At 42.4% G+C, this 144,179-nt stretch overlaps 3 protein-coding genes across 5 annotated transcripts; all 3 read right to left on the minus strand.

The window, feature by feature from the left end:
* Positions 1-1,749: 1,749 nt before the first annotated feature.
* CKAP2L (cytoskeleton associated protein 2 like) lies at positions 1,750-36,321 on the minus strand. Of its 2 annotated transcripts, XM_082357829.1 has the most exons (9): positions 36,211-36,316; positions 34,256-34,322; positions 32,723-32,774; positions 23,887-25,133; positions 19,753-19,960; positions 14,090-14,245; positions 8,990-9,053; positions 7,253-7,442; positions 1,750-5,812 (listed from the first exon to the last, which is right to left on the minus strand). In XM_082357829.1, the coding sequence occupies exons 1-9, from the start codon at positions 36,239-36,241 to the stop codon at positions 5,587-5,589; spliced, it is 2,241 nt and encodes a 746-aa protein (XP_082213955.1). In that variant the 5' UTR covers positions 36,242-36,316; the 3' UTR covers positions 1,750-5,586. The 2 variants fall into 2 exon arrangements, with proteins under 2 accessions (XP_082213955.1, XP_082213956.1); XM_082357830.1 differs by lacking the exons at positions 1,750-5,812; positions 7,253-7,442; positions 8,990-9,053; positions 14,090-14,245 and having other exon boundaries at positions 19,797-19,960; positions 24,828-25,133; positions 36,211-36,321.
* A 643-nt stretch (positions 36,322-36,964) lies between these two features.
* IL1A (interleukin 1 alpha) lies at positions 36,965-59,559 on the minus strand. Of its 2 annotated transcripts, XM_082357891.1 has the most exons (7): positions 52,952-59,559; positions 52,258-52,312; positions 51,235-51,283; positions 49,672-49,894; positions 47,107-47,280; positions 44,959-45,080; positions 36,965-42,789 (listed from the first exon to the last, which is right to left on the minus strand). In XM_082357891.1, exons 2-7 carry the CDS (start codon positions 52,302-52,304, stop codon positions 42,592-42,594), a joined length of 813 nt encoding a protein of 270 aa, XP_082214017.1. In that variant the 5' UTR covers positions 52,305-52,312; positions 52,952-59,559; the 3' UTR covers positions 36,965-42,591. The 2 variants fall into 2 exon arrangements, with proteins under 2 accessions (XP_082214017.1, XP_082214018.1); XM_082357892.1 differs by lacking the exon at positions 47,107-47,280.
* Positions 59,560-100,221: 40,662 nt separating this feature from the next.
* IL1B (interleukin 1 beta) lies at positions 100,222-116,922 on the minus strand. The gene is made up of 7 exons (XM_082357893.1): positions 108,183-116,922; positions 107,649-107,710; positions 107,066-107,114; positions 105,209-105,407; positions 104,249-104,410; positions 102,882-103,012; positions 100,222-102,146 (listed from the first exon to the last, which is right to left on the minus strand). Exons 2-7 carry the CDS (start codon positions 107,693-107,695, stop codon positions 101,934-101,936), a joined length of 801 nt encoding a protein of 266 aa, XP_082214019.1. The 5' UTR covers positions 107,696-107,710; positions 108,183-116,922; the 3' UTR covers positions 100,222-101,933.
* Between the last annotated feature and the right edge of the window lie 27,257 nt (positions 116,923-144,179).

Here is a 144,179-nt window from a genome sequence, read left to right on the forward strand (position 1 = left end):
GGGCTCCCTTTTCTGTGGCATCACTGGGCAGGAAGCTGGCAGCTGGCGGGGGATGGGGGTGTCTATGCATAACTGGGGACTCCAGGAAGGCCTCACCACTGGCGGAGCTCCTCCACCTCCTGCTGCATCGGTCCCTACAGATGCCCCATGAGTCAGCAGCAGAGCCAGAATGGGCCAATCTGGGTCCCGCCTCCCACCTCCTCTCCTGCAGCCAGAGGGTGAGTTGCTGGGAAGTGGGAGGAGCCACCTGGCTGGCCCAGGAGCTCAGCGACTTAGGGGCTACCCCGGGGCTAGAGCAGGGGTCCCAATGGAGCAGTATCAACCCGAGCGGGCATCTGGGAGATTTGCAGGAGCTCTTTTGCCTTCAACTGCAATCATTCCTGAGTATTTACATAGAAATACACATTATTTTATTATACATTGCTTTTCATTTCTCCTATGTTATAGTTAGGGTATTATATTGATTTTTAAGATTATAGAGACAATCATATTATCTATGAATTTCAAATCAGGATAGGAAAGAAGAAATGAAAATATTTGTTTTATGTATTTAGTTTTTAAATTGAAGTATAGTTGATTTACAATGTTGTATTAGAAAATATTTGGATTTAAAATGAGGCATTGGGTCCGAGGGGGCCGAGAACCACTGGCTGTCAGCCCAGACTCACAGGTTCTGCTCAGCGGGGTCAGCTGACTGCACTGGGGCCCTGCACCTCTCCACACCAGTTCTGGCTCATTTCTCTGACAGATCCGTCTCCGCCCTGGGAGAGGTTGCAGAACACAGGCTCTCCCTGGCCAGGCTTCCTCTCCAGGCAGCTTTTATGGACACAATGTGTAGGGGATTCTGCTTTGACCCCTGTTACTCTGTGCTGCCTGACTGCCCTTGAGTGCAGACTCGAGTTTTCTTGGGTGGCAGGCTCAGCTCCTAGCCTGGTTCTCCAGCCCCAAGCCCTGCAGGAGGGTTCCTGTTTCTAGCCTGGCGTTCCTGGGCCTTGATTTTCAAAATGCCCGTCTCATCGGTTCCCTTTAGATTGGTGGCTTTGAGCTCAGTGTGCATTCTTCCCACCGTTTTTTTTTTTACCAAGCACCTCCCGCATGCCCGACAAGGTAGAAACTGAATTGTAAGCCACTTTACTACTGCCCAGGAGAAGCTCAAAATTCAAGCACATCAATACTTTAATCACTGCTTTGCAACTATTTTTCCCTCCCAGCCCACCAAAGGGCTGGACCCACTTCCCATCTGCAACTACGTGTTCTCAGGGGATGTGTTGGTTTCTCTACCCCTTCATCTCCATCCCAGCCCAGACTAGGGCATTTTGACACATTTTCTACCCCTGGTTGGGAGTCACTGTGTGAACCTGGGAAGGTTCCATAACCAGCTTTCTTTGTTTCTTAGAAGGCTGAGGGCAGAGAGAGAGGCGAGGACCAGGAGGGCTGCACGGAGGCAGACTGAACCCAGGACACAGGCCGGCATCACGGTCATCTTCCACTTGAAATATTTTTCAGATAACAGGAAAAATACGGAAGAGAGAAAAAGCAACCATATTGGAATCTCCTAAACGTAACAGATTTGGAGCCCAAGAGCACTTCTTTTAGGTAGGAGGAAGGTGTCTTGCTCTCATCCTGGAAGGCAACCCTCCCTGGCCTCTGGGCCGTTTGTGTGTAACAAGTGGAATTATTTTGCCCAGTTCCCCTGAGTGTATCATTTCACATCCAATTTTATTTCTATCCTTTTTTTAAAAAAATTAATTAATTTATTTATTTTTGGCTGTGTTGGGTCTTCGTTTCTGTGCGAGGGCTTTCTCCAGTTGCGGCGAGCAGGGGCCACTCTTCATCGCGGTGCGCGGGCCTCTCACTGTCGTGGCCTCTCTTGTTGGGGAGCACAGGCTCCAGATGCGCAGGCTCAGTAGTTGTGGCTCACGGGACCAGCTGCTCCGCGGCACGTGGGATCTTCCCAGACCAGGGCTCGAGCCCGTGTCCCCTGCATTGGCAGGCAGATTCTCAACCACTGCGCCACCAGGGAAGCCCTATCCATTTCTTTTTAAAAATAGTATTTCCGGGACTTCCCTGGCGGTCCAGTGGTTAAGACTCTGCACTTCCAATGCAGGGGGTGTGGGTTCGATCCCTGGTGGGGGAGCTAAGATCCCACATGCCTTGTGGCCAAAAAACCAAAACATAAAATAGTAGCAATAGTGTAACAAATTCAATAGAGACTTAAAAAAAAATGGTCCACATCAAAAAAAAATAAATAAAAATAAGATTTCTGTGCACTTTTGATTCCGTTACTAGTAATGATAATACCTAATCGGCTATAGATGACCTCATTAACTGTTCTTTCCAGGTCACTGTGAAAAACAGAGAGATGCCCAGACATCTTTGAACTTGATGTATACATGCATTAAAAAGTCCTACTCATGATTTAAAAACTTGATTCTTTATTTTAGTCGGAGCTCCTCTGCGGTGTTAATAAGCCCTGGCCCTTCTTGTTCTGATGTCACTGATTTGAGTTCACTTTTCATGTTAGTGGTATCGTCTGGCATTAATATTGGAGGCTTAGAAGGAATATATTTACATGTTTGAAATGACAAAACAAACTCTTGAAGGAATTGGTCTGTGGCACAGTTCACTAGTTTTATTTTCTGTGGATAAACAAGGGAAACATTTGGAATATCTGAGGATAAATAAGGGACAACAGGCTGCGTGCTCAGAGAGTTCACAGTCATTTTTTTTAACCTCTGTGCATTTCAGAAGCTTCCAGGCCTTTCACGCTTCTTCCTGGGTTGACTTTTGGGCCTCAAAGTCCTGCAGGGGTAGGTTCTCCAGGCAAGAACCGGGTATCCCTGGCCTTTTGTCTTTAAACACTAGATTTTTATTCAAGGGGTAGAGGATAGTATTTTACCAGGAAGACTGCTCAGACCCTCCTCAACTCTTAGGAACTCATCTGAGGCAGGGTAGGGTGGGAGATATTTCTAGCTGGGGGTTGTTCATTTGATGTATTTTTTTTTTTTTAACCCTGTGTCACCTCTGTCCTCATTTATCTGCACCTTAGAGATGTACTCCATTACTCCTAAGACTGTGGTAGACACCGACAGTCATATCCCATTTCTGGAAGAATTTTTAGTTGGGCATGTGGCCACCCAGAAGACATTTCCCAGCCTTCTTTGAAGATGAGTGGGGACACGTGACCAAGTTGTGGTCCCTCCCATCCTAAGCAGAGATAATGCATCCAACTTCCAGGTGACCTTAAAAGGAGAGGGTGTGCCTCCACAGAACGGTGGAGTCCGTTCCTGTTAAGCGACAGACTGTGAGCGGGAAAGAGGTGGTCCTAAGGAAATTAGGGCACGCTTATTAGAAGAAGGACTACATGCCAGGCAGGCACAACAGATGTCTTTTACAGCATAAGTACCTGTACCCAGTAAACAGTAATAAATGTGAACTGTCATGCCTCCTCCTCTCCTCGTCTTCGGGTTCATGGTCATTCTGCACCCGGATGCCAGTGTATAACCATCCTTATTTATCTTCCTTTAACACTCCCTTTACACTCTCCCCTTCTAAGAAGCTGAACATTAGACTTAATTTCTGCTGAGGCCCGTACCTCCCCTGCAATTCCCTATGAATCTTCCTCCCAAGTGATTAAGGGCCTGCTTCTTACCTTCCCTCTCTCCCTCCCTCCTGCTCCAGGTATCTAGGAAGAGCTATTTACTAAACAAGAGGGTTACTAAGAATCTACAGAGAGCTCCAGAATCACGGTGCAGTTTTCTGTAGTTGCTATACCATCCCCATCACTTCCACATCCTTTTATATCCCGAAGATGCTACTTAGTCCAATCAGGCTGTTTAAAACCTCCAATTTGTCAGTTTGAAAACTACACGTTATTTGATGCCAGTGGTTCAGCCTACATTGTTAGTACCCAGGGTGGTACTGTGAGACGTGCTGCTAGGAACTGGCAATAGCGAAGCTGTTCTCTTGAGAACTGAGCTGTAATACTGAGACGATGCTCTGAGGGGAGAGAGACGTAAAATCACTATAGACACTGATTCCCGGTCTGGGTGGGGGGTGTGCGCATTAGGTGGCAAGGATGAACCGTTTGAAGCCAAAGAACAGGTAATGCACAAAGGGCGGCGGTGCAGGCCCAGTCAAGAGGACTGGTCCATGGATGTGAGATGGAGGGCCTGAGGTCTGAGGCAAGGACGTTCCTAACAAGGAGGGACGAGCTTCAGGCTCTTTTTGTCTTGTGATTTTGAAGATTTGATTTCCCCAAGCCCCATTTTCAGCTTCCAGGACTTCTAAGCAATCCCCCGGGGAATTTTTTGGCTTTAGAGGTAAAGTGAGTCTGTCTAAAGGGAAGGGAGAGCCTAGCTGTGTGGATTCCTGCATTCTGGTTGTGGTGACAATCTATTTCTCATCAAAAGTTAGTCTAGTAGCATTATGGTTTTATACCTCAGTTTTAGGAACCTCGTTTTTATAAATCTGACTTAGAGAGATGGATCTGCTTCCCTCGCAATGGAAAAATCCACATCAAGGTGAGTCCTCCAGGGTAATGGGTGTTCCCTGTGAGGCCTCTTGGGATAGCCTATTGGTGTTCCCCAGACAAACCCCTAATTCTCTAGGCCAAGCCACCATCACTGTTTTCAGTAATAAATATGATAAATGAATAACCAAGAATGAACAAAAGTTAATTGTTTTTTAGATGATACATAAATATTAAGAAAACTAAAACCTAAAATACGCTGACTAGGTTTTTCTATACATTATATTTACACAACAATTCTCATTTTACCTTTCCAAAAGCGGTTGCCCAGGAGGAAGGAAAGGCGACCTATGAGAGTCTCTGGGGCTCAGACGTCTTCTCAGGCCAGGTGTCCCCTAGCAGAGCAGAGAACTGAAGAGGCAAGGGTCCTTTCCCCACCCGTCTGCTATTCCCTTTTGTTTTTATTTGAAGCATTTCTCAATAACAAATGCAAAATTAGGTTTGAATATAAAAAGCTAGATGACCAACCCCAGTTCAGGATTGTGTATCATTAAGGAGGCCAGGCCCAGAAAGGATGTGAATTACCTCTCATCTCCAAGGATCTGTGACGGAAGTCAAAGATCACACATAAAAGTCCTTTGTGACCTCTGAGCGAAAGGCACAGCCAGCATAAACTCAGCTGCAAAACGAGAGGATTTGACCAGATGGTCTGTCACGTCCCAACTAGCGGGGAAGGCTAGTTTCTACGCTCAGATCTTCCATGCTGGAAGGACATGCCCTCTCTGCTAAGGTGGATGCAGGAAGGAAAGTGTATCATATTGCGGAATTGACCTCCTGATGTAAAAAATAACTATGTTGGGATTAAGGTAGGTCAATAAAATTCAAATTTTTACCATACTTGTGGGGTAAGTTAATTTTCAAAGTTTGAAATTTAGGTATGCTGTAAAGCTGTGGCAAACTGCAGTCTTAAATAACCAAACTTTCCCATGGAGATGTAAAATCTGAGAGTAAGCCCAGGGAATTGCTTTCCAAGCCCAGGCCACCTAGGTAAGTGCATTTCTTGTCTCGTGGAGGCTCTGAAACGTCTCTCTTTTAAAAAAAAAAAAATCAAGAAATTACGACTCAAGGACTTGAAACCCTAATGTTACCGGCAAAGCCTCATTTTTGCGGAATATAAAACACTCTGTCTCTTCCACTTCTAAGAGTTCGCTGAGAGAAGCCACCACTAGGTCATGTTCCTGCAGCATTTCCGGGTAGCGGGACACTGCTCGCTCGATCCTGGCCGAACGCCGTACAGGAGTGATAAGCTTCATGTCTTGCACTTCCGGCATTCCGTTTATTCTGAGAGACAGCAAGAGATGCATTCAAAACCTTCTAACTTCTTTCAAAATTCTACTTGTTAGTCTTTATTTTTTTTCTTATTCCCTAATAAAACACAAGAGACGTGTCTATCGCAGCTCTCGTCCTAAGATGGACTTTCCCTCATTGTCAGAATGAACTTGGTGGTGTCCACCTGCTCTCAGATGCTGTCAGCACAGGGATTTAACTGAATGAAGTGTTAAGTGTGGTTTTATTTGAAGTCAGCTACTTGGCAGTTGGTGTTTGTTTATTCCATAAGCTTTCAAAGAGCTGACAGGTTTTGAGGAAATTGGGCCTAACACCAAATGAGGCTGGACTAATGAATTCTAAGATTCTTTCTAACTTTGACAGTAAACTATTCAAAAAACATCTTTTAAGATGGTGGACCAAACCACAGATTGAAACTGGAACAAATTAGGCATCTTCCTGGTAAACTTGAATGCATTCCAATCACAGGCAGCCTGGAGGGTAAGCTGCAGAGACCTTTCCACGCAGTGAATCGTGGTCACACATCACAAAACCACTGATTACATTAGCCTCACAAAACTCGTGGCCAGTCTGCTGAAAATGCTCATCATCAATTCTGGAGACAGTAAGAGGTGGTCTTCACGTCCGCTGCCTGCCTTCATCCACCCATGAGCTGACTACAGTGGGGAAATGACAGGTCTGAGACAGGAGTTTAGACTGGAAGAGGCCCAGCTGTGCTTTCCAGAGAACGAAGATACAGAACTGTGGTCCTGGTGCTTTTGTTTGGAATTTTCCTTTCAAGAGCGTGAACAGAGATTGACGTTATACTAATGTTTTAGAAAATGACATTGATACCCTGACACAGTTGCTTAAATTACTATGGATTCTTAAACTTACACTTGTCTCAAAACCAAACACTTCTGATACTATGCGCAGTCTCTAAGTAGCACATGCCCGACTGCCTCCCTGTTCTTACAGGGCTATTCACAGCTCCTTCCTTCCCACAGCTCCAGAGGGTGCCCTGCTTGGCAGTGTGTGCAGCACCCCTGCTTCTGCCCCCCAGGACTGGCCGGAAAGGTGGGTGCGATCTGCAAGTGCAGCACAAATGAGGGTGAAGAGGGAGGACCAATGCCAGGAGGGAGGGGTGACTCCACTCCAGCAGCCCTCCTGACTCTGGCAGCTCCTTCCTCATTGCAGGTCAGGTCTCCTTGGGGGTGCTGTGAGGGGGGATGGCGTGTGTACAGAGAAAGGACACAGATCTGCCTGGCACTGGTTCCAACCCTCCCCTCACCCTCAGCTCCTTCGCTTAACACCAAAGATGGATTAGACCACCTGGTCCTCGTGTGAGGCAGAAGGTATCACTAATCTGATGGTATCCTGGATCTGTGGAGGAGAAATTGAGAATTGGACTTGAATTAGACCTGTGAACACAAGCCTGCTTTAGAGTTTGCTTACCTAGGGATCGGGGCGATCTGTAATTTGATACCAGGATGATTATCCTGTTCTGACTTGGTTATTTGGGGTGTTGCTGAAACCTGTTCCCTCTCTTTTGGAGGAAGACAAGACGTCCCAGACTCCATCTTCTCGGCCAGCATTTCTATTGATGTTATATTAGTTTCAGCAGCTAAAGAGTCAGAGGTAATTCCTGTGTATACACGGTCAAAAAGAAAAGATTTAGCAACTTAATACTGAAGCTAAAAAATCAATAAAATGAAACAGCAGTATCTACAATGATTTCTCAGTGATCCTTATGGATTCCATATACTAAATAAAGAGTAATTGATTTGGAGTGGGACTTATAACTAGTTTTTCCTGCTAAGCCCTGTAGTAACACCCTGCTACATCAGGCCGTCCTCCTAACCAGCCCTCCAGGCAGCCTTGGGGCCTGTAAGAATGGATCCCTGCTACCCTTTCAACATTCTGAACACATCCCCAATCTCTTATTCACTCTCGAGGGAGCTCCCTTAGTGACTAATCATTGGCCTCTTCTTACCCTTACATCACACCTTGGATCAACTTTCCTGACTCATTAGGGTTAATTCACTTGACCTTCTGATCCCTCCCTATCCAGGTGTGACCATATGGCTATCACCTTGGACAGTAGGTGAAAAAATGTCTTGTGTTGACACAATTTGCATGATAGCCCAACCATAACAACCAAAATTAAGGGAAGGAAATCAGGCTGAGACAGACAGATACTGTGGCTGGAGGCTGAGACCCCAAGAGAGGCCAACAGGGGCCAAGAGGTGAGAAAGGCATGGATTCCTGTCTCCTCTTTTTATCCCTTTGAAGAACACTGCCACACATTATAAACAAGTACCTGAATTGTAGCATCATTCTCAGTAAGAGGACCACTGAGTATAGGTACTCTACAACCTTATTCCCAAAAGTAACGGGTTAGTTGGCTGTAATTCCTCATGACTTGATTATTCCCCAAAGGTCAATCTACCCCTTTGTTTTTTTTTGGCTGCATGGCACGCGGGATCTTAGTTCCCCGACCAGGGATTGAACCCAGGCCCTCGGCAGTGAGAGCGCGGAGTCCTACCCACTGGACCACCAGGGAATTCCCTAAACCTACACTTAAAGGAAAAAGATTTGTCACCTTCTAAGATTATAAAAATAATCCATTTTATTTTCTCAAGGTAGCTTTTTTTTTTCCACTAATATAACAAATATTATAATTAATGTGCCACTCATTGTATTTGGCACATTTTTCATAGAAGAGTTGTCTAAAGGTCTGGCCAATGACAGTAATGGTGGATTAAGTGAAATGATTCCTGAGATGGGTATGATTTAAAGGTATAACATGAATTTGGATGTATACGTGTTGGTGGGCTTGTTATGATGAAACATGTTAACTTAAACCAAAGCACCTCTCCCATATGCCTCAGTCTCTTCTGGTAAAGAGTCACTTGCCTTCTCTCACCTTCTCTCCAGGGAAGCAAGACACCCTAGTCTAGGCTGCTCTGGTGGAAACCTTGTTTGGTGTTGAGCAGTATATTTACTTGTAATAATAGAACAGAAATGAATCCGCTGATGATGAAGGCCAAAAGGGCAGGCCATGGAAACCAAGAAGCAAGAGGCGTTTCAGGGGACTTACAATTACAACTCTTTTTGTACCCCCTATGTGTTCCTCAATGACTTTTACTTGAGTGGCTGGAGGGAATGAATTTAAATACAAAATAGTAGTACCTTCTGTGGTTCTGTCTGGGTCTTGCAAAATATTAAGGACAACTTCCCGCAACTCTTGTATTGGCTGGAAGGAAGAAAATACATGAACAGTATTAAAAACATTCATGGAAAACAATGATCTAAGGAACTTATGATGTTGTTCAACATCAAACAGACTTTTTATAACAAAAACATTTCCCTTTTTATCTCTTGTCTAACTATAAATAACATTTAAAAGGTTTCAGTTTTAGCTTTATAAGAAAAATAAAGGAACAAAGAAAATGTTGGTTAAATGCTGGCATGCTTGACTTTTTTTTTTTTTCTTTTTACACAAAAATGCAGCTTTTATATGAAATCACACCAAGAGATACACATTAAACTCAATAAAGTTAACTGTGGGAGGAAGAGAATGATAGTTGGGTGCAGGAATAAAAGAATAAATAAAATGAGAGGCTTCGCATAGAACAACCATGACGATGTGTCACGAACTGTGAAAGATGATCAGACCTCCGATACTCTGAGAGGTAAATAGGTACCTCTTATTTTTGCATGGGGGCTCACATTCTCAGAGGGCTAAGACTAGTACATATGTGGACAATGTGAAATCTCTTCACGTCCATCCTGGGCATGGAAGTCTGGATATGGCAAAAGCCAGACAAGTCCATTTTGTGGATGCATACCATACTGTACTCCAGAAGTTAAATCTAGTCTGTGTTTGGGGTGCTGACCCTTAGCAGGCTGGACAAGTCCATTCTATGGATGACATATTTAGAGTCTCTGAGGGCAAACTAACCCATTCTTCCTTGATGGCGAGTTCAGAAACGAAAAGTCTGTCAAATCTGTTCATTGGAAAGGTAGCTCACACACTCAGAAGGCTGTACGAAACAACCTTTGCGGAGTGGGCTCAGACACTGCTTGCTTTGGATAAGTGCATTGATGTATTGTGGAAGTCCTTTCTGTGGAGCAAGGGTTCAGCAACTCTGAGTGACAGCAAATAATCATTCTGTTGGATTGGGATTTACTCCTTCTGAAGACTGAAGCATCCTATTCTGTAGAAGGCACCTCAGACGGTCTACTGGTGGGCAATTCGAGAAACTGGCTTCAGGAGGTCTTTATCAGGAGTCTTCCCGTGCGGCGCCCTTCCCAGTCTCTCCTCTTGGCGGTAGCTGTCTCTTTGTCTCTTTCTCCTTAATTGCCAGGTAAGCAGTGTGCATCCTGCGGAGCGACCGTTCCTCGCCCCACTGACGTGTGCCACGCCGGGCGAGAGCGAGGTGTGCGAGTGGGGGGAGTACCGGCTTCTGACGTGCAGGCTTGGGCTTCTCCGGGGCGGGTGGGTCCCGTGCTCCGAGGTGACAGACACTTTTTGGTTGGTGCGAGGCTGGCGCACTATATGTGAGTGCGAGGGGTGGCAGTGACCGCGACAGCAGAGACCTGGTGGGGTGGGGGGTTTTCTCACGTGGCCGCCGCCATCTTGTTTTTGGCATGCTTGACTTGAATGAAGAGAGGTATTTATGGAACGTTGTCTATAATAAAATTTCTCTAAATCAGTTTTCTTATTGACTTATATAATCCCATTGAAGATGTGTTCCCACATAAAGATTCTAATCCAAAGATGTAAAGCGAGCCGTACGGAAAATTTGGCATATGTTTTTAGTGTTGTCTTAACTGAATTTTTGTTTTTATTATAAAAGTCATATATCTTATCACAGAAAACTGAACAATAGGTCAAATTTGAAAAGAAAAACCACCCATAATCCCATCATCTAAATATAACCTTTAGTTAGCATTTTGGGCAATTTTCCCCCAGCCCTTCCTTTCTTTCTTCTTTTACTTGGTAAAATAACATAAAAAACAATAAAAAAAACTATTATAGAAAAGTAATTTTCTGATAAAATTATCTGAGATAGTCATCCTTTTTAAAGCATGTTAACCAGGCCATGAAGCAGAACATCATAAATGAACTGTACGTTCTCATAGGAACATAATATTTGGAGCCTGGTTTTCCTGACCTGGGACTCTGTATCAAGTAAATAACAGATATAAACTGACAACAGAGCATAAAAGCAAAGGTACCTATACATTTTTACAAAATCTAAAATGCTGTAAGCTTAAGAAATGGGAATAAATGTACAGAATATATTGCAAAAGGTCTTAATTATATAAAACACTCATCAAGTATATTTTGTATTTTCACAGGCTTCTAAAGACGATGCATTGAGTACACATTTTTTTTTTACACATTTATTTCTAATCACTCTTGAAACTCTACTGAAATTATAATAAAGGGATTAAAAAGGAGGCAATAACCATGGGGAATAGAAGAAACAGCAACAAGATTTTGGAAGCTCGAATGCAGAAGGAAGAGGTAAGCAGTTTGACCAACTTGAAAGAGCCAAATTCTAAGCTGGCAGTGTGGCTAAGAAAGAACCTGATTCAACCCCAGAGCCTCTGAAAGGCTGAGGAATGGATGGAGGGGTCAAAATCAGGAGGGCTCTTGAGCATCTGTCAAAAAGCAGTCAGACCTGGGAATTCCCTGGCGGTCCAGTGGTTAGGACTCGGCGCTTTCACTGCCAGGGCCCTGGTTCAATCCCTGGCTGGGGAACTAAGATCCCGCAAGCTGCGTGGCTCGGGAAGTAAGCAAGTAAATAAATAAAAACGGTCAGACCTCCAAATCCACCCTGCATCCCTAAACTCCATGCAGCCTGGTGACTGTGCCCCTCCCACCTTCATCCAAACAGGAAACTGGGCATGTATCCTCCAAGTCTCTGGGGGATATCATGCAAGATTGAGGGTGGGAGTGCCTACTGAAAAAAGGGATAAGTGAAAGTTTCCACACTGAAGGTTGAGACACCCAGCTCTCTCCTCCCCCATAACACCTGGTAGCCTGGTTTCTAGTTCCTGGGAAGAAGACTGGATGAGGCTTCTTCAGAGAATATAACCAGTCTTAGAAGGAAGACCTGAAGACACTGATATTGAGGGTTCTTCAGTCAACTGACTCAGCCAAATCACCCTATGGTAAAGCCTCATCTGTGCCCAGAGTTTTTAACAAGCTTTTTAAAATCCACCTCTTATATTGAAACAGCCCAGTTTCACTGGCATCTGAGTAAAGCATTTAATGAACAGTAGAGAACAACGCCCTACCCACCAAAAAAAAAAATGGTGAGAGAAGAAAAGTACTGGAGAAGGATCAGGCAATGCAGGAAGAAATGGGAATCTGAGGGTTCTGGTGAAAGGAGATCCCAGAATGACAGCCAATAAAGACAGGGGTAAAGAACAACCTGTCGAGCCTGGAACAGATCAAGAAGGGTCTGGAAGAAAAGTCTCTGAGAAAAAGAAATCAATAGAATAATGTTTTGAAAGTATGGAGAAATTTAGATAATTATAGAAGCGTTTGAGAATTATATAATAAATACTCAGAAAACTAAGCAAAGGGAAAACAAGAAAATAATTTCAGGAAAATTAGAAAAAGTGGCCGTACTTGAAAGGCAAAGTAATCATAGTGTATACCACATGGCTCAATGCATATTTCTCACACAGTCATAACAATGTAAACACTGAATAGTGACCAGAATTTCCATATGATTCTAATGGAAATATGGAGGACAGTAAAAGTCTGCAGGGGTGATAGGGGTGTCTATGTGTGTGTGTTGGGGATCTGTGTGGGTGTGTGTGAGAAAGAAGGTTAGATCCTCATGCTGTATAGTTGGATGTCTACAAATCATGTCTAAAGAGAAAAAAATCAAGAAATAGTAATATAAGCATGTTATCTGAAACTATCAAGGTAACAAAATACTCAGTTTGCTCTGGGAAGTGGGAAATGGGAGGGGAGGGAAACAGAGGCCTTATGGAACAGACCTTATCAAATTATTTATTTAAACTATGTCCATGTACAAGTCTGATTTTGAACAATCATGGAAAAGGTATGGTAGAATATATGATGACATGGAAAGTGGTATTACAGGGAAAAGAGTTATGAAACTATTTAATGCAGTCTTTGTTAAAAAAATTATATATAGGGCTTCCCTGGTGGTGCAGTGGTTAAGAATCCGCCTGTCAATGCAGGGGACACGGGTTCGATCCCTGGCCCAGGAAGATCCCACATGCCACGGAGCAACTAAGCCTGTGCACCACAACTGCTGAGCCTGGGCTCTAGAGCCTGCGAGCCACAACTACTGAAGCCCGTGCGCCTAGAGCCCGTGCTCCGCAACAAGAGAAGCCACCGCAATGAGAAGCCCATGCACTGCAACGAAGAGTAGTCCCTGCTCGCTGCAGCTAGGGAAAAGCCCGCGTACAGCAACGAAGACCCAACACAGCCAAAAATAAAAAATACATTTATTAAAAAAAAAATTATAATAGACAGTGGTTTTACTAGGTTTTAGGATTAAAAGTTACTTCATAAAATAGCCCTGAATTATTGATTTATGGACATTGATGTGTTGGGTTTAATATATTTTTAGGTTCTTTATGGTGAGGTACGACTTTCTTAGTATTGGCTATTGACGTTACATTATTATTTTCTATGCTATTACTTTTCACAAGTGCTTATTTCTTTCTTTTTTTTTAAAAATTAATTAATTTATTTTTGGCTGTGTTGGGTCTTCGTTTCTGTGCGAGGGCTTTCTCTAGTTGTGGCAAGCGGGGGCCACTCTTCATCATGGTGTGCGGGCCTCTCACTATCGTGGCCTCTCTTGTTGCGGAGCACAGGCTCCAGACGCGCAGGCTCAGTAGTTGTGGCTCACGGGCCTAGTTGCTCCGTGGCATGTGGGATCTTCCCAGACCAGGGCTCGAACCCATGTCCCCTGCATTAGCAGGCAGATTCTCAACCACTGCGCCACCAGGGAAGCCCCACAAGTGCTTATTTCTACAATGAGTGTAAAGTGAGACATATTCGCTTGACAAGAAAGTGATTCTATTGGTTTACATTAACACTATATTCTAGAAAATAAATATTTTAAGTAAAATGTTCATAAAGGACATATTGTACTTCATATTTTGCATATAACTTTATGAAGTGAATTAGAAGCTTTAACATTACATTACATAACCGCCATTTTGCAAACAACAGAGAACTCATATGAAAGAGAAGTTTTAAGAAGTCACCCACTCAAGACAGATACTTACTCTGGCCCCATTTCTAATGGCATCTTCATATAGCCCAATAACATCAAAGGTGCCTTTACTTGCCAACAACTTTGCTTTGCAGATCCAGAATTTAGCAAATTTTTCAGCCTCAGGAATACTGGACAAAATGGCAAATATTTCATTTGAATGTACACCCTGGAAAAAAGAAAAATACCCAGAGGTAATTATTACTGTCTTGCTGTTACTCTCTCCTAATACTTATCATAGAAGGTATGCAGAAATCAGTCTGATCAATATTTTTTTGAATTAAAAAAAAATTCAATTTTATTGAAGTAGTTTATATAATAAAATGCACCCGTTTAAATAGTATGTTTTGATGAATTTTGACACTGATCGTTAAATTTTAAGTTAAGAGACCAAATAGAAAAATATTTATCATAGTTGAAAGTAAGAAATATGTTCCACATTTTTATGCAAAACCAAAACCAAACCAAACCAAACCAAACCCTGGAGTAATCAGCCATTCATGTATTTCTTACACATTCATAATAATGTGAACACTGAATGGTGACCAGTATTTCCGCTTGACCCTAACAGAAGAATGAAGGATGGCAAAGGTATGCAAGGGTCATGGGTGTATATGTGTGTGTGTTGGGGATCCACACAGGTGTATATAAAGAGGGTTAAATCCCACAAAAAGGAACTTTAAAATGGCTTCACTGGTTTGGTCCCCTTCTGCCTTGTACCAAGAGCAGCGCAGTGACGTGGGCCAGGAGGAATATGAAGAGCTACCATGCCCAGAAACCCGGGCACTGGCACACTCAGCCAAGCAGCACCTCCTACTTCTCCTGAGATGGGAAAGACACAAGGGTAAGTTCACAGTCAAGAATCATTAATGTCTGAGAAAACCAACACGACATGAAAGAGGCATAAAACTTAACAACCAGAAGAATGAACACTGGAGCAAACAGTTGAGGGAGCAAAGAGAAATACAGTTTAAGGGTACTGTAGTCAGGACAGGAATAAAGACGCAGAAGTAGAGAATGGACTTAAGGACACGGGGAGGGGGAGGGTAAGCTGGGACGAAGTGAGAGAGTGGCATGGACTTGTATATACTACCAAGTGTAAAATAGATAGCTAGTGGGAAGCAGCCGCATAGCACAGGGAGATCAGCTCGGTGCTTTGTGACCACCTAGAGGGGTGGGATAGGGAGGAGGAGAGGGAGACGCAAGAGGGAGGAGATATGGGGATATATGCATATGTATAGCTGATTCACTTTGTTATAAGGCAGAAACTAACACACCACTGTAAAGCAATTATACTCCAATAAAGATGTTAAAAAAAAACCTGTAGTCAATATCTTCAGAGTGATAAGAGAATATTGCCATCATAAAATCACAAAACTAGAGTGAATGTTATGAAAAAGAACCAATAGAAAGGCAGAACGGTGGCATGGACACTGCTGAAGTATAAATCAGTGAGCTGAAAATTTGGCTGTGGAATTCTTCCAGAACCCAGTGCAACAGAACAAAGAAATGAAGAGTATAAAAGAAAAGTTAAGAGTTCTGGAGGATACATCTATTACTCAAGAATTCCAATATCCATGTAACAGAATTTCTAGAAGAAAAAGTAGAGAAAGAACAAAGCAGAACATACACTCAAAGCAGTTGTAGAAGAAAATTCCCAGGGACTGAACAAAGAAACAAGTGTTTAGACTGCAAGGCCCTCAGAGAGCTAAGCAAGATGGATGAAAAAAGACCCATACTTAGAAAACCAAGGAGGGAATTCCCTGGTGGTCCAGTGGTTAGGACTCCATGCTTCCACTGCAGGGGGCATGGGTTCGATCCCTGGTCGGGGAACTAAGGGCCTGCAAGCTGCATGGTACAGCCAATTAAAAAAAAAAAAGGATAAAAGGAAAATCTTAAATCCTTCCAGAAAGGGGAAAAAAAGGATTACCTATACGGGAATGAGAATTAGATTGACATGAGACTTTAATAAATCAATAATTCCAGATGTAAGCAAGAAAATGAAAGAGTAACTTCAAATTTTCCAGAGAAGACCATGTGAATTTAGAGATTTCCCCCAGCCAAACTATGAATCCAGCAGGAGGGTGAAATAATGACATTTTTACAAGCATAACAACTCAGAAAGTTTACCATTCAAAAACATAAAGTTACTAGTGAACAAACTTTAGAATTCAAGTGGAAGACTTGAAACAAAAGTAACCACGAGAAGAATATATAACTTGCATACCATGTTTGAACTCACACTTACCACTTTCTTTTGTGATTTCAATTTATATGCTTTCTTTATGAAATAAAGAAAACTGGATAAAGAGATGAGGGAAAATAAACCAAAAAATAATTCATGTAAATTGAATTACAAAATAAAACGGCAGAGATAAAGTTAAACATATACACAATTATTACAATAGATGTATATGGGCTAAATGCACTTTTTAAAAGCAGGGAGTTCCAGATTTGGTTAGAGAAATTAAACTGTATGTATTCATGAGACATACATTTAAAAATAAAGGGATAAAAAAAAATTTACTAGACAAATTGTAAGAACAACAAAGCAGGTGTGGCAAGATTAATATCAGACAAAAGAAAAATCAAAGCAAGTCAAGAATCTTTAGTACCTAACGACATAACTTTGAAAATAAGAAAGTAAACGTTGACAGAAATACAAAATGAAATTATCAATCACAAATCACAGTGCCAGTGAGGGACTCTGGCATATTTCTTTCAGAGAGCAATGGATACCCATGTAGAATTTTCTGTTCAACAGAGAATACGTATCCTTTTCAAACACTTTTGGAACATTCACCAAGACTGATCAGACATTAAGACCAGAAAGAAAATTTCAGCGTTCACCAACCACAGTGCAGTATAATTAAAAATTGACAGCCAGAAAAAAACAAAAAAAGAACCCCCAAAAACCCAACACCAACAAAACCAACTACATATCTGGGAGTTAAAAGATACTCTTCTAAGATAACTTTTGGATTAAAGAAGAACTCAAAATGGAAATCTCAAACTAGAAATGAAAACGAGAACATGTCAGTTATTAGGCTATGATCTCTTAGCTCTAACCCCTTTTATCCTCTGCTTTGTTGTGCAGAATTCTGTAAATGTGCTGGAATTCTGTAAATCACTTTCTGTTTTGACAGCAGTTCTCTGATGGGCTCGGCCAGTATGGGGCACTAGAGAGAGGTTGCAGGGCTGGAGAAGGGAGGGGACTGCCTCTTTCCCATTTGCTTTCATCACCCCAGCAATGGTCCTTCACTCTGGCAGCAGCAGTTGGTTCTAGCCTCTACCTTTTTTCCCTGGCATTCACAGACTCTGCCTCACTGTGCTCCTTCAGAGGCAAAAGCACCAACCGGGTAGCTAGCATCGTTTTCTCAAGGTCTGAATCCCAGCCCTGCAGGGCCCCTCCTCCAGCTCCGGTGGCACCAGCATTGCTAGTAGTATGCCCTCCTTAGAGTTGGAGTCCCACTTCCACCAGGGTTTGTCTCTCCTCGCTGCTAGGTTCTGATATCCCCAACCTCTCTTTGTTCCCCTAGACCCAGTGGGCGCTAGCTGCTTCCTAAAGTTATTGCCACCGTTACCTGAGATTCATTTTTGCTGTCAGTCCTGTGTGTCGCACCCATATCCCCTTTGATGATTCCTTTATCATTTTTGTGCACACAGGCTCACAAAGTACTTTCAAGTCCAACAGCCAGCATCTGTACCTCTTTGTATGTGTCCACAGAGTCAGAAATGCCTGGGCATTTTTGACCCCCCAGGGGCAGCCATTAATCAATGATCATGGAATTACTAATGTTGCAGTCCCCTTGCCCCCACAACTCTGAGAGGTGTGACTTGCACTGTCTCCAGAGCTCCCATGCGGGAGTGTGCCACAGTTATCCTCCATGAACTTTGCTTGATACCACAACCCTGCTTGCCCTCTTTCCCCTCCTGGTCCCACATCCCCAACTCCCCTCCCAGTTGTCCCTTGGAACCTCTTCCTAATAAATTACTTTCACACAAATTCCCCTCTTAGGGTCTGCTTCAAGGAAACTCACATAAGACACTGTGAAAACAACCTTCATATTACATTCTTTCTATTTAGATACCTTGTGTTTCTGTTTTTCTGACTTGACTCTAACTGATACATAACATTACCTAGTCAAACATGAAGGATATGACCAAAGCTAAATTCAGAGGCAAATTGATAGCACTAAAAAATATTTTTAATAAAATAAGACTGACATAAATGCTCTAAGCTTTCAACTAAAAAAGCTAGAAAAAGAAAAATCAACATAAAAATAGATGCAGACACTGATGCAAGAGAAAAAAATAAAACCCAAAAGATGGCCTTTTAAAAAGTTGAATAGAGAAATCTTTAGCAAGTCTGATTTAAATAAAAGGCACAGAATTACTAAAACTGGCTCAAGAAATACAAAACCTAAATAGACCAATGACCATGGAAAAAACTGAAAAAATATAAAATTATCCCCCAAAGTCCAGATGATTTTATAGGTAAGTTCTTACCAAACCTTCAAAGAACAAAATAATTCTAATGAATCTCAATTGCAAATAAAATATTTTCAGGGTACAGGAAAAAAGGAAAATACCCAACTCATTTGACAAAGCCAGCATAATACTGATACTAGGAAAACACAAGAAAAGACAACCAAAGAACACACATAAAAATCTGAAATAACTGCAACTCACAAAACCATATACTTCATTTCTCTACATACCTATACTGTTAAGTAAATGCATAAAAATTGTCTGGAAGGAAATGGGCAATAGTGGTCACCTCCAGGGAGAAGCCTGGGATGTGTACCTTGTGTGTGTGCATGTGCACCTGCGCAAGTGCTGGGAGTAATTTACCTGTATTATTTGAAATGCTTTTAATAATAAAAATGTATTCAGGTATTTTTTTAATGCAATGAAAACAAGAGAAAGAACAAACAAAGAACTGAAGTTTAATTCCACAAAAGAGAAGTAGTTAATGTTTAACTGAATCTAATGAAAAAACTGCCCAGAGTAGACCTAATTTGAAGGTTTCCCTTTTTTGCTGATGTACAATACTACCAGTCAAACAACAGAACTGAGTTTGCTTTAGGCAAGGACCTTAGTATAGAAGCCTATCCAGTTATTTTTTATTAATATATTTTTCCTTCAAGGAATATCCTAAGGATCATACCCTTTGCTTACCATTTACTTTATCCTTATCTGCAAAATCCAAGATACAATTTAGATGCCATTCATAGCTACCTAGAGTCTTTAGGATAATCTAATTCTACATGAGGCCTTGCCTTTTGACTTTAGCTTCATATCTAAATGTCAAATGTTTACTCTTTGGACCTCAATACATGAAGAAGGCAGAGTTCCTTTTGGATCCCTCTGGAGCCAGACTACTTGGGTTAATTTCCCAACTTCTCTGTGCCTCAGCTTCATTTGTAAAGTGAATACAGTAATAGTCATTATGTAATTGTATGAAATAATATAAGTGCTTAGAACAGTACCTGGCATACAAGAGTCATTATTTAAGTACATGTTTATTATTATTACTATCCTTCCTCTCTATTAAAAGGAGGAGCTAAATTTCTGCTTAGACAGAGGTTATCTCCCCTACACTATATTTAACAAAAATGTTAAAAAAAACTCTAAGATTCAGCAAAGCTTTGGGAGCTTACTGTTCACACTCACCCGTTCAATGAGCTGCAGACATTCTGTCAGAGTGTTGTTAATTTTACTGGATAGTTCAAGTTGTGCTTTCTTTTCTTCCTCTTCTTTTTCCATACTCTTCCAGAATGAAATATTCATTTCCTCTATTATTTTTCTTTTTGTTTTAAGTTCCATAGGAGGCCGTTTATAGATCCTCCCCTTAGATTTCTGCCATTCTTCCAATTGTTTCCTGTTATACAATTAAAGAGGGGGATGGTTTTAGGGGTTTTTTCTGGTACATGGTTAAGCTTCTAAAGTATGACATGCATAGATTATCACTGAACACCTTCAACTGGAAAGTCAGGAGAATGTTTTAAAAATAATTTACTAATTGGTATTGGAAGCAGTGGTTGCCCCCACCCTTCAGAAGGCAGACGCCAGATGGATTGGTCGGATTACAACAGGTGGTTAGCATCTCCATCTTCAAACTCCTTAATTTCCTGATTATTCTTCAATATTTTTCTCTGAAAATTTGTATTTTACCTGTATGCTACTCCTGACAATTGCTGTCCTATGACATCCCTCCATCTCTGAGATCACTAACTCAGCACTCCATTTCTTTTTCTTTTTAAATTAATTAATTTATTTTTGACTGTTGGGTCTTCGTTTCTGTGCGAGGGCTTTCTCTAGTTGCGGCAAGTGGGGGCCACTCTTCATCGAGGTGTGCGGGCCTCTCACTATCGCGGCCTCTCTTGTTGCGGAGCACAGGCTCCGGACGTGCAGGCTCAGTAGTTGTGGCTCACGGGCCCAGTTGCTCCGTGGCATGTGGGATCTTCCCGGACCAGGGCTTGAACCCGTGTCCCCTGCATTGGCAGGCAGATTCTCAACCACTGCGCCACCAGGGAAGCCCTCCATTTCTCTTATCATAAGCTTTGTATCTGCCACTCAACCAGACTCACCAAACCTGTATCCTGCCCTCAGTAGGGTCTTGGCCACTCAAAGCGACCCACTTTGCCCAGTTCCTTAGCTCTCTCCTGACCACACATGACCCCCTCTTCCCCTAACGAGATCAGTAATTTCAGGGCTCTTTTCTTAAGCAGCTGGTCTCTGACGGTGCCAAGTCCTAACCCTCGCTCTCCCCACACTGTTCACTCTCCACTCCTGCTCTGAGGCAGTCCATAGACTACTGCTGAAGGAGGCACCAAGACGTGTAGGCCCAAGCGTCTGAATGTAGGCTCTTCAGTTTCTTTCAATTACAACTACATGTTTATGACTCACAAACGTACATTTCAGCCCAGATCACTCTCTAGGGTCCCAAACTTTGTAAACTCCAGTGCCTAACTGATATCTTTTATTTGATGTCTGGCAGGCATCTAAAATTTAATATTGTTCAAAACAAAGCTCTTGATTTTCATCTCCAAATCTTTTCCCAAACAGCCTTCCCTACATTGGTAAACAGTGCCCCAATCTACCCAGTTGCTAGGGCCTAAAACGAGGAGTTGTCTTGAGTAGTCCTTTCTTTTCCCCACGTCCAACACATCATCATATAATCAGTATTGATTCTATCTCCACTACCACCATTCTTGTCCAGATCACTGTCACCTTCTGCTTGAAATGCTGCAGCAGCCTCCTAACTCATCTCCTTCCTTCCACCCTAACCCTTTTCAAATTCATCCTGTGCACAGCAGCTAGTGATCTTTACAATGTAAACCAGAGTCACGGCCAGGAACTTTCCATGGCTCTTGGAATAAAATTCAAAATGTTCTCTGTGGCTGGAGGTGCAGTGCAGGTTGGTTCCTGCCTAGTTCTCCAACCTCATGTCACACCACTCTCCCCCTCACTCACTGCCTTCCAGGAGCATTTTTTCCGTTACTTGACCCAAGCTCATTCCTCCCTCAGGGTCTTGTATTGTCTGTCTTCAGTCCTCTGCTCAAATGACACCTCCTTGAAGAGGTAATTTTCTGTAATTATTCTGTCTTAATCAACAGGTTGATTTTCTGTCTTTTCCACTAGAATGCAAGATCTATGAAGACAGAAACCTTGGCTGTCCCAGTGCCTAGCGTAGTGTTTAGAAGACGTAAGTGTTTAATTACAGTAAAATTCACCTTTTTTGGTACACAGTTCTGTGAGTTTTGACAAATGCATGAAAGCATGTGACTGTGACTACAATCAAGATATAACACCCTCAAAAATGCCCCTGTGTTCCTCGGTGGTCAACCCTGCCACCCATGCCAGCTCCCGGCAGTCACTGAGCAGTTTGCTGTCCTTGTAGCTTTGCTTTTTCCAGAAAATCAGTAACTATTAAAAAAAAAATGTTATTTATTTATTTTTGGCTGCGTTGGGTCTTTGTTGCTGCACACGGGCTTTCTGTAGTTGCGTCAAGCGGGGGCTACTCTTCATTGCGGTGCGCATGCTTCTCATTGTGGTGGCTTCTCTTGTTGCGGAGCAGGGGCTCTAGGTGTGCAGGCTTCAGTAGTCGTGGCACGTGGGCTCAGTAGTTGTGGCTCACAGGCTCTAGAGTGCAGGCTCAGTAGTTGTGGCACACGGGCTTAGTTGCTCCGCGGCATGTGGGATCTTCCCAGACCAGGGCTTGAACCCGTGTCCCCAGATGCTTAACCACTGCGCCACCAGCGAAGCCCCCGAGAAAATCAGTAACTATTAACTCTCTTGTTTCTCCCTTGATTTCTGAGCACAGTCCATACAGTGCTTATATTAGCCCTAAGTGCTTCCCCTTTCCCTTCACCGGCTTCATGATAGAAGCTGAGTCATCTGGCATGTGTTTCCCCTATGTTCCCGGCATTCTTCTTACCTCCTTAGCCTTGCTTCTAATCATAAATGAAGAGGGAACTTGCCTTTTCTAAAGCTAACGTATTCCTAGGACCTGGCTTTATTATTCTAGTACTTTCCATATATACACCAGAAAAAACGTTCCATAATAGTAGACTATGACTGTGTGCTCACCACTGTATCTCCCAGTGTAGGTGCTAAAGGAACACTCGAGGAATCGGAGAGTGATCTATCCTTCTCCACAGACTCCTCCTTTTTTTTGTCACCAAACTTGGTCCAACTGTAATCTGTCTTAGGATCCATTGTCTGTTATCTGGTCTACACTGCAAGCTCCAGGGTAGGGACCCTGACCTCCTCATTCACCAGCTCAAGGTCTTTGCATTCAGTTTTCTTTTTGCTCAGAAGACTCGTCCTTCTTCCTGTCACTGCCCTTTTCCCAGCCCAGATGTCACTGCTGAAAGTACCTTCCCTGACCCTTCTATCTAAAGTCATCCCAGCCTCCCTCTCTCAATCGCATCACCCTGAATTAAGTTGTTTATTTTCTGTCTCTTCAGGAGGGCAGAGAGCTTGTCAGTGGTGCTCAGGGCTGTATTCAGAGAATAAATCCTGCCCTCACTTCACTCTGCTATACCTTTTAGCTACCACCTAATTTTACATGTTCCTTTTGCCATTGCCAGGAATCTCCTTATTTTCTACTCCAATCAGGTGTACAGAGGTACTTCTCCTGGGAGGTTCACCACATCATGAGAATATGTCTGGTTCTGTGCAGAAAGTGTATGAAATCCTTTGGCTCAGTTTCACGCATCACACACGTTAATGTTAACTCCCAGCAGCCTGAGATCCTGACTTCTAACATCTGAACTCTGTATGTGAACTGATTACTTCTCTCTGCCTTAGCGTACTTTCCAAAACTTGGCCTGCTCAGACTCATAGAAGTTTCCTGCTCCTTTTTCTCTGATAACTTTTCAGATTTCACACTAGTTGGCCTGACAAGGGACTACCATTTCCACACTTCCTAGCTGTGTAAGTTCACTACTCTGGCTCCTCCTACCCTGCCTCTTCTGTTGCTGTTCAGTCCCTGCAGGGCACTTCTTGCATGAATGGTCTACCTCTGCAACCTCTACTTCTTATTCAACTATTCTGTTTCAATTTCTTTTTAAAAAATAAATTATTTCAAGCATATAGAAAATCATAGAGAACAATTTGAACACATGTATGTACCACCCAGCTCTATCAAGTCTTCATATTTGCTTTGTCTTTTTTTCAGAGTTATATCTAAAAATTACTCAGAAGCCATTATTCATGACCCATCTCCTGACTTTCGCACTCTTGATGGTCAATTTGCCTAGTCATCTTAATTTGCAAAATTTTGGAATTAAAATAAAGTACCTTCGATCCTCTGCTGTGGTCTTCTTATTTGGATTAGTTTGGGTACCATTTGGGAGTCCTCTTCCATTTATGGTTGTGCCACCAGCTTGAGTTCTGGGAGCTGTCTTGTTTAGAAAACAGTTCTGGGGAAGAGCCCTTTTCAACTTGGAGTCCAAAGTCTGTGCTTTTTGTTGACAGCTGTTGTTGCATTTATTCCCTTTGGCTCCATTTGCTCTTATGCTAGGGGTGCTTGGAATGACTGAGTTAAAGCTGCCAACTGTCAAATTAGGCCTTTGGCTTATGGCTTTTGATTTTTGCAGTACATATGATGTCCGACGTCTACAACAAGCTTGCGTGGGTTTATGATCTTGCTTTGTGTTTGGATGTCTGTTGTTACATCCTCTCTGAAGCACTTTGGGGTATGTGCTGGGTTTGCTATGTTTTACTTTCTGTTCAGTAACAGTGCATGACTGTAACTTAGTTTCACTTGGTCTTTCATACTTACCCCTATTAACCTTTATATTCTTTATGTCCTTAACCACTGTTTTCTTTGATGCTTGAGTCCTGTTAAGTGTCTGGACAAAGTGAGAGGAAACTGTTTTTGGGGGTTTTCCCCCTGGTCTTGCAAGATCTGTTCCTCTAGAGAGTTGCTGAGACTTCTCTGGTGGAATCCTGATTTGTGTTTCTTCAACAAATTGTTTATTAACTCTCTCTTTCAGAACAGCACTATTCACTGACCTTTTGCCCAAGACTTCTTTAGTAGGAGCCATACTGCTCTTGGTTTGATTAGTTTTTGGCTTTCTTACAGTCCCTAATTCAGGATTTGGCTTCCTCTCAGAGTCTGGTAAGATTTGGGGCAAGTTCTCTTTATTCATCTCTTTTAGACAGCTACCCAAGGATTCATTTTCAACATGAGTATTGTCCACAGAGTCTGTACATTTAGCAGTTCCTTGTTGTGTTACCTGCTGCTTTGTAGTTTTCAATTCCTGTATATTAAGTGACCCCATGGTTTTTCTTGACAGTTTTCCAGTAGTGGATGATCCAAATTCATGCTGTTGTTGACTACTTCCGGAAGGCTTACAGTTTGGGTTAGAAGAAGCACATTCTGAAGTGAGCCTTTTTTTGCCCAGAAGTTTTGGTGGCTCCAACTTTGGCCTCTGGGACCTTGTGATACTGGCAGGTCTGGACTGAAGTTTAATGCTGATGGGTCTTGTAGCTTTGACAGGCAAAGCAACATGGTTGGTAACATCCTTTTTAGGTCTAATAGTCTAAAAAGACAGAGAAAGATATAAAAAAAAGTAAACTCATAACAACAGTCCATTGTTTTTAAAATAAAAAAAACTAGCTATTTTGTTTATAATTGCATTTAAGAAAATTGAATCCTGAGAAAAAAAAGACTCACTAATAGATGATTTTTATAACTGGAGTTCCTATTAGAAATATATTAGAATCTTTTAGCTTGATAGAATTCAGCAGAGATGCAGTGAACACATAAAAATTGCTGTTTAGGGCTTCCCTGGTGGCGCAGTGGTTGGGGGTCCGCCTGCCAATGCAGGGGACACGGGTTCGAGCCCTGGTCTGGGAGGATCCCATATGCCGCGGGGCGGCTAGGCCCGTGCGCCACAACTACTGAGCCTGCACTCTAGAGCCTGCGAACCACAACTACTGAGCCTACGAGCCACAACTGCTGAGCCTGCGTGCTGCAGCTACTGAGCCCACGTGCCGCAGCTACTGAAGCTCGCACACCTAGAGCCTGTGCTCTGCAACTAGAGAAAGCCCGCGTGCAGCAATGAAGACCCAACACAGCCAAAAAGAAAATAAGTAAAATAAAAAAAAAAAAAAAAAAAATTGCTGTTTAAAAAAATAAATTTGGCTCCATCAAACAAGTACTTGCTGAATGCCCATTATATCCAAAGGAAGTGTCCTTCTAGGGACTCTGGAAAGATACATACATAATAAACTTATGTTAGGGTGCCTCCCAAGTTCCTCCTAGTACTTTGTATTGCTACCCTAATTTTCTTAAAACAACACTGCCTTTGTAAAGGTCAGAGTGTCACTCAAGAAACTGTCTCATCCTGGAGATCAGTGGTATGGATATGTGGTAGATGCTGGGAGGCCTGAGATACTTTGGAACAGTTCTGAATAAGTACCTAACATCTCAGCAGAAAGTCAGTCATATTTGTGAAGTCAGGAAAGGGTTTTAAGGTTAGATTGTACATTATTAACAAGTAAATATTTCAGTCATGTGATTTAATTTTGGATAAGAAAGGTAGGACTAGGTTGCAGAGAACTTTTAGAACTAGGGAGGGGTGTTTAGAATTAATATGGTAAATAATAGGGACAGGCCACTGTGGATTCTGGAGCATCCGCATTGAACGCAGTTACTCAGAAAGGAGAATTTGGCAGAGATTTGTAGACTATCCAGGGAAAGATATGGCAGTGCTAGAGTTACCGTTCTCTATTTTTGGTTTGATAATATGATGAATAATTACTATGTAAGCTTTGTGAACGTGTAAAGGACGTCTGTAACTAGAACCACTGGGCCTTAAGAGCGAAGAGATGGCCGCCTTAGGATGGCCTGGGCGTGTGCGCTGTTGCTTATGGGTGCTATAGGGGGCACTGGGAGTGGGAGGTAGAGAGACAGACGATGTGCTCACGCGGCGACAGCTGGGTTACTCCTTGAGCCCCAACGTTTACATCAACCTCGGCTCTCCCATTATTGTTCATTACTGCTTACTGAAGAGGCAGGGATGTTGGTATAAGCTTTCCAATTATGTGCTAGTCCTTACTTGTTCGTTTTTGTATATTAAAAAAAAAATTGAGATATAATTTGCACCCCATTCACCATTTTAAAGCGTACAATTCAGTGGGTTTTAGTGTATTCACAAGACTGTACAACCATCGCCCCTAATTCCAGAACATTTTCATCACTGCAGAAAAGAAATCCCACATTTGTTAGAAGTCACTCCCCATTTCCTCCTCCCCACAGATCTGGGCAACCAGTAATCTATTTTCTGTCTCTATAAATTTGCCTATTTTGGACATTTCATATAAATGGAATCATGTAATATGTGGCCTTTCGAATCTGGCTTCTTCCACTTAGCATAATGTTTTTGAGATTCACCCGTGTTGTGGCATGTATCAGCACTTCATTACTCTATTTTTTAAATAATAAACTTTATTTTTAGAGCAGTTTTAGTTCAAAGCAAAATTGAGTGGAAGTACAGAGAGTTCCCATATATTCCTTGTCCCCACACAGGCACTTCACTACTTTTTATGGCTGAATAAATATTCCATTTTATGGCTATATCACATTTTGGTTATCTATTCAACTGATGGACATCTGGGTCATTTCCACCTTCTGGCTATTATGAATAATGTTGCTATGAATATTTGCTATAAGTTTTGTGTGTTTGTGTGTGTATCTGTTTTCAACTCTCTTGGGTATATATCTAGGAGTGGAATTCCTGGGTCATATGGTAGCTCTATGATTAACTTCTGAGGAACTGTCAAACTATTTTCCAAAGTGACTGCACCATTTTACATTCCCACCAGTAATGCATAAGGGTTCTAATTTCTCCATATCCTCCCCAACACATATTATCTGTCTTTTTGATTATAACCATCCTAGTGGGTGTGAAGTGGTATCTCACTGTGATTTTTATTTGCATTTCCCTGATGTTGAGCATCTTTTCATATCCTTATTTCCCATTTGTATACTTTCTTTGGAGAAATTTCTATTCAGATCCTTTGTCCATTTAGAAATTGGGCTGTCTTTTTATTGTTGAGTTGTAAGAGTTCTTTATTTATCTTGGGTACTAGATCTTTATCATATACAAGATTTGCAAATATTTTCTCTCTTGTACAGTTTCTATATCTTTATTTTAGATCAGCCTGGCCTTGCTAACTTACTGTAAGTGGTAGAACTGGTCATGCAGTTAGTTTCAAGCACTTCATTGAGAGAAAAACTAGGCTTAGAAGAGTCATTAGGCTAGCAGAATAGCCTGCAATCAATAGGCAAATACACACCATTCGAGCTGGAAGGGATTTTGGAGATCATTAAATTGAGCCCCTTCATCTGAGAGGGAACGTGAGCTGCCCAAGGTCAGGCAGAGTGTTAAGAGGCAGGGCTGGGGATAGAACTTCAGTCTCTGACTCCTGGCCTCAGACAACTCACGTCAGATAGATCTGATAAAAAAAAAAAAAAAAAAAACAAAGACAGAATGTACAAGAAGGAACAAGTGACACAAACTGAATTTGGTCACTTCATCTTGTACATACGAAGCCAGAGAAGGGAGAAAATTCACAAAGGATATGACCAGGGTTTAAATCAGGAGAGATTTACTGCATCTATACTAGGCACTGTGCTAGACTGCAAGGGGATACAAAGATGAGAGAAGATGACACATGCCCCTGAGGAGTGCTAACAGAAAATTGTGATACAAAGACATGAGGGCTGAATAGGGCTGAATAGGGCTGGGAGGGATTGTAGAGCTCATCTGATTGGTGGTTTTCAAACATTTTTGTTCATATACTCCCAAAATAATTTTGACAAACTCTGTACCTTCCTATACTTTTAAAAGTTAATAGCTAACATTTTTTCATTGTTAGTTTAAATAGCTGCAAATATGTAATTTCAGGCACACTGTCAATATTTTTTTTTTTTTTTTTTACACACAGGAAGTATTTATTTAGAGTTTGCTGTAGCAAAGGAGTTAGTCAACATCACTTGCATTTGTCAGAGACTCAGAGGTGGGCAGGGGAGTGGGAAAACTTTAGAGTAAAAAGAAGTTATTCGCTGATTGGAGGCTCTTGTCCTTTTATGTGACTGGTTTTTGAGAGCATATTTGACATTCTTTGGTCTGCTCCAACTATTATTCCTATGTCAGGAGAATTTCTAGGCTATAACGTATCAGCTCTGGTGTCAAGAGCTTTATCTGAGTATGCATCAAATATAGTAGAGAAGGCAAAATACATCCAGAGATGATACAGCTTGATTAGGAATAGAGGTATCCTCTGGAACCACAAAAAATAGTCCATCTAGTGGACATCTAATATTAACATTCCATTTGCAAAGTAAGTCTCTCCCTATTAAATTTGCAGAGATGGTATCACAGAGTAGAAAGGATTATGTTATTTTATTTTTTCCAGTAAGGGCACAAAGATTACATTTAAAGGACAAGAGAGAGGAAAAATCTCTCACACTGTCAATATTGACATTTCAAGATGAAATGAAATTTGATACCCACTATAATCCATTTAGAAACTATACAAACACACTCTTCTTTAACAACTGAAAATATAATACCTTTCTTTTTTCTCCTGGTCTGTTTTCATTGCAGTTCACCACAAAATTTTTATACCAGATATTTGTGCTTGGAAGTTTATAATCCATTACCCTATCATACTTCTCAACAAATACATGTCTATAAATTTACCTTAATCTGTATTTACCATAACTATAAATAATTCAGCAAAAGAAGATAAATGTTACCAATTTTGATCAATAATTATTATTATTATTATTTTTTTTTAAAAAATTCATTTATTTATTTATTTTTATTTTTAGCTGTGTTGGGTCTTCGTTTTTGTGCGAGGGCTTTCTCTAGTTGCGACGAGTGGGGGCCACTCTTCATTGCGGTGTGCGGGCCTCTCACTGTCGTGGCCTCTCTTGCTGCGGAGCACAGGCTCCAGACACGCAGGCTCAGTGGTTGTGGCTCACGGGCCCAGTTGCTCCGTGGCATGTGGGATCTTCCCAGACCAGGGCTCGAACCCGTGTCCCCTGCATTGGCAGGCAGATTCTCAACCACTGCGCCACCAGGGAAGCCCGATCAATAATTATTAAACATAAAGAGTAAAATACTTTTTCATAAAGAAATGGAAATGTCTCTTAATGAGTTGGCTGGAGCTTCCCCCCCACAATTAGTTCATGTATTTACTGGAAGACATTATATTATTTATTGCTAGAATGAGACAGAGGTCTTCATCAGTTTTATTCCTTTGGCTTTTTAAATAAAAACACAGAAAATTTGTTCACATTATCAGGTAGATGGGAATAGAAGATGTTTTGTTACAGCAATTACAGTCAATTCTTTGAACTCATCCAGAGGCATATGCTAAAAATCATACAGTGATCTCTCAGCAAAAAATTATTTTTAATGTTCTTCCACATGACAATGTTGAATGCAAAGAACTAGAAGCTGCTTGAACTGCAAAAGGCTTTCTGAACATCACCACCATTATTTCAAATTGTCCCTTGATTTTGTACTTTGGAGGTACATAATTCCATCCCAGAGCGAAACAAGCAGAGAAAGAACTGAAAAGTGGAAGAAGGATGACAGTGTCAAGGAAAGTGGGAAAGGAGAAACTGAAGTACATTCGATGACAAATCAGTTTTGGGCAAAAGCACATATGGAAGTTGAGGATGTGGAAATTGGTTCTGTTAAAATGTGTACCTGCTGGAGATGCTTTATGCACCTCCAGAGGAACATATATCCCAATATGCAGACACTTCTAAATGTACTTCAATCTGCATTAACTCAATCCTTTCAAACAACTCTATGAGAAACCTCCTATTATTCCCATCTCACAGATGAAGTTAAGTAACTTGCCCAAGGTCCCTGAGCTAGAAAACAAAGGAGTCAGGATTTGGACCAAGGCAGTTTCTTAACTATTATACATTACTGTTTCTCAATAAATCTAAGAGGATGGCTCCAAGGAATCTTTTCAAATATGTTAAAACTCCTGATAGGAACAGAAAATGAAAAACTTCTTTTGTGTGTTCCTTTGTGTGCCAGAATGAAACCTGAAACAGTTATGGTGAGGGCTGTTAATTTCAATTAGTGAGGCATGGTAACAGTACACTAAGAGTATGCCAGAAAAGCTTTGTTCAGGTCCTGAGTCTGACCCCTATTGGCTGTATAAATGTGGCCAGTCTCCTTGAGCCTCAGTCCTCTCATTTGTAAAATGGGAATAATAATAATAATAATAATAATGATATCTATAAACTAGGGAAGGTGCTATAAAGTCCTGGTTTTTTCAAGATAGTTTTGATTTATGCCTGTTGGCCCAACATATTAATAGCACTTCCTTTTACTCTCAAAAGTCTCTGGACATTAAATCATATGACCTCCCTGCTTACAGCATTGTTTTGAACATTAATTGAGATATTGTATGTAAAGTGTCTCATCCAGTATCTGGATAATAATAAGTACTCAAATGTTAACTCTTATGGTTATATATAAAAAATGTTTTATAAATTGTGAAGCATTATACAATTGTAATGAGTTATCTGCCTAGTATGTTGAGTTTCTCCCAAGTTCCATAACTGCCTTCCCCACTTCATTTTTATCTTCACTACTGTGATACCTACCGTAAAGGGTAGGTATCACCTCATTTAAGAGATGATTTACTGAAATCAGTATTGTCAGCTTCAAGCAAACCTTCTGGGAGCTCTTAATGAGGGCCCCTTCCAACAGAGTTTTTAAGCCTTGCATGCTATACCAGTTCAATCTTCCTAAAGCAGAAGTCTAACCCAGGGGCTTCCCTGGTGGCGCAGTGGTGAAGAATTCACCTGCCAATGCAGGGGACATGGGTTCGTTCCCTGGTCCAGGAAGATGCCACATGCCGCAGAGCAACTAAGTTCGTGTGCCACAACTACTGAGCCTGTGCTCTAGAGCCTGTGAGCCACAACTACTGAGCCCACATGCCACAACTACTGAAGCCTGCGTGCCTAGAGCCCGTGCTCCGCAACAAGAGAAGCCACCTCAACGAGAAGCCTGCGCACTACAACGAAGAGTAACCCCCATTCTCCGCAACTAGAGAAAGCCAGTGCAGCAATGAAGGCCCAATGCAGCCAAAATAAATAAATAAAAGATAAATAAATCTATATATAAAAAAAAAGTCTACCCAGTAAGTCTCAACTGTTCACATCATCATGCACCACTTCTGCTTTCTATGCATTTTCTATCCTCCACAGTGTCTAACTATGTCACGTGTACACATAACATATATAGTCTATAGATGATCTATACATGCCTATGCATATAGGCATATATGTATATGTGTGTGTGTCTGTGTGCATTTAATGACCGAATCATTAAAATTTATGAAAATTGGCACCAATGTCACACTTTGGGCAACATTATTTCAATTACACTTTTGAACTTAGATAAAACTATGGCTTTAAAAATTAAAGTTGGGATTTTTATTGATTATTTTATTGCAGATGAAGAATTTGTGCCATTTTCAGGAGGATAATTTCTCCCATTTAAACCTTAAGTATGTTAGGATCTTTTTATCATTCCATCCACAGTCTAGCTGAGCCGAACTGATTGGGAAGCATAGGCTTGTTAAGTAGCTTGGAAGATCCAACACAGATGTTCTCTTTTAACGACTACTGAGCTATTTAACTTCATGGGAGCATACCAAAGTAGTTAAGACCATGGGCTATCATCCTATCAACCTATTAAGAGATTAATAACTATGTGACCTTGGGAACTTAACCCTTCTGTGACTCAGTTCCCTCATCTGTAAAATGGGCTACTAATAGTCCTACCTCATAAGGTTGTAAGGACTCAAGGACTTAATGCAAGTCAGAAAAGTGCCAGACACATAGTAAGTATTCAATAAACGTTAAGAGGACCAAAGTACACTTAAAGATTTTTTTTGGTTAATAAACTGAACTATAGTATGTTGTATTTTTCAAAAAATGATACTATTGCTTACTAAACCAAACTGTTCTTATATTTATGTAAATACCTTTGCAAAACATGTTCTTTAGGTTGTTAACATGTTTATTATTTTTATTGCTAATCATCCAAAACGGATATTTTTTAAAAGACTAATTTCTACTTACCAATTTAGAAGGTGGAGGCTTCGGGCAATTATTCTTGGCTTTTAGATAAGGCCTATAAAAGATGAAATAAGATCAGTTCTTGGTACAGAAGAATCAGCAAGGCTTGGGAAGTACAGTGATTAACAGTACAGTGATTAAAAATGTCTACGGTTAGAATTTTAAATCATTAGAATTTCCATATATGGTAAAAAAAAAATTCAAAAATTATGATTGATAGAAAGTCTCCTTATCATCCCTTCCTTAGTCCTATTATTCTACTCCTCAGTGACCACAACCACTGTTGCCCATTTTTTTCTGTGATCCTTTTATAGATGTCCTATGCATAAACATAACATTCTAACAGTATTAATAAAATATGTGTTTTCTTCATATCTGCATAGTCTTACTCATTGGAACATCATTCCGGGAATACTGCAATGTGCTGGGCGCTAGAGACTCAATGCCAAATAAGATAATTAAATGCTTCTTTAAAAAGCTTGCTTGTTTTCTATGTCTGTGAATCTGTTTCTGTTTTGTAAATTCATTTATATTAAATCAATTATAATTAAGAAAAAACTTGCTTGTTTTTTACGTATCTTCAAATAGTGAATTTTCAGGTGGGGAAAGTGATATAAATAAAAAATACTGAGGCACATATGAAACCTAGGTAGTGAAAGAGAAAATGCAAAAAAAGAGAAAAGCAGAGAATTTAGACTCAATCTTCACAGATCATAAACTGCCAGACTAACAGAGACTTTGATCATGACTTGATGCTTGTTTCTCCCATCTTGGATATAAGTCCTGGGAAGGCAGGGACCGCATACCTTCAGAAGCAAGAATGACTGATACATTATAGGTATTAAATAATGTTGACTACGTGAATTAGGTTTATTTAATCAAGGAAATAAGAGTCGAGTAAAAACCCAAAGTAACAAGAAACTAAAACAAAGGGTGAAAGCTAACTTTGTAAAAATTGATTTTCACATAAAAATTTAGCAACATGTTGGGTAGAAAAACATATCAATGCTAAGGCAAGTGAGATAACACCATTTAGATGACAAGATGTTGACAAAAGATCAAAGTGAAGCAGTCATATTCTGTTCGCCTCAAGAGTAAGTGCTAAGAGGAAGACCAAAGAGCCCTGTCAGGCTGGAGGATGTGGGTGTGCAGCTTATGGAGGATGGATTGAACCGGCTCTCCTGCTTTAGAGAGAAGCACCAGAACCAGGATCATTCAACTCCTTGGCCAAACACTGCCTTCACCGAGAATCACTCTCCCAGGAAACACAGCAGGGAGAGGAAAAGCTTGCAGCATTGCTGGTGATATTGTAGACCCTCCTCTCCCGCCTTTGGAGACTGTCACAGTAGTAATGCTTAAATCTTTGCCAACATTTTTGTCATGCCTGGACTGGAAATGCCCTTTTTGAAAAATCATAGGATCCCAAGGCAAGTCTGAGCAGACTGCAAACAAAAGGGCTATGTTTTGAAAAGGCTTTAAGTTGCTATTAGCAACCAGGGCAATGGAACTTTGCATAACCGTGGGAGACAAACTCACTTGGTGTTTTGGCACTTCAGTTTTCCCTTGGCTGCTAGGTACTCCTGGAGCTTTCTCTGCCGCTCTTCTGCAAAACAGGCGAGCAAACAAACGCATGAGATTCTAACCAGTTCATTTATATTCTAAAAGATGACACCTTTCTGTAATGATTTTGGCTTTGGACCATAAAGCTATAAAGTCCTTAGCCCTACAAATGTGCCTCCAAGTTAACATCAACATCGACAATATCATTTATATGCCACGTACAAAGCTCTTCACACTTGTGTTACTTCCTTTAATCTGCACAACAATCCTATGAGGTATTTTACAGTCCGAAATTTAAAGAGGATAAATGATATGCCCAAAGCTACCCATATAACATGTGGCTAAGCCAGGATTTGAAACCAGGTTTATCCAAACCCAAAGCCCTTGCTCACAGCCACTGTTCTCAGCTCCAACACATCAAGCTTTGCATGAAGAAATTCTGTTACTGGCCCACCTAAGCTGGCAAGCCCGGGCCTTGTTTTATTAATCCCTTCTAACAGGAATGATGATTTTTGCCCCCAAATCTTTACACGGTTTCCTTTGGTACTAAGGACAAAACAGGCCAGGTTAGGGGGTTCATGGCAAACATCTATCCATATGGTGACTTTCTAAGCAAGGCATCTGTGAGGGAATGAAAAGTCAGTATTTCCATCTTCAAGAAGTTTCAATCTAGTAGTGGAGATAAAATAAACACAGTAATAATTACAATATAAGGCAAAATCTAGGTGCCATAAAATAGGGTCAAAGAAAGAACTACGGGAGTCCAGAGGCAGACACTGAGTGAGTGGAGTGGGTGGTTGGAAAAGGCGAAAATTCAGTAATGGTTTAAAAAAAAAAAAAAAAGCTATAGGGGTGCAAAACAACCCAACCTCATTTAAACTGAGTTGCCCTGTGTTTTTTGGGGTTTTTTTGTTGTTCGTTTTTGGAGTATAATTGCCTTACAATGTTGTGTTAGCTGCTGCCGCAGAGCCAAGTGAATCAGCCATTCGCATACACACACCCCCTCCCTCTTGGACCGGCCCCCCCATCCCACCCAACTAGGCCATCGCAGAGCAGGAGCTATCTATTTTCCACGTGGTAGTGTATTTATGCCCTGTGTTTTGATATCTGCCTCTGATGCATCCCTAGGAGACAGCTGTGTCAAGAGGACTGTTGGAGGCTGAGAGATGGGGCTGGAATCCCAGCTCTGTGACTTCTAGCAAGTTACCAAACCTTGCTGCTGCTGAGCCTATAAAATGGGGCAGAAATGCCCATCTTGAAGGGCTGCTGTGTCAAGTGCCTAAAACAGTGCCCGGGCCCTGGGAGACAGTCAACATACATTATTACCGAAACCAAAACACTGTGCGCGTTTTGGAGCAGGTGGCAGGCACCTGAGCAGGAGTATGCTTAAAGTCAGCAAAGGGCTCCAGGCACATCTAAGAGGTCAGGGAGCCCGGGACCCATCAACTTCCACCAGGGCGCGCGGGCTTGCGAGGAGATGAGCTCCGCGTCGGGGTGAGACCCTCCTTGACAGCTGTCACAGCTCGGGCGGCCGCCGCTGCCCCGAGGGCCACACCCGGGCTCCGCCTGGAGCCAAATATGGGCCGCAGGAGCGCTTGGCTTCCTACTGACTGTGCCACCCCGGGCAAGGGGACTCAGGTTCTTTACCCAAACGAGGTGACAATGACAGCTTTTTGCAGAGCTGCTGCGGGAGTCACTGGGAAGATGCCTGGGAGGCACATGGCCCCGCGTACACCCTCCCCGATCCCCGGCCCCGACTTCTCACCGGAGCCTAGGGCCTGGGCTCGGGTCAGCGCCCCCAGGACCAGAAAGGCCAACGGGGAGGCAGAGGCAGGCAGGCGAGCGGACCGGCCACTTCCGCCTAAAGGACTCACTCGGGGGTCTCCCTTCGTCCCCGCCCGTAAGACACAGCGGCTCGAAGTCATACTCACCCGCGGCGGCGGAGGGCCCCGGCAGCACCATGACTCCCCAGCTACAGTTCTTCTTCAAAGGCCGCGCCCGGAGTCAAGGCCGGCGCGTCACGCATGCGCCCACTCTCATTGGCTCCCGTGGGTTTGAAACCCGCCAGTCGGAAGCAGGGGAGGGCGGGACAAAAGGAAATAGACGCGTTGTGGTTGGCTCTGCCCGTCAAATCACCCAGGGGGCCCTTTGATTGGAAAACGTACAGTGAGCGGGCAGTTGGCATTGAGGGCGGGTGATTGAGTGGGAGACTAAGTCCCACTTTTAAGGATGCGGTTTCTGGGCTGTTGTGCTGTCACTTACGCTGAAGGCTGCGGGGATGAGCGATGGGGGAGCACCCGGGCCCCATAGACAACGCCTCCCCAGCCCCCTTAGATGCTAAGGTTCACATAAAAATAAGATAAAACCAAATGATGAATTTGGCGGCTCCACATGAGTGTACATCTCCACTTGTTATGGGTCTCTGAAGCCAAAGGATCTTAGTGTTTAGTACTGCAGGGTGGCTCCTTTTATGTTTTTCACTGTGGTAAGATATACAAAACAAAGTTTACCATTTAAGCCATTTTTAAGTGTACAGTTCAGTGTCATTATGTACATTTACAATGCTGTACAATCATCACCACTGTAAAAAATCAATAAACAGGTACCTCAAATAGAGTAGGGAGATCAGAAGGGGGAGTTCTCATATTCTGCGACCACGGGGAGCCCAGTCATAAGAAGAAAGACTCCTCCTTCCTGTCAAGGACTTGCCAATGAAAAGCCAGGGACTCTTTGTTAATTACAGCTCTCCCAACTTCCGTTTCCCCCTCTGTAAAAGCATTTTCCTTCCCTTGACTTGAATGTGGCTCGTCATTTGCAGATCCCAAATTGCAATTCTCTGCTGATCCTGAATAAACCCATCTCTGCTGGGAAACTATCTGGCAGTCTATTTCAGGTCAACACCATTATCTGTCTCCTGAGCTTTCTCATCCTCCTAAACAGAAACTCTATACCCATTAAACACTAACTCCCTGTTGCCTTCTCCCCCCAGGCCCTGGCAACCACCATTCTACTTTCTGTCTATGATTTTGACTACTCTGGGAACCTCATTTAGGAGGAATCATACAGTATTTGTCTTTTTGTGACTGACTTATTTCACTTAGCATTAAGTCCTCAAGGTTCATCCATGTTGTAGCGTATGACAGAGGTTCCTTCCTTTCTAAGGCTGAATAATATTCCATTGTATGTATATACTACATTTTGTTCATGCATTCATCTGTCACAGACATTTGGGTTACTTCTATCTTTTGGCTATGATGAATAATGTTGCTTTGAACATGAGTGTACAATTATCTGTTTGAGCCTCTGCTTTCAATTCTTTGGGTATATAACTTGAAGTGGTATTATTGGATTATACAGTAACTATTTTTAATTTTTTGAGGAACCGCCATACTGTTTTCAAGATGGCTCCTTTTTGATGTGTATTTTTGATTAGACCTTATCAGCTGGGTGTATGCCTAACCAAGGAAGGGACAATGGGGGCAGGTCCAGTCCTCCTGAGTCCCTAGGCACACCTCATTCCTTTTATTTCTGTCCTAAAACTTTTTCTTTCAAAAATTTCCCCGTTTTGGCTATTCTGCAGTTTCATGAAGAGGTTTGGGAAATGCTTTTGGCACTCTGTGCGTTAGGGTTCCACTTCCCTAGGTGCCAGAGAGGTGGTGCATAGAGAGGTGGAGCTGTGTCTGGGCCCATTTTTGCCAGGTTTGCTTCACCATTTGGGTGCTCAGCTGGGCATGAAGCCATTGGGGCAGCTCTCCTCTTTGTTTCCAAACAGGGTGTTCAGGAGGGAGCCGTGCTGGGGTTTCTGGATTTATATATTTTGACACATTAGTAGTATACAAATATGTTTAAAATAGGACAACTGATAATTATTTAAGTGAAAAACTTGGATTCTTTGTCTAGTGCCATGAATCCTTGCCTAATGGTTAAATCTAGCAGCTGGGCAAGAACATTTTTGGTTAATGAGTAAGAAAGTGGCTCATGTACAGTTTCAGAAAAGTGAAAGGAGTTCTCTTGGTCTTTATAGAATCTTAGCGATCGAATGGATTGCAGATTGAGAAGTCATCTTGTCCACCCGGTGCTAGAGTATTCTACAGATCCCATGTGTGCATTGCATCTTTGCAAGAATACTGCTTGGGTCAGGGAGCTGCTTCACCTGTCCTGTTTTTAGACAACGCTGATTATTATGAAAACTAAAGAAAAAAAAAGAGCTCAAATAAGCCTCTTGCTCATTGGTCCTTGTTCTCTGGAGCAACATGGGCTGACTCTGCACCCTTTTCTAAATTCTTTGGCTATTTGAAGAACTATTTTGTAGGACACAAAATATGGAAAAAAAGCTAAATAGGTTTAACAATTCTCAACTCATCTAGCAAAGTATCCACCTTGTGGCTTGAATGGCTTCCCATTGCTCTGAGGCTAAAGTCCTATAACTCCTGCAGGGCCTAGCCTTTGCCTACTTCTACAGCTTCAGCTCATACTACTCTCCCCTCGGTCACTGTAGTTCAGGCACTCTTGCAAAAATGTTTGTAACCTATTTTTTATACTCTATGATATACTATGTACAAAATGAAAACATGCTCACCAAATTACAGATGTCACAAAACTAAGAGGAAAAGTCAGTGTATTAAAAAAAATCAGAATCTGGAACAATCTAGAAAGATCTGGGGCCAAATAAAGATTAAAATTGAATAGGGATGTATTTAAAGTTTTGAATTTAGGATGAGAACCTATAGGTCTTTGTTGCCTACAAACCCTATATGAATCAACAATGTCACTTGCTTTCAAAAAGCTAATGTCACTTTCTAAAAACAGCATGGTGTCTGAAATTGGAAGGACAAGGTCCCACTCTAAGCTGGGCTGGGCTGGCCATATCCTGAATAGTATACTCATTTCTGGGTAACAAGTTTTATGAGAGATATTGACAAGCCAACATTGGCCAAGACTCAAGAGGACAATTTTGACAAATGTATATGGTCATGAAACCACCACACAATCAAGGAATAGGTATAGATACACAAGCATATTTTACATCCAACACAGTACTTATTGTTATCCCAACTATTTCCATCATCCCCCAAAAGTTCAAGTGTAGGTATATGTAAGCATCAGAGGGATGATTTAATTGGGGGGAGGGTTAGGGAAATATCCTTTTCCTTTTCCTTCCATACCTTGGACTTACAGGTGATGTGGCTCTACTCTCATCAATTTGGAGACTGATGTATAAGACCATATTAAAGAAATAGACTCCAACAAGTTCAGTGCTAGGATTGTTGAAGCTCATCATGGTGACCTTCTCACTGTTTAGGCAGCTGGGGAGTAGGGAGTAGAGGATATGCATAGCTGATCCTGTTAGAATAATATTTGAGGCCATTTCTAGAATGATTCAATATTTCACTATTAAAGACTGAGCAGCTATTATGCTTTTTAAGATTTCTTGAATTGGTATTGCTTGCTTAGTGTTTTGTATTTCTCTATTTCTTAAAATATTGATACCTAGTCTTACTCTAGCCAGACTTGGGGTACAGAAACCCTAGGAAAGTAATGGCAACTAGAAAGAACAGTGTGAAATAAACAAGAGAACAGGTTTTTTCCTTTTCTCTCTGTTTTTCTGCAGTGCTCTGTATCTGTGTCTGTGTCTGTATTCTGTGGTGCCCAAATAGGCTGAGTTTGGCTGTAAGTAATAGCAAACCAAATATAAATGATTTAAAATCACAATAATGGGACTTCCCTGGTGGTGCAGTGGTCAAGAATCCGCCTGCCAGTGCAGGGGACACGGGTTCGAGCCCTGGTCCAGGAAGATCCCACATGCCCTGGAGCAACTAAGCCTGTGCGCCACAACTACTGAAGCCCGCATGCCTAGAGCCTGTGCTCTGCAACAAGAGAAGTCACTGCAATGAGAAGCCCGCGCACCATAACGAAGAGTAGCCCCCACTCGCCACAACTAGAGAAAGGCTGTGCGCAGCAACGAAGACCCGACGCAGCCAAAAATAAAAAAAATAAAATCGCAATAATGTTTCTTGTGGTCTTAAAGTCTGGCAGTAAGTAGATTCTTAGTGCAACAACATCATCAGAGATGCTGATTCTTTTTCTCCTTCCATTCTGCCATCCTCAGCATGTGGCTGTGTCTTCCCAAGCGCAAGCTGGTTAGCACAGTTCCAAGCTCTACATCCTCAAAGAACATGTCTCATGCAGGAAGGAAGGAAGAAAAAAAAGACTTTCTTCTACATGGCTCTTTTATCAGAGTAGAAAATCTTTCCCAGAAATTGCCCCCGGCAGACATCTCATTAGACAGGACTAACTCAACGTGACTTAATCATGGGAGGACAGAATGACCATGATTGGCTCAGACCAATTGGACTCATTCTTTGAGTCCAGTTGGTCTAAGCCAATTCAAGACATATTTCCTTCTGCATGAAGTCAGGGTTCTGTCAGTAAGGAAGATGGGCGATGGTTATTGGGTGGACAACCAACAGTGTTCATCATATTCTTCTCTTCTCTCTCTGATGTCATTTTTAGGATTTTACCTACTAAAAACCTGCTGATGTCTTCCAAGTCTGTATCTAGTTCTAACTTCTCTTGAGTTCCAGACACATCATCATCTGCCCATTGTACATCTGCACCTGGGTGTCCTGCCAGTAGCTCAAATTACGTGTCTAAAATGGTACTCATTATATTTCATCCTAGAACTCCATATTTCCACCAAAAATACTGATTAAGACACCACCGCTCACCCACTCTCCAGTAGCAGGAAACTGAGAGTCATCTTGGACTACTCCTTCTCCACTACTTCCCACATCTAATTCCAAGTTCTCTTGATTTCAACATCTTCCAACTCAACATACTTTGTATCCATGCTTTCCAAAAGGATCCATTAGTCCTTAATGTGGCTCTGAATGTGTGAGTTTGTATGGACATATGAACACATGTGTTGTGTGTAATATGAGCTTTAAACGAACCCGGAAATATTATCATTCTTATGCCTTTTATGCATACTGGCAAGCTAACAAAGGGGAGAGAAAAACCATAAAATCTTGGTATGGTTTTGTAACACTACTTATAGTTATTTACTTTTATTATCTGTTCCTAATTACCATGCTGTAAAATAATGATTAAGACAACACGTAATTATGTGCCAGATTTACTTTTTTCTAAATTATATTCAATTATGATTGATAATAATGTATCAGTTCACATTGTTGATGGTAATGTAACACTACGATTGGATCACAACTTTTAGAACCTAGAAGAAATGTTGCTTATGTTCCAGAAAAGAAAGTTGAGATAACAGTTGTCCTGTGGTTGCCAAAGTTAGGTTCATCTCATTTTAGCTAGTAGGACTTGAGAGCAGGTGAAATTGAATGACACAAGAGTGACAAAGGCAGAGGAGTGAAAGATTTTGGCCAATTATCAGTTCAAACGAACAAGGTAATTAATATAAATTTATTATCATAATTACAGAACTCCCAGGTACTAGAATACAGAGTTTCACAGCAATGGAAAAAGCACAACTTGGATCAAAGTGCCTTAGTACCTGAAACTCACTCAGCCTGGAAAACACTGTCTACTATTGTTGAAGATACACGGGCATACTCAGAGATTGCAAAGAATTGCCATAAATATAATAATATGTTACAATTATCTTAGAAATAATATTTATAAATATATAAGTATAATAAATAATAATTTAAAATAACATTGCATGCTTTGCCTTCTTCTTCAGGCTCAGCTTCAAGAAGTATTTTACTAAAACGAGCTCATGTATTGGCATAAAATACTGTTGAGGCAGGAAGGATATAGCCATCATTCCCTCCATTTTGAAGATGATCAAACTGAGGTCCCAGAAACTTACAGTATTTGATAAAGGGTCCATCAGCAACTTAAAAGCAGAAGCTAAGCAGTTGGAATGAAATCCTGTGCCCACGGCTTCTCATTCCAAATGCTATTGTGGGTATTTCTTACTATTCTTATGCCTTAGTTAACCCATCTGTAATATGGGTAGAGCCTTTTTGGTAGCCACGGTCAGTAGCCCTGGCCCTCTCAAGATTGTATAATAATACAATAATATAATATAATAATAATTAAAATGATTGGTAGTTTGCAAAGCATAGGGTGTTCTTTAAATAACAAGCAACATTATATGTTAGTGTTGGTTCTACTAGACTTTGTGTCCTCTCTTACAGAGAGAGTAAATATTCATTTAGAATTACAAAGGCTTAGCACATGCTCAGCAAGTGACTAAGAGTGCAGGATTTGACTCCTCCATGTGCATGGTACACACAGATTGTCAACACTTCACAGGTAAGTAGACTCCACAGTCAAGGCTGGTTTTCCGACATCTGAAAGTCAGTGATAGAGGGCGGGCCCCTTGCCAGGTGCACCAGTTTTTCTTGCTTTGTGGCCAAATACAACTTTGAATTGGCAACTGATTTGAAGTAGCACATAGTGCCATGCTCTTCCCAGAAGAAGAGGAGATTGGTCTCATCTTTGATGGTTTTGGGTATCTCAGGTATCTCCTAGGGTAAGGAAAACAAAGATCTGTTAGAGAACAGGAAGGCGCTAAAAAAAGAACTGATGCTCAATCCCTTGGCATTTGGTCTTCATGAGAAACACAGCACTTTAGGACTATGACTAGGTAACATAATGATATAGGTTCTTCATTCATTTGTTCATTCAGAAAGCATTTATTACATGCCTGTTAGATGTATGGCCCCATCTATTCATAATAATTGATTTCCTCAGTTAACTGGAGAGAAATCCAATGTCATCATGAAGATTGCCAAAGACACTAGTGTCTCACTGTATCCTGACAGGTAGGGTGAAACATTCTTCTTGTCCTGCCTGAACATGGGAATAGAGCATTTTGCATCAGATATGAGCACTAGGGACGCTAAGACCTGGAAACCTTTTGACCTCTAAATGTGCAAAACATACTTTGGGAAAAAAATTTAGAATTTAGACATGTTTATCTCTGTATTTAAGTCAACAATTGAAGACTAAAGAAACCCAAATCTCACACACACACACACACACACACACACACACACACACACAAAACTTCCCAGACATGTCAGAAGCTGAATCCTTTCAATACAATTTTTTTTAAATTGTGATCCCTTTAGACGACACTCCTCTTGTTCCTCTTGTGAGTATGAAAAAAATTTAACAGTAGTTTCATGGAAAAACAAAATTCAAGTTCTAACTTAAGATGCTTCTTCTCTATTCTTTTAATTGAAAAGAATTAAATACACTTTTGAGGTTTCCTTGGGTTTTTCAATGTCAAAAAGGATTTTATTTCTCAAACCTATTTCTCTCCCAGTTTTCCCCTCTTCCTCCTGTTGGTTCTATCTCCAAAACATAACCAGATTCTGTCTCCGTCTTTCCGCCTGTCTCACAACTCCCACCCCCCGCCCACCCCGACTGTTACTACCACATCTTAATCAGATTTTCTCTATTGCCTCCTTTTTGATCTATTCTCTGAGTTAGAAAATATAAGTAAAGTCAGGATACTTCCCTGTTTGAAGTCCTTTCCTCTACTTGTCTTTCCTTTTTTTCAGGGTGTCTCAGCTCCTTGGGTGTCCCTTCTGATCTTTGAAGCTGGCCTTGTAAAGCTCTAGGGCTGGGTGCACTCAGATCCCTCTGTTTGGAATGCCCCTCCCCCCCCTTGATGGCATGCTCCCTCCTATCAGCCGCTCACATCTCTAGGGAGCTCTGTCTAAAAAGCATGCTCTCACTTTCTCTATCTCAGCACCCTGTTCATTGGCTTTACAGCATCTTGCACTTTTTGATGGTTGTTTGGCTCGTCTATTGTCCGTGCCCTTCAGAAGAGTGAGTTCTATAAGGCTTTGGCTCACCACTGTCTACTGAGCTGTTGACACTGCTCGAAAAATAGAAGGCTCTCAATAAACAACGTTTGTTGAATGAATTCATGAATGAAGCTACTGCCCTACTCTCTAGACATCACTTTCATCTGACTTGATGCAGGAAGAGAGACACATGCATCCGAATAAATCCTAGTTAGGGTGGGAGCAGGGGTTGGATTACACATTTACTGAATAAGGTTCACCTACTAATCAGTGGAGAAAACATTTGGCTCTAGTGGGCATGTGTGTGTGTCTGTATGTTTGGAGGGGAATGTGGTAATAGAGATGAGGCTGGGATGAGAGAGAAAACTGGCACCAATGAAGAGAGAGAGCCACTGCAGTCAGAAGGCCAGAGTTTGAGCCTTGGCTCCCAGATTTTGCTTCGTACCCACTGGCAGGTGATTAATCCTCTGTGATCTCAGTGGCTTATTTGACACTCTTGGAGGCAGGCCCCCTTGTCCTAAAGCCTACTGTCACGTAGGTCAGATAGTAGATGTCAGTAAAGCTCAAAGAGGGATGGAATAAACAGATGTCCAGGGATGGGAGGTGAATAGGACCAGGCAGGCAAAAGAGAAAGAAGAAAAAGGCAGTTCACCTTTTATGTAATTTTGCCACCTCCATCTTGCTCTCTCACAGATCCTGCCTAGAACTGCCTCTGAATGTAGTGGGTAAGAAGTAGGATGGGAAAGCAGGTGGGCAGGTAGGACTGTGGTAGGAAGAAAAGAGGACTGTGCCATCCTGCTAGGGGTGTCTGCCTCTCGGGATCATCTACAAATGCATGGGTTGTAAATGAAGGTAAATTGGAGACTGAGAACAACTGACCTTTAGCAATACGGGTTCGTCTTCGTTTTGAGCACACACAAACAGTAGAGTTTTTGAGATTCTTAGAGTCACAGGACATTGAAGATCCTCTTCTGGTATATAAGCACACACGTCAAATTTCACTGGCAAAGAGAAAAGCCAAAAAAAAAAAAAAAAAGTAAATCCATTGTATTTGTGTAAAATCAAGTGTTTATGAAGATGCTGTGTGTGGGCTTCCCTGGTGGTGCAGTGGTTGGGAATCCGCCTGCCAATGCAGGGGACACGGGTTCGAGCCCTGGTCCGGGAGGATCCCACATGCCTCAGAGCAACTCAGTCTGTGCATCACGACTACTGAGCCTGTGCTCTAGAGCCCGCGAGCCACAACTACTGAGCTCACGTGCTGCAACTACTGAAGCCCGCGTGCCTAGAGCCCGTGCTCCGCAACAAGAGAAGCCACCGCAATGAGAAGCCCGTGCACCGCAACGAAGAGTAGCCCCCACTCGCCACAAATAGAGAAAGCTCACACGTAGCAACGAAGACCCAATGCAGCCAAAAATAAATAAATAAGAAATAAATTTATATATATATAAAAAAAGATGCTCTGTGTGTGTGTGTGTGTGTGCAGTTATGTCCCCAACTACGGTGTAAGTACCTGAAGGTCAGGAATGGAATTTATACATCTTTGTATCCTTCACGATGTCTGCCTTATTCACTAAGCAGGTAAATACTTGGTTAATGGCTTTAGAATTGTCTATGTTGAATGAATGCTTGAAGGCTGCATATTTATTGAATCTCTTATAATTATATTAGTGGGATAAGACCCTGGAATTTGTGAAGTCATGAGTAAAATGGAGGGGTTTAGAAGCTGATACACTCATATGTTGCTAAGGATAGTGAAAAGTAGTTCAGTTTTCCTTAGAGAACAATGCTTAATAAGAGCTGTAAAATTATTTATGCCTAGAAATCCAGCATCTGGGATACGTTCCAAAGAAATAAGCTCATAGAGAAAGAAATAATTTAAACAAAGACATTTGCAACTGAATTATTTAGAGCAAACCCAAGGCACCAGCATAGCAACATGATCGAATATTCTAGTGCCATTAAAAATGGCAAATACAAATACTCTGTCAATATGTGGGAAAATTGTGTGAAATAATATTAAGTAGGAAAGTAGAACACAAAATAATTTGTAAATGTCTTAGAGTGGAAAGCATGTTAGCTGAAATATATCCAATCAGAAAGAGCCCTGCTTGTTTATCACAAAGTAGCCTCTTTGGATCTCTGAAGATAATTTTGTTTACTGATGACATGTCCTTAAGCTAAAATATGTACACCATGGAAATTGGATTGTTGTGACAAAATTTCTTGCATCCTAAATTTCATTCTTCAGAACATATTTGCAGCTTATTGGCTACTTTGTCTCACAATTATGTTATCAGAGATAATGATTCTTGGGCTTCCCTGGTGGCGCAGTGGTTAAGAATCCGCCTGCCAATGCAGGGGACACGGGTTCGAGCCCTGGTCCAGGAAGATCCCACATGCTGCGAAGCGACTAAGCCCGTGTGCCACAACTACTGAGCTCACATACTGCAACTACTAGAGCCCGTGCTCCGCAACAAGAGAAGCCACAACAATGAGAAGCCCGAGCACCACAAGGAAAAGTAGCCCCCTGCTCATCTCAACTAGAGAAAGCCCATGTGCAGCAATGAAGACCCAACACAGCGGAAAAAAATAAATAAATAAATAAATAAATAAAAGATAATGATTCTTCCTAGTTTGGTGTTATTTGGAAGTTTGATCAACAGGCTCCTCATTGGCTTCTGAGTACATTTGCATAAGTCACTGACTATTTCTGAGGCTCCGTTTATTTACCTTTAAAATCAAGGATAAGACTATCTCAGAGAACCAAAGGAGATAGTATCTCAGAAAGCTTTATACTGCACTTAGAGCTTTCATAGCTGAGACACCTCTCTCTTGTTAAAGCTTCCAGATTTGGCTGAAGTTCCTGTCCTTGCCCAGAATTTTTACAGGGTGTGATGTGCTTCATCCTATTCTAGGTAAATCGTGCAAAGCCAGGAATCTAGAGAGGTTTATTCGTTAAAAGCAGAAAGCTTAAAAGAAATATAGAAATTAAAAGGGTGGGGGAAGATGACAGAATTGTCCATTTACCTGCCTCATCCGGATTATTTAATGCAGCAGCCATGAGGTATTGACCCGACGAATCTTGAACTATACTTTGATGGATGGCATCATTCAGAATGCATTGTTGTTTGATGACCCCCATAAAGTTGTATTTCATGTTGCTCTGGAAGCTGGAATGTGCTGATCTGGGCTTGATGATTTCTAAAACCGTTATCACGAGCTCAGATTAATGTCCAAGTACAAACATAGATGATATAAGTGCTCTAATACAAGCTATTGAAGGGACATGAAGAATATCCCAGTCTAGGTGAGGAAACTGAGAGAGAAGTGAAATCACCCTGTCAGCAGAATTGGTTCTAGGATTATCCCTGTGGTTACTGATTTGTTTCTTTTTAAACTTCGATTCTTCAGGCAATAGTTTTTTTTTTTTAAGAGATTACTTGTACAACTTTTTTGGTTGTTTGGAGGTTTGTAAGTAACCAGGAAGACTCCTTGTATTCTCCACCTATATTTTCAAATGAATGCACTCTGAGAAAAAAATGAATCCACTAGGAATTTTATATGTCACTGAGGTGGAGGTCTAAATGTTTGCCACCATTCTTTTTTTTTTTTTTTTTTAACATCTTTATTGGAGTATAATTGCTTTACAATGGTGTGTTAGTTTCGGCTTTATAACAAAGTGAATCAGCTATACATATACATATATCCCCATATCTCCTCCCTCTTGCATCTCTCTCCCACCCTCCCTATCCCACCCCTCTAGGTGGTCACAAAGCACCGAGCTGATCTCCCTGTGCTATGCGGCTGCTTCCCACTAGCTATCTATTTTACATTTGGTAGTGTATATATGTCCATGCCACTCTCTCGCATCGTCCCAGCTTACCCTTCCCCCTCCCCATGTCCTCAAGTCCATTCTCTACATCTGCGTCTTTATTCCTGTCCTGTCCCTAGGTTCTTCAGAACAATTTTTTTTTTAGATTCCACATATACGTGTTAGCATATGGTATTTGTTTTTCTCTTTCTGACTTACTTCACTCTGTATGACAGACTCTAGGTCCAACCACCTCATTACAAATAACTCAATTTTGTTTCTTTTTATGGCTGAGTAACATTCCACTGTATATATGTGCCACATCTTCTTTATCCATTCATCTGTCGATGGACACTTAGGTTGCTTCCATGTCCTGGCTATTGTAAATAGTGCTGCAATGAACATTGTGGTACATGACTGTTTTTGAATTATGGTTTTCTCAGGGTATATGCCCAGTAGTGGGATTGCTGGGTCATATGGTAGTTCTATTTTTAGTTTTTTAAGGAACCTCCATACTGTTCTCCATAGTCTGCCACCTTTCTTTTTATTTTTTGAAAAAAATTTTTTAAATTTTGTTTTTTCTATCTACCACCTTTCTGAACAGGGGTATGTGTCAATAGCTTCACAAATCCTCATGGCTCTGAATAATTCTACTTCCAGGGATTTTTTATTCTAAGGAAATAAATGATAGAAATGAAGATTTACTGATATGGCTATTCATTGTCACATTACTTATAATGGTAAAAAACTGGAGCTCTAAAATGTCTTTTATTTATTGACAAATGAAAAAAGTTGGCTATTAAATTGTATGTAATTGACCTAATAATGTTTAACATGTATATTCCTGTGTGTGTATGCACATAGAAAAGACTTTAAGGAAAGTAACATAGTGCTGGCAGTGGTAAACTCTGAGGGGTAGTATGAGTGGTTTTAATTTTCATTCTTGTATTTTCTTGTATTTTCCAGTTTTCTAGGTGAACATGTGTTAATGTTTAGCTGTTACTTTAAAAATATTAGGTTTATATTTCATGTGGAGGCTTGTATAGTGAAGGCATGGGAGAAAAATCATGACTTCTATGGTCAGATAGAACTGATTTGGTTTAACACTTTACTAGTTACACACTGTGAGATTTTGGGCAGGTCAGTATCTCACTGAGCTTAGTTCCCTCATATATAAAACAAGAATGTAGGATTGTTGTGAAGGTTAGAGATAATGCAGCCATTAATAAGTTAGTAGTGTTGGTAGTATTAACAAAATAGTAGTAGTAATAATACTAATAATAACAATAATAGCTAACATTTTTAAGGTATTTTCTATGTGCCAGGCATTGTTTCAGTCCAGAAGCTTGCAAGTATCGACTCATTTAATCTTCACAACAGTTAGGGGCTCTGATTATCTCCATTTTACAGTAGAGGAAACTGAAGTACAGAAAGATTAAGTAACTTGCCCAAGGAGACATATTTAGTATGTGGAGGAGCATAACTTCCACAGTGGAAGTCACCCACTGACAGTATATAACTGCTTTCTGTCGAAAGGCTAAAAGTCACATGACCTTAAGAATATGGCCGCGAAGTGAGTCTGTGAGCAGGTATGCTAAACTCAAGCCACTGCTGACCTCTTCCCGCTGGAGAAGGATAAAAACTAATTTTCCTTTCTTATAGTTACCAGACGAATGGTTGGTTGCCCTCTTGTTACTCAAGGTTTTATTTTCCCCTGTACTCTGCTGTCCCCATTTGCTTAAAAATAGAAAACAAAGATATTATCGCACTTGACCCCTTACCTTCTTCTGTATCATTGGTAATGTCTTTCAGGTCATCATCGGTGATGAACTGATTTAAACTCAACCGTCTCTTCTTCAGAATCTTCCCGTTGGCTGCCACCTTCGCCACATTTTCCTTGAAGGTAAGCTCGGATGTCTGAGAGGTTTCAGAGGTATTCAGAGATATAAATTTATCCATGCAGTCCTCATGAAGTGGTTCATAGCTTGCATCATAGAAGGACTTCTGTGAGGAAGGAAAATGGAAACTGAGAGGCTGCCCATGGCCATAGAATGAGACTCCTTTATAATAGGAGTTTTATGCACCAGACTTAGAGAGAAGGATGTCCATTTTGGTCTTAGGTAACCCATGTTTCATTAGTCTTTCCCTCCTTCCTCCTTTGCTTTCTCCTTCCCCCTTTCCTTTTCCTCTGCCTCCTTCCTCTTTACCCACTTCCTCCCATCCCTCCTTTCAGGATTTCCCTGAAAAGATGTGATCTCTGGGAAGGTCTTTGTCATCCAACCACAGACTGAAAAATGAGATCTTGTTATACTTAGTGAAGTAAGTCAGAGAAAGACAAATACTATATGATATCACTTATATGTGGAGTCTAAAAAATAATACAAATGAACCTATATACAAAACAGAAATAGACTCACAGATGTAGAAAACAAACTTATGGTTACCAAAGGGGAGAGGTAAAGGGGGAGGGACAAATTAGGGATATGGGATTAATAGATACAAACTACTATACATAAAATAGATAAGCAACAAGGATTTACTGTATAGCACAGGAAATTATATTCAGTATCTTGTAATAACCTATAATGGAAAATAATCAGAAAAAAAAAACTGTATCACTATGCTCTCCTCCTGAAACTATCACAGTATTGTAAATCAACTATACTTCAGTAAAAAAAAATGACATGTTGTCATGAAACAGGTCTACAAGTGATCTTAGTGAGTGGTAGTCTTCCAGTCAGTTCCCCCTCAAGAGGTTAAACATCTACTTGACAATGCTCAAATATTTTAGAAATACTCCTCTAGGTATAGCTTTTAGAACCAGTACCGAAGACACACAAAGCAGTACCTATTTGTGGTCTCCTAGCAAAATAACACAGTATGTGAATGGCTGCAGATTTTTTACTTTCAACTGGTCTGCTTCCTCCACCTCAGCTTCATGGGCTATTACACTTAGAGGGCTATCTCTAATCTCTGGAGCTGGTGTTAGAGAAGGTGTCAACAACACGTCACTTAAGGAGACAGACCCCTGGTGAAGTGGCCCAAAGGGGCTGTCCCAGGATAGTATAACCAACATTCTGATTGAAAGCTGACCCAGGAGACTCCATTCTTGGAGTTTCAGGTTAGTTCTTGCTCTGTTCTGGGAAAATCTGGTGACCATGAACGATGCCATCAACTGTTAGTGCAAAGAGGCAGTTGGTCTCACTTATAATGAAGAAATGCATGTCTCTGGACTTCTAGGGAAGGTAAAACAAAAGCATCTAAGATTCAAGCCGTTATTATACTAGTAGAGAAAATACTGCGTAAACACAGCAATCTCGTAAGAATTACAGTCATTTGCTTACCTGATTCAGAGACAGATGGTCAATTTCGGAACTGTATTCTTCATTTTCACTGTGAAACAAGAGGATGAGAATTTAATTCTGTTTGTTATATCACTACAGTCACTGGGCAACATATTTTAATAACCATATTAGCTTTGGGTAACACACAGACACACGGCCATGACTGTCATCTTTGAAAATTAAGGACCTCTGTGCATACATACCCATACAGTAATTTGTACCTGATAATTTGGAATTAGTAATCATAGGGCCAGGCCTTGAACTCTACCTGTGCTCTATCTATAAAAACGAGGCTTGGCTAACCAATTGAAGAGTTGTAATTGAATTTCGGGGAAAAATTTTAAGCTCCTCAAGAGAGAAGAAATACTCTTGAAGCACCTCATTTAAATTTGAACCAAATAGGTTATAGGTTACACTTTGCTTTCATGTATTTACTGAAACAGATTTAAGAATTTATACTTTGCAAAATATCCAGGCAACATTTCCATAGTCTAGTTTGTGGTTAGTGTATCTTAATAGGTAATGGGAATACCATGTTGGTTTAAAGTGTTCTATAATTTTAACTTTTTATTCATTATCTTTCTCCTATGTCTGAATGAGATTGACTGTGTATGTTTCATATGCTCAAATTGCTGTGAAGCCATTTCCTATTCCAGATTGAGATCAAGAAGTTTTCCTGAGAAAGGTTTCTCTTTCTGATAATCCATTAAAACTCCTTACTGTATCAGGGCATGTGAACCAGACTGAAGCTGTGTCTAAGTAGATGTTGAAAACCACTAGGACTCAGCAGCCCTTAAAAGTGATCTTTCTAAAAAATGGCTGCCTCCCTGTCAATTTCACCTCAGTTTACATGCTGGATGTTGTTTCCCTGGGTCTTCACTGAACCTGCCCTGACTTCAGAGGTAGGACACACCTTTACAGCCTCTGTGGGTCTGGCCCCATGCTGGTTACAGTAATCCCAGCTGGATTCTAATGTGCCTTGAACCCCTCATTAAATCACAAGAAACAGAATCTCTTTCCTACCTGTAACAGTTCTTCAGGTCTCCAAAGAGGTCAGGGACTTTGGCCATCTTCACTTCTGCAACAGAGAACACCAGTAGCTGTCAGCCCTGCCAGCCTCTGAACCGGATGCCAGCAAGGAGAACCACCTCCCCTTTTGTTTCTTGAGACATTTAATGAATGACTTAGCTCACATTCAGCATTCTTCTTTTCACTCCCTTGAATTACCTGCATATGTATTTGCCTCCTCTGCTACACAGTAAACTTCTTTTAGAATCTTGGTAACCCTTATGTGTCCAACCCAATGCACTGCACATGGTAGGCATTCAATGAAAGTTTGAATAAGTAAAAAACAAGAAACAAAAAACCCCAACCAGGATGAAATATTTACCTTACACAGATGCAAGAGAGAGACAGAGTTAGAAATTCCCAATTTTCTCCTAATAGTTTTTGGTTGTAGAGATTCCTTCCAAGGAAAGCCTTGGCTGCACCCTCCAATGCCCTCATATGAAACCAGTTCCTCTGTCCCCCAATTTCCCACCAGTAGAGAGAATCATTTTCTGAAATCTGACTGTGATTCTAACTCACACACCAAACCAGAGAGGGATGGGAAAGGAAGGAAGAGGCTTTAGCTTCAGAGAAGGCAGTTTGACAGATCACAGCCAAGGAGAAAAACAAAAAAATATTTTAAGAGCCAAAGATGTGCTAAGGACGATACCTTTGCTGACTCGAGCGAGCGACAGTGGAATGACTTGCTCTCTTTCCGTGTGGTGACTATAGCCCCAGTCAGCCTTCTTCGTCTTTTGTCTGCTCTGGAGTGGGTGTGGCCATGATTGCACCACTGGAAATTCACAGGGAAAAATTCTGCTTTGTATTTTTTTAAGTTCATTCAACCTTATACTGGCCAAAATAATGACAAATAATATACTTGATCATAGTGTTTGCAGAGATTCCAGGAGTTTCTGACTTGGTTCATTTATTTATTGCTTTGCTCTAAACAATTATAAACATGTAGTCTTAGAAAAAGGGAAGAAGAACAGGAAACTTAAGTTTCTAAAAGTATTTGGTGGGGGCTGGAGGGAGAACTCCTAAAAGCAGAATTGTAGATGGTTAGAGTTGGAGGGGCGCTTAGGAGTCGTAGTTTGTGTTTTGGCTTAATTTGTTTATTGAACCCCAGGGCTGAGTATGAATTGATGGAATACTTGGCAGCCCCCTGGCAGCTAAGGGGTGGCTCTTGAGGGAAGACGATCCATCTTTTCTGAAGAGGGAGGTCTGCTTGAGTACAATCACTCATACATCATACATACAGGCATACATCACTCTGAGCATGGGGTGACAACCTCCCGGTTAGGGCAGGGTAGAGGAGAGAAAAATGATAGTCAATCACAGAAGTCAATCCTTTTACTCCTCTGAATACTGTCAATCCATTTCGGACAGAAGTGACAGAGTTTTAGGAGAAAACTCTGTTCCTGGCCATGTTTGGCTTCTACCAGAGCCCAAAGAGAAGAATGGTCTTCTCTAGGGTTAACCCAAGATGCATGAGGATAGCTGCAGACTCAGGGAGGTATGGACAAGGCTGGAAGCCAGTGGCTGGATTCAAGAATGGAGATTGGGGGACTTCCCTGGTGGTCCGTTGGTTAAGACTCCACGCTTCCACTGCAGGGGCCTGGATTCCATCCTTGGTTGGGGAACTAAGAAACTGCATGCTGCGTGGCATGGTCAAAAAAAATAAAAAATAAAAAAAGAATGGAGATTGAGAAAGGAAGGGACTCAGGGACTCTTATACACGACGCTGATTCCGTGTTGCCTGCCTGTTGTCATCAAAGACTTTTTCAGTATCCTGAGGCTGGCCCAGTTCAGGTGGCAGAACACCAGACTCTTAGCAGATAAATGTTTCAGGTTTCCTGGTTGGCGTTTAAGCCATATAATTTTAAATAAAGGAAATGGATGGGAAAAGAGGGTAGAGGAGGAATATAAAAAGCAAAGAGAGGAAGGCAAGACACCGCAATGCAACATGATATTAAAAAGCAGAAAAGCTCAAAAGGACGAGGAGTAAAGTGGTTTGGTGTGAGTTGAGTCAAGTATGCTGTGTGGGCCTTGTTTAATGTAAATCATGAGGTTGGTTAGGTGATCATTAAGGTCTGTCCTAGGTGCAAAATCTCTGCTTCTGATTCTATTGTCCAGTCCAGTTCCTCCTGGTCACAGACCTGGTGTTATAATAGTTATAAATAAGAGTCACAGGAATAATTGGCATCCTGGATGCAGGCAATGTAAATGTAGGACCAGATTGGGATGAGCTTGGGTGTCTCAGGATAGATCCTTTTGTGAAGGGTGATGGCAGCTGATTCTCTACGTCTGTGCTTCTCTTTCAGGCGACACAGAAATATTAACACTCATTACCCCCTCTGCCTCCTACGGATCTTGTGAGGACTATTACTAAGAAACAATTGCAAAGCACATAGTGAATGTGGGCTGCTATGGAGATGCAATTAAACAAAAATAATAACAGCACTAATGATGGCTTCTGTCACTTGGGACCCTGTATAGTCATCATTGTAATGCCTTAGTTCACTGAAGAAAATATAGTTCTTATGAAAATAATGACTTGAAACTTCAACAGGGAGGACATTTTCAGGTGAAGGCCTCCACTGAAACCCAGAGTGGGTTCAGTTTCTGGGAGGAATACATACCACCTCTTTGGTAATCCAGGAAAATACCGTTGGTTCCACCATCAGTGGCAACACCCATCCTGGCCGATGTCACATCTCTGTCATAGAAAATTCCTCAAATGTGGTTGTTGAATTTCTCAAGGAGGGTCTGAACTTTTTTTCTAGCCAGTCAACTCAGGTTGAATCTCACCTAACTTTTTCCTGCACATGACCTTTTTGGAAACTGGTTTTTAAAGGAAGAACAAACATGTGGGTGAGGTTTAGAGAGTGAGAAGTCCTTGCTTTGTTTTGGGGAATGTGCTTTTCTGTGAGTGTGAACAAAGTTTGACTTGCAAGTAATTCTCAGCACCAGACCACCTCTTTCTAGGGAACAGAGAGAAGAACATACTAGAGCCCCAAGGGTGTTTGCGGGTTGTCCTGCGACTGGGAATTTGGGTGGTTTCCTGTATCCACTTCTTGACTCTGAGGAGGCCTCAAAAATCCTTCTTTAGTCATTTTTATCTAAATCATTCAGAAAAAAGTTATTGTGCCCTTATTCTGTGCCAGGGGTTTTGCTGGGCATCAGTATTTTTCTTTCATGATTCACAAAATTATACAGGTATTGGGGCTTCCCTGGTGGCGCAGGGGTTAAGAATCCGCCTGCCAATGCAGGGGACACAGGTTCGAGCCCTGGTCCGGGAAGATCCCACGTGCCGCGGAGCAACTAAGCCCGTGTGCCAAAACTACTGAGCCCACGAGCCACAACTACTGAGCCCGCATGCCTAGAGTCCGTGCTCTGCAACAAGAGAAGCCACTGCAAATGAGAAGCCCGCGCACCGCAACGAAGAGTAGCCCCCGCTCGCCACAACTAGAGAAAGCCTGCGTGCAGCAACGAAGACCCAATGCAGCCAAAAATAAATAAAATTAAATCTTAAAAAAAAAATTATATAGGTATGCGGGATGAGAGGATGTAGTATTTTGGCAGGTGACTGGATACGCTTTATGAGCTTGGAGGCTGTGGGTCTAACAGTCACGGTGGTGCTTTTCATTTGAAAACTGCTTTACATAGTTCACAAAGACTCTCACCCGCACTGTCTCACTGGCTCCTCACTTTACCTACGAGGCACCGTGATTACCATGCCCTTTCACAGCTGAGGACCCTTGAAGAGGTTAAGTGACCAACCTACGGTCACAAAACTGGCAGAGCCAGCACTTGAACTCAGGTTTCTGATTCCAAGTCCAAGCTTCTCTTTCCACTGCATATAGATGCTGCAGTCTCTTACCACCAACGCCAAGTGACAGGGCTGAAACTGATTGTCCTTAAAGGTCTTTCCTGCCTCAAACAGCCTATCATTCAGTGATTCTAAGGTTCTCTGTAAAAAAGAAAAAAACAAAAGATAAAAAAAAGAACTGGTTTGAAATAGCTTTACTCTCTTCTTCTCCAATGAAATCTCACTTTTTTCTTTGGAAATACAGGAAGGGGGTGAAGGCGATCAGCGTAATCAAGTACATGATCATGGTGGAGTCTGAATGGGGACTTTGGTAATGCGCTTGTCATTGTATCACGAAGACAGGAATCATCTGTAAACATCTTGGGAACCAACATTAAAATCATTGCATGTAGTTGGATGTGACAGGGTGACAGAGTGCTTGATTGAAGAGAGAAACACAGCTCTGTGTGAATTTTCAGGGAACGCAATGATTTCTTTTTAGATGGTGGAAACCCTCTTCAGAGGAATAAAGTGTGCGTAAACCATCACATGCAGAGATTTTTTGTCTCAACTCATGCCCTATTTAGTTATAATCTGCTTTTAAATTCCATGACAGTTAGTGGGAAAGAGGAAAGGATCTAACAGGTAACCTAGTCTTTGAGGTTCCAGGTGTTATAAAACATTATCTCCTTTAATACTATAATCAAATCTGCAAGGTCGGTATTCTTATCACATTTATAGAAGAGGAAGTCTAGGTCCAGGGAGATGGAGCAATCTGTCTAAGATCGCAAAGTTACCAAGTTGCCGAAATGGAATTCAGATTCTAGAGCCGAGGCTCAATCAACCACGAGGGATTCTCTTTTTCGTAGTGTGTGACCTCTTCCTTTCCTTTGCTCCTGTTAATTTCTAATTTCTTCTGCTTTGTCTTGTTAGTCTATCGAAGGACCTAGAATGATATGTTGGAGAAGGATGCACCTCAGACACTATCTAGATTAAACACTTCATAAAAGAGGAAGTAGGCTCGGAGAGGGGGAGTGTCGATGTCCCAGGGTCACGTGGAGAGTTCATGATGAGAGTGGGAACGAAAAATGAAAACTCGCTGTTTCTTGATTTCTAGTTCAAAATATCCCACTATCTAGTGACACTGACTCTTTAGTAAAGAAAGGTAAGGGACTTCCCTGGTGGAGCAGTGGATAAGAATCCGCCTGCCAATGCAGGGGACACAGGTTCGAGCTCTGGCTCGGGAGGATCCCACATGCAGCGGAGCAACTAAGCCGGTGCGCCACAACTACTGAGCCTGTGCTCTAGAGCCCGCGAGCCACAACTACTGAAGCCCACGCACCTAGAGCCCGTGCTCCACAACAAGAGAAGCCACCGCAATGAGAAGCCCGCGCACCGCAACGAAGAGTAGCCCCCGCTCGCTGCAACTAGGGAAAGCCCGCGCGCAGCAATGAAGAGTCAACACAGCCAAAAATAAAAATAAATAAATAAATAAATAAATAAATTAAATTAATTAATTAAAAAAAAAGAAAGGTAAGGTGAAGTTATAATCTCTCTATGGCTCCTCATTAGTAAGTAAAAAAGGAATTAAAAAAATGAAACCCCATTCAGTGAGCAAAACCAGCTATGGTTTCTGCTCTCCTGGAAGCTGACAGCAAAAGTGTTATCAGTAATCCCCTATATGAGTAGACATGTACAAACTGAGTTAAAAGTGTTGGGAGGGCATTGAACAGAGGAGCTAGTCTGAGATCGGGAGTGGGTAGTTCAATGGGAAGGGAAGAGGGAACATTCCAGGCAGAGAAAAAGTCATGGGGGTCAAATGATGAAATGAAAGCAGGGCATTGAGGCTGGAGCCCAGAGTTGAGGGGCGGTTAAGAAGGTGGTGAGATGAGGGTGGGAAGGGAGGCAAGAGCCAGCCGGGCAGCGCCTTGTGTTGACCCCACTAAGGTCTTTACCCGTTTAATTTTGGGTAAACTTTGGGCAAGTGCTCTGGGAACTCGGAGAGCATAGGGATGGCTGTGGCTTGGAGAAGATGGAGAAATTCAAGTTGATAGGATCAGGGAGGGGCAGTTTCATGGTCAGCCAGCAAATCCCCATTTAGCTGTGATCCCCTTTCTTCCCGTAAGCTTGTTTGTTCCCTAATGTATGTGCTTTTATTGTTTCTAAATTCTCTTTCTTCTCTTGAGATGGTGGTAAATAGGGCTGTGCCCCCTCTTTGCCTTCTCCATTGGCTCTGTGTCCTTTTTTCTCACTTTCACGGACACACTTTAAAAATCGTAGTTCATCAGAAAGCTTCCTGTGTGGTACAGTCATGTCTATGCCTCTCTCTCATTTTCTTCTTGATGGCTAATTTTGACTGTCTAATTAGAAGTGTATTCTTAAGGGATTTCCTTTTCTTTTGAGTCATTTTCCTTATGGGAGTCATAGTTGTCTCTGGCCTGAACTTGTTTCTCAATTAAAAAAAAAACTTGTATTACTTTTTTGGATTCTAAAACATGTTGATTAAATATTGCTAGGGAAATACAAAAAAAAAAAAAAAAAAAAAGAGAGAGAGAAGAAGAAAATAAAACCCCCAAACAATTGAATAACTATTCCAAAAAAGTATTCACTATTATTATTTCCTTTCAGTCTTTTTTTTCCCAAGGCATGTATACATTTGTTTTGATACAGATGAGATACTCCAAGCATTTCAATATTTGCTTTCCTGAAATCTAAGGAACATATATTTGGTAGACCATGCAAATCGAATATCCATCTACTCATTTGTGGGATTACTTGATAAATGTCTATCTTCGTTTCCTGATCTCCCTTGCAGTTAGATTAGGGACACACGGTTTGTCTGGCCAATGCCCTGTGAGCAGGAAGTCAGGCGTGGTATGTTACACCTCTAGGCTGATGCAATCGAGGGTCAGTATGTGCCTCTGTCATTGCCAACTTCCCCTGATGCAGCAACTTCAGAGGTCATGTGTTCCTGAGGGTGTAGTTACAAATGCATGAGGTGTGGCTGTAAATGTATGAGACTAGAACAACCTGCATTAGTGTTAAGTTACTGGGATTTCGGGGCTTATTTGTTACTCTGGTACAGCCTAACCTATTCTGACTACTACTATGGATGACTGTCCTTCCTTTATCACAAACTCCAAAGTGACATGCATTTTTTTCTCAAAATTCCTCTTTCACATAATCGATTTCTTCTTGGACAGAAGTGTGTCTAGATTAGCATTCTTCTGGTCACATTCTTTACCCTCTGGGAGATGAATTTTCCACTAAGGTCAATCAAGAACGTAATCAGATGTTTTCATTTCAGCCAAGTTCCAATTCCAGATATAAAGATCAATTAACTGTGAAAACAAAATAGCCAATAATAAAGTTGAAGTAACAGCCCAGAATCAAAGCACATAATAATTCCATTAAAGCTCTAACGTTTAGATGGTACTTTATAATTTTTCAAAGCATTTTTTATAAACAAAATATGAGCATTTAATATGATGTGAGACTGACTTATACATGCAAACGGTCAATTGCAAAAGTCCCATGCCCAGTGCATGATTCTCTCCTCCCTCCCTTTGTTATGAACTCCTGGCTGCTGGAGAGGATGGGCCCCTGATTAGAGCAATTGTGGCCCAGGCAGGGTGTGGAGTGGCAGGTGTGGCAAACAGTGTGGTGGGAGAGGCAAGAGAGTTGGATCTGACTCTGACCCTGACCCTAACCAGTTGCGTGACCTTTGGCAATTCCCACACCTTCCCCGGGCCTTCCTTATCTATAAAGGGAGGAAGTTGTACTGAATGACCACTAGGCTTCTAGCCCTGGCTGCCCATTCCATATTTCATGACTACCCTGAACACGACCATGTTCTGCCTCATGGCACCTCTGTGCTCTTGAAATGTTATGTTTGGTTACATAGAGCCCACACTGGACTCATTCCTCACTCTCTTTTTTAAACTTTTTTGAAAAATAAATTTATTTATTTTTATTTATTTATTTTTGGCTGTGTTGGGTGTTTGTTGCTGCGTGTGGGTTTTCTCTAGTTGCGGCGAGTGGGGGCTACTCTTCATTGCGGTGCGCGGGCTTCTCATTGAGGTGGCTTCTCTTGTTGCGGAGCACAGGCTCTAGGTGCGTGGGCTTCAGTAGTGGCAGCACTCGGGCTCTGTAGTTGCGGCACACAGGCCCTAGAGCACGTGGGTTTTGGTAGTTGTGGCTCACGGGCTCTAGAGCTCAGGCTCAGTAGTTGTGGCACACGGGCTTAGTTGCTCTAAGGCAGGTGGGATCTTCCCGGACCAGGGATTGAACCCGCGTCCCCTGCATTGGTAGGCAGATTCTTAATCACTGTGCCACCAGGGAAGTCCCCTCACTATCCTTTGTAGAATCTTTCTCAGTCACACATACAGTTGAGTCACAAAGAGATACATGCTTTTTCATTACTTCAATGGCAAATTTGATTTGTCACTCTGAGTACGTATAGGAAAAAGTTCCTTTTCTAGTACAGAAATATATTACAGTTGCTGCTAAATTAGAAGGAAATGGCAATTTTACTCCATCTGTTAAGTGATGATGACTCAGGCTTGTTTTCTAGAAAGCTTGATATACATGGAGGACCATCTGAGCCCTCGATTACCCTCAAGAAAAGGAAGTTTAGGTTTCTGAGCCTGAAAGGCTGGACAAGTGTTGGAGTATTTCGGTAAAAAAAAGAATAGCCAAGGAAAAAATAGAATCTTAATTTCCCCTTTTCTGGACTCTTCCATCCAGGAGGTCTTCCATCCATTGCTGTCCCCAAGTAGGCCATTATATTCCCTGCAGGGCCGGTCAAAGCACTGTGGCTCCCCTGGAGGAGAAGGTGCAGCCTAAGAGAGCCTGGACTCAGGAGCAGGACTTGGAGGCAGAGGGGAAAAGGTGATCCTACTTCCGTGAAGCCTTCCTGGAGCCCTCTTGACAACCTGCTTCACGGTTCCATCATGTGTAAGGCATTGTATTGGAAGCCATGGGAAAGAGGCGGTAAAGAAATCCACTGGCTCTTAACAGGCTTAGAACCTGTGGGCAAGACCCGTGTAGATGACAATAGCACAAGCAGAATAAAAGAAGTGCTGTAGTAGAGACAGAAACAGACAGAAGGGAAGGGAATGACTGAAGCTAACACCAAGAATTAGGGAAGCTTCCTGAAGGCTACATTTTAGCCGTGTCTTGAAGAATTAGATTTAGATAGTGGAGAATGGATAGTCCAGGCTGAGGAAATAGGGTGAGGAAAAGCATAAGGTGTAACATTTCATGTCTGTCTCTCCTACCGTGTGGCCCTGGGCAAGTTCCTTAACTTTTAGAACTTTGGTTGCCTCATTTGTAAAACTGGACTGGTAATTCTTCCTTCACAGGATTTTAGAAGGATTAAATGAGGTTGTGTTTATAAGAGTGTTCAGTTTAGTGTTAGTTTCCTTTCCCTTCTTTCCAAAGGTCCAACGCTCTCCCATCTCTCCACATTTGCTCAGGCTGTCCCTTCTTTGGGATTCATCCGCCTTCCTCCATCCATGGAATTTTAGACCTTTTTCTCACTAGTCCCGGTCTCTCCGTGATGCAGAATGGAAAGCATAGATTTGCTGCAGGGAATGTCAAAGGTGGCTTGCCAAAAATCGGGTTACAGTCAAAGGAATTTAAAGTAGAATGCAAGTTTGTCTATAGTGAGTATAGTAGACTGGAATACTTATTAAAGTTATCAGTTCTTTCATTCATTCATAGAAGATGGGGATCTTTGGTCCAGGGACATGTTTGGAGCTGAAGAATGAGGTGTGATGAAAAGAAACACCGTTCTGAATCTCATGGAGCATCTCTGGTAGCAGGGAAGCCATATCTTGCACACACGATCACAGTTGGGGGTGGTTATTAAGAAAAGGGTCTTATGGAGATATCAATATATGCAGTGGGAGGGGAGAACCTAATCTATTTTGAAAAGTCACAGGAAGTCTCTCTGAGAAAGCAACCTAATGGTTAGGAAGGGGAGGATTTAGCCAGATGAAGGTGCAGGTAGATGTATGGAAAGAGATTCATGTCTGGGGCAATGAGAACAGCATGCGTGGAGGCCCCGAAGCTAGAAGGACTATTGTGTATTAGAGAAACTGAAAAAGGGCCAGTTTGGCAGAAGCCGTAAGAGTGAGGGGCAAAGTGGTATGAGTTGAGGGTGAAGGGGTGGGCAGGACCAGGTCACTGACAACCTTGTAAACATACTAAGGACATTGGATTTATTCTGAAGGCATTTTGAGATATTTTAAGCAGGTAAAGTCAGGTTTGTGTTTTTAAAAGATCAGGTTTGTGTTTTTAAAGGGGAGAAAGCAAATGAGGGGAGAAGCCTATTGAATCCTCCCAGTGAGAGATGAGGATGGCTCGGACTGGGGTGGTGGCAGTGGAGGTGGAGAGAAAATGATGTACTGTAGTTATTAGAAGGTAGCATCTACACGACTTGGTTATTGGTTAGACGTGGGTGTGAGGAAGATAGACAGCCCCAAGAAAACTACTCACTTGGATGGCTGATGTATTTGAGTTATCCATATTCTGGAAGGAGCAGCGAGGAATACCAAGGCACCACATTCTGAGAGAAATGGTGGCAGACTTGGAGAAAAGGCTGTGAAGTGGGAGGAGCCTATAGGGCGGGAGTTGCAGGCATGCATTTAGAGCTCAGAAGAGACAGCGGGCTGGAGCTGGTGTTGTGGAATCCTTAGCAACGGAAGACTTGAGAGTGGGTGAGAGGGCCCGGTAGGCAAACCCACTGGTCAGAGGGCAGGTGCCCAGGAAGGGGGGGTGGGTAAAGGCAACTGGGAAGCCAGGGAAGTAGGAGAAGCATGGAGAGTGTGGGGTCCTGGGAGGCAAGGGAGCTGCTGGCTCTGGTCCCAGTGCAGCCAAAACCATTGTGAGGATACAGGTCCCAGTGCAGCCAAAACCATTGCCGGCTCACCTTTGGTGTTACCGCTCCTTCCAGCTTGCTCTGACCTCTTTCAGCCCTTTCATTTCAGTCACCCAGTGCCCTATTCTGACCCCAGCTCTTTCTTGGCTTAGAGGAAAGTGGTCTGATAAAATTGTCGATGCAATATTTCCGGGACCGAATATGGTGCAACTTGCAGACATTTATGTCTCTTAAAAGAAGAGCTTGGAAAAAGCAAGGCCTTATGTTGGGACTGAGAACTGTGCTTTTGTGAGGGCTACTGACCCACTGAGAAAAGTAAATACATGGGCATTAAGCTGCAGTGTATTTTAAAATTTTAGAAATTAACAGTGGGCACCGTCATACTTTATTCAATACTTGAATAAAGATCCCTAAATCCAGTTGAGACTGGAGGTAAAAGAGGAGAGAAATAATGAAATATTTAAGAGATAGACAGAGAGCTTGTGTCAGAGGAAGGAGAAAAGACTGAAGAGGTGGGTGGGATTCCCAAATTGCAGCGGGCATCGCTGAGTATTGATATTGTTGCCAAATCTGGCTCCCTGTGCACTGATGCTGAATAAAAACACGGAGATAGAGAATTGGAAGATAAGAAATAGAGAGGCTTTTTATTTTCTTTGCCAGGCAAAGGGAAGACACAGTAGGCTAACACCTCAAGAACTGTGCCCCCGCTCCTTGGGGAAATGGAGAAGATTTTATACGTGGGGTTCGTAGTCCGGGGTATATGATAAGGATCAAAGTGGTGAAGGTCTTGCATTTCTTTTCTTCTGCAAATTCATGGCCAAAGCTGGTATCCTTGAAGTTATCTGGTCTGGTGTCCTTGAAGTTATTGGCCCGTGACCTTCTTTCTGAAATGAAGAGTGCTACAAGGGAATGTAGGGGGAGAAGAAATGCCAGGTGCAAAGGGTAATTTGTACAGAGTCAGAGGGTCATCAGCTTTGTTAAGGATAAGTCTAGCTACAAGTGTTTGTTAGTAGTAACAGCTAAAGAATAACCAAGATTGCTTAACTCTTTCAGGCCTGTTTATGTTGTTTCCCCAGCCTGTTCATTGTTTCCTTATTTTCCTTGTTTATCAGAAAAGTCTCATTTCTGTTTTTGCTGCAACAATATGATATCCGGACTTTCGTTTATGAGCAAGGAGGAACCCCTGGAGCGTTTGGAGCACAGCGATACCGTGATGGAGAAAATTTTGACAGTGATTAGCACAGGAAATGAGTGAGGCAGGTAGACGAGTCTTCTCCTCCAGGTGAAAGGTGAGCAAGGCGTGCGCTGAGAGAAGCCGTGATGGGACCAGATGAAGGGGCGGATCTGAGAGGCCCGAGTGGGGAGGGAGGAACTGACGTGCTGGGTCCTGGGTGTGTGAGAGAGAAGACAGAGAACTCTAGGGTGACATCAAGATCTTGAGTCTGGACAATAGAAATGGAGAAGTCTGGAGGAGGAAATGGTTTGGGGAGAAAGATGATGATTTAGGCTTTAGACAGTTTGAGTAACCACTTAGGGTAGGTTGAACCAACAGCGTTTCCCAGATTTCCCCATTTCAGTTAGTTCTGCTTTGTCTGCAGCCCCAGGAATTTCTATACAATGGAACCAGTGGCCTTTCCTTGCAGAATTTGGAAAGAAGGAATTCATAGAACCGAAGTAAAAAGAGAGGAAGTGACATATTATTTGTCTCATAGGTTTGAGGGAGGAGACAGGATGTTCTGACTTTCAGTCTAAAATTTCCTGAAGTGTAGCCTGAACGGCAGTGGATTACATGTCAAAGCCAAACTTCCGGTATTTACAAGCAGAGGTGGAAAGCATAGATTAATTAATAAGTGGTGCATTGGGAACTAAGAATCCATTGGAAAATAAAAAATGAAAAGGTTGCATTTTTTTCCTCATGCCAAATTCAATTCCAAATAAATGAAAGGCTTAAACATTAAAAAAAAAAAAGAAATCATAAAATTATGAGAAGAAAATAAAGGCAAATATTTATATAATCTTGGGAATACATTTCCGTAGGATAAATTTTCCTCTGGCTAAATTTCTGAAAGTGGAATTCAGGGTCCAGATGTTTATGGACTCTATCGCCAAATTGCCCTCCAGAAAGGTTGTGTCCATATACACTGCCACTAGCATTGTATGAAAGTGTCCATTTTCCCACACTTTCATCAATGCTATTTTCACTTTAAAAATTTCATTAATTTTCTGTTAATGATTTTTACCCTTTTCGATTTTTTATTGTTAGCTTTTAAAACCTCTTCATAAAATAGTAATGTAAACTCATTGGAACGGATGAAACAAATATGTTTTTTTCCTTTTGGCCTGCATTTCAGTTACTGAGCAATATTTATGATTCTGTTTTATAAAAACAAAAAGACTGGCTGGATATATGCCAGTATGTCAACAACAGAAATATTTTGCATTTTGAATCACAGATGTTTTAAATTTTCTTCTTTGTGCTTTTATTTATTTGAAAAATTTCTGCAACAAACCTATATTACTTTTGTTATAATAAGAAAAACATTTTAAAAAATGTTTAAAAGATTTAACACATTAAAAGGAAGTCTTACCAACTGGCTTATGAAAATTTTACAAAGAGATCTTCCTCTGGCCTTCAGTTCTTGGGACTTTTCTTTTCTTGAAAAGGGGTAGGTACGCCTCTTTTTGTTGAACACCTTGGTGGATTTTTAGGTAGTAAACCCCTGTATAAAAGTTCTTCCAGTCTGTTGCTCTCCAGCTGAGCTGGCCCCATGCTCAGCATTACTTAATATTCTGGGAAGTCTTCCTACTCAGCCTTCACCACTGTAATTGAGCCAGGCCCTAGAACTCGTTACTTCATTGCCATCTACTTGTGTTGTCTTTTTTTTTTTAATATATAAATTTATTTATTTATTTATTTTTGGCTGCATTGGGTCTTCGTTGCTGCGTGTGGTCTTTCTCTAGTTGCAGAGAGCGGGGGCTACTCTTCGTTGTGGTGTGCGGGCTTCTTATTGCAGTGGCTTCTCTTGTTGTGGAGCACAGGCTCTAGGCGCGCGGGCTTCAGTAGTTGTGGCACGCGGGCTCAGTAGTTGTGGCTCACGGGCTCTAGAGTGCAAGCTCAGTAGTTGTGGCGCACGGGCTTAGTTGCTCCATGGCATGTGGGATCTTCCCAGACCAGGCATCGAACCTGTGTCCCCTGCATTTGCAGGCAGATTCTTTTTTTTTTTTTAATTTTATTTACTTTATTTTTGGCTGTGTTGGGTCTTTGTTGCTGTGCGCGGGCTTTGTCTAGTTGTGGCGAGCGGGGACTACTCTTCACTGCGGTGCACGGGCTTCTCATTGCGACAGCTTCTCTTGTTGCTGAGCATGGGCTCTAGGTACGTGGGCTCAGTAGTTGTGGCTCATGGGCTCTAGAGCGCAGGCTCAGTAGTTGTGGCGCACGGGCTTAGTAGTGGCTCCATGGCATGTGGGATCTTCCCAGACCAGGGCACGAACCCATGTCCCCTGTATTGGCAGGCGGATTCTTAACCACTACACCACCAGGGAAGCCCATGCAGGCAGATTCTTAACCACTGAGCCACCAGGGAAGTCCCTACTTGTGTTGTCTTAATGCAATCTCTATTAATGTCTAATTTGGCATTTCCTGTCTCAACTCTTCAGTTTCATTGAACAAAGACCTTAGAAAACTCCTAGTATGTGACCATACCTTCTACTTCTTAGAACTTTGGAACTGTTTTCCTAGTCCGACTCTTCCTCAGGGTGACAGTAAGTACCTTCAGCTGCATTTCCTGCAGAGATGAGAGTGATTCAAGAGAGGGGGTACCTGTAGCTTTGTGAAGCAGCCCACTCTGCAGCTGGACAGCTCTGTTATTAGAACGTTCTCCCTTTTGCTGAACCAAAGACTGTAAGCACCTCTGTGAGTCCCATCTGTTGATCCAACGTATATCTACAAAGATGCACGGAAGTTATGACAGAAGCAGAGATCTTGAGGAAGGTGATGACATCGATCATGTGCCCCCTGAATCTTCTCTAACTGCTCTTCACATAGCTTGTACTCTCAGACCCCTCATTGAGCTGGTTGCTCTCCTCAGTGAAGACTCAGCTTGTCCATGGCCCTCCTGAAATATGGTTGACCCCTGAATCCTCCAGGTGTGAAGGACAGTGTGTGCTGGCCTTTCTGCTTCTCATGCTCTGCTCTCTCCAGTGGAGAAAAGGTGAAGCACATTCCTCTTCTTTTCTTTTCTTTTTTAATTAAAATTTTTTTAAATTTAAAATTTTTATTTTTATTTAAGTATAGTTGATTTACAGTGTTGTGTTAGTTTCAGGTGTACAGCAAAGTGGTTCAGTTATATATTCACATATATATATGTATATATATATTCTTTTTCAGAGCCTTTTCCCTTATAGGTTATTATAAAATATTGAGTATAATTCTTTCTGCTATACAGTAGGTCCCTGTTGTTTACCTGTTTTATATATAGTAGTGTGTATATGTTAATCCCAGACTCCTGATTTATCCCTTCTTCCCCCTTTCGCCTTTGCTAACCATAAGTTTGTTTTCTATGTCAGTGGTTCTATTTCTGTTTTGTGTATAAATTCATTTGTAACACATTCTTCTTCTTTCAAATCCTCAGCAACTTTGTTTCTAGGCCTGATTAAACCATTTGTGTTAAGGATTGGGTTGAGGATGATTGAGGGGATTATTCTGAAACTGCAACTCTATTCAGTTTGGGGGACAGAGTGCACATACACAGGGGTCCTGAGTGATTAATGCATCTGTAGGGAACTAGTTGCTTCATTTCTCATTGCAGTAAGAAGAACCTGGGCTTTGGAGTCTGACAGATTGGTGTTTTCTAGCATCTGAAATGGAGTAGCTCTCCTTATAAGGTAGTTGTGGAAATCAAACAAAAGGTGAATTTCCGGGTAAAAAAATAAAGACTCAAAAATATTCAAGTTCTCTTCTTTTGCATCTGGTGTAGTCCTTAAAATATTTGGAAATTTGCATCCCTCATAAAAATGAAATTTCTATTATATAGAAAAGACTTCTTCACTGATATACATAATTCTGACCACCCATAAACTTTTGCAAATCAGTTATCCTAATGTTTCCCATTTTACAGATAAGAAAATTGAACCCCTGGGAAGTTGAGTGACTACTTAACTAATACGTTACTTAACTAATACTACTACTTAACTAATGGCTACTTAACTAATACTTTACTAGATGATGGGCCAGGACTAGAGCCCAAGTCATCTCCTTACCAATCCCTTGCTCTGTCTTCTGTACCTCACTGTCTCTGTGTCTGTGCCTTTGATTAGGCACAGTTTAACCTGTGGGACTACCAGTTTGTAACTGATTCCATTTACTGAAAAAAACTGATCAATAAAGCAACAAGTATTTCCTCTAGGCCTGGCATTGTTCTTGGTGCCAAAGAAGATACCAGTGTAACTCCAGACTCTTTAGGTCTCATTGCACACCTACAAGAATGTCTGAAATGAAAAAGGCTGACCATATCAAGTGTTGATGAGGATGTCGAAGAATAGAACCTTCATACTCTGCCGGTGAGAATGAAAAATGGTACAACCACTTTGGGAAACAAGTTGACAGTTTCTTAAAATTTTACACATATATCTACCATATGACTCAGACCTTCCACTCTTCGGTTTTTATTTACCCAAGAGAAATGAAAACGTATGTTTATACAAATACACATACAGGAATATTTATAGCAGCTTTATTTGTCATTATTAAAAATGGAAACTCAACATCATGAACAAGTGATTGGATAAACAAACTACGGTACATCCACACAGTGGAAAACTGCTCAGCCAGAAAAGGGAATAAACTAATGATACACACATCAATATGGCTGAATCTCAGAATAATTATTCTGAAAGAAGCCAGACGTGAAAGAGAACATATTATATGATTTCATTTATAGAAAATTCTAGAAAATGCAAACTGACTAATGGGACAGCAAGCATCAGTTGTCTGGTGTTGGGGGTGGTGCTGGTCGGGGGAGAGAGGGTTACACAGGGGCATGAGGAAACTTTTGGGGGTAATGGAAATGTTCATTATCTTGATTGTGGGGATAGTTTCACTGGTGTATGCCTTTGTCAAAACTATCAAACTGTATGCTTTCAGTGTGTGCATTTTTTTAACTGTAAGTTGCATCTCAATAAAGCTGTTAAAAGACTAGACATAGAAAAACAAAACAAAGACACTTTGGGCCTCACAATTGTGTGGGCGTAAAGAAACTGCAAAAACAAATAAGGACCTACCGTATAGCACAGGGAACTCCACTCAATACTCTGTAGTGGCCTATATGGGAAAAGAATCTAAAAAAAGAAGTGGACATATGTATATGTATAACTGATTCACTTTGCTAGACACCTGAAACTAACACAACGTGTAAATCAACTATACTCCAATAAAAATTAAAAAAAAGAAACTGCAAAAACGTAATAGCAGTTTCCCTGGCTCCTGTTTTCTTCTGGCCAAGAACTCAGAGTCTCGCCCTGTGAGTCTCACCCAGCTTATCTTAGATTCAGAGATAGCTTTCTCACTATCTCATGTGTAAATCAGCCTGGCAGCTACAGTCTCCACGTGGCACTGCCCCTGCTGTTGTTGGGAGCGGCTTGCGATGCTTCCTGAGGGCATTGCACCGGCCCTGCTGCCAGGGACCAGCAGAGAAGTGATGTCTACACCAGAGGCCCATCTCTCCAGGAGCGGCTGTCCTCTGAGGACCCGTGTGTGTACAGGCACCAAGGCTATTCTGCATCAGTGCAGAAGGGGGGAGATCACGTCCCTACCCACTGCCTCTGTGTCCTGGGTACTTTTATACCCACGTCTCACGGAGTCTCTGATGAAATACCGCCCCCAAGCCCCTTCCCCGTGACTTCCTGTGCCTGAGCTGAGGCATCTACTAAAGAAGGATGCCACAGTTTCCTCACGGGCAGATCCCTCTGATTAGATTGCCCCCTCATTCAAATCAGCTCATGCCAATAAGTGACTTCCTGCTGCTTGCCAGACCCCCTCATCTGACCTGCCTGGACCAGTTGTATCCAACTACTGGCTTGACCTAGGCCTCCGCGGGGCACACCCACCACTCAGGGAAGACTCGGTCTGGCTGGCAAACCCCAGACATGGAAGACTTTCCCTACTGCCACTACTTCTTCCTAGGCTCCAAATCAGGGAGGAAGGTAGGACATTGGAGGGAGGGGAAGGAGGAAAGAGTGAAGGAAGATACACGCCCCCCCTTCCCAGAGCCACAGGCCAGGTTGAGCAGGGATCCCGAGAAAATTTGAATTAGTTGTGGGATTGGTAATCTTCCTTCCTCCCCCTCAGTTCTCACCATGGAAAATTTCAAACATCCAGACAAGTTTAAAGAATAGCACAATGAACATCTGCACACTCATCTTCCTAAAGCAATAGTTCTCAATGTTTTGTCACATTTGCTTCACACACACACACACACACACACACACACACACACACATAGAGGCAGGCTAACGTTTAATTATTTTCTCTTTGCCCCTTTCAGAGTAAGAATTGGTGTACTGGTCACATGTGAGACTGATTTTGAATGCAAGTTTGAAGTTCTGACTTAGATTGGTGGACTAACCTGGAAGGTAATCTAAAAAATAATTTTTTTTTAATTGAAGTATAGTTGATTTACAATGTTGTGTTATGGATGGGAGTTTTAATTACTGAAATGAGACTGTTTAGACTTTTTCTTCTCCTTTTTAAATCTAGTTTTAAAAAATAGTACATGCTATGTGGCATGGCCAAAAAAAAAAAAAAGAAAAAAATAGAGAATCTTTGACGTAAGCCAGTAAAAAAAAAAAAAAAGTACAGCTTTATTGTTTTGTGTGTGTGTTTTTAAAAGCAAAGTTCTGCATGTAAAGAGTCAAATAGTTCTAGAAGATTTGTTAAATATTAATATATTATTATTAATAGATATTAATGTATATATATATTTTTAATTTTTTAAAAATTTATTTATTTATTTTTGGCTGTGTTGGGTCTTCGTTTCTGTGCGAGGGCTTTCTCTAGTTGCAGCAAGCGGGGGCCACTCTTCATCGCGGTGCGCGGGCCTCTCACTGTCGCGGCCTCTCCCGTTGCGGAGCACAGGCTCCAGACGCGCAGGCTCAGTAGTTGTGGCTCACGGGCTTAGTTGCTCCGCGGCATGTGGGATCTTCCCAGACCAGGGCTCGAACCCGTGTCCCCTGCATTGGCAGGCAGATTCTTAACCACTGCGCCACCAGGGAAGCCCGATATTAATGTATATTAATCAGTATAAATATAAAATATATTAAATATAGCAGGTTCTTCTTCTCCCATCTCTACCATTTGGTACTTAATTTTTATTTTTAATGAGATACTTGCTTTACTTTTTCCTGAACTTTAAGTTTTAGGCATTAACGATGATCTTCCCACTTTGGAAAATGAGAATTTCGGTTCTCTGTCCTGCCCCAACCATCCACCTTACCTACTTCCCAGTCCTTCTAATACAGTTATATCTTATAACTGTTATAGATTAATAATGAGTTTATATTATTATGAATATGTCAGTGCTATTCAGAACTAAGCCAATTAGTAAACTCTTCCTTTCCAGTTCAACATGTTATTTTCCCTTGAGTTAATAACTGTCTTTTTTTCATTTGCTTAGTTTTTATGTACTTATCACTGGTGCTGGATATAGTTTCTATTGGCAGCCCTCTTTAAGAAAACAAATAAAAATTACAAATACAGGGCTTCCCTGGTGGTGCAGTGGTTAAGAATCCGCCTGCCAATGCAGGGGACATGGGTTTGAGCCCTGGTCCAGGAAGATCCCACATGCCGTGGAACAACTAAGCCCGTGCGCCACAACTACTGAGCCCGTGTGCCACGACTACTGAAGCCCGTGTGCCTAGAGCCTGTGCTCCGTGACAAGAGAAGCCACCTCAATGGGAAGCCTGTGCACCGCAACAAAGAGTAGCCTCCACTCGCCGCAACTAGAGAAAGTCCTGCACACAGCAATGAAGACCAAACGCAGCCAAAAATAAATAAATAAATAAATTTATTAAAAAAATAATTACAAATACAAACTAAGCACAGGCTTTGCAAGGGGCCTTGTAAATGAAGGGTCTTGAGATTTAAGTTTGATTAGCTTCACAGTAAATCCACCTCTGATGATCATTAATCCAACTCTAAATTTCCAGTAATTGTTTAAATTTTAAGACATTCAGAGGTATTAGGCAGTTTCTTTTATCTTAGAAAAAGAATATTTCCTAGGTTTTCTGACCTGCTCTACCTTGGACTGGTGGCTCTCTTTACTGCTGCATACAGCTTCATCCTGAGATCTCCTTCACCATCAGGATTCCCTGCACCTTACTCCTGCACTGGAGCCACCCTTTCCTTGCTTCTCATGTATTCTTCTTGGTTTACTCCCTTTAGTGGCTTCTTGGGAAAAGATGCCAAAGAAGTAAAAATATTTTTAGGAATCTACATGTCTGAGAAAGTCTTTATTCTACCTTGACATTTGGTTGATAGTTTGGCTGGATATAGAATTCTGGGTTGGATGGAATTAATTCTCCCTTGTGATTTTGAAGGCATTGCTCCCTTTTCTTCTAGCTTCCAATATTGCTGCTTGAAGTCTGATACCATTCAAATGCCCGTTATTTCCATGTGGCTGTTGTTTTCTGTCTGGAATATTGTAGGATTATGTCTTCATCCCCAGTGTCTTGAAATTTTATGCTGTGGATCTTTTTTCATTCATTATGCTAGACACTCAATGGGCCATGTCCATCTGGAAACTCCTGTCCTTTAAGTTCTGAAAACTTTATTAATTATTTGAGTAAGTGCCTTTCCTCTCTGATTTTTCCTCTTGTCTTTTTCTCTGGAACCTCTACTTTTAGCTTCTGAGTCTCCTGGATCTGTCCTCTAATATTCTTATTGATTCTGTCCTATTTCTAAGTCTTTATTCTTTTGCTTTACTTTCTGGGAGATTTGCTTAACTTAATCTCCCAACTTTTTAATTATTTTCATTTCTCTTACCATATTTTCTTTTTCTTTGAATATTCTCCCCCAGCCCTTCTCTCGTTCCCCCATGGTATATTCCTCCTGTTTCATGATCCTACTATCTTATTATTTTGAGGACATTCATAATAGTTTTTGTTGTTGTTTTTAAAGTTTCATTCTCTTTGCATAGTCTCTTCTTTTCCCTCTGCTTTTTTTTCAGTTGGTTTGTTTTTATACCCACCTTGCTAGAAAGTTCCTGCAGATGTTTAGTAATCCTAGATTTTCTGCTTATGTGCAAAAGTGGGTGCTCAAAAGCTGATTGGAAGCTCTGAGAATATGGGTAAGGCTTGTTGACTCTGAGTGTCGTCCTTTGATGCCGTGGCAGGGCCATTGGGTTGAACAAGCCCTAGTATCAGTATTGGCTTGATTCCCAAGAGAAGCCCCTTTTAGTCTCCTGCCTAAAGGGTAAAGGCCTGGCCATCAGCCTTCTGCAAGTGGTATGTGTGGGGGAAGGGCTGGGATTCTCAGCATCATGCTGCATGCTGTCATTAATTACTCTGTTTGTAATACTTCTCCCACCTTCAAATATACCTGGTGTTCCCTAGTTCAAAGACCCTTTATTTTACACCCTTTACAGAGTCTTCTTGTCTTCTTGTTGTCTTCTTTTAACATGGGAAGAGTCATCTGTGGATATAATTATTTATTTTTTTCCCTGTTAATGTCATTTTAATTATTATCCAGATGTTAAATTACTATCATGTTATTCTTCAAAAACACTGAACCAGTCAGCAACAAATGAGAATTTCCTCACAGCCCTGTCAGTACTTCCAACAAACAACTTTACTAAGGTAAAACTGACATATAATAAATTGCACGTTTAAATTGTTCACTTTATATGTTTTGACATACCTCTGTGAAACCATCACCACAATCAAGATAGCGAATGTATTCCTCACCTCATAAGTTCCCTCAGGCCTCTTTGTAATTCCTTCTCTTCCCCTCCTTCATTCCCAGCAATCACTGATCTGTTTTCTGTCACTGTAGATTAGTTTACATTTTCTAGAGTTTTATGAAAATGGAATGGCACAAGATGTACTTTTTCTTTGGTCTCTTTATCAGCTTTCAAGCAGTCTTCCATATTTTACCCTCTAATCCCTCTCTCAGAGATACTCGATGTTGGCTGGTTCTCAGTTTTTCCACTGCTCACTTAAGATCAACTTCCACTTGTCCAACTACTGCTTTCCAGCTTTCAAAAAAATTTTTTTCCTTGAAAAACTCCTATGTGAGGCTAGGACCTCTTGCATCTCTGTTGTGAATGTGCACTCAGCAAAGTGCATGCCAGAGAGCTGCCTGATCTTCATCTCCTTCCACTGTTGCTGGTTCCTTTCCTGTTCTCTCCATCCTTGTGGGTTTGTGCCTTTAAAGATCCCTTTAATGTTATTTTAGTGGGGTTTGGGAAAAGGAACAGAATTAGTGAAAGAGTTCATATCTGCCCTCTTTATCTGGAACTTGAGACTGTTCAGATATGAAGGTTATTCAACAGAAAGTTCTGCACTGGCTGGAGGGATCAGAAGGATCTGACAGAGCATGTGTGAAGCAGTTGCTGGAGGAAAACAGATGGAAAGCTATACTGCATTCTTGGATTAGAAGAATCAGTGTTGTTAAAATGACCCTACAACCCAAGGCAATCTACAGATTCACTACAATCCCTATCAAATTACCAATGGCATTTTTCACAGAACTAGAACAAATAATTTCACAATTTGTCTGGAAACACAAAAGACCCCGAATAGCCAAAGCAAACTTGAGAAAGAAAAATGGAGCTGGAGGAATCAGGCTCCCTGACTTCAGACTATACTACAAAGCTACAGTAGTCAAAACATTATGGTATTGGCACAAAAACAGACATAGAGAGCAATGGAACAGGATAGAAAGCCCAGAAATAAACCCATGCACTTATGGTCAATTAATCTATGACAAAGGAGGCAAGAATATACAATGGAGAAAAGACAAGTCTCTTCAATAAGTGGAGCTGGAAAAACTGGACAGCTACATGTAAAAGAATGAAATTAGAACATTCTCTAACACCATGTGCAAAAATAAACTGAGAACAAAGTCATTTCTTGTTTGTCATTCATGAAGTTCAGACTGCCTGATATATTGGTTACATTTGGTACTCAGTAAAAAGTCATTTCTCCTCCTTCCCTCCCCACTCTCTCCATTTATCCATCCTTTTCTCCTTTTACTTCAGCAGCTGCTTTGTGGAAACTTCTCAGGAGGAGAATGTGCCAGCCCACAGGTGAGGGCGACGTCTTGCGAGGATAGAAGAGATGCTGCAGTTCAATTCAGGATGGTGTGAAGGTCAAGGAGGCACCTCAGGAGTCAGTTAGGGATGGATCTTCCTGCCAGGAAAAGGGGAGGGAGAAGGGGAGGGGAGTTAAGATAAGCCTCTGAGTATAGGGATTCCAGGGCCTGAAGCCCGGAAGAGTTTTTGTTTTTTTTTCAGCCATACCGCGAGGCATGCAAGATCTTAGTTCCCTGACAAGGGATCGAACCTGTGCCCCCTGCAGTGGAAGTGCAGAGTCTTAACCACTGGACTATGAGGGAAGTCTCAGGGAGAGGTTTTAAGAGGCCCGGCCTGGCGGGAACTCAGCTGATGAGAAGCAGCCTGAAGGCCGAGGAGGACTTTTTGGTGACCAGGTAGAAAGTTCCTTCCTCATTCAGGGACACCAACTGACTGATGGGCAAGGGGGTGTGGAGGGACAGGCTTGGGAAAGAAGCTCAGGTAGAGACTATGGAGTTCTTATAGATGAGTCTTTTTCATTCCGAATCTTAGAAAATGAAATTCAAGGCCTCATGTGAGTAGAGGGTGCGTGGGAGGAGGAAGGGTCTCTGGGGTTTAGGTCCTGGGAACTGTGGAGCCACTGCCCAGCTGTCTCTCAGGGGCTCTGCTGAGGTCACTCCAAAGGCAAGAGATTCTTAGCCCTGCTGGATAGTATTGACCGAGGGAATCTTATTACAGCATATACTTCCTTTTCTTTCGATGAAAGTTTAAAGGTCATCATTTCCTCTTGCAAAGGAAGTTCCACAAATATTCCATTTCCTGCCTTAGAAATAAATAGCATGACATCAAGTTTATTGCAAACTCCCTGTTCTGGGGGAATTCCCAAGGAAGTGCAGGCAGAGTTCTGGGAGAGACAAAATGAATTCAGAGCGATTACTCAGTAGCTGCAGTAGGGACCAGAATTTCCCCACATGTTTCTCAGGCTCCCATTTGCCAACTCAGCCTGGAAGTATTTCTATTGGTGGAAAAAAAATAATAGCAGTGGGTGAAAGAATTCATTTTTCAGGTATGAGCCTCCACCCCTGGCTGGCTTGGAGGCCTGTTTTACCTTTCTCTGTGATGGCAGAGGCAGACGGCCCTAATGTCATTATTGGGAAAGGGAAATGCATGGGGATCTAGGCTTGAGTTCCACCCACTTATAACAATAAATAGAGCTAAATGTCAAGTTTGTAGACATTCTACAGACAGTATTTGAATCCCAACCTGCCACTTCCGAGGCGTTGGCGAGGACTGTAAATGGTTCTGGGGTGTCCCTCCCCTCTTTGGGGCAGATAATCCAAAGCTTGCTTTCTATGGATGGAGGGTCAGTGGTTAAATGTGAGTAATGCAGCTGTACTGGAGCCTGGAGAGTTACATGTCAGAATCTCATGTCATTCATCATTTGTCCATGTGAGTAGCTGTGGTATCAGGTCCAAGGTTAAGGTCTTCCTACCATCTCTGGGGGAACAAAATTCCCCTAGCAGGCTGAGATGTATCTGTGATAGAGAAGCATTGTGGGGGGGGGGGAACTAATGTGTTATTTCCAGATGCTTTGTTTTAAAAATGTAGACTTCTTACTCAGGAGAGATAGCCTGGTGAGTCAGAGCAGGATCGGAAGGACCAGGAGAAAAAGATGAGGGAAAAGTTCAGGTCATTGAGTGTGAGTGCATTTAGTAGGGTAAGGGGGAGAAGGCAGAATAGAGGGAGCAGTTACACCTTCACCCAACGCCATGCCCAGCTGATAATTGTCATTTTGTACTTTATTGAAACCACAAAGATAATAGGGCAGGAAATCTCTTATCTTCCCCCTGAAATACTGAATCCACCTGCCTTTGCTTCTATTACAGTGGAAGAGGTGTCCCTGGGGACAACAGTTATCTTGAGCTCTGGCTTTTACTCCCCACCTTCACCCCACCCCTCCACAGCCTGCTCAGGACTCTCTTCTCACCTACATCATCCCCTCTTCCCTCTCTCCCAGGTCTTTGCCCAAGTGTCTGCCCTCATGAAGAAGTCCTCCCTTGACCCCATGTCTTTCTCCAGCCACCACCCCACTTCTTTGTGTTCCTTCCCAGGGGGTTGTACTTCTAGCCTTTCTTCATTCTCTTCCAGTGCGGTTGCTGTGTTCACCAATCCACTGAGAGTCTCATGCCAAAGGCAACCTTTGACCGTCATCTAGTAGCCACTTGTCTGTCCTCATCTGTCCCTATCTCTCAGCAGCACTGGACAGAGGTAGCCACTCCCTTGTTTTTGAAATGCTTCCTTGCTTTCGTTTCTTTCTTTCTTTCTTTTTAGACAATATTTATTTATTTATTTTGGCTGCGTCAGGTCTTATTTGCCACATGCAGGATCTTTGTTGCGGCATGCAGGATCTTTTGTCATGTGGGATCTTTTGTTGTGGTGTGTGGGCTCTTCGTTTTGGCACGTGGGCTCCAGAGTACGTGGGCTCTGTAGTTGTGGCATGAGGATGCTCTAGTTGTGGCTTGAGTGCTCAGTAGTTGCGGCATGCGGGCTTCATTGCCCTGGGGCATGTGGGATCTCAGTTCCCTGACCAGGAATGGAACCCACATCCCCTGCATTGGAAGGCGGATTCTTAACCATTGGACCACCAGGGAAGTCCCCTTTGCTTTGGTTTCTAAGACACCTAATTTTCCTCGTTTCCCTCTTACTTTTCCTCTGCCCCTGGCTGCCCTTTTCAATCACCTTTGCTGGCTCTTCCTCTCCTACCTCTTAATGTTGGCATGTCCCAGGCTCAGCTCTGGGTCTGCCTTCTTCTCAGGAGGTCTAATTTAGTCCCATGTTTCATTTACCCTCTGTTTGCTGTTCATTCCTAAGTTTATATCTCCAGCCTGTGTTTATTTTCTCTGAGCTTCAGACTTGTATATCTATCTGACTGTTTGCCACCTTCACTTGAATATCTAATTGGTGTCTCAAGCTAAACATGTCCTAGCAAGAACCCTTGACTCACCACGTACTTTAAGCCTGTTCGTCTCCTGGTCTTCCTCAGTAAATGACACCAAGGTTTACCTAGTTACTCGTGAAAAATCTAAGAAGTTATCTTTGTTTTGTTTGTTTTTGTTTTTTTAAAATTAATTTTTATTGGAGTATAGTTGATTACAATGTTGTGTTAGTTTCTGCTGTACAGCAAAGTGATTCAGTTATATATACACATATATCCACTCTTTTTTAGATTCTTTTCCCATATAGGTCATTACAGAGTATTGAGTAGAGTTCCCTGTGTTATAAGTAGGTCCTTATTAGTTATCTATTTAAAAAAATTAGTTAATTAATTAATTATTTAATTTTTGGCTGCATTGGGTCTTAGTTGCGGCACGCGGGATCTTTTGTTGTGGCGCAGGTTCTGCCTTGCAGTGCGCAGGCTTCTCTCTAGTTGTGGCACCTAGACTCCAGAGCGCTTGGGCTCTGTAGTTGAGGCATGTGGACTCTCTAGTTGCAGTACGCGTATTAGTTGCCCTGCGGCACGTGGGATCTTAGTTCCCCGACCAGGGATCGAACTGGCGTTCCCTGCATTGCAAGATGGATTCTTAACCACTGGACCACCAAGGAAGTCCCTAGTTATCTATGATATATGGTAGTGTGTATATGTCAATCCCAATCTCCTGATTTATCCCTCCTCCCCCTTTCCCCCGGTAACCGTAAGTTTGTTTATTAAGAAGTTATCTTTTATTCATTAATTTTTCTCATTCCCACATCCAGTCCACTAGGATGACCATTACTTCTACCTCTGAATTAGTATCCAAAATATTTTTATTCTTTTTTCATTCTCCACTAGAGAAGCTTCGATGTATGATAGTCCAAGCCACCACATTCCTTAGATGGTGCAATAGCCTCCTAATTGGTCTCTCAGCTTCCACTTCTGCTCCTGGACAGTCCATTTTCCACACAGTGGTTATAATCATGTTTAAAAAATATATAACTCTAGTAATGTTACTTTTGCTTAAAATCTTCCAATGGTTTCCCTATAATCTGTTTTCTTTAAAAAGATTTTTTGATGTGGATCATTTTTAAAGTCTTTATTGAATTTGCTACAATATTGCTTCTGCTCTATGTTTTTTTTGGGTTTTTTTCTTTGGTTTTTTGGCTGTGAGGCATGTGGGATCCTAGCTGCCCGACCAGGGATTGAACCTGCAACCCCGGCATTGGAAGGTGAAGTCCCATCACTGGACCACCAAGGAAGTCCCCCAATAATCTTGTCATAGGTCCAAATTCCTCAATATGGCTTACAAAACCTGAGTGATGGTGGCCCTTATCTGTTTCTCAATTTCATCTCATACCACTTTCAGTGGTGTCCTGAAGCCACTTATACCTACTCATGAGATGGCTGTGTGCAGGGCTTTCCAACTTTGCATTTAGTGACACCATGTTGATAGCTTTAAGTTGGCCATGGTGGAAATATTTACACTTTGGAAATTGGGAAATGCTACAAATCAAGATTTTTTTGTTTTTTTCTCAGAGAGTCAGTTGTTAAAACACCACTGATTCCCCCCTTTCTCATGATGCTCCAGTCACACTGGCCTTCTAGATTTTACTTGCACTCATCCAGCTGGTTGCTGCCTCAGAGCCTTTATGCTTAGATAAACTTACAGTTCTCTCTAGCTGGGTTGTTCTTCCTTTCCATGGTTGGCTCCTTCTTATCATTTAGAGCTTAGTTCAGAGTCATTTCCTGGGAGACGTCTTCCTTGATGAGCTTCCTTGATGAACCCCCTTCTCAACTCTACCACATCACTCTGTTTTATTGCTGACACAGCATTTACCTCTAACTGAAATAATTAATTTTCTTACGTGGTTACCGTCTGTCTTGACACATTAAAATGTTGCCTCCTGTGTCTCCAGCACCCAGAACAGGGTCTGGCGCACGGTTACTTACTAAACATTATTGAATGAATAGGTGAAATTTGTTATATTCTTTATCCTCTCTGGGCCTCAATTTCCTCATCTAAAATGGAATCATTGAGGTGATGTCACCAAGATGGTAATAGGAAAACCCATCCTCTGTCCCCCAACAAAGATCAACAATTAGACAGCTATCCATGAACAAAAACAGCTCTAAGAGAGCTCTGGAGTCCCCTGAAGAAACTTCAGCAACACAGAGGAACAGAAAATCTGAGAATAACTACACAAAATGGGAAGGAAGAACAGTTTCATTTAGCTTGCCTCATCCCATCCCTCAAGCCAGCATTGTTCAGCACCAAGAGGGAACTCCCCATCTAGAAAGAGTCCCCATCACCCTTTGTGGGGCACTGTATGAAGGACCCACTTCATTTTCACTCCACCTAGAGACCAGACAAAATAGACTTTAAGTAAAAACCTGAAACAAAACACAAGCTAATTATTTAATGATAAAGGTGGTAATTCATCAAGAGGATATAACAGTTGTAAATATATATGCACCCAACATTGGAGCACCTAAACATATTAAAGAAATACTAACATATATGAAGGGAATAATAGACAGCAGTGCAATAATAATAAGGGTCTTCAATACCCCACTTTCAACAATGGATAGCTCATCTATACAGAAAAGCAATAAAGAAATACTGAACTTGAACTATGCTTTAGAGTAAATGGACCTAACAGAGATATATAGAGCATTCTATCCAACAGCAGCAGAATAGACATTCTTCTCAAGCATGTATGGAACATTCTCAGGATAGATCGTATGTTACGTCACAAAACACATCTTAGCAAATTTTAAAAGATTGATATCATACACAGTAACTTCTATGACCACAATGGTATGAAACTAGAAATCAATAACAGGAGGAAAAAGGAAAATTCACAAATGTGTGGAAATTAAGCAACACATTCCTGAACAACAAATGGGTCAAAGATAAAATTGAAAGGAAAATAAAAAATATCTTGAAACAAACAAAAAAAGAAACACAACATACCAAAACTTATGGGATGAAGCAAAAGCAGAGCTAAGAGGAAAGTATATAGTGATAAATGCCTACATTAAAAGAAAAGAAATATCTCAAATAAATAACCTAACTTTACACCTCAAAAAACTAGGAAAAGAATAAACTAAGCCTAAAGTTAGCAGAAGGAAGGAGATAACAAAATTCACAGCAGTAATAAGTGAAATAGAAATTAGAAAAACAATAGATGAGAGTGACAAAATGAAGAGTTGATTTTTTTGAAAAGATAAAAAAATTGACAATCCTTTAGCTAGATGTATTAAGAAAAAAAAAGAGAGAGGATTCAATAAATAAAATTATAATTAAAGAGGAGACTTTTTCAACTGAAATCACAGACATACAAAGGATCATAAGAGACTACTGTGAAAAATTATAAGCCAACAAATTGGACAACCTAGAGAAATGGATACATTCCTAGAAATGTATAATCTACCAGTCTGAATTATGAAGAAATGGAAAATCTGAACAGATTGATAATGAATAAGGACATTGAATTAGTAATCAAAAACTTTCCAAAAAAGGAAAGTCTAGGACCAGATGGCTAGTGAATTCTACCAAACATTTAAAGAAGAATTAATGCTAATTCTTCTTAAAACCCTTCCAAAAAACAGAAGAGGAGGGAACACTTTCAAACTCATTTTATGAGGCCAGCTTTACCCTAATATCACAACCAGTTAAGGATACTACAAGAAAAGAAAACTACAGGCCAATATTCCTGATGAATATAGATGGAAAAATTCTCAAGAAAATTTAGCAAACTGAATTCAACAGCACATTAAAAGGGTCATACACTATGATCAAATAGGATTTACCCCTGCCTTGCAAGGATGTTTCCACATAAATCAATAAATGTGAAACATCACAATAATAGATAAAAGACAAAAATCATATGATCATCTCAATAGATGCAGAAAAAGCATTTGACAAAAATCAACATCCTTTAAAAATAGAACTACCGTATGATCCAGCAATTCCACTTCTAGGTACTGTATATGTCCAAAGGAAATGAAGTCCTATCTCAAAGAGATATCTTCACTCACATATTTGTTGCAGCCTTATTCACTATAGTTAAGATATGGAAACAACTTAAGTGTCCATCAATGGATGAATGGATAAAGAAGACATGGTATTTATACACAATGGAATATTATTCAGGCATAAAAAGAAGGAAATCCTGCCATATGTAAACATGGGCAAACTTGAAGACATTATGCTAAGTCAGACAGAGAAAGACAAATACTCTATGACCTCACTCTTCTGTGGAATCTAAAAATTTCAAAATTAAAAAAAATAAAAAATAAAAATTTCAAACTCATAGAAACAGAGTAGAATGGTGGTTGCTAGGGCCTGAGGGTGGGGGAAATGGGGAGATGTTGGTCAAAGGGTACAAACTTTCAGTTATAAGATGAATAAGTTTCAGGGATCTAGTGTACATCATGGCGAAAATAGTTAACAATACTCTATTGTATGCTTGAAAGTTGCTATGAGAGTAGACCTTTAATGTTCTCACCATAACAACAACAACAACAAAATGGTAGTTGTGTGAGGTGAAGGATGTGTTAACTTACCTTATTGTGGTAAGCATTTCATGATAGCTACGTGTATCAAATCATCACATTGTATACCTTAAACTTATACAATATTATATGCCAGTTATATCTCAATAAAGCTGGAAAAGTCACACAAAAAATAAAAGTGAGATCATTTTTTCATTGAACATTAATTAAGTTCTTGTCCTGGGCACTGTGCCCAATGCTGGATTGAAAATTAAACTCACTCCATGAAGACTAAAATGTAAAGTTTGTAAAAATAACATTAAAATCTATACAAATACGGCTATTCAATGACTGTGTGGGCATTACAGGGGATTTTTAATCTTCTTTTTTCTTTTTTTTTTACTTTCTCTTCAGTGATAGTATTTTTCTTGTGTAAAAAAAATTTACAGTGTTGATTATTATTATTATTATTGCCATTATAACTAGCCTACTTCACTTGCTTTTTTGTTGCCTCCAGGCTTTTCCAAGTCTGTAATCTGGACCCTTCTCATCCCCTAAGTAATTAAGGAGATAAAGCACTTTCTTAAGAGAGAAATGAAGAAGATCAATACTGGTTTCTTCTAAGAAAAGGCTAGAGGAAGCAGAGATAAGAAGTAAATTGGCAAAAATGAATTTATTTTATAAAATAGCAAAGTTAGACACAAAACAAGGCACTAGTACCATTTATTTTTATAACTGGAAAGGACCTCAGATGCCATTTGGTTCAATTCAGTCCATTTTGTATTATTGTATTGTCAATTTCTCCCCTTATGTCTGTAAATATTTGCTTTATATATTCAGGTTTTCCTGTATTGGGTGCATATATGTTAATGAGTATAATATCCTCTTCTTGTATTGATCCCTTCATCATTATATGATGCTCTTCTTTGTCTTCTGTTACAGTCTTTGTTTTAAAGTGTATTTTGTCTGATATGAGTGTTGCTACCGTTTGCATGAAATATCTTTTTCCATCTCCTCACTTTCAGTCTGTGTGTGTCTTTAGCTCTGAAGTGAGTGTCTTGTAAGCAACATAGAGATGGGTCTTGTTTTTTATCCAATCAGCCACCCTATGTCTTTTGATTGGAGCACTTAGTCCATTGACACTTAAAGTAATTATTGATAGGTATGTCCTTATTCCATTTTATTACTTGTTTTCCAGTGTTTCTGTAGTTCTTCTCTGTTCTTTTCTTCTTCTTTTTATTTCTTCCCTTGAGGTTTGATGATATTCTTTAGTGATGTTCTTGTGTTTCTCCCTCTCTTGCTTTTGTGTATCTGTTGTAGGTTTTTGATTTGTGGTTACCACGGGATGTATATACATTGACCTATAACTATATCTATTTGTTTTAAACTGGAGGTCCTTTAAGTTCAAAAAGATTCTAAAAGAGCCACATTTTTTACTCCCCTCCCCCACACTTTGTCATATTTGACATTTTCATGTTTATCCCTTTACTGATTATTGTAGTTGTAGTTGATTTTTACAATTTTTTGTCTTTTAATCTTTGTACTAGTTCATTTAAGTGGTTGCTCCTCAGCCTTTACTATATATATTTGCCTTTACTAGTGGGATTTTTCCTTTCCTACAGATTCTTTTTTTTTTTTTTACCTTTCCTACAGATTCTTACTTCCTGTTATCGCCTTTTCTTTTCCACTTAGAGAAGACACTTTAACATTTCTTTTAGGGTAGGTTTAATATTGATGAACTCTTTTAGCTTTTGCTAGTCTGAGTTATTTATTTATTTATTTATTTATTTATTTACATTGAAGTAATGTTAATTTACAATGTTGTGTGAGAAGTTCTTTGTCTCTCCTTCAATTCTAAATGATAATGTTGCTGGGTAGAGCATCTTAGTTTGCAGGTTTTTCCCTTTCAGCACTTTGAATATATCATGCCACTTGCTTCTGGCCTGCAAAGTATCTGCAGAAAAATCAGCTGATAGCCTTATAAGGGTTCCCCTGTATATCACTCTTTGTTTTTCTCTTGTTGCCTTTAGAATTCTCTCCTTATCTTTAACTTTTGCCATTTTAATTATGATGTGTCTTGGTGTGGGTCTGTTTGGGTTCAACTTGTTTGGGACCTTCTGCACTTTCTGTACCTGGATACTTGTTTTCTTCCTCAGGTTTGGGAATTTTTCAGCCATAATTTCATCAAATACATTTCAACTTCCTTCTCTCTCTTTTCTCCTTCTGGGACCCCTAGAATGTGAATGTTGATGCACCTGAAGTTGTTCCAGAAATCCCTTAAACTGTTCTCACTTCAAAAAATTTGTTTCTCTTTTTGCTGTTCTGATTGGGTGATTTCCATTATTCTATTTTCCAGGACTCTTACGCATTTTCCTGTATCACATAGCCTGCTATTAATTCCTTCTAGGGTGTTTTTCATGTCAGTTATGGTATTCTTCAGTTCTGACTGGTTCTTTTTTGTGTGTTTTATAGTTCCTCACTAAAATTGTCACTGTGTTCATATCTTCTTTTCCCTAATTCAGTTAGCATTCTTATTATTAATGCTTTGAATTCTTTATATGGTAAATTGTTTATTTCTGTTTCATTATTTGTTTTTTCAGGTTTCTTTTCTTGCTTTTTCAATTGAATCAAATTTCTCTTCTCATTTTTCTTAACCTTCTGTGTCTCTAGGAAATTGGGTGAAACAGTTACCTATTGTGGTCTCGAAGGGGTTTCCTTGTGTGGGAGCATCCCTATACAGTTTGCATGTGCTCAGTGGCTTTGGTGGGAGAACCAGATGTGAGGTGAACACAAGACATGTCTTTCTAAAGGGTGTGCTGGCAGCTATCACCTTGGTAGGAGGTGGGGCTGGAGATGGAGGGGCTAGGATCAGAGCCAGGTGTGAGCTGGAGCTTCCCTTCTGTGACCATCACTGCCCTATCCGGGTTGGAGTCAGGTCCCAAGCTAATGTAGCAGAAGCTCTGAGGGTTGGGTCTGAGTTGACTTTGTTCCCTTTAAGTGTGGTCTCTCCCCTCTCCTGGCACCAGCACCCTCATCCCAGAGCGAAGGAGTGCTGGAGCAAGAGGGGCTGGTCGGGGTACTCGGGGTGGGTTAGGGCCAGGCTGTGGTGGTCCAGTCACAGACAAGGATCAGGGCTGCTTCTGATGCTCTGCCTGTGTAAGCATTAGTAATGGCTATCCCCACCCTGCTCAGATGTTGCTTCGGGTCTGAGCTACCTCTGTGTCTTAAAGCTGAACCATCACCCCAGTGTGGAGCTGTGTCACGAAGCAAGCGGAGCTGGAGTGTTCACTTGGCTTAGGTTGGGCTGCACACCGGGGTGGTCAGCCACTGGTGCAGTTTTCAGTCTTCCCTTTCTGACCTGCTTTGGGAGCAAGCAGTTGTGCACACACTCCTCACAAGTGGAGTCTAGCTAAGGGAGCTTGTCTTCTCTGGGTCGGACCCCAGGCCTGGGGCACCCAATATGTGGCTCAGATCACTCACTCCCCAGGGAGGGTCTCTGCCTGTGTAATTTCTAAGTCCTCTCCTAGGGGCACAGGTCCACATCTGATCACTTCTCTTCCCTTCCTAACTGGTTCTGTGTGGATCTTTCTTACAGCCTTGGTTGTACAGGAGTCTTCCTGCCAATCTCCAGCTGGTTTTCAGCAAGAATTGTTCCATATGTAGATGTATTTTATTTATTTATTTATTTTTGGCTGCGTTGGGTCTTCATTGCTGCGCATGGGCTTTCTCTAGTTATGGTGAGCGGGGGCTACTCATCGTTGCAGTGCATGGGTTTCTTACTGAGGTGGCTTCTCTTGTTGTGGAGCATGGGCTCTAGGTGCGTGGGCTTCAGTAGTTGTGGTGCACGGGCTTAGTTACTATGCAGCATGTGGGATCTTCCCGGACCAGGGCTCGAACCGGTGTCCCCTGCATTGGCAGGTGGATTCTCAACCACTGCGCCACCAGGGAAGTCCCATATGTAGATGTATTTTTGATGTGTTTCATGGGAGGAGAGGGGAGTTCCATGTCGTCCTACTCTGCCATCTTGATCTCCTCTCATAAGTGGAAAAAACGGAGTGGAGAAGTTACTTGAGTGGTCACGGGTCAATCAGCTACTTTGCATAAAACCTGGGAATCCCAACCCAGTGCTCTTACCACTGTACCTCATGACTAACGCTGGGCATTTTGGGGAGAAAGCTGAAGCTCTGACGTTGGTGAAACACATTGCTCTCAAGATAGTCCACAGTGGCTAAAATAGATGTGTTAGCAATGAAGGGAGCCCAAGTCAGTGCACTTGGGTGTGAGCTTTGGCCCTTGTTTTGTGCCAAATCACAGTGCTACTGGAACAAGTCACTGCCATTCTCTGCGCCTCAGCCTTCTTTTTCTTTGTAAAAAGGAGGGAATGGTGGGATGAAACTAGACATTCAACAAACCCCTGTTGTCTTGGAGTCATGTTACAAGGTTTGGGGGTGACTAATTGGACATTTCACCCACAATTAAAGCCAAACTGTCCTGTGGCATTCTCTTTCTTCCAAACACCAGTCTTATCTTCCACACTAGCCATGCCCCACCCCACTCTGGTCATGTCTAACTTTGTCTCCTGCATCCTCCCTACACCCCACCCCCCACCTCGTCTTTGCTTCTTTTTCACCTACCCCTATGTCTGTTAATATAAATTCTTCTTGTTTTTCAGGGCCTAGCTTAACTTCTACCTCTCCTACAAAAACGTTCTTAAATCTCCCCCCTGCATCCCCACCCCCTAAGCCAAAGTTAATTTCCTTTTGTGGCCAAGGGACTGTGGTTGTATTGATAAATCTCTCATGGTACGTAACGTTGGGACCAATGTCCTTAGACTTCACCAGCCAGAGAGGTAAACATCTATGTTATGTGGCCTCCTGCCTGGACTTTCTGATGCATGGCCTCTGCCTTCTCGCCTAGTCTCTTCCACTGTTTCAGGAATTTCCCAAGGTCATGGTGCAGCCCATGAGCTCCAGGCAGGTCCATACACATTCTTCCTTCCTCTCCTTTGCACATGGCTTTCTTGAGCTCTGGTGGTAGTGGTGGTGGTGGAGTCCCAAAGCTGCTCCAGTCTGTAAGTTGAGTAGGGAGGGGACTCCAATAGTTGTGCTGTCCTTTGTCTTCCCCCAAATAGCATGAAACACAAAGACTCTCAAGAAATAGCTGCTTTGTTCTCTGGTCCTAACTCCTTCCTCCTCTGAGGACTCAAAACCAGGCCCCCAGGCTGAGCAGACCATAGATGTATCCTGTCTTCACCATCACATTTGTCTAATCTTTCTCCTTCTTAGAGCAGATATTATATATATAAAATAAATGTTACATATAACATATACACTATACTACAGAGTACATATATTACATGTGTATATATGTAATGAAGGTATATATAATACACATATGTATATATTATATATGTTATATCTATATATACATATATAATTATATATGCAAATACATACAGCAAAGTTAGATACAAACCAGGGTAATAATATCATAACAGTTGAGTTCACCATTTCTCCTGGACAGGAATAATTTGCTATCCTACTGGACAAAAATGACTCACCACTCATCTATGTTCTGCAGGTCAAGATCTAACTCTACAGCATCTGGGCCCTGATCAATAGTAAATAGTAATTCAAACAAAGGTACTTTCCTCTAGAGAAGTGGGTCAGCAAATTGGCCCATGGGCTTAATCTGGCCTTCTGTGTGTTTTTGTAATAAAAATGTATTGGGACACAGCCTGTCCACATGTCACAGATTTTCAACGGCTGCTTTCATGCTGTAACAGTGGTGTTGAGTAGTTGCCTCGGAGAGCTTATGGCCCTCAGGTGTAAAAGATTTACTATCTGGCCTCTTCCAGAAAATAAAAATATTTAGAACATCCGGCACCTTTTCAGCAGGCTAGTTAGACACTGAAAAGGTGTAAATAGTTTTTTTGCCCTCTTACCATGTTTTGGATACATTTTCTTAACATAATGTTTTAGCCTTTTTCTCTTATCCCTGCCCTCAAAGGGGCCAGTTCTACCTTAGTAAGTCCAGTTGTTTAGGTTTTAGTAATGCCAATCGGTAAAGAGCAAGGGGTCTGGGACAAGGGGTAGGGATTTAACAGGGAGCTTGGAAGAGAAAGTGTGGAGGCAGCTGTGAAGTAAATGGAGGGAAGAGATAAGGGACATTCTAAGAAATGGTGCTTGGCAGAGGCCGAGTTTTGGGCATCAAGTTCATGTTAAACAGGGACAGAGTTTCACTTCGGGATGATGAAAACGTTCTGGAGAGGGATGGTGGTGACGGTTGCACGACAGTGTAAACGTACTTAATGTCACTGAACTGTACACTTAAAAATGGTTCAAATAGTAAATTTTATGTTATTTGCACTTTCTCAAAATAAAAAAAGAAAGAGTTAAAAAAAAGAAATGGTGTTTGTGCTCTGGGCACTTTTCATGAGGTTTGTGGAAATTAGCCAAAAATCGGAATTATTTGAAAATTGATTTTTTTGTTGCCAAAATGTATATTTGTTTGTGTGTGTGTGTGTGTGTGTGCGCGCGGTGGGTGGATGTTTCCTCTACTGGGACTCAGCCCTGAGACTGTTTGTTTGTGTGTGTGTGTGTGTGTGTGTGCGCGGTGGGTGGATGTTTCCTCTACTGGGACTCAGCCCTGAGACTGGGCAGCAGAGCTGTCCATCATCAGAGATTCAAAGGGACCAATGAGGATGCAGCATTCCAGGACTGTTAACGTGTTGGGAGGGAGAACACTGCACAGCTTCCTGAAGACTACTTGGGGACCGGCTTCTCTCTGCAGGCTGACTTCCTGTGACGTCAGTTAAATTTTTTAAGGTTCAAGAGTTGTTTGTGGGCATAGAAAAGCATTTATAGTTACCTGAGCCTAAATTTGTGTAGTAAACTATTACAATTATAAATTTAAAAACCAAGATTTTTCTTAATAAGTTCAAATGACAAATCTTGCTATTCTATTTATAAAGCTAGTTTTTGGTGCAACAATGAGAAAAAACACTTTCACTTTTAAAAATTAATGCTCAGTTATTTCATTGCTTTGATAAATGGAATATTGCCTGCCATTTCAGTAAACAAAGGATGTCACAGTCATCAGCGATTGCAGCCACCACGGATGGTGAGCTGGTGAGCCCTGAGGGAGCTCAGGAAGGAAAGAATACCTGCCATCTAGCAGCCATCAGACTGCGGTCATTCCCCACGGTGAGCCCTGAGGAAACACAGGATGTGAAAATACAGGATACTGGCCCCAGATAGCTGAGGTGCATATCAAAGGAATGATTTCAGTGAGCCCAGACTCTTGCATCCTCCCATACATAGAAAAGCGCTAAATTCCTTAACTTGACATATCTGGTTTCTTTAATTAACAGTAATATTTTGATGTTCCGGACTATCTGCCCTTTGGTGCAAAACCTCCTATATATCCTAGCGCCCCCCTTGCCTCCTTGGAGCAGTTTCTCAGAGCTGTCTGAAATGCTGTCTCCCGGGCTGCAGTCCTCATTTTGCCCCAAGTAGTACTTAACTCGCTCAGCTGCTGTGCTTTGTGACCACCTAGAGGGGTGGGATAGGGAGGGTGGGAGGGAGGGAGATGCAAGAGGGAGGAGATATGGGAACATATGTATATGTATAATTGATTCACTTTGTTATAAAGCAGAAACTAACACACCATTGTAAAGCAATTATACTCCAATAAAGATGTTAAAAAAAAAATTATATGAGAAAGTAAATAAAAAACAACATGTAAAAAATAATAATAATACTTAACTCGCAACTCTCACGTTGTGCATTTTTTTTTGTCAACAGAATAATATATTAAATCTCACTAAATATTTACCTCTCTTTTCTAGCATAGTTAATTGTGCTTTCCTTAAATATTTTAAACTACAAATTTAATATATCTACAAATTTAGTATGTGATTTTTTTTCAAACATTTCAAAAACCTGCCAGGGTGGATTAAAAAAATCTAAGGAGCAAAATATTTCTAAACACCTAAGTCATGCCTGTAACTCCAGAGAAAGCAAATAAAAAATGTAGTAAATCAGGCTCTGAAAATGCAAACGCAATCAAATTTTCTGTCCTTCAAATTAAAATCAGAAGCCTAATATCAATTGCACATTTCAAATTGGAATTACAAAGTTAATGTCAAATTCTTTAATGTTTCAGTTTCTTTAATTGTTTCAGGCACATTAAATAACAAAGACAGATCACCAGGAGACTCTCAAAACTTATTTCTAAGCTAAACACAAAAGTGTTAAAGCTATGGGTTTCATTTACATCATCAGCTCTATGCTTTTTTTTTTTTTTCCTTTAAATACTTTCATGGTGTTATCAAGCCACTTAACCCAGGGGCACAGATCACAGATGAACCATCTCAGTTGGCTCCTAGGTCAGAGATTCTGACCCTGAGGTTCCTGCGTCAAAGATTTAGCAACTTGATTTGGGCTATTGGCTTGAGAATCTGAGACAGGGTTAGTGACCTCTTGGATAACTCTTGACGCAAACCACAGGGTAACACCCTTAGTCAACCCTTAGTGTTGGATGCAGGCTGCTGAGTCAGAGGGAAGCCTTCAGACCGGGCTTTTAAGCTGTGAGTTGATGTCACAACTAAGTCCCATGGACGTCTTTCAAATGGCACCCTCACGCAATTTTTATCTTAACCGCTTTCAACCTTTCCCCACCTGTTGTAGATAGATAGAATCTTGCCTATTGTCTGGATTGTAGTTAATATCTCTCATTGTTTTATCAGACTCAACTAGTTTCTTTACTACCTGATTTTTTCCCTGATGTTCACTGATGACTGCAACTCTGTACTCATTGTATTGATTAACAGGTGCTTTAAAATCTCAGCATTCTTATGCCTGCAATGGAATAAATTCTTATGCATTTATTGCCTGTGATGGCCACTGCTCGCAGCCGTCGTGTAATAATGAATAAGGGGGAGATGCCTTTCAGACTCTTCTGGAAGCCAGTAGGACCTTAAAGGGGTTGACGGTAAAGCACAGTAGCATTTCGAGTTTGGCAGAAGATGACAGCGGCTGGGGCAGCTCAGCCTGTTTGACCTGAGAAGCAGTGAGAATGGCCCTGCTCAGGAGAGGAGAACGCAGGCTGGGCAGGATTAACAACCTCAAGGACCTGGACAGCTAACATCACCGAGCATTCTGAGCTGTCTCACTCAGAAGATGGGAGCAGTCAGGAAAGAGCTGCCTCGTGTTTCTATCCCAGCAATTACTGACCTACTTGCATCTGTTCCCATGCACATCACTGCCCAGCATTACCTCCCCTACGGGATACCCAAGGCTTCGGCTCTTCTGACCCTCTTTCTCTCTCCCTCCTACTGACTATATCTAACTATAACCACTATATATATATATAACTATAACAACTCTCATCTTGAACATAAAAAATCCACTTTTGATCCCACAGTCCCCTCCAGCTACCGTGGCATTTCTCTGTCCCCCTCGCTCCCACTTTTATTTTACTGCAAAATGACTCAGAGGAGCCTTGTCTACTCACTGGCCCCACTTGCTCGCCTTTCACTGGAACCCATCGCAATCACACGTTTGTCCTCAGCTTTGTCCTCGCTTTTGTTATGGCCACATACCACCTCTTTCTCACCAAATCCAGTGGCCAGGTCCTCATGTACGCAACCTCTCAGCATCATTGGACCTGGTGGACCTCCTTCTCCTCTACTTGTTTTTTTCCCGCCATCCTCCCCCCATCCTGATTTTTCTCTTCCCTCGTTACTCACCCTCAGTCTCCTTTGACTGCTCCATTTCTTCCTTCCAACCTCTCTCCGTAGTGCCCCAGGCTCATTCTTTGGCCATTCTCTCTTTTCTAGCTACACACTCTTGGTCGGTATTCTCATGTGATCCATGGTATTCTGTGCCTTCTACTTGCCAGTTACTCCTGAATCTGAATCTCAAGGGAGATTCCAATTTTATATTCTCATGGATGTCTAATATATATCTCAAATGAAACTTGGCCAAAACAGGACTTTTGGAGCATCCCCTCCCCCCAATAGGACACTTGTTCCTTCCCAAGTCTTCCCCATTTCTGTTAAATACCCCCATTTGCCCAGTTAATCAGCTCTCAACCTGTGAGTGCCCCTTGATGACTCTCTTTCCTTTACCTCCCACATTTACTCTGTCAGCCAGTTCTGCTGTCACAATGCCCAGAACACCTCCCTTCTCACCTTCTCTGCTATTACCCTAGTCCAAGGTACCATTGTCTCCTGTGTAGCTCATTGCCACAGCCTCCTAACTGGTCTTTCTGCTTTCGTTCTTGACACCCTCTCCTCCTGCCCCCAGGGTCCATTCTTCACACAACAGCAAGAGTGATAAAACTTCTATGAGGTCATCCTTTCCGTGTGTGTACGATGCTTTGCATAACACACTAAGTCCAAACTCCTTACACAGAGACCTGGCCCTTGTCTGCCCCGCCCCGCATCCGCCTCTCCAGCCCTCTCTCCTTCGCTCACTCTGCTTCCACCACATCGGCCTATTTACTCTGCAACTGATGGGGTCCAAAGCAGGCTGCCTCCAAATATGCCACTTTGGTATATTGACTATTTTGAAATAAAGTTACTTTGGAAACAGCCGGTGCAAGAAGAAGGCTCTGACCCTCTTTTGTCCCCTCAAAAACAGGAAATAAATCTCCCATGGGAAGACATCCTACCTACAGCAGAAGGATAGGGGGCATCTTTATGGCCAGAAATACGGAATTCAAGGCCAAGAAAGATGTAGAAACAAACAAATTTTATGTCAGTAATCTGCTGCCCCAAGCAAAAACCCCTCGGTTTTGTCAAAATTTCACACATTTTCTTTGTCTAAAAGGTATAAAAGCTGCCTACTTTGGTCACTTCTTTGAGCCTCATATCTTTGGAGTTCCTGTATGTGTGAAATTAAATTCAGTTGTTTTTCTCCAGTTGATGTTTTATGTCAATTTCATTGTTAGACCAGCCAAAAAGAACCTGGAAGGGTAGAGGAAAAATTTTTCCCTCTCCTATACCTCATACACACCAAGTCCATTTACAGCTGTATGCTCCCTCCCCTTGGCATGCTGTCTCCCCAGATCTTTGCAAGATCTGCACCCTCTCTACATCTCTGCTCAAGCCACCTTCCCTGACCATCTCACATAAAACAGCACCTCTCATTGCACCCACCCTTTATTATCTATCCTAAGAAAGCTAAGCTACTTTCCTATCACTGATGATGAACTAAACCACAGATGCTAGATCTCCCTGCACCCCCATCATTTTTTTTTTAATATGACCATAGACCACCCCCATCATTACAGATGAAGAAAAGAAGCCAGAGGTCAGAGTGGCCCCAGGCCTCCACTTCAGCCTTCTCCCCCTCACTGTGCAGCAGAACTCGATTAGGTGTTGCCACTGCCATCACCTGACACCCTGACATGAGGCTGTCACTCTTGGCATCGTTCAACCAGTCCAGTGAACACAGGGCAGCAGCCCCATGAGAAGTGGAAAGGAGGCTGGAGTGACCTACAATGCCCTTCGTAGATTTTTTTAAATCGAAGTATAGTTGATTTACAATGTTGTGTTAGTTTCAGGTGTACAGCAGAGTGATTCAGTTATGTATATGTGTGTATATATGTATGTATACATATATATATTCTTTTATCAGATTCTTTTCCCTTATAGGTTATTACAAGATATTGAATATAGTTTCCTGTGATATACAGTAGGTCCTTGTCGTTTATCTATTTTATATATAGTAGTGTGTTTGCCCATCTCCTGGGCTCCAAAAGATGAGAACAGCAGGCTTCCTGCAAACTTCTTTTTCTTTTTTTAAATTTTGTGCACCCCCCTACCTTTTTAGGTTTTGATTTTCTCTCTCTTTTTTTAAAAAAAATATTTATTTATTTGGTTGCACCGGGCCTTAGTTGCAGCAGGCAGGCTCCTTAGTTGCTACTCGCCATCTTCTTAGTCACGGCAGGCGGGTTCCTTAGTTGTAGCATGCAAACTCTGAGTTGTGGCATGCATGTGAGATCTAGTCCCTTGACCAGGGATCGAACCTGGGCCCCCTGCATTGGGAGCATGTAGTCTTAACCACTGTGCCACCAAGGAAGTCCCTTCCTGCTAATTTCTTATCTTACGAAGTTGCATTGCTCTGGGGTATCAGAGCCCCTGAAGCACCAAACAAAGGGAAGCTCTCTCTCAGTGTCCAGTGAAGGACCCTAAGGACTCCTGCAGCTCTGGTGGTTTCTATTTCTCTATTTCCTACAAAACTGAAAAAGCACCTAAATAAGTTGTTGGTTAATAAATCATTAAACATAGTTTTTGATGATAGATGACTATGTGACTTTGGCAAGTAACTTAGAAGGATTTCAAAGAATTGAGTGGCATAAGATCAATGTTGAGCCTTCATTCTAATTATGAGTAATATATAAATATATGAAATAACTTTAAAAAGCTTTATCTCATCAAGGTATATTGCTAATAAAAATCAACATTTGTAGTATGTTTATATATTTATGTTATTTTCATCAATTGTGTACTAACAATAATTGTAATGATGACTCAATCTAGACCAATTTTTAAAAAATTTAGCATCCTGTGGTTACTAAAAATATAATAAAAAGTTTTGATCAATATATATTTTTGTTGATGCAAAGTGGTATCATAGGGTGATGAGAAAAATGCTTTTAAGTGTAACATATATTACATTAGTATAAAATTTCATTGAGGATATGACTGGAAATATCCAGTTCAAGGAGAAAAAAGAATATTCTAAATTTTTAGAATTTGTTGAAGAATTTGAAGAATTTTTGAAGAATTTGAAGACTGTTGAAGAATTTGTTAGTGTAATTTTTAGATGGATGATAGTAGGAAAGAGTCATTCTGGTATTGGGATTTTATTGGATATATTTACAAAATGATGTCATATTTAAAAATGTCTAATTTACAATATTCCAGAAATGAGAACATTTGCAATTAACTATTTAAAATTATGATGAAAAATGTTAGATTTTGACATAAAACATGTAAGTGGGCAGAGGGTGAGGTCACAATTTTTCAAAATTCTTTTAGGTGGCATTGATCCTGAAAACTTGGCCTCTGTGCACTGGTGCCAAATTGAATCTTGGAAACAGAGTTTTGGGTGAAAAAGAAAAGAATAGCTTTATTGCTTTGCCAGGCAAAGGGGGACACAGCAGGCTTGTTTCCCTCAAAACTGTGTATCGCAACCCAGGGGAATTTGTTGAGGCGTTTTATAGCAATGGTTCAAGGCTGGGGTTGCTGATAAGATTAGGGTGTGTGCAGGGCCTGCACTCCTTTAACCTGGTCTCAGGTAATCTCTTGATGAGCTTCTCTGGTTCCTTTAATCTGGCCTCAGGTGGTCTTCTCTGGAATGAAGAATGCTGACATCTTCCATTTGTTGGGAGTTTTAGTTCTGTAAAGACCTCAAAGTTATTGTTATGTGTATCCCTTGAGGTGATCTGGGACCCTGCCCTAAGGCTGCACTCTTATTTCTTGACTGTTCCTCCCTTGTCTCTGCATCCCCTCCCTTCCCTGATTAGCAAGAGTTTGAATCTGCCCTTTGGAACTCAGGGAAGGTCATGGAGGCTGGAGCCCCTACATAAAAGAAATGGGGGACATGGAAAGGCTTTGTGACCTGGAGCCCCAAAAGGTTCTGCTTGGTTTCAGCATGTAAGCTAAAATATTAGAAGACTAACATTCCACAAGGATTACGGCCCTGGAAGGCCCTTTGGGAAGGGAACTGGACTTGCTGCTCTGGCAGTGAGGCTCACAGTGGACGGTGCAGCAGGAGGACATTACCTACTTGGGACAAGGGTCTCACCCCCAAGGGTGGGAGGACAGTGAGACCTTCCAAGTTTGACATCTCTTCCAGGTGTTCCTGATATATTTTACTTTAAAGCCAAACCATAGCATGTGTAGATGCTCCTGGATTCCACACATCCTTCTGGTCCAAGGACTGATCCAAACCCAACCTTCACACGTAAGCACTGTGACCCCTTCTGGCCAGTGCTTCTTCAGGTTGACTTATAGCCTCAGGAACCTCAGGCAGTGGCTGGGACTCCCTCGGCCCACCTGATCCCTGGCCGATGAAGGATTTCATACCTTTTGTCTCCGAGGGCTGGTGGGATTGGGGTGCAAGTACTGGAGGTGAGGGGCTGGAGAGAAAGAAAAGCATTGGCCCTTTCAAACAGCCTGTGGGGGAACTCAAGACTTGGAAGGGAGTGGCCGAATAACTGTCACAACTCACACCTTAGTTCCCAGAGGGTCCCACCTGCCCAGGACAACCTGGACCTCTCTGTCTCTAGCTGCCCCATCTGCCAGAAGGGAAAATATTCTCAGAGATGGTGATGTCCCTGATTACAGAAGGTGGCCCAGGTCCCTGGCACCCTCCTTGCCCCTTCCAGCCCTACTTTTCCTGATACACTTGCTGCATTTCATGGTTTTATGACCTGCTTTCAGAGAGGGATGTGAATTTTCATGATTCTTGTGTAAGCAAACAGTCATGCTTATACAAATAAGCAAAGCAGTGCTTCTGGACTTCCCAGGTAGAAAATTGAATCACTTGGCTTGCTTCCAAACTGCCAAATTAGGAGGCAAGATGTGGGTCAGATGTGATAGGAACCGGGAAGAGGCTCCAACTGTGGTCCCACCACACCCCTGGGCGGGCATCTTACCAGTTTTTTAGGTCATCCTCACCCCGGCGTCCAGTTGAATCAGATGGTTGCAGGTGGTTCAGCAAGGCTGTACTGGGGAGTGAGGAATGGGGTGGGGAGGAGGTCTGCACAGAAGGCACACATCCTTACCCTTGACCCTCTCACCAGGATGCTGTAGCAGCCAGCGACTCCTAACCTGTCCTTCAGACAAGGTGTGCTCCCACCCACCACTGCATCACTTACCTTCTCCCACCTGCTTACTGCAGTCCGAGCTTATGGGATGAGCCACACCCTAATCCTACTGTCTGCCTGACACAGAATCCAAGACATCAAGTCAAATTCAAAAGCGTTGACCTCTTACTCTCCAAGTACGTGGATGGGATCTCCTTGAAAGCTGGTCAGAGCTGTGCAGGTGTGGTGCAGACGAACTGACTTCCCAGCCCACTGGAGAGACTTCATACTTCTGGTTGTGTTTCCTGGGCTGGGTCAAGTGTGGGCATGAAGAGGGCACTGCATCTCCTCACTTCAACCATCTGACCCCTTCCATTTAGAAACAGGCCATTTTTCTTTTCCAGGATAAGGCTACCCAGTGCAGAGAAAGGAGAGCTGTTCCCAGGGAAATAATTTGGCCCCAAACCAGGAATAGAACAGCCCTTGGAGGATCTATTTTAGTCTTTGGCTCAGGTCCAGGAATTGAAACACATTTCAAATTGAATATTTTAATGCAAAAGCTTAAAATGTATATATATGTAATTCATGAATATAGTCCTCTCGTAAAAAAATTCAAACTTTATAAATAAAGCTAAAGTTCCTCTTGACGACCCCCTCCCAGCCCCATCCCACCTCCAGTAACCACTGTTTTCAGTCCAGTCCATACTCTTCCAGAGCTCTCTGCTTTCCGTGCTCTTAGAAGCACATGGCTATGCATTTTGGATGGGCAGTGTTTTTTTCTTTTATGTAAATGGTATCATTTTGTACTTATTGTTCTGCAACTTGACTTTTTCTCACAGTGATTTGCCTGGATCTCTTTCCATTTCAGAGCTCTCTTTTTCTTTTTAATTTGCCGTTTTATTTAAACTTTTTCCTACCAAAGGACATTTAGGCTGTTTCCAGTTTATTTTGTTAAACTTTTCCTAAACAATTCTAAAGTAAACCTCCTGAAATTTGTTTCTTTAGGGAAGACACCAAATAGTGGAACAGTAAGTCATGTTAGAAATAAATTAGACACTGTCAATTTTTTCTCCAAAATGGAGATACGAATTTTCTCTTACATGAATGATTCGGAATCTGGCTTCCTCATGAGGTGAGATGCCTTCACAGTTTGTCATTTTGGCTGCTGTGTCTTCCTTTTTGGACCTGGGAGAGGTGGGTGGAATTGTATCACTGAACCAAGGAAAGGGGATAGTATCACTGCTGGGGCTCCCAGGGGCACCTCTGCTTTCTCCCCAAAGCAGCTCCCTGCCTCCCAGGAATCTTATTACGTGTTAAGGATGGGTACCACTTGGATGCTTGCTCCTAACAGCCATCCCATCCTTTTGTACTGCAGTTAGGAAGCAGACCGAGCTGGGGGAGCGGCCCTGCTGGCTTTAAAAAAAATTAGTACTATTTTATTTGAATACGTAATATAGTCACATGATTCAAGAATCAAACAATATAAAAAGTATTAAGAGAAATGTCTTGCTCCCACCCTTATCCCCTTGTATCTTATTCCCCAACCCCTCACGGCTACTTTTTAAATTTCCTAGGTATCTTCCAGAATTTTCGAAATCAGATAAAAGACATTGGAAAAGACTGCCTTATTTTCTTCTGCTGTTTGTTACATAAAAGCTAGCACCCTATAAACACTGCCTCTTGTTCTTATTTATTTATTCATTTATTTGTTTGGCTGCACCGTGCAGCATGCGAGATCTTAGTTCCCCGACCAGGGATTGAACCCATGCCCCCTGCAGTGGAAGGGCGGAGTCTTAACCACTGGACCACCAGGGAAGGCCCTCCTGTTTTTTTGAGTTATCACAATACTTTGGAGAGGATTCCACTGCATGGATGTCCCATAATTCATTTAGCCAGTCTCCCGTTGATAGACATTTGGGTTTTTCCCCATCTTTTGCTATTACAAGTGATACACAGTGAATAATTTTGATCATGTGTCATTATTTCACATGGGTGTATGTCCACTTGTAGGATAAATCCCCAGAAGTGAAATTGCTGGGCCTTAGGGGATATGCATTTGTAATTTTCATAGTTATTATCAAATTTTCCTCTAAAGGAGTTGTACCCATTTATACTCCTGCCTGTAATGTTCAAGAGTGGGCATTTCCATAATTCAAAAAGAGTCACGTACCACAGTGTTCATTGTAGCTCTATTTACAATAGCCAGGACACGGAAGCAACCTAAGTGTCCATTGACACATGAATGGCTAAAGAAGATGCGGCACATATATACAGTGAAATATTACTCAGCCATAAAAAGAAATGAAATTGAGTTATTTGTAGTGAGGTGGATGGACCTAGAGTCTGTCATACAGGGTGAAGTAAGTCAGAAAGGGAAAAACAAATACCGCATGCTAACACATATATATGGGATCTAAAAACAAAAAAGTTTCTGAAGAACCTAGGGGCAGGACAGAAATAAAGTCGCAGATGTAGAGAATGGACTTGAGGACATGGGGAGGGGGAAGGGTAAGCTGGGACGAAGTGAGAGAGTACCATGGACATATATACACTACCAAACGTAAAATCGATAGCTAGTGGGAAGCAGCCGCATAGCACAGGGAGATCAGCTCGGTGCTTTGTGACCACCTAGAGGGGTGGGATAGGGAGAGTGGGAGGGAGACTCAAGAGGGAGGAGATATGGGGTTATATGTATAGCTGATTCACTTTGTTATAAAGCCGAAACTAACACACCATTGTAAAGCAATTATACTCCAATAAAGATGTTAAAAAAAAATAAAAGAGTGGAGGTTTCCCCACAGTCTTCCCAACAGGGCCTGATGTTAAACTTTTGATTTTTGCTAATCTGATAGGAGAACATTGGTATCTCAATGTGCTGGTAATTCAACTTTCTTATTATAAGTAATATCGAACATATTTTACTCTGTCCAAGATCAGATAGTATTTCCTTTTTCTGTGGACAGCCTGTTAATACACTGTTTTGTTAAATTTCTGCCTGTTGTTTTGGTGGATTTTTGTTCTTGTTTTTCTCTAATGTTTTGAGGGAACTCTTTATATAGTAAGCAAATTATCTCTTTGTCTGAGAACACAATTCTTTTTTTCCCTGGCTTGTTTTTGTGTTTTGACTTGGCTTCTGGTGCCTTCTGCAATCCTGAGAATTTACTCCTGGCCTCATTCCTTCTACACCCTCCATGCCTGTGTTCATACTGGTCCCTCTACCTAGAGTACCTTTTCCTTTCCTTTGTGTGGGGAACTCCTGCTCATCCTTTTAGGCCTGATTGAAATGTCACCCTACTTGGCCCTCCATCCCCCAGAGCAGATCTTGCCACCCCTCTTAGCTGCTCCTTTCATACTTTGTCTTGTCTACTTGTTACGCTGCCTTTTTTTTTGTTTGTATATGTCTGCCTCTCCTATCTAACTAGGAACACCTTACCTTTCCGGTTTCTGTACTCCCAGCCCCTAATACATAGCATTTGCTTACTACATGTTTGTTGGATAAATGAATAGAGAAATACTTGGCAGCTGTTACCACCAATGCTTACTCCCCATAACGTTTTAGCTGATCCTGTTTATCAGAGGAAGCTTGTGCACCAGATATACTTTTGATGAACAATAGAAACGAAGGGGAGAGGTATCAAGGCTGGTCTTTTCTGGCCAGTGATGTTCCTAAGTATTTTGCATTCAGTGATTAGGAATGGGCTTCTAACTCCCCAAGGAGAATGCTCATGGCCCCATTTACCTTGACCCTTCTATGTCAGATCCAAGACAAGTCAATGACCACGTGGCAAAAAATTTGTTTTCAGTGAAATTTATTTCAAAATCATTGAACAATCTGATCATCCTTCCTCATTCATAAATATTCCTGTTTAAATTATCTGAGCTTAAATGTTTTCAGGCTTAGTGAAAGGACTTGATATAAAGATGGCACACTAGCCCAAATGAAATTGGTTCCATAGATATCGAAGACTAGGATTTGTCACAGACTCTGCTGCTTCTTGGCCCCCTTGAATTAAATTAAATAGATTAACCCATCAATAAATAAATAAATAAATAGTTAAATGGTCACTCATCAGAAGCTGTGTGCAAAGGACAGAGGATTTCTTTGAATCTAGTGTGCCATGGTTTCTGGCAGGCTGGCTTTGAGTGAGTGGAAGCGGTGAGAGAGGGCTGGCTCGGTGGATGGGGTCTGAGGACGGGCAGGGGGAAGAGTGGGGTTATTCCTGCTGGCTGGTGGGCAGGAGATCTCCTAGCACGAATACGGAGGGCAGTTGGGCATTGATTAGACAACAGTGAAGTTCGGGCTGCAGCCATGTTCTTCGATTCCCCTTCTGCCAGCCCTCGGGGTCATTCAGCCCATATGGACTCTGGGTACAGCTTCCTTTAGGGAGAGATGATTTCCATGGTGAAGTCAGTTATATCATGGCCGCCTTTGGAACGTCCTAGGAAGATGGGCTTTTCTTCTGCTTGAGAGGTGCTGATGTACCAGTTGGGGTACAGGGCAGACTCAAATTCAACTGTATTCTTGACTTCTGTCTTGTTGAAGACAAATCGCTTTTCCATATTCCACTTTGGGTAAGTTTTGGGGTCTACCTCCTGCAGCAAAACAGAAACACACATTTTCATGAGGGCAGGGACAAAGACGCTCTACTCTGATCTGGACAAAGATGTTCTCTGGGTCGGCTAGAGAGAAAATGGATATGCAGGTCACAGGCCCAGGAGCCAGACTCCTGAGTTATCTTTGAGACCCCAGGTTTCTGTGTGGTGACTGAAGGTGCCCCTTATCCTTTTCTGAAACTTAGCATCAAATGCTAGAGAGCATAACATAGGCGGGAAAGTTTTCCAAAAGTGAAAATTAGGTTAAAGCTCCTAGGCGTATCTGTTTCCAGGGACTTCGCTGTATATTTCCTCATGGCCCTGGCTAGAATGACTTCAGCTTGGAAATGAAGCTTTTGCTGGGAAAGCGGGTGAGGGGAGGTGTGATTTTGGGAGAGGGTTGGAAATGATGACAGGTGACAGGTCCCCTGAACAGATTAAGTTCCCAAAGCATCATCTATCAAGTGGAGCAACCCTAACAATGTATAATCTCTTGGGTGGTAACAATGGCAAGACACAAGAACGTCTACATAATGATTTAATTTTCTGTGGTGGGAGTGAAAGTTGCATGCATTTAACACTTACATGAAACTTATTTACATCTATGCAAAATTATCAAGTAGCTCTGCTCCCAGAGTTTCTAAGGGGAAGAGATAGTTGTCTTGGAAGAAAGTGATGGCTAGGGGTCCTTCAGAGGAGACTGAGAAGGGCCTTCAGCCCCTGGTACCCACTCACCTCCAGCTGCAGGGTGGGCCTATCGCCTTTCATCACACAAGACAGGTATAGATTCTTTTCCTTGAGGCCTAAGGCCACAGGTATCTTGTCGTCACTTTCATCTCCTTGCACGAAGCTCATGCAGAAAACCACTGGGGAGAGGAAAGGGGTCTTATGGTTAGGGACACACAGCACTGCAGAGAGTCTTACAATTCAGCATCCTCTGTGGAAACCCACACCGAGGTTCCTATGGCTTAACAGACAGGGTAATCTGGCATCTCACAGATCATAGCAGGTTCAGTTGGTTGAATCAGGTTTTTCCCCAAAGAAGGTCTAGGGGCTTCTCAGAGCCTCACCACAGTGGCAATGAAGAATCAGGGGGTCTGATTTTTAGAAACTGCAGAAAGTCATCTTGTCCCTGACGGGTGATGTGTCCATCCACAAGAGCAGAACCATTTGATCAATGTGAGAAAGCGAGAAAAGAGAGAAAGCTGGGTCCCGGAAAAACATCGGGCGTGGATCTGTTTCAGGAACGTAGAGAAGGAAGTGGGAAGGACTTGGGAAAGGAGCTTAGCTGGGAGAAGTGACTCCAAAGAGAGACATGCATTTTAATCTTCCTCGGTCATAGCTGTCTCACTTGGAGGCCCCAAGGTCACGCTCACAGTGCAATTCTAAAGAAACAGGGCTGTCTTGGCTTGGCTGACACCAGGAAGCTTTCCCCCAGTGATGTTTCTCTCCAAGGTCAGCAGCCTTGGAAGAGAACAGCCTGCTTCTCTCAGCTGCCCCCTTGACCGCACCCCTGCATACAGGATTCAGCCATGGTGGCAAAGTGCCAGGCAGATTCCCACAACCCACGGGCCCCCCGGACTTGAGACAATTGCCAGTGACAGTAGAGAGATATAAGTTCCTGCTTGTCAGTAAGGTTTCCCTCTAAGGAACCATCTGGTTGGTATTGGGCAGGAAAGATGTTAGGGGCGAGGGGGGCGGGGCTGGGAATGAGGCGGGGGAACAAATTATCTCCTCACCATTCTAGTTTCAACTCCAACAACAGGAAGAAAGAACCCACAGGCAGTTAGGTCTTGTCCATCAAATGACTCCTTTCTAATAGAAGCACTGACATGGCACTACCATTCAATGACTTGACCGAACAGTGGTCCTGAGCGTGCTTGAGTCCCCTAATTTCTCAGAGTCACCTCTCTTGCTGAAAAATAAATGTGCTGAGGGACTCGATCTGGTGTCATCGCTAGGACCCAAACAAAAACATATCCTTTATTGTATGTTATTTCACTGCTGTTGGTCATTTGCCTTAATCATCTGCTCTGTGGAAAGTGTAGAGAATTAGCAAGCTACCAGAGGGCCAAGAAAAGAAGCAGGATGTCCCCAGGTACCTTCTCGGTTCATGTCCCGCGCGAGGAGGTGGAGGGCCTTCAGCACACATGGGCCAGCCAGCACCAGGGATTTTTGCTCTTTGTCTTGGAGTTTGCAGTTCAGCGACTGCACACCCGCGTCGCACAGAAAATCATCAGCGTACGTTTCAAAGATGACAGGCTCTAAAATGTGGAGCACAGACGTCGTTTAGGTAGAAGCTCAGAAGGGCAGGCCTGACGCTGTGAAGCAGCAGAATTTGGTTCTTCGGAGGATATCTGAGCATGCACAGCCGAAGTTTGATTATAACATTGGTGGGGAGGAAGCCGGGGTGGGTCAGAACACTGGGCCTGGCACCCTGAGATTTGGGTTCAAGCCTCAGCTCTATTGCTGGCTGTGGGTGAGCCATGGAGCGACTTATGTAAAATGGCAGTGGCAATGGAACTGGCCCAACAGGGATATTCTGAGACTTGCAGGAGATACATAAGTGAAAGCCCTCAGAATGATTGGGTGCTTTGCAAATATCAGTAGTTATCAAGGTCCTATGTTAAGAATAGTTTCAACAACTAAAAATGAGACTAAAACCATCACCAAATTGGATTTTATACAGTCGTGTCTTGAGATGTAACATTTTGGGTACCATTTTATGCATGACTATAAATATATTCTGGAAAAGCTTCCATTCTTAAGATTAATAGCACTATTAGCCAGTTACACCATCATTTCATTAAAGAAGAATTCCTTAAAAAATCTTTTAAGTGAATAAAGCAATCTGATGGAAGACAAAAAAAAAAAAAAAAGAATAGTTTCAACTCAAGAGAAGATTAATTGGGTTTCTAGGTGTCTCTGTTTGCCTCTCATTGCTGGGCCTTCTACTTTTAAAGGGTTTCAGCTTTAGGGAAGTTTAGTTGACCGTTGGGTTACAGCCTCTGAGAAGGAAATGACCAGCAATTTTGTGTCTGCCCTCAGCTCTCATTAGGTACCTTCTTCAAAGATGAGTGAAAAGATGCTCCTCAGGTCGTCATCCTGGAAGGCCTGTGAGCAGGGAATCCTCTTCAGCTTCTCCATGGCCACGATGACCGACACCACCTGCCTGAAGCTCTTGTTGTAGAGCTGGTGGGAGATTTGCAGTTGGATGCTCCCATCTCCCACGGAGCTGAGGTCCAGGTGTTGGACGCAGCACTGTGGAGAGAATAAGGAGGTCAGCGTGGGAAGGTGCTTGTGCCAGAAGACTCCGGTTTTGACATGAGAGAGGACGAAGGAGGGGGTAACAGAGCTTCTAAGGATAAACGTTCATCTCTCCGCAGCCCAGAGAGGTTAAGTGGTTTACCCAAGGGCACGTGGCAAGAGAGAGGCAGACCCAAAACTAAAACGTTGGCTTTCTGATGCCCTATATGGTATCCTTCTAGAATAAATCCCATTTCTACCTTATCTCTTTTACACAGGCTCCACCTAACCATAGACTTATACCTTCTCACACTTTTGATATTTTTATAAATCTAATGCACTAACACTATGTAGTTAATCTTTCATGGCAATGATGATCATAATATTTTCAGTACATCTATGCTCAATCAACAATTATTCTATACAAGTTTTTTTTTTTTTTTTCTCTAATGCTCTCTCATAAATAACCTGCCAATACTTTAAAAGTGGTCACTATTCGTGAAATAGGTTCCCATTTCTACCTTATTCAGAGAACCTGTATAACTGACTGCATTAAGGCTTAACTGAAGTTGCCCCCAAGGCACGATAATGGTTTAAAAGCTTGAAGGACAGCTAAAGAGACATGTAACAGTGCAGAGGAAAGCTGAGTGTGAGATAAGTTCCTGCCCAGAGCAGAGGCCCCAGATGAGGGAAAGCCAGGCTCCTGGAAGAGACAGTGGAGGAGGGCCGGGCACAGAAGCCGCACCCCACCCAGGGCTGGAGAAAACCAGTTACGCTGGTTTTAAAACCTTTAAAGAAATGTGCTTTTAACAAGACTGAGACTGGATGAGGAGGCTGGAGGAGGCTGTCATGAACTAAAAAAGTAAGAGAGAAGTAGCTGCCTGCTAATCTGTACAACTGCATTAGCTGGGCTGATGGCTGGACACCCTGGGAAAGTTATCAGGCCTCTTACAGAAGAGAAGAGCCAGCTGGAACATCAACAAGGCTCTCTGTAAAGATAAGAGTCAGAGAAATACTCCTCTGCTGGGATAGACTTAGCTCCTGTTGACAATATTTCAGAACTGAAGGTTGCGGGATGCTAGGGTCTCTGACATCATCCAGCTCATGAGGCTTATTTTTCAGATGAGGATCAGAGGGGTAAAATGACTTGACCAAGACCCACTGGCAAGTGAATAATTTTCTTGCCACTCCCAACTAAACTTTTTCTGTACATCATCTATGCCCTGTTATCATAAGCTCCACCCCAGGGAGCAAAAAACAACTCCACCCTTAAAGGATGCAGACATGTTCATTCTCAAGGTCATCTTCTCTGGGTCTCAGAGTGTGACTTAAGTGATTAACGTAGTTTCATCACTCTTAGGGCTACAAGCCTCCTCTAAAAGGAGAATCAAATTTGCATTGGAGCTTGGACCGTCTTCCTAACATGAGACAGCAAACACTATCTCCACTGTAATTCCCCCTCACCCTGTGCAAGCATGGCCACCATCACCGGGCCTCAGTGAACCACTGTGGCGGCGTGGGAGCTGTGTAGTGGCCAGCCTGCGTCTGTCTCACTGGAAGAGGAGAAAATCATTCGAACACAAAATTCCATAGGAACAAGGTGGACCCCTTTCCTTGAGTCTTTCCCACGTCAGAGCCCCTTCACGTGTTGGGAGCTAAGCCCACGGACTCACCTTCATCTGTTTGGGGCCGTCAGCCTCAAATAACAGGTCATTCTCGTCACTGTAATAAAAACAGAGAGATTGTTCAATTACGTCTCCCGGACAAGATTATTTTTCCTTCCCTGCAAACACTCTTCACCGTTAACAGGAAACTGCAGACAGCATGTTCCTTAGGGCTGCCTGAAGCTTCCAGGTTCCGTGATGATACGCAATGGAAAAGCAAATGAGGCAGGGCAGGTACCCCCGTTGCTGTCTGTTGGATGCTGAGACCTAACTTCCAGCCCAGTTAAAATCTGAGCTTTCCTTCTCCCTTAAGCCAAATGTGGCAAGGGATCCCCTGTATTGTCCACTTGGCATCTTTCCTTCCTGTCTGCCCTCCGCAGGCAGTCCTTGCAGCAACATCTAGATGGCCTCTGGGTGCCAAGGCCGGACTTAGAGTGGGAAATCAGTCTTTAAACCAGGTTGCCTTGGAACCCTGCTTGCCACTGAAAGAGGCAGTTTGGGGGGGCAAATCTGGTCTTCAAGCACAGATGACACATTGCACTCTTGAGAGGGGAGCCCTGTTCACATTACTGGTATCAATTTTCCCACTGACCTGTAGTAAGCCATCACTTCGTTGGTGGGCTCGGGTACTGTTGCCATGGCTGCTTCAGAAACCTGTGTAAAGAGGAGAAAATGAGTGACCATTTGCCGCGCCAGTCCCCACGAGGGCTGCCTTCACGTGTGAATTGCCCTCAGCATCTAGTACCTGGCAGGCATGCAAAGAAGCGATCTTTGAATGCATGAGTGAATGCACGAAAGAGTCATCCTTTGGGTCCAGAGTAAAGCATTTGCTAAATCAAGCCCAAACCAGGAGTGGATTTATTAGGAGACCTGCGGCAGAGGTTTGATGCTGAGCTCTCAGACACCAGCTGCGAGATAAGCAGTATTAATCCGCAATATTTTGCGAGTTATGGCATTATAGTACACCTGGCATTTGTGCAAAAAGCCCAGCCGTTGGCCGAGAGAGAAGGAGGGAGGGAGAGGGGGAGGGAGGGAGAGAGGGAGAGAGGGGGATAGAGAGAGAGAGAGAGAGAGAGAGAGAGAGACTCCCTTAGGACCTAGTCATAAGGAAGAATTAAAGTGGTACCTGGGCAATGAAGGCTGCCTGGAGAGAATAGGATCCCTGAGTGGCTTGTTGTGCCTCCAAGAGGTATGCTGTCTGCCAGTTTCTCCCTCACCATTTTATGGCCTTCAAAAGCAGAAGTCGGGAGCTGAGAAATTTCCTGTTTGGTTAACTGATTTCACAACAAAGTTAAAAAAAAAAAAAAAAAAAAGAGGATGGATGGGAACTTCTGGGAGAGGGTAAACTGAAATAATTCTCTAATCCTTGGAAGGGCAAGTGGTAGCAAACTGTGACACATTTTTGCAAATGTGTCATCATGCAAATATATGTTGTTTTTTCTGACAACTATTGTGCAGATGATGTCAATCAAAAATACTGGGTTTTCCTAGGTTAGAAGGATGTTTTAATTTAGGATCTCTGGGGTAAAGTGGAGGACACGCAGAGAGACACACACACAAATGCTCCCTCACTCTTTGCACATAAGTTTAGGAAACTTCCCACTTGGAGATGGATAAATGGGCCTAATGAAGTAACTAACAGTAACCCTGCCAGTTCTGCACCCAGCGTGCTGTTTTCTCCCTTGGGGGCTCCGGGTCAATTACCGGAGCCTCTGGGGAGACACTTGATCTTGCTAGGATGAAGCAGAGAAAACACAGTTGTGCAGGGGTTCAGGCTCCAGATGGGGCTGGGGAAACCTTGGAGACAAGCTCATTCAACCCATTCAGACCAGGTGCTGGTACCCTAGCCAATTGCATATGGAATCTACATCAGTGTTTGGTGAACAGTGGAACGAGCCTGGATTGAGAACATATTTGAAAAGATTGTGAATAAGTCAGGCTTCGTGATCACATCCTCTTTTTAAGATGCAGAGATGTTTTTTGCCTAAAAGAATTTTTTTTCTGTTAACTCTGAAAAGTGAAAATTTTTACAAATAAGAATATTCAGCTGAGGCTATATCCCTTGGTAACTCCAAGAGTTATTAGACTTTGTTTTTTTCTCTAGCTTTATTGCAATGCAATTCACATATAATGTTGTATAAGTTTAAGGTGTACAACATGATGATTTGGTATATATATATATGGCAAAAAGATTACCACAATGCAGTTAGTTAACACATCCATAACCTCACACATATATATACATATATATACATATATATATATGGTGGTGAGAACATTTAAGATCTACTCTTTTAGCAACTTTCAGCCATATGATACAGTGATACAATATAGTTAATAATAATCACCATACTGTACATTAGATTCCCAGAACTTATTCATCTTATAACTGAAAGTATGCACCCTTTGACCAACATCTCCCCATTTCTCCCAACCCCTAGCCCTTGGCAACCACTATTCTTTTCTCTGTTCTTGTGAGTTTTGCTTTTTTTTTTTTAAGATCCCACTTATAGGTGAGATCATATAGCATTTGTATTTCTCTCACTTATTTTACTTAGCATAACACCCTCAAGGTTCATCCACGTTGTGACAAACAGCAGGAGTTTCTTCTTTTTTACGGCTAAATAATATTCTTTTATATACATATTGTATATCTCTACATAGAGATATATATCTCTGTAATATAGTCTGAAATCAGGAAGTGTGATGTCTCCAGCTTTGCTGTTCTTAAGATTGCTTTGGCTCGTCAAGGTCTTTGGTGATTCCATACAAATTTTTGGATTGCTTGTTATATTTCTGTGAAATATGCCATTGGAATTTTGATAGGGATTGCAATGAATCTATAGACGGCTTTAGGTAGTATGGACAGTTTAACAATATTAGTTACTCTAGTCCCAAACATGGGATATCTTTCCATTTATTTGCATCTTTGCTTTCTTTCATCAATGTCTTATAATTTTCAGTGTACAGATCTTTCACCTTCTTGGTTAAATTTATTTGTATTTCGATGTTATTGTAAATGGCATTGTTTTCTTTATTTCTCTTTTAGGTATTTTGCCGTTAGTGTACAGAAATGCACCAGACTTTGTTTAACTCAGACACCAGAAGAGTGCCTGCCCAGGGTACTGCCCCAGGTTAGCCCTAGAAGAAGGAATGAATGACCGGGTCAAAAATGGGGCATGGAGTCTGGGAACGGTGCCTTCTCTACCCCCTTTGTCACATCAATATTATAGCACTTATTATAGCGCCGAATGGAAACCTGGCTCACTGACCTGGTTCCCTTAGGAGGCTGTGAACTCTTTTAGAGCTGGGTCTAGCACAGTGTGTGACATGCAAGTTCAGGCAGTAAAGCTTTGCTGCCTGAAAGAGTGAGCAGGAATTTGACAGTGTTTTTACTCAAATAAGGATGTGCTTACTCTGTACCAAGTCCTGAGCTTGCACCACATGGTTCACGGGAGAGAGTTCCTGACTTTCACAGGCAGGAGGGAAATAAGACTCTCCTGTGGGCAAGGATGATGCAGTGCCTTCACCAACCAGCCCTCTGATTGGGTTCCCAGTATCTTGATACAGGAAGGCAGACACAAGAATCCCATCTTTGGAAAGTTATATGTTTCAGAGGGAATCTGAAAGCTGCATCCTGTTCAATGCATCCATTTCTTGGGAGTTTGGGGAGCAATTGTCCCTAAGTCCTCATAAAGTTGAGTGTCTGATTGTGCAAACTCCCCGGAGGCCCTGCCTAGGGAGCCTGGTGGATTACTCTGCTTTGCCTTCATAAGATCCACCCTGGAAAGCAACCCCTGGTCCTCAAGTCTCGCTGAAGGAACTACCGCCTTCCTCAGACTCTTTATGCTGGGGGTCCACAGGACCCGGCGGTCTGGTAACTCTGTGAGTTCTCCTGACAGAGAACACAGAGAGGCACTCAATCACGCTGATGTGATTACAAGCTGAGTGAAGGAGAATGAAAACCAGTGACAGGAGGGCAGGTATGCAAGGGACTCATGTGTCATTTCTGAATGAATCCATTCTGTTTCTGGGAGTCGAGATAGAGGTCAGGAATGAATCTACTTCTTCATCCTCTTCATGCACCAGTATCCAGGGTGCATGAGTCCTCATTGTTTCTCCTCGAGGGAAATTTTGGAGCCATGGGGCAATGTCCTTTGACGTAGTAGTCTCTACAGTTCTGCCATGTCTCATCCTGACCCTGTAGCCCAGACCCAAAACCTGGCAGCATCCTGTCTGTCTCAGGAAGTGAAACCTCTTATTGTGTCAAGCCGGCCGGTTGCACAATGCATGTATTAAACCCTGTCTTTCCAAGGAGACCACTCAGGCCCCAGCACTTCTTTCCGGTGCCCAATAAACAGAAAACATCTCACTACAGATGTAGTTGCATGGAGGGAGGGCCTGGAAGAGGGACGACGGTGGAGATGGAGATGCAGACACCCAGGGAAATGGACCAAGCAGAAGTTGGGGGGATGGTGGTTGGCAATGCCAGCACGTCACAGGGAGCTCCAGCTTTTGGGGAATTCTTCAGCTACTGAGTCACCCAAGCCCTTCTCAACGGCAAGTTGCCCTCTACCCTGGTAGGTCATTCCTCTGAGACAGGATCCTGGCACTGATTCAGAGCAGCAAGCGCCTTGGTACCATCTTATGCCTGATCTTGGGCTTTGAACCTCTCTTATCAAGGTTGGCCTCACTCAAATGGTCTTCAATCACTTTGAACAAGAAGACCAGCAAAATAATCATGGGTTACCTCTTATATCATCATGATACATGTAGTGATGACTGCTCTCCGCTGTGGGCTATTCCTTCCTTGTTCACTCCCTTGCTCAGAACAGAACTAAGGCCCAACCATCCCTCCCATTTTCCCCACGTCCCTTCTCATCCTTGGCACTGACTTCCTAACATTGTTCATAAGAGTCTGCCTTTTCCTTCCATTATTTCCACGGGTCTTTCTGGTATCTGAAAGTATAAACAACGTCCTGTGTAGCCACGCCTGTCTCCATGAATACCTGACTCCTTTTCCTTCTGCTTTGGGGATTATTTGGAAATGGGCAGCCTGATTTTGAGACCTCTGCTCTTCCTCTCACAGCATCATCTCAACTGGGCCTGCTTCCTACCCGCCCTGGACCCAGGTACTCAGAGAGGCGACAGACAGACTCCAGGAAGGCTCCATTCTTCCTCTAGGTCTAGAACAAGGAGGGCTTAGATATATAGGCAGGAGGCTTGGTCCAGCGAGGTATATGGTCCCCAGTGGCCTCTCCCCTTAGGCTCAATCGTTATTTCACCTCTGAGAGCCCAGTGAAAACTTACCCTTCCTTTGGATCCAACAGAAAAGCCCTGGGTGGGTGAGGTGGATATCAATGGCTTTGTGCTCTATATCTTTTCGCACACATCATGTGTATAGGAGAGTCGGCCACAGACATAGTACTCTGATACAGCTTGTACCGGGGGCCTGGAAACATTATGTATAAAAGAGCCAGATAGCAAATAATTTAGGCTTTGTTGCAACCACTCAACTTTACCACTGTTGCGAGAAAGCAGCCATGGGTAATACGTAAATGGATGGGCTTAACTGGGTATGGCCTGCAGGTTGAAGGAGTCAAGTGCCTGTCATACCCCATTATATTACACCATTTTTTTTTAAAGATTTTTTTGGGATATGGACCATTTTTTAAAGTCTTTTAATGACTTTGTTACAATGTTGCTTCTGTTTTATGTTTTGGTTATTTGGCCCCGAGGCATATGGGATCTTAGCTCCCCGACCAGGGATTGAACCTGCACCCCCTACATTGGAAGGCAAAGTCTCAACCACTGAACCCCGAGGGAAGTCCCATCACACCATTTTTATTGGATAGAAATTTAGAAACAATATTTTTAAAAAAGCTGTCCTTGCTCATAGAATTCAACATCAAAAAAACAAACAAGCAGATGAAAAAGATGGCAGAAGATCTGGACATTTTTCCAAAGACGGAATGCAGACGGCCAACAGGCACTTGACCAGATGCTCAACATCGCTAATCATCAGAGAAATGTAAATCAAAACCACAGTGAGATATCACCTCACACCTGTCAGAATGGTATCATCAAAAAGAACACATATAACAAATGTTGGCAAGGACGTGGAGAAGAGGGAACCCTCCTACACTGTTGGTGGGAATGTAAACTGGTGCAGCCACTGTGGAAAACGGTATGGAAGTTTCTCAAAAAACTAAAAATAGAACTGCCATACGACTCAGCAATTCCACTCCTGGGTATATATCCAAAAAAACAAAACAAAAACAAAAACACTAATTCAAAAAGATGCATGCAGCCTCAATGTGCGTAGCAGAATTATTTACAATTGCCAAGATATGGAAGCAACCTAAGTGTCCATCAACAGATGAATGGATACAGAAGATATGGTATATATGTACAATGGGATACTACTCAGCCATAGAAAGAATGAAATGATGCCATTGCAGCAACATGGATAGACTTGGAGGGTGTTATGATTAGTGAAGTAAGTCAGACAGAGAAAGACAATACTGTATGCAATTACTTATATGTGGAATCTAAAAAATACAACGAACTAGTGAATATAGCAAAAAGGGAACAGACTCACAGATATAGAGGACAAACTAGTGGTTACCAGTGGGGAGAGGGGATGGGAGAGGGGTAACATAGGGGTAGGAGATTAAGAGATATAAACTATTATGTATAAAGTAAGCTACAAGGATATATTGTACAACACAGGGAACATAGCCAATATTTCATAATAGTCATAAATGGAGTATAACCTTTAAAAACTGTGAATCACTATATTGTACACCCATAACTTACATAATATTGTACATCAACTATAACTCAAAGAAAAGTCAATGTGAAAAAAAAAGTTTTTTTAAAAAAGGCTGTCCTTTATTGAGCGCCTGCTAAGTACTAGGCAGCTTTTTCTCATTATCTTATTTAGTCTTCACAGTAAACTTTGAGGTAAACAGCACCCATTTCACCAATGAGGAAACTGAGGCCAACAGAAGTAACGTACCTGAGACCACGCAACTAGTAAATGTTGGAATCATGACTCAGATATGGGTTCGCTGAACCCAAACCAGAACCTTTTTTTTTTAACCACTTTTGATTGTTACGAACGTTTCTTGCCCCCCTCCTGTGCAGTCCACAGTGCCCATCTGTAGACTCCTTCCTCAGTGATGCGGTTATATTCTAAAGGACATTGGCCTGGCGGATCATGTATCTGTCCCTAAACGTTTCTACATTGTCTCCCTTGCCTGCCCTCCTTTTCCCACCTGGCTGTGACAAGCTGTGTGAGTTTGCTTCTTTCTCCTTCTTTCAGGGAAGCACGGGGACTTTCCAACTCGGTTCTTAGTTCTCTCTCTTCCCTTTTCTGAGTTTCTTTCTTATTCCTCTTCACTTTCTCACCTGCTCCTGGTGGCTCTGTTGCCTGAGTTCCTTTGCCCTTTCCTATTTCCTTAAGACTTTGTTATAGCACTGTCAAAGGAATCCCTTTAGGGATTCTGTCTCTGGAATTTTATGCTTTTTAAAATGATGCTGAAAAATACTTCTCTCCTAGAATCTCTGATAAAACGCTTCTCTCCTAAACTGTCTGTTGTGTCTGCATTCTTCTCGCTGGTTGTTACATAATCGAAGGTGATTTGGCCATTTCCGTCCATGGCTTGGTTAATTTCACTTCTTTACTCACTTCCTCCTTATTGGCTGGAACTGAGTTTTCTATTTTCTGGGAGAGGAAGTTCTCACCAAGGCCACCTGGGATTTGTTAGGTACACTGGTCAAGTCTGGTACCCAGACTCTGGGTGGTTATCTCCCCCAGTTACTGAATGAGGACGCCTGAGTGTGTAAAGGTGTTAGGAAAATTCTGCCAAAACTTCAATACAATGGGTAGATATTACAGAATTCACTAACCTCTGACTTGGAGTTTCTTTCTCTCCCTGATATTAGAGGGTTAGAAAATCTTCCAACATCTCATGAAGTTAACTTATGATGTGCACAAGCAGAAAGTTATATGTTAGAACTAGTAGCGATTTAAACAACACCCTTCTTAGGCTTTTTGTTAATATAATTCTCATTTTCAAAGTATCAAATAACACAAAAGTATTTAGAATAAAAGCCCTCCACTCCCCCTTCCCCACTCCCTCTCTCACTGGTTAAGGCATTCAACCAGAAAGTATCACAGTCTCTACCACCCAAGGACTCACCCCTCCATCCATTCATGACCCACCATCAGTTCGTGGAAAGGTCTTTCTTGAGTGCTTCCTAAATGCCTGGGATCTGTATATTTCTTTTCATCCCCATACTTCATTGCAGTTCAAGCCTTCCTGCCTTGTCACCTAGGTTATTTCAGTCATGTCCTAATTGGTTCACTTGCTGCCATGGAAACTCCATCCATCCATTCCCCACACACCAGCCACAGAGATCTCTCCACAAAGTAAATCTGGTGACACCAAGCCCTTGCTCCAATCCCATCACTGGCTTTCCATCCCCTTTGTGGGTGAGTCCAAGCTCCTGAGCTTGGCAGGCAAGTCTCACCGTGGAATCTTCTGCTTTCCTCTCCTAGCCCAAGATCTTTCTGTGCTTTTGCGCAACCTGTTGTTTCTGGCCTGGAACCTACTTCTCTTTGTACCTTGGCCAACCCCTAGTCCTTCAAGACTCAGCTCATGCTTTGCCTCCTCCATGACAAGCCCCTTCCCAAGCTGGGTGGTAGGTACCCTTCCTCTCTGTGGTGTGCCTCTAACACCCTCTGCAAACCTCCTTCATTGTGTTTTATTTGCTTGTCTCCCTTACTGCTGATGTACCTGTTGCAGGCTTCGGCTTATAGCTCTGATCTCCGTGCCTGGCACATAACGGTGCTCCAAAAATGTTGGTTGACCTCATGCACGAAAGCCAGGAGTGATCACGCCACACCACTCTCACCGCTTCCATCTTGAGCTAACTTCCTCTGACAGGGAAATGTTTCCTTAGAAAAGAATATCTTTGCATGAAAAGCAGAGACTCACCAGAAGTACAAGGTCCAGCTCAGAACAAACTCCTGGGCAGCAAATAGGCTCCCCAGACTCTTAGAGCAGGAGGGTAGTTCTGGCCCGGTCAGCGGTCTTATCCTCTTGGAGAAGCGCAGCTCCTGCCACGAAGGCACTGGCTTGAGTCAGTGCAGTGTCCACATGCTTGTCTGGGGAATTCTGAGCCTTTTATGAAGTTTTTTTTGGGACAGGGAGGTGATAGGGGCTCCCACTATAACCAGGAAGGGGTGGTGTTCTCCTGACCTGGGTCTCACCAGAAATACCCTGGAGGCAAATTCCTGGAAAGATGCTCCCGTCTCTCCAGTATGGCAATTTTGAAGTGTTTCTTGAGGGCTTTCCAAATTCCTCTGAAAATGTAGGAATTCTAGAAAGACAAAGTCAGAGGTGATGGCATGTCATGGTAAGTAAGGTTAGCTGGGCAGGTCAGGTAAGGTAATGTCCATCCTTCATTCAACACAGGCACCCAGTTTGAGGTGTGTGTGTGTGTGTGTGTGTGTGTGTGTGTGTGTGTGTTTGTGTACAAGCAGGGGAAGGGTAACAAAACTACACAAGACATGGTAGCTGTCCTCAAGGAGTTTCTGCAAACGTCCACAATTTAGGATGGAATATGGCAAGTGCCGGGGCAGATGTAAACTGCCGCCAAGGGGCCGTCTCCCTTTCCTGTCCACACTTGGAGATGCGGCCAGGCCAGAAGAGGGAGAGCAGCGCTGTCCAGTTCTCCGTGGACTTCGAGTGCTCTAGGCTGCATGCTGGGCTGCTTTGGGGGAAATCGTGGGCTCTGGCTGGAAGGCTTGTTTACTGCAGGGCAGAGCTGAGGACCTGAGAGCACCAGGAAAGGCGTGGGGTGAGCACCTCCTCACTCTGGGCAAGGGATTGTGAGGAAGAGCGGGGCTGGCCTTGGTGCCCTGGTGTCCTCATGTGGCCACAGTCACTGGCTTGGGACCCTGAAGGGGATGGAGAGGTACCATCAGACATGCCGGGGAGAGGGCGCGCTGGGGCAGGAGGAGGGCCCTGGTGGGCACGGGGGAAACTTCTTTCTCGGTTAGCCTCATGGTGGCTTGGGACCTGCCTGGAGCCCACCTGGGGGGTGAGCAGGTGGGGCGGGGCGGGGGGGGGCGGTGAGCTGGTTCCTTTCATACTGGGAACCCCCCTGGGAGGAGAGGAGAAGGAGGGCGTGGACCGCGGACCTGGGAGTGGCCTCCCCTCATCCTCACACCTTCAGAAGAGCTCTGTTGAAGGCAGGAAGGTGGCCTCAGAGATTTAGGGGCGGGTAAGGTCCCCTCTCCAGGGCTGATGTGGCAGAAGCAGCTGCGGTCATCCTATGCCTGGCAGAGCAGCCATCTCATGCAGGTCCCCGAGACCAGAGACTTGGGTGCCTTTGCAGTTTCCCCAGACGCCAGAGCAGTGTCCCACCGTGGCCGGTGCTCAGGACAGTTTGATGGACTTGAATGAATGGATGAAGGTCACCTGCAGCCGGTGCAGCTGTGGCAGCCTGACCTGGAGGCCAGGGGGAGGCTGCTGAGACCGTGTCCCGGGGTCTCTCAGAAGTCCCTGGTGACACGTTTCTGTCCTCATTACTAGACGTCAGGCAAATTTACCATCAACTGAAACCCCGAGCGTGTGCATGCATTTAATGAGTTGAAGGGCGGCAGAACTTGCCACTTCAACATGTGGATTATTTTGAGCTGAAGGCAATCGAGGTCCAGCTGATTCAGGAGAAGGTTTCACCGCCTCCTTAACTACGTAAAGGAATTCAGACAGGGGACATCTATCAAAAGGAGAGATATTGCCAGAAATAACTTTTTTATCTGACAGGTTTATCTGCGTGGCAGGGCAAACATGTTGACCAGTCATGTGCTCTTCTTATCTTCCTGTGAATTTCCCCTACCCCCTTTGAAGGCCCAGGCCCCTCTCCCACCCCTTAGCTCAGGACGTCATAGAAGCCTCAACTGCCTGACTGCCTTTGAGTCTCGTATTTTTATTTAATTTACGTGCAAAATTAAACGTGCTTTTCTCCTGTTCATCTGTCTGATGTCAATTTTATTATTAGACCAAAAAACCTAGAAGGGAAGAAGGGAGACATTTTCTGCCCCTACAGAATCCTCACCGCCGGGGTTTTTCCCTGTCGAGGAACCCAACTTTAAATTCCCTGCTTCTGGAAGTCTGCCTTAGTTGGGCACCTGGAAGGTATTGTACATGCAGAGGGAGGCATAAAGAACTGGTTGTTGGGGCCCCTGCATGGAGACAGGATTTGAAGGGGAGAGACGGTTTTTGCATCAGGGGATCACGGAAGGGCCCTGAGTGCCTTGTGGCTCATCCCAGGCCGGTCTAGGTGGCTGATATCATTTGCCTCCAGCTGGGGATCTGTCCATGTCTGTGGGTGCAGGATGCTTGTGAACTGGGGAGCATGGGTTCAGAGCTGGGCTTGGGAGGCACCCTCGGTAGAAGTCCACGAGCTCAGCTCGCTCCACTGCAATGTCGCGGGTTAGTTTAGGTGGGCTCTCAGCGCTCAGCCCTCTTCTTGCTCAGTACATGCAGCACACAGGTCTCCTGTCTGATCCTTGCCTATGTCAGTCTTGCTCTGAACTGAGAGCCAAGTTGGTTTATCTGTTTCTCATTAAGGTCTCCCCGACCTCCCATCTCTCACCCCCCTCCCTCTAGTTCCAGCCACTCTTTAGCCCATTACTCCCATGGATTTTCTTCTCACCATCTGCAGTGATCTCTTATCTGCTCTCTACAGACAATCGAAACAGGTTGTATTCACATGTGTCCCCGGACCAGAGTGTGTGATGAACAATGGTTGCTCAATTGGAGACTGATCAGACTGTCCCTTGCAAGTCCCTGATGGCTAACTCTTTCTGGCTCTCGTCTTAGGTCTCACTCCGCGTTCTCCAGAGGATGCAGGTCCTGGAGAGTTAGAGTCATTCAGTTCAGGGCCTTTGGGTGGGTGGCTCACGTCCCTGCGTCCTGCCTGGGAGATTGTGCTGCTCTGGCTGACAGGGCAAGTTTCCCTGCCTCTCTCACTTCCGCATGGGTGTTACTTCTGAAATTGCTTGCTCAGTCCAGAGCGTGATCTTACCCAAGAGGGTCCTACATCACAGGGGCTTAAGGAACTGAGACCTCCTGCTCAGATGTCTCCTCCTGAGCTACCCAGGGCAGCCAATGGCCGAGGGACCAGCCTGGCCCAGGGTCCAGCTGCAGATCCAGCAGGGCACAGGCTCCCACGCAGGTACCCAACTTCCAGCTCGAGTTCCTCCCACCCATTCTGGGTGTTCAGATGGAGAGACAGTGGGGCACTCCACTGTGCCCCCGGGAAACCCCAGGACTCTGAAATCTCAGCATCAGCCAGGGGCCATGTTCTACACACAGTTCCTGCCACTGAGAGTTGGGCCCCTGCCTGTTGTCTTTTTACGAATGGCTTCATTGACAAGGGGACTAGCCCAGTGTGAGTGGAGATGGAGGGAAAAGGGAATAAGTTCTCAACATTTCCTCTGAACCCACGGCAGCCTTGCTGGCTGAGCACAGATGGTTCGATTGTCAGACCGCTTAGCTCTTACATTATCCTACAGACAACCGGCTCTCAGGAGTGAGCTGGCTTCTGTGAACTCCAGCAAGTTCCTTAACTCTTTCTTTCCAGAAGTTGATTTCCTAAGAGACATTATTTTAAAGTATCAAGAGTACGATCGGATTCGCCCAGGGCTCCCTTTGTCACTGGAGAGGGAAATTTGCTCTTACTTCTTTTAAGTTCTAGTCACGAAGAAAGCAGCCCTACAAACAAGCAAACAAACTCACCACATTGATACCCAGAACAGAACCTTTCACCTTAGTCCCCCCAGGTGACAAGCCTCCTCGTTGGTTAGTAGGGAGCTGCTTTGCGTGTGGCGGTTTGGGGGCATGTGTGACCTTCCCCACCAGCCTGTAAGCTCCTAGGGGGCTGTGACAAAATTGTCCACCTCGCCTTCTCCTGTGACACCTTGCTTAGGGTGGTCACTTGATGAATGGGTCGAATTATCACTGAATAAAGGATTCCAGGAGGCACTCAGTGGGTGAGTCAGAAAGACCAAAGAGGGGATCAGATGAAGTTCTGCCCTCCTTGCCCTGTATCTGGAAGTCACTCCCTTCCTAATGAGAGTGACCTCATTTCCACTGCTGCCATTGAATCTCTGATGGAAGAGATAATCCAACAGGGATCACTGGTCGTGAGTGAGTATGTGTGAGTTTAAGACTGGAAAGTGTTAACTGGCAACATTTACTTCTAAAGAGCTCATTTGGCGTCTGGGGCTGCAGTGAACTTGGGGAATCCTGCTCTCCAGTGTGCCTCGCTGCCCATTTGTCTCATTGGTTCCCTGAGGTTCACCGCACAGGGGCTTCCTGAGTTTTCCTGCATCCTTCACAATTTAACATCCTCCCTTCCCAAAGGGTATCATTACCTTCCATGTAGTATTTTCAGTACTGCTAGGAATACAAAGATGGATTAAACATGGTACCTCTCTTCAGGGAACTTATCTTAAATACAAGGAATTAATACTCCAGTTGGAAGAGGCATGCCCCTGGCCACCCCCGAGGCCGGGTGCCTCTTGGAAAGCCTCCATTTCAGCAATCGTGCCTGCAGACTTCCCCGTCTCTGACCACAGCCTTGCTGCTTTCTCACTCCCATACTCTCAAAGCACCAGTTCTTCACCATTATCAGGACCTCTAGCCCATGGACATCCTCCCTCTCTATCTGCCCCTCTGCTTTTGCTTCCTTACCCATCCAGTTTAATTTCTATGCTCCATCTTTTCAGCCATTTTCTTGCTGGTCTTCTCACAGGCTTTCTCTGTTTTCTTCCCTAGCGCTCATTAGACAAAACCCCAGGCCTCGTTGTATTGATGGTCTGTGTCTCCATAGGGGCTGCTAGGGGCTATTGGAGAAAACCACCTAGCCTTATAGATGGCTGCCACCTAGATGCAAGGGCGCCGCCACCACTGAGCTCTCACACTGCCCAGCAGTCCTATGAAGCTTTCCTAGGCGTTTGTGCACAGCAACAATATCCTGACCTCATCGCTCCCATGCGCCGTCCTTGAAAATAGAACTCATCATATGAAAGCCTGCTCAGCGCCTCCCACCACACTTCCAACTACACCTCACTAGCCCCGCCATTCTCTTATTGCTGGAGTGGTGGAGGCTCTTCCTTTCCTCCAGGTCCTGAACCTCCTGACTCGTTGTTATATAATTTAAAAATTTATCTGACCTTTGTCCCAGATTTCTGGCTGGGAGCTTCTGAAACCCTTGGAATTTCCTCAGTGACAGATAACGATCTGACTCACGGCAGGGTGTCTAGATAGCTTCATGCTGGTGCCTGGTCGTCAGAAAGATCAACTAGATGAAGGGTTGGGGCTTGGAGACACACGATATCAGCTCTTCCTCTCGGCCTCCTGGGAGGGGAGGGGGGCTGGAGACTGTGTTCAATCATGTGGCCAGTGTTTAATCCATCACACTTGTGTATTAAATCCCCCAAAACTCTGGACACTGGAGCTTGGAGAAGTTTCTTGGTTGGAAGCACACAGTGATGTGCTGGGCAGGTGAGGCACCCTGACTCCACAGGGAGGGGGCATGGAGGCTCTGTGGTCCCTCCTTAGACCTTGCCTTAAGTGTTTTGTCATTTGGCTTATCCTCCTGATGCGTGTCCTATATAATAAAATTATAATAATTTATATAATAATATAAAATTATAATATAATAGCACTTTCCTGAGTTCTGTGAATCTTTCTCATGAATTATCAAAACTGAGAGGGTCATGGGAACTTCTGAATTGATAGCCAGTCAGTCGGAAGTGTGGGTGGTCGGGGGACCCCTGAAGTGTGGCTGGCATCTGAGGTAAGGGATGCTACCTTTTAACGTGTGGGGTCTGCACTGACTTTGGGTGGTTACTGCTAGTGTTGAATTGAAGTACACCCGGTTGGGGTTGAAATGGAATACGCATCTTCTCAAAGACTTTGCCGTTTTGATTTCTCCCTCTCATCTTCAACCATTTGCTCTCTGCTGCCTCCTTCTCACCAGACCCACCCATGTCTTGCTGTCCTAGAACAAAATAAAACAAAATGAAGACAACATCTTCCCTCTCTATTTCTTTGCTTCTCTTGAAAGAGTGCCTTCCTTTGCTTCCCCTCCCACTCCTCCGCCCTCAACAGTTTGCTTCGCCCCACCCCTTGATGGAAACTTTTCTCATAAAGGCCATCCTTGGCCTCACAGGTAATGGACCATTTTCGGCACCCCCCCTACACTTTTAAACTTGACTTCTCAGCAGCATTTCACACTATTGACCATTTTCTTTTCTTCTTCAGCTACAACCCCTTTCTGCCCCTCTTTCTGTAATGCCGCACCGATTTTCCTTTGGCCATCCCTTTCCTGGTCTCCCATACAGTCTTTTTCTGTCCATCCCACTGGAATTCCCTGGGGAGCATTAAAAAGTATTTACTGTGGAGGGCTCCACCACTAGAGATCATTTTGTAATTGGTTAGAGGCATGACCTGGGCACCAGATGGTCCCAGTGAAGTGTCAGGGCTGAGAGCCACTGGATTTGGTGGTAAAATAATGTTGTGGTCAAGTGAACAGATGTAGGGTTTTAACAGACTTGGGCTTGAATTTCAGCCTGTCACTAAGTGTGTGCTTTTACACTCTGAGCCTGTTTCCTCACCTACAGAATGGGCATAATAACACCTGCCTGCCATGGTGATCGTGACAGTTAGAGGAGATAAACATGCTCCCGGAATGAAGGGTGTCTTTCATACTTTGTAGTTTTTGTTTGCTTGTTTGCTTATTCTTTTTCAAGGCGGAGGTGGCATTTGAGCTAGCCCCTGATGGCTGGGTGTAAACATGTGGTGGTTGGGAGAGAAGGGCAGTTCAGGTGGAGGAAACATGACATTTAAAGGGGAAGGGGAGGGAAGACATGCTGGGGAGAGGGGCCAGTTAGCACGGGTAGAGAGTGCAAGGAAGAGAGTAGTGGGGAATCTGTCAGCGGGGACACGTGGGCAACCAGGTGCCAAGGGCATGGCTTCTCAGGGGCTCCCACGGACACAGCGCTCCTCCCAAATCCTTAGCTCAGCCATAAGTGAGCAAGGGTTCTGGGTTCTCTCTTTCTCTTCCTTGTTTCAGGAAAAGAACAGAACAGAACTGGAATATAGAAGAAGAGTTGAGGCAGTGTTGGGGGGAGTCACGGGAGCAGAATGCAAGGATGGAAGCAGAGGATGAAGTTTCGGTCCCAAGAGGAGGGATACTGGGGCTCAGGAGGGGCTCGGGAGTGATGCCGGACTCTACCTTAGGTCAGGTAGGAAGTACTTCTGTGAAGAATGGCGTGGAGGGTGGTGGAACCAGGCAGCTGTACTCAGCTTCCTGAAGTGCCAAGCCTTTTAGATGATCTTTAAAAGTCATGTAGCGCGCTTTATATCTGGTGTTCAAGTTCACAGGTTATTGATATAATAACAATGGAAACTATTTGGGAAGACTCAAGCGAGTGGCCTGGAAGTTCTGTGTTGGTACAGGAAATGGCTTAGGATGAGCTCCAGGCCTGGATCTTTGCACACCTGGCACAGTCAAGTGCTTGTCCCAGAGCATCTTCAATTTACCATGTCCTAAATAGAACCTTGGTATTCCTGCTCCACCCATCTCTACCCCAGTCTCCCAGTTCTCACTAAATGGTACTCCAACGACCCAATTGATTAAGTCAAAGTCTTAGTACTCGTCCTGGATTCTTCCCTATCCCTGTTCTGTGACCCCACCCACTCCATCAGAGCTTTTGGTGGGCTCAGCCTCTGACATAGATCCCGCCTGTGTGTTGCCAGTTCATTCCAACCACCTCTCATGGGACTCTACCCTCCTTCCTCCAAGTCTCTCCAAGGACCTGTGCTGCCTGTCAAGACAGGTACGTGCCTAAATGCAACCAGGAGATTTAAAATGTAACCAGTAGAGCTGGGTGGAGTTATACTTACACATTATACTTCCTTAAACATTTTATATTTATATCTGAAAATATGCCATCTTTCTTCTCTTGCCAAATAACAGACATTATTAGTTGACAAAATCTGCTGATAGTCCTGGTAGTGAGTTATTGTTTTTGAACACTCAGCTTGAATTACTCTCTCTATCATATATGGGAGTTAATCTTGGTGAAAAGTAATTGAGTTTTCCAAAACAAAGAGAACTTCAGGGTGTGCCCACGGAGCATGAATCATGGAATCATTTTCTTAGAGGGAGCTCAGCATGCCTCCAGGTTTCTGTTAAGGAGGTTTGGTGGCTGCCTTGGGGAAAGTCTGCCCTTTGATGGAGTCACCAAGGTTCAAATGCTTGGCTGCAGCATTGCCTGCCCAAGAGTTCCTTGATTGTTAACAATTAACAAGAATCAGATTCACAGGGGTTGATTAATAAGCTTGAACACCAATGTATTATATTTATTTATTTGGCTGCATTGGGTCTTCATTGCTGGGCGCGGGCTTTCTCTAGTTGCAGCGAGCAAGGGCTACTCTTCGTCGTGGTACGTGGGCTTCTCATTGCAGTGGCTTCTCTTGTTGTGGAGCACGGGCTCTAGGTACACGGGCTTCAGTAGTTGCAGCACGCGGGCTCAGTAGTTGCAGCACACGTGCACTAGAGTGTTTGGGCTTCAGTAGTTGCTGCTCAGGGGCTCTAGAGAGCAGGTTCAGTAGTTGTGGCACACGGGCTTAGTTGCTCTGCGGCAGGTGGGATCTTCCCAGACCAGGAATCGAACCCGTGACCCCTGCATTGGCAGGCGGATTCTTAACCACTCTGCCACCAGGGAAGTCCTGACGCCAATGTATTATTGATACATTTATGGTGAAGGCCATATTTATGGTGATTGCATGTAGTCAAGTTCATGTGAGGATTAGAGTTCTGACAAATATACAACATATGAGAGAACTATTGGGCTGAATATTTGAAATTTGGATTTTCCTAGAAAATCCAAATTTGTGATTGCCGTTGACATACATTTCTGGGGACAATGATTCTCTTGCCCCTAATATTAGAAGACATGTTCCCATCAGATTACTTTATTGCCAGTTTTCTTTCTAAAACCTCAATTCCCTGACCTCCATTCCTTAAAGGCTCCCCGTTTTCTACTGAATGAAATACAGATTTCTGCTTTTGGCAATATGACTGAGTATAGACTCTGCAGGGTTTTCCTGCCTCAAAACAAATGTCTTAGATAAAACAGAGTTAAACACATTTTTTGGACTCCTAGAAAGGAAAGGAAATCTCTAAGTTCCTCCTTCTGTGTTCCCCAAAGTGAGCTTAAGGGGCAGTGGTTCTGTTCACCACCACTCTTGGTGGTGAACAGCAGCAGGTAAACATGCTTCAAAGTCAGGCTTCCTCTCAGAGGGAAAACACCTATATTAGCATTGAAACTGATGGGAGCCTCTGAACCAGAACTCAGGGCCAGTAGCAAGGTTCAGGGGGGTGGGGGTGGGGGCGGGGGTACTCTCAAGGGTCCTGTCTCAACCTGGGACCTTCAAAGCATGCTAGAGTGGGTTCCAGGTCCTTTACACTTCCTCGGCCTCCCCGCAGAGGGAAACACAAATCCTCTCTGGAAACAGCACTCCAATTTACCATAGATTACAATCCCCACAAGCTAATATCAACTGTGAATGAGCTCACAATCAAAGGTCAACAAGTACACAGAGCCACAAACCGTGAGCGACATGAATGAGAGTCAACAGAAACAACACACAACAGTTGGGACTCTCCCAGACTTCAGCTCTTGGAATTACGGAATATTTAGAATATATTCAATAACAGCCACCAGAGTGAACATTTAATTCACTACTTACCATGCAGCCGGCCCTGTTATAAGCACTATACACATTGTGCCAGGTACTGTGACTCAACTCCAGGCTCACCCTCCAACATCCTGCTAATTTGCACGGGATAAAAAGATGGGAGGAAGATGGCAGCTATTCTGCTCTTGGCCTCTGGCAGCCACAGCAAAATGGGCAGTAGCAGTGGTAGTCACAGATAAGTGCCAGCTCTTGTAGTGGTTCCTGGCAGTGTGGGGCTTGGACTGAGGCAAGGACTTAGATGCGCAAGGTCCTTGAAAGGACAGTGGTCAGCAGATGGGCAGGGGCTGCACGGCTCTGTGGAAGCCGCGCAGTGTGGGCTCAGAGGAGCCTTGGCATGGCAGTAGTGATTTTCTATAGTTCCTGCTCTCTGGGTCACACCAACTTCTCCCTTTTATTCCTCCAGCCATTCCAATAATTTTGAAACTGACTTCCCTGTATTTAAATCCCTCTCTGATTGAAATACCTAGTCTGATTTTTAGTTCCTGATGGGACATTGACAGGTATGCATATAGTAACTCATTTAATCTTTACAGCTCTATGAGGGAGGTACAGCAATCACCCCCGTTTTACAGATGAGGAAACTGAGATGCAAAGAAAGTGAGCCACTTGCCTATACTTGGTCAGGGGAGGAGTTGATAGAATGTGGAAATGTTTAAAGAAAAAAAAGATGGAATTTAAAAATAAAACAAGGCTGATCTGTAAATGAACCAAATAATCTTCTATAAGTAAAAAACGTAATTGTCAAAATATGTGTCTTGGTGAATGGTTAAACAGCAGAAGAAAGAATTAATGAACTGGAAGGTAGGTCTGAAGAAATTTTCCAGAATTCAGAATAGATAGAAAGTAAATGAGAATTATAAAAGAGAGGTTAGTGATAGGGAAGGTAGAATGAGAGCTAACATTTGTTGTCTAATTGGAGTTTTGGAAGAAGAGAATGGAGAGTAGAGAAAAAGCAATATTGACAGAGATGCCTGAAAATTTTCCAGAACTAATGTAAGCTATGACTCCCCAGATAAAGGAAGCCCAATGTACATGGGGGAGGATAAATAAACACCACAAATTGTAGTGGAACTCCTGAACAAAGACAACGAGAAGATCTTAAAATCAATCAGAGGAAAAAAAGGGCAGATTTCTTACAAAGAAATGGCAATTGGAATGGCAGACTTCTCAATAGCAACAACAGAAGAAAAATTAATGGAATAATATCTTCAAAATGCTGAGAGCGTCAATCTATCTTTGAAGAATGAGGGTGAAAGTGATGCTTTGGTAAGAGACCCATTCTGCCTTACCGAAAATAACCACAACACAAAGAAATGTAGGTAATATAAAAACGTTTTTATATAAACAAAAACTCAGAGTTTACCCCCAACAAGCATTCACGGAAGGGACTTGTAAAGGAACTTTTCAGGAAAAAGGAAAATAATCTCACATAGAAGGTCTGAGATACAAAAAGGAATGATGAACAAAAAAGTTGTTAAAATTGTAGGTAAATTAAAAAAAAAAACCATTACCTGTAGAAATACTATTATTACTGCTACTACTACTATTACTACTACTACTACTGACAATGATACTATTAATAGTTTGTGGGATTAAAGAAAAAGACAGAGTTAAAATATTAGACAATTAAAGCATGTAAAATATTCAGGAGTTATTTGGAAGTTAAAGATCTAGGATCCTTCTCTTCTTCTCCAGGGAGTAAAGATAACAATTTCTGACTCTGTTAATTATATAGTGTAAAACTTTAAGGATAATCATAAAATAATAGAAGTAGAGGGTGTAAATTCTGAAACAGTCAAGGGAAAAACATGGAACAAGAAAAATAACCAATAAACATCTCATTTAATTAGAAAAAAAAAAGAAAAGAAAGGGTTTGGAGGGAGAGAGTCAAAACATAGAAAAATCAGGACAAGTAGAAAGTGGGAAAGAAATAGAAACAAATTCAGGAACATCAACAATGTACTAAACTCACCATTAAAAGACAGAGAAATAACAACAACAACAACTCTAGGGGTGCTAGTCAGGATGTGTTCTAAGATAAGAATTGTTGTGAGGGTCACTACTTAATGATGAAAGGTTTTATTCACCAGAAAGACACAATAATTCTAAACTTGTATGCACCTAATAAAACAGCTTTAAAACAAATATGACAACAGTGAAAATTTTACAAGTCCATCACCACAGTGGGAGATTTCAACTTATCTATTTCGATTATTTAAAGGTCAAACAGACTGAGAAAAAAATTGGTAAAACAAACAATGCAGTTTACAAGTTTGATTTGGTGAACATATGTAGAGTACTCTACCCAAGAATTAGAGAATACATACTAATCTCAAGTTCATGTGGAACATTTACAAAAATGGACCAGGTGCCTACACCATAAAGAATTGCCATGATGCAGCATAAAACACAACTCCTAGGCCAGGAATCCAAAGCCCTCCACCTTTCCAGCTTTATCCGCCACCAAACCCCAATGTGTACCCTCTACTGCCTGCTAATCTTGATACAAATTCCATGCTCTCTCAGCTTAAATCATTTTCTCTGCCTGGGATAACTGCTTTGTACACATTCACTTATTGAATTCTTACCTTGGTATCCCATGTACGCCAAGACATTGTCCATTGGGGGTCATTCTCTCTCCTTCTCCCATATTCCTAGATTATCCTTTTACACCTCCATTATGTTATTTATCACATTTGATTTGTGCCAGGTTTTTACTTTGTGTCTGCCTTTCTTCTTTCCTGATCCTGAGAGCTCATGGAGGTTTGAATCAACTTTTTGTTGTTGTTGTTGTTTACTTGTTTCCCACAGCACAGTGAGTGCTTAATAAATGGTTATGGACTTCAACCGAGTTTTATTTAAATGGGTATGTTCCACATCTAATTGTCTCTTGGACCACTGCATAATTCTTTTCTAGTATAACCAGGGGATGGGGAACCACATAAAGGCAGGGCTGTGCCAGGTAGAAATGCATGAATCCTCCCTGGCTCCTGAAAAAGAGCATGGGAAGATGCAAAAACAAAACTTTCCACTTTTAGAGCAATGTAAGGATGTGGCACTCATCACACTCAGGTGGTATTTTATCATGTAGTTATCGCTGGTGTTTTATGACAGTGTTTACCCAGATATGGATTTATCTCCTGTGTAGGGAACTGAGGACAGGAATAAGGTTGATGCAGACTCTTGATAGTGAAGCCAATATTCAAAGAATTTCTATTATGTAGTTTTTGAAGAATTTTGTTTTGCATTCCTTTAACACTTATCTAACTTGGTAGTTGTAAGCTGACCGAATGTTTGGGATGTCCTCATAAATGATGGCTTTGGTCTTAGAAAAGTTATTTTGAAGCTATTATTTCTAGTGATACTTAAACAGCATGGCCTTTTGTTTCTGGAGGCCTGTCTTAGGTTGTGAAATATCCTAGATAGTAAAATCATATCATCTTTGTGTAGAAAAAGCTTATCCTTCTGTCCTTTACAGTGGGATAGGAACCTGGCTTGTCCCCAAAATGAAATCAGATGAGTAAAGTGTACTTTACTAAGAAAATGGTTGGGACAAAGCAATCTCTGCTTCATTTACTCTGTTGGAAATCATCTATCCATCAGGACACTGTTCCAACTGACCTAAACTCTTATGAACTGACTAAAATAAGAGTTAACATCAATTTACATTTTTAAAGAAAACCTTTCTGTGTTTTAGATGGACTGTTAATTGGATAAACTGATATATCTATAATACAGGGAGAGTAGGCTGTTGCCCTTAGTGATTTGACTTATTGCAAAGCTATACCTTAGTGATTTGACTTATTGCAAAGCTATTGTGAAATAGTCTGCATCCTCCAAAAACGTTGTATTGTATAATACTGAGACGTACTGAATCATTCACCTGGAGGAAGTAAGTGTGAGAGATAATTTGAACTAGTTTAGAGATGGATACTATTGACATCTACCTCTTTCCTGACTGGCAGCTGAGGTATAGAGAGAAGGGGAAGAGGGGAGTTAAGGGTTCAAAAGTAGGTGCTGAGCTATGAATGACCTGGTTGATATACAACATAGGGGAGGTTGGACCAAGGAACTTCAAGGAAGAGGCGTGTGCATTTATTGATCTTCCTCCAGGAAAGGCACTATGATAAGCATTGGAAAAATGAGGTTGAGTAAGAAGTGGCCTCTGGTTGCAAGAGGCTCGCAGGTTTTGGGGGAAGACAGACCAAAATATTTGATAACTATGGTAAAGTGTTACAGATGCTCTGATGGAGGTCTGTGCAAGAGACCAAGAGGAGGGCCAGTTGACTGACTCTAGGAGCATGGGAGAACATATTCATGAGCAGCTGCTACTTGCACTGAGTCTTATAGGAGGAGTAGTACTCAGGGGGCGTGGGAGGTGTCAGGCAAAGGCCTTCAGGTAGGGTCTTTGAAGGGAAGTGGTGAGACATGAGACTGGGAAAGTAGGCAGGGTCCACATTAGGAAGGACCTTGTGTACTAGGCAAAGGAGATCTGAGTGACACATCAGATTTGCATTTTAGCAAGTTTATTTTTGCACTGTAGTGTAGAAATGGCTGGAGTTGGGCCAGGTTTGAAGCAGGGAGACAGATAGTCTAGGGGGAAGTGATGAAGCCCTAAAATAAGCCAGTGGTGGTGGGGAGAGAGTGGAAGGGATAGAGTTGAGATATTCCCAAAGTAGAACCAGAATGGACTTAGTGACTTTTAGATATGAGTGGGGATTGAGGAAGCAAAGTTGAGGCTAACTCTGAGACTTCTAGGTTGATCCACTGAAGAGGCATTACTTAACACCACCAGTCAACCAAGGGGATGATCAGCTTAGTTTGTTTGTTTCCTTTAGGGAGAGTGATATAAGAGGAGTTACTTCATTAAAGCTTGGATAAATGAATTTGTTAGGCCTTTGTTATTTGTAGGTAAACGACCCCAGAAAACTGTTTGGGATAAGGACACAAAAAGAACAATTTGGCTGGTGATGCATAGTTACTAGAGGTCATTCTATTTCCCAGAACTTAGAGAGAGTAGCTGAATGGAGAGGGCAACCCTGCAGGAGCTGGGTGAGGAGCTCAGCAAATAAATGCTCTCACTTCTCACCCTTTCTGCCTTCTGATTTCATCTCCTTTCCTCTTGCAGGCTGAACCCAAATGAAAGCTGGACAGCCAGGGAACCCAGTGGATGCAGTTCATGTGGGTCAGCCTCCTAGGGGCCAGAGTGGGATAGAGGAGGGTAATAGAGGATCTGGGAGCTCAAAAAAGAATATATGGGAACTGAGGTGTCGGCAGCCATTTTGTACTATGGACTTTGGCCTCAAGAGCCAGGTGTGAGGCCTCTGCCCCCAGCACCAAATGAGCGAGTGAAACTAGAAAGCACAAAGGGAAAAAAAAGGGAGAATTATTTGTAAAATATGAAGAAGGAAAACTCCTTGATCCAACAGACTGGAAAACTAACTCAAAGAACACATTGAAGAAGATTTGAAGCCGTGTGGCTGACAGGGTCTTGGTGCTCTGGCTGGGTGTCAGGCCTGAGCCTCTGAGTGGGAGAGCCCAGTTCAGGACATTGGACCACCAGAGACCTCCTAGCCCCATGTAATATCAATTGGTGAGAGCTCTCCCAGAGATGTCCGTCTCAATGCTAAGACCCAGCTCCACTCAACGACCAGCAAGCTCCAGTGCTGGACACCCTGTGCCAAACAACTAGCAAGACAGGAACACAACCCCACCCATTAGCAGAGAGGCTGCCTAAAATCATACTAAGTTCACAGAAAACCCAAAACACACCAACGGACATGGTCCTGCCCACCAGAAAGACAAGATCCAGTCTCATCCACCAGAAAACATGCACCAGTCCCCTCCACCAGGAAGCCTACACAACCCACTGAACCAACCTTACCCAGTAGGGGCAGACACCAAAAACAACAGGAACTACGAACCTGCAGCCTGTGGAAAGGAGACCCCAAACACAGTAAGTTAAGCAAAATGAGAAGACAGAGAAACACACAGCAGATGAAGGAGCAAGGTTACAACTCATCAGACCAAACAAATGAAGAGGAAATAGGCAGTCTACCTGAAAAATAATTCAGAGTAATGATAGTAAAGATCATCCAAAATCTTGGAAATAGAATGGAGAAAATACAAGAAACGTTTAACAAGGACCTAAAAGAACCAAAGAACAAACAAACAATGATGAACAACACAATAAATGAAATTAAAAGTTCTCTAGAAGGAATCAATAGCAGAATAACTGAGTCAGAAGAAAGGATAAGTGACCTGCAAGATAAAATAGTGGAAAAAACTACTGCAGAGCAGAAGAAAGAAAAAAAGAATGAAGAGAATTGAGGACAGTCTCAGAGACCTCTGGGACAACATTAAACACACCAACATTCGAATTATAGGGGTCCCAGAAGAAGAACAGAAAAAGAAAGGGACTGAGAAAATATTTGAAGAGATTATAGTTGAAAACTTCCCTGATATGGGAAAGAAAATAGTCAATCAAGTCCAGGAAACACAGAGAGTCCCATACAGGACAAATCCAAGGAGAAAAACGCCAAGACACATATAAATCAAATTATCAAAAAATAATCAAAGAAAAAATAGTAAATGCAGCAAGGGAAAAGCAACAAATAACATACAAGGGAATCCCCATAAGGTTAACAGCTGATCTTTCAGCAGAAACTCTGCAAGCCAGAAGGGAGTGGCAGGACATATTTAAAGTGAAGAAAGGGAAATACCTACAACCAAGATTACTCTACCCAGCAAGGAGCTCATCAGATTCGACAGAGAAATTAAAACCTTTACAGACAAGCAAAAGCTAAGAGAATTCAGCACCACCAAGCCAGTTTTACAACAAATGCTAAAGGATTTCTCTAGGCAGGAGACACAAGAGAAGGAAAAGACCTACAATAACAAACCCAAAACGATTAAGAAAATGGTAAAAGGAACATACATATCAATAATTACCTTAAAAATAAATGGATTAAATGCTCCAACCAAAAGACATAGACTGGCTGAATGGATACAAAAGCAAGACCCGTATATATGCTGTCTACAAGAGACCCACTTCAGACCTAGGGACACATACAGACTGAAAGTGAGAGGATGGAAAAAGATATTCCATGCAAATGGAAATCAAAAGAAAGCTGGGGTAGCAATTCTCATATCAGACAAAAATGACTGTAAAATAAAGAAGACAAAGAAGAACACTACATAATGACCAAGGGATCAATCCAAGAAGAAGATATAACAATTGTAAATATTTATGCACCCATCATAGGAGCACCTCAATACATAAGGCAAATGCTAACAGTCATAAAAGGGGAAATCAACAGTAACACAATAATAGTAGGGGACTTTAACACCTCACTTTCACCAATGGACATATCAACCAAAACGAAAATAAATAAGAAAACACAAGCTTTAAATGACACATTAAACAAGATGGACTTAATTGATATTTATAGGACAGTCCATCCAAAAACAACAGAATACATTTTCTTCTCAAGTGCTCATGGAACATTCTCCAGGATAGATCATATCTTGGGTCACAAATCAAGCCTTGGTAAATTTAAGGAAATTGAAATCGTATCAAGTATCTTTTCCAACCACAATGCTATGAGACTAGATATCAATCACAGGAAAAAAACTGTAGAAAATACAAACACATGGAGGCTAAACAATGCGCTACTAAATAACCAAGAGATCACTGAAGAAATCAAAGATGAAATCAAAAAATACCTAGAAACAAATGACAATAAGAACACGACTGCCCAAAACCTATGGGATGCAGTAAAAGCAGTGCTAAGAGGGAAGTTTATAGCAATAAAATCCTACCTCAAGAAACAAAGAAAATCTCAAATAAACAACCTAACCTTACACCTAAAGCAATTAGAGAATGAAGAACAAAAAAAAACTCAAAGTTAGCAGAAGGAAAGAAATCATAAAGATCAGATCAGAAATAAATGAAAAAGAAATGAAGGAAATGATAGCAAAGATCAATAAAACCTAAAGCTGGTTGTTTGAGAAGATAAACAAAATTGGTAAACCATTAGCCAGACTCAGCAAGAAAAAATGGGAGAAGACTCAAATCAACAGAATTAGAAACGAAAAAGGAGAAGTGACAACTGACACTGCAGAAATACAAAGGATCATGACAGATTACTACAAGCAACTCTATGCCAATTAAATGGACAACCTGGAAGAAGTGGACAAATTCTTAGAAAAGCACAACCATCGAAGACTGAACCAGGAAGAAATAGAAAATATAAACAGACCAATCACAAGCACTGAAATTGAAACTGTGATTAAAAATCTGCAACAAACAAAAGCCCAGGACCAGATGGCTTCACAGGTGAATTCTATCAAACATTTAGAGAAGAGCTAACACCTATCCTGCTCAAACTCTTCCAAAATATGACAGAGGGAAGAACATTCCCAAACTCATTCTACGAGGCCACCATCACCCTGATACCAAAACCAGACAAAGATGTTACAAAAAAAGAAAACTACAGGCCAATATCACTGATGAACATAGATGCAAAAATCCTCAACAAAATACTAGCAAACAGAATCCAACAGCACATTAAAAGGATCATACACCATGATCAAGTGGGGTCTATCCTAGAAATGCACGGATTCTTCAATATACACAAATCAACCAATGTGATACACCATATTAACATACTGAAGGATAAAAACCATATGATCATCTCAATAGATGCAGAAAAAGCTTTCAACAAAATTCAGCACCCATTTATGATAAAAGCTCTCCTGAAAGTAGGCATAGAGGGAACTTACCTCAACATAATAAAGGCCATATATGACAAACCCACAGTCAACATCATTCTCAGTGGTGAAAAACTGAAACCATTTACTAAGATCAGGACCAAGACAAGGCTGCCCACTCTCACCACTATTATTCAACATAGTTCTGGAAGTTTTAGCCACAGCAATCAGAGAAGAAAAAGAAATAAAAGGAATCCAAATTGGAAAACAAGAAGTAAAACAGTCACTGTTTGCAGATGACATGATACTGTACATAGAGAATCCTAAAGATGCTACCAGAAAACTACTAGAGCTAATCAATGAATTTGGTAAAGTAGCAGGATACAAAATTAATGCATTCCCTGCATTAATTTACAGAAATCTCTTGCATTCCTATACACTGCTGAAGAAAAATCTGAAGGAAAAATTAAGGAAACAATCCCATTTACCATTGCAACAAAAAGAATAAAATACCTAGGAATAAACCTACCTAAGGAGACAAAAGACCTGTATGCAGAAAACTATAAGATACTGATGAAAGATTTTGAAGATGATACAAACAGTTGGAGAGATATACGATGTTCTTGGATTGGAAGAATCAACATTGTGAAAATGACTATACTACCCAAAGCAATCTACAGATTCAATGCAATCCCTATCAAACTACCAATGGCATTTTTCACAGAACTAGAACAAAAAATTTCACAGTTTGTATGGAAACACAGAAGACCCTGAATAACCAAAGCAAACTTGAGAAAGAAAAATGGAGCTGAGGAATCAGGTTCCCTGACTTCAGACTACACTACAAAACTACAGTGATCAAGACAGTATGGTACTGGCACAAAAACAAAAATATAGATCAGTGGAACAGGATAGAAAGCCCAGAGATAAACCCACGCACATATGGTCACCTTATCTTTGATAAAAGAGGCAAGAATATACACTGGAGAAAAGACAGCCTCTTCCATAAGTGGTGCTGGGAAAACTGGACAGGTACCTGTAAAAGAATGAAATTAGAACACTCCCTAACACCATACACAAAAATGAACTCAAAATGTATTAAAGACCTAAAGGCCAGACACTATAAAACTCTTAGAGGAAAACATAGGCAGAACACTCTATGACATAAATCACAGCAAGATCCTTTTTGACCCACCTCCTAGAGAAATGGAAACAAAAACAAAAAATAAACAAGTAGGACCTAATGAAACTTAAAAGCTTTTGCACAGCAAAGGAAACCACAAAGAAGGTGAAAAGTCAACCCTCAGAATGGGAGAAAATATTTACAGATGAAGAAACTGACAAAGGATTAATCTCCAAAATATACAAGCAGCTCATGCAGCTCAATATCAAAAAAACAAACAACCCAATCCAAAAATGGGCATAAGACCTAAATAGACATTTCTCCAAAGAAGACATACAGATTGCCAGCAAACACATGAAAGGATGCTCAACATCACTAATCATTAGAGAAATGCAAATCAAAACTACAATCACCTCACACGGATCAGAATGACCATCATCAAAAAATATACAAACAATAAATGCTGGAGAGGGTGTGGACAAAAGGGAACCCTCTTGAATTGTTGGTGGGAATATAAATGGATACTGCCACTATAGAGAAGAGTATGGAGGTTCCTTAAAAACTAAAAATAGAACTACCATACGACCCAGCAATCCTACTACTGGGCATATACCCTGAGAAAACCATAATTCAAAAACAGTCATGTACCACAATGTTCATTACAGCTCTATTTACAATAGCCAGGACATGGAAGCAACCTAAGTGTCCATCAACAGATGAATGGATAAAGAAGATGCGGCACATATATACAATGGAATATTACTCACCCACAAAAAAACCGAAATTGAGTTATTTGTAGTGAGGTGGGTGGACCTAGAGTCTGTCATACAGAGTGAAGTAAGTCAGAAAGAGAAAAATAAATACTGTATGCTAACACATATATATGGAATCTAAAAAAAAAAAAAGGTTCTGAAGAACCTAGGGGCAGGACAGGAATAAAGACGCAGACCTAGAGAATGGAATTGAGGACGGAGGGAGGGGGAAGGGTAAGCTGAGACGAAATGAGAGAGTGGCATTGACATATATACACTACCAAATGTAAAATAGATACCTAGTGGGAAGCAGCTGCATAGCACAGGGAGATCAACTCAGTGGTTTGTGACCACCTAGAGGGGTGGGATTGGGAGGGTGGGAGGGAGATGCAAGAGGGAGGGGATATGGGGATAAATGTATATGTATAGCTGATTCACTTTGTCATACAGTGGCAACTAACACAAAAATGTAAAGCAATTATACTCCAATAAAGATGTTAAAAAAAAAAAAGGAATATATGTCGGACAGGTACCATCTGAGAGCAGGTAGTACAAGAATTGTCAGTACAAGAGACTGAGGAGTCAGAGGTCAGAAGAAAAACCAGGTGACTCGGAGGACAAAGAGAGAAGGAAATGGAAACGGCCAGTGGTGCCTAAGACATGGGCTGAGTCCATTTGATTTGGTGATTAGGAGACTTTCACCAAAGTAGCTTCAGTGGAGTGGTGGGACCAGAAGTCAGTCAGATGAAGTGGATAAAAAAATAGAAAGGCTTAAAAAAAAATTCTTCTGAGCCTTCTATGGAGAAGGCCAAACCTTCCTAAGTCCTTCAACTCTTCATATGACAATGTTTTAGGTTCTTTCAACTTCCTGGCCATGTTCTGTGCTCATATTTATTTGTTTTCTTGTTTATTGAATATCTCTCCTATTGAGCTGTAAGTTCCACAGGGCAAGATCATGTCTATTTTATGCTCCAGTATACACCCAGCACCTAGTACAATGTCTCCCAATTAGAAGGTTCTCAGCAAATATTTGTTGTATGAATAAGTGAATATATAGAGAAGAAACTAAAAAAAAATAAAAAGGCTTTTCATTTCTAGCCATATGGATGACTAGTTGTATAGAACAATTTTTCCCAGTAAAAGACATCTGGAAAATCAGGATAAATTAGTTTTCATTAAGATATTTTTAAAAGCATGACTTGGCTGGTGAGAGAAATAATTTGAGGCCAGATGCAATAAGAAAATTATTCCATAGTTGAGGTTAAGCACAGGAGATAGCAAAGAGAAGTTGGTTAGTTACAGAGGCACAATTAGAATGATGGGAAACTCTTCAACAGTGATAGTGAAAGCCAGAAAACAGGACAAATAGTTTCATAGTATGGTAAGAATACCATACTACAATACTTCAACTTAGAATTGTGGGCCCCATAAAAACCATCCTTCAAGAACAAAAACCCATGCAAAGATGTTGGTGGTGAGAGGGTTCATACCAAGAGGCCTTTATTAAAGCAACTTCCAAAGGCTGTACTACAGGGAGGGGAAAATGACCCCACTAGGAAGGCCTGAGATGTAAGAAGGGATGGTGGGCCAATAACATGCTCAAGGTTTGAATAAAGCTAAACAAATATTAACGAATATTAATATTAATATTATTTGCGAGGGAACTATAATTCTGGGTAACAGTAGGTTTGAGGAGGAGAGAGATTGGATTTAAAGCATTCTGAGGTTCTTTTCTGTTTGAGAGGAAGGGGTAAATTCGGACAAATTTTAGATTTTATTTCATTAGATATGATGTTAAAAATTCTTGGAGGTTAAATGTGAGAATAATAGAGACAAAACATATAATTTCTTTAAATTAGTGAACAAACATTAATAGAATAATGAAAAGGAAATGAAACAAAAACCACCTAAGAAAAGAGAAAAACAAGAAATGGAAAAAGGGAACAAATTGCCCAAAATAAGATGGTAGAAGTGAATCTACATATACGAAAAAACACCACCAAAGAAAGTGAGCTAAACTTGGTAGTTAAAAGGCAAAGATTGTCAGACTAGATTAAAAAAAACAGAGCTCAGTTTTACCATAGACACACTTAATATAAGGATACAAAAAGACTGAAAACAGGGGCTTCCCTGGTGGCACAGTGGCTAAGAATCTGCCTGCCAATGCAGGGGATACGGGTTCGAGCCCTGGGCCAGGAAGACCCCATGTGCCGTGGAGCAACTAAGCCTGTGAGCCACAACCACTGAAGCCCACGTGCCTAGAGCCTGTGCTCCACAACAAGAGAAGCCACCACAATGAGATGCCTGCCCACCGCAACGAAGAGTAGCCCCCCTCACCGCAACTAGAGAGAGCCTGCACACAGCAAAGAAGACCCAACACAGCCAAAATAAATAAAATAAATAAATAAATAAAAAAGGCTGAAAACAAAATAATGGAAAGAATATATATTAGGCAAGTTTTAAACAAGATAAAGCTGTTGATTAATAACAGAAGTATAAGCATTAAGACAAATAGCATTACCAAAGATAAATAGTCACTCATGTTGATTTAAAAAAACTACAAAGATAAAATTTTAAACATGTATGCACTAATAGTATACAAAAATATATAAAGCAAAAATGACAGATCAACAAGAAGCCACTGACACAGCCACTGTTACAGTGGGAAATTTTAATGTACATCTCTTAGTAACTGATAGATAACACAGACCCACATCAGTAAGGAAATAACAAGCCTGACTGTATGGATATACCTGGAACGTGGCATCCACAACTGCAGCAAGTCTCTCTCTGGGAAATGAAGACAAGAGCCTCAGCCTCGTAAAACATGCTGTTAGAAGTAAAAGTAATAAACTACTTAAGATACTTTATACAGGAGCTGGCATATAGTAAGAACGTGGTAAGTGCTTGATAAATATTACCGTAATTTGTACCCTAAGGAAGATGCCGCTGGGGGAAACTTTGGGACCCAAATTAAAAACAAACCAACAAACCTTTTCCCCTCTGAGTCATTGACAGGTAGAACCCCAGAGGGCAGATTTGAATGCAGACTGCAGAGGGGCGGCTGAGGGCTTTGGAGGCTGGGGAGACCAACACAGCCTGGGACAGGACCAAGCAAGATCAAAGAGGGGGTGGTAATGGGATTGAACAGGGTCTAAGCCATGTGGTCATAAGGATCCACTAAGACGTAGATTGTAGTTTCTTTAAAAATGAGGATCAGGGTGCTTCTAGGAATTTCAACAGGGTTGACTAAGGAAAACAGGCTGGAGAGAATTGAGGGAAACCATCTAAGGGAGCTCTGTGAGCCCATCTTATGAACCCCTGCATTAACACTGCTCCTCCTCTTTTCCTGGTATCTACCCTGCAGGGAACCGTACACCAAGCCACCGGCACCAGGGTCATTCCCACAGAGTCACAGCCCCTCAGGGCCTGGAGCCTGGAGTGTATGGAAGGCAGGGTCTTAAGAGACTGTAAGAAAAGTCATGCTGCTTGGCAAGCTGTCATTATCTTACCCCAAGCCTGATTTGAGGAAGAAAGTGCTCCCAGGTAGCTGCACAATCTCCTGGCCCATGATCTCCTATATGTGGCTTTCTGGGGCTCTGTCTCTTCTGATAGCCTTTGAGGTTCATAAAGATCCACATAATGATCCAATCTGGGAAGTTTTCAACATTTCTCAGTGACAAGGAGGACTGGGGGTATAAAGGAGGTCCTGGTGACAGCCTGTGTGGGAAACGTTTAAAACTCTCCTGGCTTGAATTACCCCCAATATTATTTTAAGAAAAATTGAATACTTAAGGAATTATCATTTTCAAAAACAAGGACAGGATAACGTGAAAAGTAGATATTTGAAAATAATAAGTTATTAGAAAATTTAAGAAAAAAGATCTTTTATAGAGTAAATTTTTAAGAGCACATTTCTTTGCAATTCTTCTTTTTTTTTTTCCCTGTTAGATATATTTTGCACTAAAATCTTCTGGGTTCTTAACTCTTGAACCCTTTTCTTTCCACATGGAGGCGGATTTACCGATGTGGGTTTTGAGGTTGATAAAAGAGTTGATCCTTCTGAAAACAAAACAAAACAAATAAAGCTCTCCCAGCCTGGAGAGAAATTCTGGGGAAAAAACTGGCACTCCCACAATTCCAAATTTATATAAAAGGATGACAGCAGTGAGTTGGGGGTGACTCACCCTGTGTCTGGGTTTCCAAATCCACCTAATCCAGACAGATCAGAAGCATTGAGCTGGCTGGACAAGGGCCTCTGGCTTCCCACCAAGGTCCTGGTGAAATGTCTCCGGTTTGTTGGGTCCCATTCTGAGGACCAGCTTGGGGGCTGCAGGTGAGGGAGAGTGATGGGTGAGCTCCCGGCTCCCGCTCGATGGCTTCATTATGTGCCCTGAGCGTATGAAGGTTGGGGAGTAGATTTTTAAAAGCTTCTTAGAGTTTTACTTTCCTTGAACAGCTGTGCTTGGGAAGAGATGGCTAGACGAGAGAACAGTTCAGCAGGTCAAAGGATCTCCCAGGTGGAAGTGAGGGTGGAAAAAAGTGAGTGCATGTAGTTTTTCTCTGAGACAAGCTGGGACTATATTCTCAGAGAAAATGCCCAATTCTTGAGCCTTGAGCCCTCCAGGAAAGCTTCGACTGGTAGGATAGCCATGCCCACGGGAGTCTAAGAATTTCTACTTCACGCATTCCGTTTAATTCCCTCGTCAATCCTGTGTGATATTAAGGAACTCTGGCCAGGAAACCTCCGTGTATTTGGTGGTAATGGGGTGGTGGTGTGTGTGGCATGGGGGTGTGTGGGACTGTGAGGTGAAAAGGCAGTTGGTTCTAAACTTAAGAACTTAATTGTTGTTTCAAAATGTTCTGATGCGATTAAACTCAGTGCAAAAGATTGGCGCTGTAGATGAACGGGGCCGCTCTATCTAACTGGTATGTCAGGGGTGTCCTGCACCAGGGTCCTTTCATGTTGCTAATATATCTGCCCATCTGGGGTGCTCCATTTTCTCCACTTTTCCTTCTTGGCCCTCCCTGAGAATTGGGACATAGCCATTTCAGCTTGACTGGCCTCTTGAAGGCAAAACATTCTACTCATATCCGTCTCAGATCTGGGCTCTAAGGTCCTTTAGGGAGCGAGGTGGATACAGGATGCAGAAGGAGATGAGGGCTAGAGATGCAGCGTTTGGTGTTTGGAGCTGCGGCGATGGATGAGTGGGAGGAGGGGACACCCTGAGGGGAGTGGATAGAAAAGGAAGTACCACATAAGAGATGAGGTGGAACAGCCCGCTGGGGGTGGGTAGCAGTGGGGTTTGTGTGTGTCTGGCCCCTGCATACTCATACTTAAAGAAGTGAATTCTTTAAGGACAGGGCCCCAGGCCCTATGCTGCTTCAGGATCCGCAGCACAGAGCTGAGTGTGTGGTGGGCAAGTGAGAAAATGCCCGTGGACTGACATCGGCTATAAGCATCATGGCTGTATTTTATAGATACGGATGTGTACACATATATATACTATATAATATATATATGCATGTTACAGCATAGTTGATACAGGATTTTTGTACTGCTACTGGAATTCTAGGATATATAAGTTGGAGACTGTAATATGGAGATTTCTGGAACTTTTTATTAGTTTTTAAAAAGTATACAAACATAGGGTAAGAAATCAGACGGCGTGAAAGTGTTCACTGTGAAAAGTAAAACTGTCTCTGCTCAGAGGCAGATACTTCAGCCCAGATCTTACTGCCATCAATAGTGATTTTCTGTTTCTATTTTGGTGGGTTTATGGGTATATAGTTTCGGAAGCTTGACACTAGGGTGGATCTCAGAAAATCGTTGCTGTGGATTGAGGCACGGCCGCCTCACAAAGATAGACACACACACAGTGGGGATGTTTCCCATGGGGCTCACTAGCCGCTGTCCCTTTTGCTTGTGTGCCCACGTTGGGCTCAATATGCCCTGCAGTTGGGGTCAGCCGTGGGGAGAAGGCTGGCATGGAGTTCTCCGGAGCCCACTTATCATCCTAGGTTATCTGCAAAGTCTGTCGAAGAAACCAGGTCCCCTGAGGCTCTTAGGAAGGAAGGACTGTTGGCCATTTGGGGTTTTCTAGCCCCAGAGGTTAGGGAGGAACAAGTTTTTGGCTTTGGGTCACACGCTCCTTTGCCCAGTAGATGCGATGCACCCAGGAGCTGTTGGGTTGGCTTCCAGGCAAGAGAGCAAGGCAGGGACCAGAGGCCAGGAAGTTGATGGGTTGTAGGAAACCCCATCGGGGGGCTGGGCAGCGAAAGCTAAATTAGGGGGTCCTGGTGGCAACTGTAGGTGCAGAGATGGGGGGAAATGCAGGACTGCAATCCCGCGGGGCTGCTGGTGACCTGACCGTGCTACTGTGCTTTCTGGACATGCATTTTGGGCTCTCACAGCAGATGGTTGGCAGCTGGTGCCTCAGCCAGCAGCAGCAGACAGACAGACAGACTGGCTGAAGGACTGACATGCAGACTGCTACTGAATCAGGTTTGTTTTTTTGGACTCCCAGCCAGGGAGCCCTCGATGACTGATCAAATGAGAGAGGAAATGAGGCCACCTGTGAGTCAGGCCACCACCGATGCTGAGGGTGTTAGGGCCAGGTCCCATCCAGTGCCTGGATCTTTGCAGCTGGATCTGAGCACAGCGGGTTAAGAGCGAACCAGTCGGAGAGGCTGTGCAGAGCTCACCACACAATCTTGCAGGAATGCAAGCACGCAAGCACGCACCGACAGGCATGCTGTTGCTTCCCCGCTTTGGCACCAGGACCCTGTCCAGGCTGACTTGGCTCTGTCATGTGGGAAAACAGGCTATCCTTGGGGAGCCCATCCATCCTGTGTCTGGCCGCAGATGTCAACAAATGTCTGCTCTTCTAAGTGTGGGCCTCCAGGCAAGCTTGTGGTCTTTTACCCACACGTGACACCCTCCAGCTAATGAAGGGCTCCCTGTGGTCTCCATCCTCTCTGCCTCTAGCAAGTGGAGGCCCCAGGCCTTCACAAGGAGCAGTGACTGTTGGAAAAAGTGGACAACAGCAACAAAAATTTATCTAAATGGCATTTCCCTTGGGACATGGGAAGGGTCTGCATGTCATCTGACCCCCAACGCCATTTTCTGACTTTGTCCCCAAAGCTGGACACGCCATGGAAGAAGGGAGGCTGAATGGAAGATTCAAGAAGGAGCCCTTGGGACTTCCCTGGTGGTCCAGTGGCTAAGAGTCTGCACTCCCAATGCAGGGGGCCTGGGTTTGATCCCTGGTCAGGGAACTAGATCCCACATGCCACGACTAAAGAGTCCTCGTGCCGCAACTAAAGATCCCACACATGGCAACGAGGATCCCGCGTGGCGCAACTAAGACCCGATGCAGCCAAATAAATAAATAACTATTAAAAAAAAAAGAAGAAGAAGGGGCCCTTCCGACCTACTACAGAGCACAGGGAACTCTACTCGGTAACGGTATATATGGGAAAAGAATCCAAAAAAGAGTGGATATAGGTATATGTATAACTGATTCACTTTGCTGTACTGCAGAAACTAACATAACATTGTAAGTCAACTATACTCCAATAAAAATTAAAAAAAGAAGGAGCCCTTCCAAGGGGCCCCAAACACCCGACCAGAGAAACACCAGCCTTGACTCATGGCCCATGTGTTAGATCCTTGCTGTGTT

This window comes from Balaenoptera borealis, assembly GCF_965194805.1.
Source record: "Balaenoptera borealis genome assembly, chromosome: 15".
In the NCBI taxonomy this organism is placed as follows: Eukaryota; Metazoa; Chordata; class Mammalia; order Artiodactyla; family Balaenopteridae; genus Balaenoptera; species Balaenoptera borealis.

What these genes read in the sequence shown, in the direction of transcription:
- CKAP2L (XM_082357829.1), bottom strand. Translation starts at nt 36,241, where the DNA reads ATGGTGCTGCCGGGGCCCTCCGCCGCCGCGG. An exon ending in AGCCTCCACCTTCTAAATTG is followed by an intron (nt 25,134 to 32,722) that starts GTAAGTAGAAAT and finishes CTGTCTTTTTAG; the next exon opens with ACTATTAGACCTAAAAAGGA. An exon ending in GTCTGCAGCTCATTGAACGG is followed by an intron (nt 14,246 to 19,752) that starts GTGAGTGTGAAC and finishes TCTTTTTTCCAG; the next exon opens with GGTGTACATTCAAATGAAAT.
- IL1A (XM_082357891.1), bottom strand. Translation starts at nt 52,304, where the DNA reads ATGGCCAAAGTCCCTGACCTCTTTGGAGACCTGAAGAACTGTTACAG. An exon ending in GACCTGAAGAACTGTTACAG is followed by an intron (nt 51,284 to 52,257) that starts GTAGGAAAGAGA and finishes CTTGTTTCACAG; the next exon opens with TGAAAATGAAGAATACAGTT. An exon ending in AAATAATCCGGATGAGGCAG is followed by an intron (nt 45,081 to 47,106) that starts GTAAATGGACAA and finishes TCTCTTTGCCAG; the next exon opens with TGAAATTTGACGTGTGTGCT.
- IL1B (XM_082357893.1), bottom strand. Translation starts at nt 107,695, where the DNA reads ATGGCAACAGTACCCGAGCCCACCAACGAAGTGATGGCTTACTACAG. An exon ending in GCGGGACATGAACCGAGAAG is followed by an intron (nt 103,013 to 104,248) that starts GTACCTGGGGAC and finishes TCCTCTCCCCAG; the next exon opens with TGGTTTTCTGCATGAGCTTC. An exon ending in GGCCCACCCTGCAGCTGGAG is followed by an intron (nt 102,147 to 102,881) that starts GTGAGTGGGTAC and finishes GTTTTGCTGCAG; the next exon opens with GAGGTAGACCCCAAAACTTA.